The sequence below is a fragment of the Armigeres subalbatus genome, chromosome 2, assembly GCF_024139115.2.
Source record: "Armigeres subalbatus isolate Guangzhou_Male chromosome 2, GZ_Asu_2, whole genome shotgun sequence".
Classification (NCBI taxonomy): domain Eukaryota; kingdom Metazoa; phylum Arthropoda; class Insecta; order Diptera; family Culicidae; genus Armigeres; species Armigeres subalbatus.
The window spans coordinates 323,443,469-323,583,298 of NC_085140.1; the positions used below are offsets into that span (position 1 = coordinate 323,443,469).

General features: G+C 39.9%; 5 protein-coding genes and 1 pseudogene across 9 annotated transcripts in view; 2 read left to right on the forward strand and 4 right to left on the reverse strand.

Annotated features, from left to right (window-relative positions):
* Positions 1–25,003: 25,003 nt before the first annotated feature.
* LOC134212696 (short/branched chain specific acyl-CoA dehydrogenase, mitochondrial-like) lies at positions 25,004–26,908 on the reverse strand. The gene is given in 2 exon segments (XM_062690778.1): positions 25,004–25,602; positions 25,605–26,908. Coding segments are annotated over 2 exon segments (1,266 nt in total). The 5' UTR covers positions 26,764–26,908; the 3' UTR covers positions 25,004–25,495.
* A 21,067-nt stretch (positions 26,909–47,975) lies between these two features.
* LOC134209917 (alpha-aminoadipic semialdehyde synthase, mitochondrial-like) lies at positions 47,976–61,487 on the reverse strand (annotated as a pseudogene).
* A 910-nt stretch (positions 61,488–62,397) lies between these two features.
* Positions 62,398–63,363, reverse strand: LOC134209918 (alpha-aminoadipic semialdehyde synthase, mitochondrial-like). The gene is made up of 3 exons (XM_062685936.1): positions 63,119–63,363; positions 62,563–62,709; positions 62,398–62,478 (listed from the first exon to the last, which is right to left on the reverse strand). The coding sequence occupies exons 1-3, from the start codon at positions 63,179–63,181 to the stop codon at positions 62,398–62,400; spliced, it is 291 nt and encodes a 96-aa protein (XP_062541920.1). The 5' UTR covers positions 63,182–63,363.
* A 14,798-nt stretch (positions 63,364–78,161) lies between these two features.
* Positions 78,162–107,614, forward strand: LOC134212697 (homocysteine-responsive endoplasmic reticulum-resident ubiquitin-like domain member 2 protein). 3 transcript variants are annotated; one of them, XM_062690779.1, is made up of 4 exons: positions 78,162–78,892; positions 103,928–104,409; positions 104,473–105,141; positions 106,761–107,614. In XM_062690779.1, the coding sequence occupies exons 1-4, from the start codon at positions 78,767–78,769 to the stop codon at positions 107,239–107,241; spliced, it is 1,758 nt and encodes a 585-aa protein (XP_062546763.1). In that variant the 5' UTR covers positions 78,162–78,766; the 3' UTR covers positions 107,242–107,614. The 3 variants fall into 3 exon arrangements, with proteins under 3 accessions (XP_062546763.1, XP_062546765.1, XP_062546764.1); XM_062690781.1 differs by lacking the exon at positions 78,162–78,892 and adding an exon at positions 103,425–103,547; XM_062690780.1 differs by lacking the exon at positions 78,162–78,892 and adding an exon at positions 103,634–103,862.
* A 6,675-nt stretch (positions 107,615–114,289) lies between these two features.
* Positions 114,290–115,807, reverse strand: LOC134216841 (dnaJ homolog subfamily C member 28). Its single transcript, XM_062695633.1, has 3 exons — positions 115,651–115,807; positions 115,481–115,593; positions 114,290–115,421 (listed from the first exon to the last, which is right to left on the reverse strand). The coding sequence occupies exons 2-3, from the start codon at positions 115,568–115,570 to the stop codon at positions 114,435–114,437; spliced, it is 1,077 nt and encodes a 358-aa protein (XP_062551617.1). The 5' UTR covers positions 115,571–115,593; positions 115,651–115,807; the 3' UTR covers positions 114,290–114,434.
* A 17,178-nt stretch (positions 115,808–132,985) lies between these two features.
* Positions 132,986–139,830, forward strand: part of LOC134212698 (nuclear pore complex protein Nup214) — a 64,965-nt gene continuing 58,120 nt past the window's right edge. For 2 of the 3 annotated variants that reach the window (XM_062690783.1, XM_062690784.1), the window contains exons 1-5: positions 132,986–133,154; positions 133,260–133,395; positions 133,860–135,463; positions 135,887–139,074; positions 139,139–139,547. In XM_062690783.1, the coding sequence (XP_062546767.1) occupies positions 133,119–133,154; positions 133,260–133,395; positions 133,860–135,463; positions 135,887–139,074; positions 139,139–139,529 (5,355 nt within the window). In that variant the 5' untranslated portion in view covers positions 132,986–133,118 and the 3' untranslated portion in view covers positions 139,530–139,547. Of the gene's footprint in view, positions 133,155–133,259; positions 133,396–133,859; positions 135,464–135,886; positions 139,075–139,138; positions 139,614–139,830 lie in introns of those variants that run through there. The other variant, XM_062690782.1, reaches the window with a different exon arrangement.

Sequence of the window (139,830 nt, forward strand, 5' to 3'; positions counted from 1 at the left end):
GAGCTCCAACAATCCGTAATAATAATTGAATCTTCATGGACCCTAATTTGCCGCACTGCAAGCGCGAAAACAACCCAGCCGACAAAATTTCTTCCTTGATCTGAGAAAAGTAATAACTGCCGGCTTTCGTCAGCAATAAATTACAATAAAAAAGATTAAAAATGTATTATTTACTTGAATTATTGAAGGCGAACATAAAATATTTGTAATAAAAGAATTAGTATTTTGATTTACTTTTGAATGGCAGTCATCGTATGTACCAAATTGGAATAGAATGCTAAGAATAAACAAAATGAACTGTATTCTTCTCTTTACAAAAAAACATACGTAAAACTCAAACTATCTCCCACATATGTAATACTCAAATTTCTACACCAAAAACGCGATGATTTATGTAGGACAGGACAGTTTTCACATTAGGCACATATGCATGTTTCAACTAAAAAATTACTTTGTTCTAAGTAGGTATGCTTACTGGTTGTCAATTTGTACTTAGGCTATGGTAAAACCTATTGAATGTATTATATTTGTATTTATGTGCATTCTCAACGGTTATTGATTCTGTGATAACGATGAATACAAATTTAGATATATTTATTCCAAAACAGTTTGTAACGTTTACAAAAGAACATAGCACGGCATTTTATCGACGGTTTGGTTTATCAAAAAACATCATTTTAGGAAATCAAAAGAACAGATTTTCTTACTGACTATATCAAACATCGGATCAACATGTTTTCGCTTCTGATTTGGAATGAATATTCGTTGTCAACTTATACTCTGATGTGAGGTTCCCGAGACAATTGAGAGGCTCATATTTATCTACAGTTATGTAAAATAGTGTCTACTTTTCTGTAAACTCAATAAATGTTGGACATTTTTCATATGCATAAAATAACAATCCGAACAATAGTTTAGGATTGGGCAATGCACCATCTTTTCGACTCGCAACGAAGGCCGAATCACGGAGCAAAGGTTTAACTGGCAACCGAGTGGGTTGAAACGAAACATGTTCCAGATGCTATACAAAATACGTTTACGAAATATATACACAAACGAGAGAGCATCGCTACTTGATCCGAATCCCTTGTAGGCAAGGAAACGTATGGAAAACTATCTTATCAGACGTTCGAATAAGTGCCAATAGGAAAAATAATTCTTATCAAATTTGTTTCTTCACTTGCTACTACCGTTTCTCTCTCTTCCGATGATGACGACTGTGGAGATTCTAATCAAATTTCAGTTTCAGTTACACTTTCTGAATCGTACGCGAACGGGCGTCTCTTCTTTATCTCTTAATTTGCCGGAACCGCACCCGGCGCTCGGTAATCTTTCCCTGAATCTAGTCATTTGGTGCGCTGTCGCTTCTTGGCGGTTCAACAAAATCTTTTCGTTGTTGTTTTCAATGTCGGACGTTGATGCCTTTTAGTTCCCGTCAGCCGCACGTTCATCAACTTCTCCGCCTTCCTTATGACCTCTTGGTCGCGCAGCCACGAACTGTTAAGTATATCATCAATGGACGGTCGATGTTCGGGTCGATGGTTAGGATGTCATAAATAAGCTTTTGGCCTGCGGTGAAACCGTTTTCCAAGAACGATGTCGAAACGTGAACACCACGCTTGATTTGTTCGGTTGCTTGCGTTCCGTACTCGTCCGAGAATGGAAGCCGCTAAGCATGGTGTACAGGACCACTCCCAAGCTCCAAATATCGACTTTTGGCGTGTAGGAACCTCGACCACCAGTTAGTAGCACTTCCGGAGCCACAGCGGAGTGCCACAGAGGGTTCGCAGTACGGAATCTTTTGTACAAATTTACTCATACCGAAATCAGAAACTTTCAGCAAAGTTTCCTCGTCGTTGTTCAGTAGTAGGATGTTATCCGGTTTTAAGTCCCTGGGTGATATCTGAAATAGAGTAAAAACATCAACTGTTTATTGATTATGTTTGTTTGAGTTTATCAGAAGATCTTAAGTATAAATTGAATAAAAGTAAAAGTTTAGTGACTTTTTCAGTATTTTTTTTGTTGGGGCGTGGACCCAATGCATCTATTGCGTTGAACTTTTGTGGTATACCCCTGATCTTGTTGATCATCATTTTTCAAGTGAACAACCTGCACACTTAATTTTATTACCAGGATCTCTACAATTTGTTATTCTTTTACCGAGATTCGCACACTCGTGCCCAACAAACATGTTTTTGCTAAGATTAGTGTCAGAATTGCTGAAAATCAGCAAATAATTGCCGAAAATCACCCAACAAACGTCACTTTTGCCGGGATATCAATTTTTATTTTGCTGGGGCACGGCTGCGGATGGTTGCCGAGCTGCAGAACAAAAACTGGGTGAGTAAGACGCGTTGTTTCTCAGTACGGCAAAATTAATTAATAAAACCCACTATTCCTTTCCAGGATTTGCAGTTCAAATTTCTCCTGTTGCATAAATAAGCCACTATTTAGAAATTTAGATCTACACTTGTATAATGCACACAATGCAAAGCAGATGTTCCGAGGTTTACGTTCCATGTTTTACAGTAACGACAAGTATCATTCTGAACCTGCTAATATTTTCAAATGATATCTACTCAGGTAATGTTAGGTTATTAGGTAGTAAATGTGCAAAGAGCTTTCTTATTGAGCTCCATGAACTTTTTGGTTACTGAAACATTGGGAATTATAAATCTCTTTGATTGGTTTTGGCGACCATCAGTTGGTCTTACTCTTAAACCTTTGTGCTTCCAAAGATTTCAATTCAATTTTTATGGCACAGTATGATATATTGCAGAAAGGTTTTGGGTCTAAAACTGTGTGTTTGAACCGTGTTTCCCAAACTCGTTTGCCGTTTTATTACCTTCAATTTATTTATAACTTGCAGTCCAATCATGCCTCTACCAGGTGTTCTAAGCTTTTCAAACTGTTGCTTAGTTCAGATCAGTTGGTCTACCAGGTCAACTACGTTCTGTATTACAACAACGTCTAGTTTCAGGATCGAGTATTGACCTACAAGACAGACGAAGGCTTGGCTAGCGCTCCCATCACGCCAATGTCCCACAGGGATCAATTCTGGTATCATTGCTTTGGAACGTGATGTACGATGGCGTGCTGAGGTTGAAGCTTCCGCCAGGAGTCAAGTTAGTGGGATTCGCTGATGTCGTAACCATAATCGTGTTTGGATAGTTCATCGAGAACGTCGAATTGATTTCAGTATATTCGATCAGTTGGAGGAATGGTTACAGAAGAATCTCAGTTGGCGCATCATAAAATGGAGATGGTAGTCTTCAATATCGGAGATCGGTGCTGAGCGCAAACTGCAACGCCCGAAAGTTGGAGAGTATTCATAGGATAATGTGCCTGGAATTCATCAGCGCGTATCGCACCGCATCTCGCGAGGTGGCACGTGTATTAGCAGACATCCTACAACGAAGTTGGCGCAGGGAGTAGTGGCAAGCTGCTATTGCCATAAGTACACCACGCACTGAGTCTATAATGAATTGGAACGCCAGCGCCAGCTATCAACGTCACAAATATTGTTCGCGATCGCGAACGAGGAGGGAGATAAATGGCTCAATAAATAAGCTGGGAGCTGAATGGCTCAAGGGCATCGAGAATCCGTTATTGGTGTAAGCTAGGCTCATCGCCGGGGACCAGCTGAGTAGACGGTTCTATGACACTAACCCGAATGTCACTGCCCCGAATGAATGTCACTACCCCGAACACCAGTCCCCCGAAAGGTCACTACCCCAAATATTCTACTACCCGAATACCCCACTACCCAGAAAAGCCGGGTAAAGGAAAATCATTTAAATATTACGCAATAATTTTATTATTACTTTTGCATAATAATTATCCTAACATTTGAGAAAGCGCTGGAATAATGCGAATTCAGAGACCTTGCCAGAGACGGTGCTATATAGAGACCAACGGAGAGAATGAAAGCAAGTCCGGTTTTCACGAGAAATTTGTGAAAACGTTATATGACTTTCAGAATAAGCAATTATTTCTTTTACTTTAATACATGTCCTGTCTATGAAACGGATATAAATATCTTCAACAAGAAATAATGTTAATGCGCTAAATACAGTACACGCACTTACCCGGGACAAGGCGAGAGAGTATTTTTTTTTTTTTCAAATTATGCACTTGCCCGGAATAGGATTAGTGAGTAAATGTCATCTTCTTGTAAAGCGTGCTTGCCCAGAATAATCCGAGGAATTTAATGCCTCCTTCATTTAAAGCACGCATTTGCCCGGAAAAAGGAGGGAGAATGAATGACACCCTCTTTAAAAGCACGCGCGTGCCAGGAATAATGCGAAAGAATGTATTTCTCCTTCTTTTAAAGCACGCATCTACCCCGAATAAGGTAGAAGAGTAAATGACACCCTTTAAAAAACGTGCAAGCCCAGAATAAAGAGGTCGGCATAGTACGTTTGCGTTGGGTTCGCATGTGTCGCAACGCAAACGAATTCTATGGTCTTAATGCGAAACAGTGAATGTCTCCTCCTTTTAAAGCACACATTTTCCCGAACTAATGCGAAAGAGTAAATGACACCTTCTTTTAAAGCATCCGCTTCTCCAGAATAATGCTTCCTTCTTCAAAACTAACGCTTCCTTCATTTAAAGCACGCACATGCCCGGAATAATGGGAAAGAGTGAATGCCTCCTTCTTTTAAAGTTTACGAGGTTAACCGGCCCAGGGCCGAAAACCTCTTTAATAAAGATAATATTCTTGTTCTTGTTATACTCAACGTATCCTCGGACGTACCACGTTGTATGACACAAATAGTTTACCGCTAAATTTTCAACTGACGATTAATATACACCCAGGTTTTTTACGGTTTGGTTTAGTCGTTAAGACCTTCAGCATCAATGAAACAACGAGTTAACACCACGAAAAAATTCACAAAAATCAAAGAAATTCAGGTGGTATTTAAAAGCTTGAAAATTCAGGTTACCGAGAAATTAAAATTCAACCGTGTAAAAAACCGGTGTATAGAACTCATGAAATCAATGTGAACTCGACTCGTGGAAAACTTATTCCAGGTTATCCGAGGCTTGTAGATAGATCCTTATCACAACGGACCTTTCCATCCACTGACTGGTAGGCCGAGGTCCTGTCCTCTGCTTCGACCCATAAGGGTCCGAACAGTTCGTTTCAGGTGTAAACTTGTGAGAGAATAGAAGAAGAGGAGGAGATGTGGACCGCTTGTTGATCGCTTCCGGCTCTAGCGACTGCTATGGAACCTATTTATTAGAGAATTGTTTGTAGAGATAGAAACGTGTTTATGTACATGATAGATGTTCAGAGAAGTTAGCTATCGCTACAATAGAGTTTGTTATAGCTTAGAAACTTTTGAGATGATTTATACTTATGGTAGGAGGGAAATGATTGAAATCTTTTTTCTGGTGATTGTCGAAGAAGCTATGTAGATTGATAGGATAGAGATTGATATGATACGTGCAGTTTGGGATTAGTATAATCCTGTTGATTTTAAATTTGAAAAACAAAATAGAAGGGGCGGGCTGGAGAGGAGGTAATGAGTCCGGATTGAAGAATAGAGTGCTCTAGTGACTGCTATAGAACCTATTTATTAGAGGATAGTTGATTGTGGAGAAACGGCTGTATTTATAGACATGATAGATGGTCAGGCAGTTTGGAATTGATAAGATAGAGTAAATTGTTTGGAAACTTTTGAGATGAGTTCGTGGTACGTGCAGTTTGGGATTAGTAGGATCACGTTGTTTAAGTTTGAAACATAAAATAGAAAAAGGGAGGAGGAGGGGAACAAATACCAACCATTTGAGCATACAGATATAAAAAATTAAACTGAAATCAAATAAATCAATATTCAAGTTATTTATATCTGGATGCGTCTGACACCGTTGAAAAATGTGTTCCAATGGTGCCCCCATATAAAATAATAACGTGCTAATCACCTAATGTACTAAAAGATTTAAATGGAATTAGGTATTGTTCGCTTATCATTTTAGCACGCCAGGGGAACTTGGCCAGTACCACATTGCATTCTTTCCTTCTCCACAAACATTTATCATCATTTGTGATATTTCAACGGAATCTTATACATTGACAGACATATATCTCCGCACAATGATTTTTGTATCACGCTGTACGCGTACAGTAGCAATACGTAACTGAACGAAGTATACCGCACTTACAGATTAGAAGGTGCTGATATGAAACAATAATACAGTAATATCCCGATTTTATCACCCCCCTGGTGAATTTTGGGGTGATAAAACAGGGGGTCTTCCACGAAAGGCTGAATCACATAAGGCTGAACACGAAAGGCTGAAAAGTAAAAATCTCACATAAGGCTGAAATAACAAAAGGCTGAAACTCGAAAGGCTGAAAATTATGGAGAAACCAATTTTAGTGGAAGAATTCACATTTGACGTGAATAGGAGCACAAACCAAAATGATCCGCAACCTTCTTGCAACTTCTTGTTGGTTGTTGGTTGTTGTTGGTTGAGGTAACATAGAAAGGAACAAGACTTTTCTGGTTTTTGATTCTTGTCAAGATTACTTTCTTATTTTACATTCTTTATTCTTCTCCCTTCTTCTTTTTGCTTCTTTATTCTCCCTTCTTTCTTCCTACTTCCTTTTTCTTTTTTTTCTTCTTCCTACTTTTTTATTCCATTTATTTTCATTTTTTTCGTTCTTTCTTCTTAAACCCTTCCTAGTTCCTTCTTTCTGTTTCTTTCTTCTTTGTTCTACCTTTTTTCTTAGTTCTTTCTCCATAATTATTCCTTCTTAATTCCTCCTTTCTTGTTCCTGCTTCCTTCTTCTGCCTTCCTTGTTCCTTCTTGCTTCTTTCTTTTTTCTAGTTTCTTCTTCCTTCATTTTTCTTTGTTCTTCTTCCTTCTTCATTCATTCATTTTTCTTTGTTTTTCTTCTTCCTTCTTCATTCATTACTTTTGCTTGTTTTTTTCTTTTTCTTCTTTCTTCCTTCTTTCCTTGTTTTTCCTCCCTTTCTGTCTTCTTTCCTCTACCTTCTTCCTTTTCCAAATTTATTCTTCCTTATTCCTTTTTGTCTAATCTTTATTCATTCTACCTTCTTTCTTCTTACTTACTTTCAACCTTTTTTTCCTTTTCTTTCTTTCGTCCTTCTTCCTTGTCCCTTGTTTTTCCATCTTTCTTTCTTCTTTCGTCCTATTCTCTTCCTTAATTTTCCTTCCTTTTCCCTTTTTTCGTTTTATCTTCTTCACTATTGTTCCTTCTTCATTCTTCCATCTTTCTTGTTTCTTCTTACTTCATCATTATTCCTTCTTCCATCTTTATTTTACTTTTTCCTTCTTCTTTATTCTATGTTTTTTTCTTCAATCTTTCATCTTGTTTCCATCTTTCTTCGTCCGTCTTCTCTCTCTCTTCTTCCATTTTCTTCCCCCTTTTTCCTTCTTCCTTGTTTCTTCTTGCTTCATCATTATTCCTTCTTCCATCTCTATCTTACTTTTTCCCTCATTCTTTATTCTCTATTCTTTATTCTTTATTCCTTATTCTTTATTCTTTATTCTTTATTCTTTTTTCTCTATTCTCTATTCTCTATTCTACATTCTTTATTCTTCATTCTTTATTCTTTATTGTTTATTCTTTATTCTTTTGTCTTTATTCTTTATTCTTTATTCATTATCCAACATATCGTATGGTTGGAATTCATTTCATTCCATCAATTTCAGCCTTTCGATATATATCAGCCTTTTGAGACTTTCAGCCTTTTGAGACTTTCAGCCTTTCGGAATTTCAGTGTTCAGCCTTATGTGTTTCAGCCTTTCGAAAAAAAAAAATTCCAATTTTTTAATTCATTCCACAAATATGAATTATTCTATACCTTGGAAAGGTCAAATGCGTGAACGGGTCCCCTTTATTTCTTGTTGAAATTGCTTACAGAATATTTCCCAGGTATTCAGAAGTCGTTCGTAATAAACTACAGGCGGTGAAAGTTATTTCATGAAAATCAATGTTGTTTGTGGTATTATTTACGAAAATAAGAAGAATGACAAAATTTTTTGGAGTGACAAAATCGGGTCGAAAACGTGATAAAATCGGGTCGAAAACGTGATAAAATCGGAGGTAGACAAAATCGGGGAGTGACAAAATTGGGTCAACACTGTAGTAAGTTACAGAACTGATCAAAAAGTGGCCACTTCTTTCTCAAGCTCGCCAAAGTCGGGCACCGCCGTAGCTCAGTAAATTTTCAATTTTTTTCGGCGGTGCCCACCTCGGAAAAATAAATAAAAATTGCTGAGATCTCAGCCATCTTCAAAAGAATTTCTTGAGAATTTATGTAGCCATTCTTGGTGAAATCTCGGAATTTATTCGGGAAATCTATTAGGGATTGCTTTGTAAATTCTTTTGAGTATTCCCTCGGAAATTCTTTATGAATATATTAAAAAATACTAAATTAGTTAGGATTTTTCAAAGCAATTCATGGAGGAACTTCCGAAGGAATTTCGGGATCAGTTTTCCAAGGAATATCCAGAGGATTTTTCAAAGGGTTTTTGAAAAAAAGTGTGAGTGATTTGTGAAGAATTTTTGCTAAAAGATTTCTTGAAAGAATATCCGAAGGAATCCCGAATAGATTTTTCAAAGGAGTTTCTAAAGGTATTCTCAATGAATTTCCAAAGAATTCTTAAAAGCAAAATATCCGGAAAAAACCTCCAGGTGTTTTCTAAAGTTTTCCTCAAGATACTTCTGCATGAGTTCCCAAAAAATCCCAAGAAATTTCAAAAGAATACCCGAAGCATTTTCCGAAGATTTTTACAGTAAAGTCATAAGTAATAGAACGCTAGTGGCGCTGTAACCATTAACATTATTCTGCCAAAATATGCTTCAATAAGCTTAATAACCTACTCAGATTACGATTAGATTATTTATCGTAATAAATATCTTACAGTGGAGGAAGAGAATTGAATGTATGGGGATGGCATCAGGTTGTTTTTTATCATGATATTTGTGATCATAAATGGCGTTAAGCTGACCGCTTGACACTTATAGTACCGGTACCTTGGCTGCTAGGCCTACAAAAACTAGATGTTGGGTCACGCGAACAAGAGCAACAATAGTCATATCGGGTATACCCCGTGTCAGGTATAAGGACGTCAGGCATGATGTTAAGCATAAAATGCCCAAACCTCGAAAAAAGTTAGTATTACACCTAACATCCTTATGCCTAACGTCATGGACCCAGCAATCTCATATTTTTCAATCAACACATTTCCTGAAGGAGTTTTCGCAAGAAGTTCTGAAGGAATTCCTGAGGAAATTCCCAAACATATTTCCGGAACAATTCCTTAAGAGGATTTCTTAAGTTTCTTTTAAAAAAGAGCTAAAATCAAATTCAAAGAAATTTCCGAAAGAAATTTTTAACCAAATTTCCAAAGAAGGTATTTAAAAAAATAATCGTAGAGGCGCCAAATGCATCTCTAAAGCAATTTCCGGAACCATTCCTTGGGATGTTTTCTAAAGTTTTTGCAAAGAAATTTTCAAATGAAATCCTGGAGGAAGTTCTGAGGAAAATTCTGAAGCAATTCTTAAAGTTCCCTCTTTGAAGGAATTTCTGTATATAATCATTTCTGGAGGATTTACCGATGGAATCTATGGAGAAATTTTCAAAGGAACCCTGGAGAAATTTCATATGCGATTCCTGAAGGAATTTTTGATTGAATGGCTGAAGTAATTTCTGGGTGAACTTGCGAAGGAATTCCTGGAAGAATTTATTAAGTAATTTACAACATCGTTTTTGTGAGGCAATCAAATTTTTTTCTAAATTGTTTTTCGCAATATTTACTTGTTTGAATTGCTAAAATCGCAGCTAAAATCTATATATGACAAGTTTATTTTCACCTGGAAATTAATGTAAAACACCTGGAAAAAACCTGGAAAAATCAGGGAATTTTGTTTTTGCAGATGAGTAGACACCCTGCTTGCATTTAGTTAAGACACCAACCTTATATGGGGTTTATATGGTCCAATGTACCATTTTATTCATAACTTTTAAACGCAATGACCAATCGTTATAAAATTTAATAGTGATCAACAAGGCTTTATCCCATGTCGAATGAAACTTGTTGCGAGAAGCATTACTATGCGGTTAAGCATTACTATACGAAAAGTTGTCTAATGTTTTTTATAGCTTTTGTGCACACACATACACACATACATACACACGGACAGACAGACATGTGCTCAGCTCGTTGAGCTGAGTCGATTGGTATATAATACTATGGTCTCAAAGGCTACTATAAAAAGTTGGAGTGAAATGACTTAGTTGTACGAGAAAGGCAAAAAGGTCTGAAATTTGTTATCAAATCAAGCCGTCCATGTATTGTATTATGGAAGGCACAAATTATACAACTGAAAGATAACTTTAACTGAAAGATAACTGCAAGAAAACTTTAAAAATACTTTTTGAATACGAACTTTCAGTATGTGCTGACCTATATTGCCCCATTGTTAGAATGTCTAATTTTCGATCAAATTTATTTATTTAAAAAAAATACAACAACATCTACATTACATATTACAGGGTGGCCACTGAAATTCGATTTTCAAATTCCCGGTTTTTTCCCGCTTTTCCCGGTAATTTTTGTCAAATTTTCCCGGTTTTAATTTAACTTGAAAAATCATGGTAAGAGTTTTTATACTTTAACTAGATATTTTATTTTCTGACCAAACTGGAGGTTAGTTTTATATCGAAGGAACTGATAATTTGTAACGAACCTTTAAGATAGATACATGAAATTACCAGCAACGTGTTTACGAAAATGGTTTTTATAAAAAGGCATACACCCGATTCTTTTTTTACACGGATTATTTTCACACGGATTTTTTTACACGGCTTTTTTTACACGGATTCTTGAAATAACACGGATTTTTTTTGCACGGTTTCTCGAAATAGCACGGATTTTTTACACGGATTCTCGAAATAACACGGATTTTTTTTACACGGGTTTTTTTTTTACACGGAACGCATCCCCCAGATTAACAAAGACCCGGTTACTTTTTTTACACGGATATTTTTTGCACGGCTTTTTTTACACGGTTTCTCGAAATAGCACGGATTTTTTTTGCACGGATTCTCGAAATAACACGGATTATTTTTACACGGTTTCTCGAAATAACACGGATTATTTTTACACGGATTTTTTTCACACGGCACGCATCCCCCGTGTAAAAAAAGAATCGGGTGTACTGAAATTGTGCGCTTCGTTACCATGTAGTGAATGTTAACCGGCATTCAATCAATATCGAATTGTAATTCTACATTGGCACCTAATTACAATGATTTGATTCTTTTCTTAGAACTTGCAACTTTGCAAAACATTCGTATTTTTTTCTGGGATGCACAACTTTCGTTAGTTTCTGACAGTGCCAATGGAAATTGCATGCCAGTCTAGTAGGGTTCTTCCTTCTTAGAGCATAATGTTCACAGAAAGCAATAAAGTTATAGTTATAGTATAACCAACATCTTTTTAATGTTTAGCTTTCGGTTTCATCTTCTTCTTTGTTGGCCTTACATCCCTCACTGGGACAGAGCCGCCTCGCAGCTTAGTGTTCATTAAGCACTTCCACAGTTATTAACTGCAAGGTTTCTAAGCCAAGTTACCATTTCTGCATATCATGAGGCTAACACGATGATACTTTTATGCCCAGGGAAGTCGAGACAATTTCCAATCCGAAAATTGTCTAGAGTGGCACCGGGAATCGAACCCAGCCACCCTCAGCATGGTCTTGCTTTGTAGCCACGCATCTTACCGCACGGCTAAGGAGGGCCCGGTTTCATCTTAATCAGACTATTTCAAAGAAAGACACAATTATTTCTTATAAAGTAAATTAAACTCAATTACAGTGTTAAACCTAGGAACTTAGCAATGAAATAAGTGAAGCACTGTATAACCTCATTATAGTGATTGGCATAATTTTTCTAAAGATCTACAAAACTATTAAATAACTTATTTGAACACAAATTCAACCCAACTGCCTATTGGTAAATTTGGAGGTGCCGGCAGGGCTCAGTAGGGGTCTAACTAACATAACTCTAATACTAACAAGACCCTGAAACAAACGCTTATCCAAATAGCATACATCTATTTATACTTGTAGTAGTAGCTAACAATAATTCATTTTGTACCCGTATAGCTGAAGTAGAATTTTAGTAGTGAAAAGTAGAATTTGTAGATTTACTAATTTGGCATTGGAGATAGTGAATGTATCTATTATATCTTCTCGTTAATCTTTTTATTTTAGTCTCTCTAGCTGCATGGATCAACGCAAAAAACTGTTTCTCTCTTCCTTCTATTATGTTAGTTAGAGAAATTAGCGAATATATAGGGGACATGACTTAGTGTTTCTCGTATTAAGACAAATTCGCTGACCTTTACCTTATAATAAAATAAATGACCGATAGTAAAATAAATGACTGAAATTTAAAGATATCAAATAAATAATAAAAACGAAAATAAATACATGACCATCGGTGGACAGAAAGACAACAGACAGAGTTCTGTTTAGAATAGTTAATTGAGACCATTGCACTCACAAGATAGAGTATAACTAGTATCACTATTATTGCTACAAGACTAATAACTTGACCACTTACGGAAATGAGGATAGACCATATGATGCGTTCATCCACTATTATATTGAATATTGTATACCCTGAATCTGAATAACTGAATTTTAGACCTCATTATTTTAATAAATAATAAAGGTTTGAATATTAGAAAAGGGAATAGAACTTGACCAAAAAAAGCAATTACGGAACAACTGGACAGAAATTTTGTATAATGATCACTATTAGACTACTGAAACTTTAACACAGTGGTCCCCAGTATGCTTACTATTAAGGGCCGTACAGAAATTTCGAGCTGTTGAAGCGGGCCGCAGTATATTATTTGCAACATTTATTCTTCAGTTCAAATTGCATATTACAAAATATAGTATATTGGGACCGATTTGCGATTTGGGCGTAGCTTATTTTGTAAACAAGTGTACCTAAACTATTTTGAAAAATAAAAGCGTTCTTATTACGGAGTAGTGTACCTTTAGTTCCTTTAAATCTGCGATTAAAACCCAATTTGCTACTAACATAACCCGGAGTGATAACATCGAAATATATTTGCTGTCGACCTACACAACCTAAATCAAGCTTCAACATCATAAAGATGAGAACTTGACAGATTCCCGTGTACAACGAAGTATCGGGAATAATAAAAAGCTTTTCCTGTCGTATAATGCTTATCAATGGGCCACATGTAGTGTATTCTTAGAAATCCTTCGCGGGCCGCAGGAAAATGCTTAAAGGGCCGCATGCGGCCCGCGGGCCGCACTTTGGGGATCACTGCTTTAACATATGACATTACTGTGACTGATAGGATACAATTAACTCGACGACGTAGTGACAAACATCCGATACTCAACCGTGTTTAAATAAGGGAAGCTCTTCAATGTGTCCATTTATTACAATTGTACTTAAATTAATCTATTTTGAAACTACCCTACCAGAATGATATCATTACATCTTTATTCGAAATTGTTACTTGGAAATGGCAACAGTACCACCCGTTGTCAACATAGACTACTATTAGGTATTGAATGTCGGCTCCAAGTAACTAGTAATTAAATTTACATGTTAACTACTTATTCAGAAAACATCTATGTACATGTTGAGCTTCCATTATTTGTTCAGTTTATAATTGACAGACTGTAGATAGAAAGAATAATGTATCGGTATGATCACAATACAAACCCAGGCCGCAGTGACCTAGTGAGCAACATAGCTTGAGTCGTCTGCTAGTATTGTGTATCACATGGAGAGCCCAGCCGAGATACCAGTCTATTAAGACTACAACTGGTCAACTCTCGAAAAAAAAAAAATAATAATAACATGAACTATCCTTCTTTCTTCATAATCCTATCACCTACCATTTATAAATCACGATGAAAAGGCAAATTGTAGCTGCCCCCTTTCATTGTAAGGTTTATCATATTAGCAAGTTACGAAGCACGTAATTGCCTGAGGGTTCTCCTGATGTGATGTCTGAGGTAAGCAAGTAGTGTTGATGGTGTTGAACTGTTGACACAATCGTGGATCCATGTCCTTTATAAAGCAAGAACAAAACTTGAAAGCGTGACTAATAAACCAATTATCAACCTACCAACCACTACTTTTCATAAGTTGAGGTGAGGAAAATCGCTTGTACTTTGTTCGCATTTATCTTCATCTACACTTGATACGATCCTGCTGTGAAGGGTGTTTTCATTGGAAAGTTTGATGAAATTAACTTGAAAAATCATTGTATTTTCAGAGAATCATCTTTTCTGTGTGTTTTATTGATTATGTTTATAGGAGATGTGAAGTGTTTATTTTTATCTATGCCACGCTGTATAGTCGATTTCATACCTTTTTGCCTTTTATCGTACAACAAAGTTGTACTGATCTATTATTTCATTTCGAAAACGAACTTTTCATAGAAATCTCGGAGACCCATAATGTTATATACCAACCCGACTCAGCTCGACGAGCAGAACAAATGTCTGTCCGTGTCTATGTGTGTGCGTATGCGCGTGTATATGTGTGTGCACAAAGGCTTAGAAAGACATTAGACAACTTTTCATATAGTAATCCTTAAATGATTTTCTCGTAACAAGTTGCATTCGACAGGGGGTAAAACCTCCAAGTTAGAGCCTAAATAGTAGATCACTGTTGAATTCGATAAAGATTGATCGTTGCGTTTAAAAGTTATTAGGAAAATGGTTTATCCAACCATAATAGCGCCATATAAGGTTGGTGTCTTGCCTGAATGGGAGATATGCATTATCTCTACTCGGTGAATCAAGTTGGGTTTTTCTGCAATGCATCACATCCTCAATGCAGAAGCGGGCTTGGTAGTCATATGGCTACTGCTTCTGCCTCATACGCAGGAGGTCGTGGGTTCAATCCCAGGTCCGTTCCATTCTCCTACTCTGTATCTTTCTCTTTATTTCTCATGTTCTAGCAATCGCTAGAACTGGAAATGGACTTCCATACCGTTTCCATTACTATTCCTATACCTTCAACTTGAGTATTCTATCAGTAATCTGATAGAATTGGAAATGAACTATAGAGCTCGTTTCCTACATCCAATTAGAAATTCCATCAGTTACCTTCCCCTATCTATCACATTGGCAGCTCGTTAACCAAGACGGACCTCTGCCTCTCCGACCTATCCCAGAAATTCCAACAAATTCCGCATGAACTCGTGGCAAGTGCAGAGGTATATTCGGCTTGCAGTGGGCGAGTGATTGCATCATCATTTCCTCCCCTTCCCCTATATTGACTTGCATTCTGACGTGGCAGGCGCCAGTATGTCTTAGCAAATGAGCTCACCAGTACTTGTACATTGAAGATGAGTGCTAGTCCCAAGCAAACATCTGTTGGTTCCCAGCTGATCTGGTCATAATGGAGTAGCAACTACGAGCAGTCAATCAAGCTCAAGCTCAAGCTCAATGCATCACATCCTCAATGCTCCGTATACTGGATACCATAGATTGAACATTGGTTTGCACTATTGTTCTGCCGTTCAAGTGGGAGGAAAAATCATTTTACGTTAAACTCTAATGCTAAATTTAGACAAGGCACGTGAATTGAACAAGTCGCTTGAATGCGAATAATAGCTGACATCCAACACACAATCAAGTTTCGATCAAAAGTGTAAGATTTAGTGTAATTAGTTTAATTATTTTTATTTTTAGGCATCAAACGTTAGGAGCATGTTTTCAGCGTCGTACAGCCCAGGAGAGGGTGTAAGCTCACAACGGTATAGTGTAGGCCGTCCTCGATTGGGGTCCTGTGGGTCGCATGTAGTGGCTGTGCTCGGGGCAGTTATGTGTTGAAAGCGGTTTCCTGGGCAGTTAGGATTGAGTTTTAATATAAACAGATGTAGGATTGAACAAAGTTATAACCTTTAAGGTTCATATTGTGGAGACTATTGACAGCCAAAGCGTTGAGGATAAGCTTTTAGTTAGCAACTGAATTAATTTATCCGATTTGGAATCCTAGATTGAATAGTAGGTATATATGGACAATAATAGAAACTATATACAGTTATCAATTTATTAAGTATTGAGGATATGTTTTTGGTTGTTGAGTATCAGATGGGCATGTGTGATATCCATTAATAAGATAGAATTATTAGAACTGTATTTTTGTCTTTGTAGTATAATTAATTACTTACTAATGTTTTGCGGGCCGGCGAGTGAAAGCGGCCCAATTCTTTATCTACCTCTTTCCAGACGACCAGTGATGAAGAAAATCTTATTGTTCCGGTATCAGCAGTGGTATTCATATTAATAACAACCACCGTCAATACAGGAAGTCTGTGTTCACAACGTGATTACTTCAAGGACAATCCCAACATCTTCTGTGAATTGCAGATAAGTATTGCGTTTATATTTTAATTGCACTGAGCTCGTTCTAATCTGATCGATGAATGAATTTATTTGTCACTAATCAATATCATTAGTAAATTTAAATATTCCCGTAGATTAGAAAAGCAAGTGCATATATTTCTATTTTATGGCAACATATCACAACGAAACGGACCCTTGGGAGCCTTAAGTAAGATCTCGGTCCGGTTGCATCTAAGGAGATCTTAGTGCAGTGCACACCGGACGTGTTGCCCAGTAGACGTATCGCTCAGCGGTATTTAAATACAACGCAGATAGGCTATGGTCAGAGGGTGCGTTGATATTACAAGATTACAAGATTACAAGATTACAAGATTTGAACACAAATTCAACCCGAAGATACTCTTTGTTATTATTCAGTTATTCAGTTTTCCAAAAACATATTAAACACATTTTAGGCAATCAAAACATTCGATTCGTAATTTATTTAACTTATTTTTTTTTAATTTCTAGAATTAATGTCTTGAAAGTAAATCTTGGATTTTTATTGAAGACTTTGAACGGCCCCATTCAATATTTGTATATTGAAATGTTCTAAGCTTTGGAACCTATTCATTATTCCACGTGTAACAAATTAGAAAACTATCTTAAAGTATCTTTTTCACCATCATAACCTTCTATAGTATTAGGTTAGTTGTGGAAAAATACTAAACTAAAGATATTTTATTCTTCAGAATATGACAGATATATTCACGAAGTAACCATTTTCAATTATTTGAAGAATTTTCAAATATAATTCCAAACAACTCTTGAACATGTGTTAAAATATATATTTTTACTATATTCAGTTTTTTTTTCGAATTGTGTGTAATTGGAAATTACATACAAATAACAGAAGTACAAAGACATACTTGGACATTAGATTCGAAAGAATGATTATTTCGATATTCGATTCTATGCTTTTATGCCTTATAATATAATATTAATTATATATGGCCGGGGTTCTACCAAATCACACCAAGCGCCAAAAAAAATACTCATATTTTTGCCCTAGTTTTTGTTTAACAGATTTAATTGATCACAAATAGTATAGGTCCTATACTGTAGGATATCCCTCAACCCCATAACTGAGGATATCCTACAACATATGTACGCATGAATTGATTTGAAATAATTTCCGTTTTTTTACGTACAAAATATTGTGCCTTGCAACAAAATGTCAACTCTCGTCATCATTTTCCAAGGCTCTCATAGATGTGGAAAATGTATCCGCAGTACAAACATTACGTGCTATCAAAGCATTCATCGCCACAATCCACCACGTGACGGCAGAATTTTCAAAAATATCAAAGTAGCTTTTTTTCTGGATGTTTGTTTCTCTTAGGCGACTATCTGGCGCTCATATTTCGTTGCGATTACAAATAAGCGGAGGAGTAGATTTTTTTTATGAGCGGTACAATATCACACGTCAGTCAAAAAACCGCTTACTCGAAATTACAATAAATTAGAATCAAAATGATCAAGAGAAAATTGGATCTAGAAAAAAACTACTTATGTTTTATAAGTCAAACATTCTGTACTAAAATCAAATAACTCAGTTAGAATGCGATTGAATAATGAATATAAAAAGTGAAAATCTTTCCCTTTTATATCAAGTTTATTAAAAACTTTGAAGAATTTTGAATGTCAGTTGTCAAGAATTAATTTTTTCCCGGTTAATGTTCTGAATTCCCGGTTTTTCCCGCTTTTTTTCCCGGTGACTTCAATTTCCCGTCTTTTTCCCGCTTTTCCCGTTTTTCCCGGTTCGGTGGCCACCCTGATATTATATTTTCACCATATAACCAAGAATGTTCAAATTCCACATTGTTTACACGTTTTATAGAAAGTGTGTTTTGCACAAGAAACAGCAAAAACACATTTTTCCTTGCCACTCTCTATCTAAATGATTTTATATCCTCAAATCGACTGACAATAAAGTAGAACCAAATTATTCTACTAACAAAGGCATAATACCTGCCTTAAAATGTATACGATGCTTAAAAACAGTCCTGACCCATCTTGTCCCACGAAACGGCATATTCAATCATTTTAAGGTAATCTCCCAGCAAAATGGTGTTAATTTGATTATATATATTTTTTGCCTTCAAGAAAGCAATACATGTACGGCTTGTTTTGATAAGAAATTTCAGACATTGTTTGAATGTAAGGCCGTGTTTTTGAGCCCTAGCCTAATCCATTTTTATAGCTAGGGCAATAAGTTGTGGTAATTAAGGATTCATCGTATTTAGTCCTCGCTATCAACAGCAGTCTCAGAAATAAAACATAATTAATGTTACCTTGCAGACAGTTGAAAGACTCGAATTCCTCTTGTTTGAGGCTAAACTGTATGCAGCGGAAACAACTTTTCAAGCAATTAGTTAAAAACCCTCGGTACCCGGTCCTAGGCTGAACTGACTGCTGGAAAAATCGAGTTAGGGGTTTAAATACATACTAACTCTTCTTGAACTGGTGAGAGTAGTGTGGTAGTGAGAGGAACACACGGAAGTTCAAATTCTCTTGCGTGAAATGGTCTTGTAGACAGAGCTAAATCCCGGGTTTCAAGAGTTTCACTGGTGATATTCTAGAAGCAAGACAAGGATGAGGCTAGGGCTCCGATGCATGGCCAAAAACAGTATCACTGTTCTGTTTTCTCAAGAAAGGATTGATTTCCTATTGATAAGGGGCGCGCCTTCAATGGGATTGCTCTCTATGAAGGGTCTAAATAGCGGGACCTTGTCATGGTGGTCTTGAGAAAACAAAACAACAACTGTATCGAAACCGATACTGCATTGCTTCTCAATAGCACTGGAGTAATTCGACATGCACTTAAACACTAAGGATACGGGTAACGCTACAATAGATCTAATAATTGGTCGCAGTGGCACACCCGAACAGGAAAAAAAAGGCCGTGTTTAAGTTCTTTTTTGTTCAATGAAATCATTAGCAATATTAAATGTAGAATTTAAAGGTGACCCATTTCGGCCCGCTGGTTGTCTAATCTTACCGCGGCATTTTGTGATTGACAGAAAAATAGACTTTAACTTGAATGTCTAGAAATTTAATAAAAAGTGGAATTGTTGTTATTTTATGCCCTTGGCATACATATTATGAACTATTTTTATAAATCTATGTTGAAGAGTTAATTTAATAGGTTTTTGTTCTGAGGCATTGAGGGTTCGCCTTAGCCAACTTAACTTGCTCCATCGGTTTAGGGTCATTTGGCCGAATAGTTGAAATTCGTTTCCTTATTTAGTTTGTGAAGTGAGAAAGAAAGAATCAAGAATGGAGAAGAAGGAAGAATGAAAAATAAAGAATGAAGAAGGAAGGAGGGAGAGGGACGAAGGAACAAGAGAAAAGGAAGAAAGAAGAAGGAAGGAAGAAGGAAAAAGAAAGAAGGTCCATCCAAGGAAGAAGAAAGATAAAATAAGGAAGAAATAGAAAAAAAGCGAAAGAAGAAAGAAGGAAGAAAAAAGATGGAAGAAGAAAGAAGGAAGATAAAATAAGGAAGAAATAGAAAAAAAAAAACAGATTAATCCACCTAGCGGTGACGATGCCTTTCTCGATTCAATCCCTTGATTTTGCCTTAGTGTGATACACATCATAAATAATTGCCCACATTACGGCTCTTGCAAACGCTGTAAGGCAAACAACCAACCAACCGTATATGGTTCGACACACCATTTTCTTCATAATGATTATATTCAATACTGATCAACTAGGGTTTGTCCCCCGTCGAATGCATATTGTTGCGAGAAAATCAGTTAAGAATTACTATATGAAAAAGTGGCTAATATTTTTCGGTTTTCGTGTGCACACACACACTTACATACACATAGAAAGACAGACATTTTCTCAGCTCGACGAGCTGAGTCGATTGGTATATAACATTTATCGGTCTCCGAGACTTCTATAAAAAGTTCAATTTTGGAGTGAAATGATAGCCTATCGGTACAACTTTGTTGTACGAGAAAGGCAAAAAGGAGAAAAAAGGAAGAAATAGAAAAAGGAGAAAGAAGGAAGGAATAGAAAAAAAGAGAAAGAAGGAAGAAATAGAAAAAATGAGAAAGAAGAAAGAATGAAGAAGGAAAAAGCAAGAAAAAAGAAGGAAGAATGAAAAATGAAGGACGAAGGAAGAATAAAGAAAGAAGAAGAAAGAATTTATTTATTTTATTACCAGACTAAGGCCGGAGTGGCCTGTGCAATACATAAAAGACACGTAAATAAATTTAATGTTATTTATTCAGAAAAATATGTTAAGCTCTTTTAGTGGAATGTATTAAACCGTCTGGTCGAGTCAAGTACGAGACACTGAAGACGACCACACAGTTGTGGTCGAAATACGTATCTGCAAAGATAACGAAAATTAACTGGTGGAATTAAATGGACAGTACTTAATTCGTCTTAGACGGTGTTATCTATTATTAAGATCTCTAATACTGTTGCCAAAGCAGGCGCTTAATGATATGTATGAGAAAAAACTTATACATCGCATTAGTCACATACATTCCAAAACTTATACTTTTCATTAACTTATGAATGTTATTAGCTTTTTGATATGGGATCATTCATTAGGTGGCATAATGAAGAGTATAACTATTTTCGAATGGTTTTTTGCCATAACATATAAGGTTATTTTTTTACGTTCATTAAGCTCGGTCCATGGCTGCACTTCGCCAACCACGCAGTCTGCGGAGGGTCCACAAATCGTCCTCCACCTGATCGATCCACCTTGTCCGCTGTGCACCTCGCCTTCTTGTTCCTGTTGGATCGTTGTCGAGAACCATTTTCACCGGATTACTGTCCGACAAAGGAAGAAGGAAGAATGAAGAAGGAAGAAGGAAGCAGGAAGAAGGAGGAAGGTAGAATGAAGAATAAAGAAGGAAGAAGGAAAAAAAGAAGAAAGAAGGAAGAAAGAAGGAAGAAGGAAGCAGAAAGAGAGATGGAAGATGAAATAAGGAAGAAGGAAGAAGGAAGAAAAAGGAAAAAAGAAGAGAAAAGGAAGAGGGAAGAAAGGAGAAGGAAGAAGGAAAAATGAAGAGAGGAAGAAGCAGAAAAAAAGAAGAAAAAGATAGAAAGAAGAAGGAATAAGGACGAGGGAAGAAGTATTTCCACTTTTTAATCTCACTTCTTTTTTCCTACTTCTCATATCGCACTCTCAAGTAGTCGTGTAATCTGAGGTCAAATTTTTTAACTATTCAGCCAAATGGCCTGACACCGCCCCATCCTACCCTATATAAATCCTCAATGTTTCGTTGGTAACCCGATAAAAAATTGAAGAAATCGAATTGACTGCTACGGTTTTATAGAAGCTATGTGAGCCTGTAGTTCTTTTTCCATAAAAAACGGGATACCTCAAGCTATTCAAAGTTCTGAGTCTAAAGGGGTACCACTCATCACCAAAAGAATATTTCCAGTAGTATTGAGGTTTCCAAAATGCGTTTTTCAGTTTTATTACCTTTATTATCATATCACAAAGGGCCCTCCTTAGCCGTGCGGTAAGACGCGCGGCTACAAAGCAAGACCATGCTGAGGATGGCTGGCTTCGATTCCCGGTGCCGATCTAGGAAATTTTCGGGTTGGAAATTGTCTCGATTTCCCTGGGCATAAAAGTATCATCGTGAATGATATACAAATGCAAACATGGTAACTTATCTTAGAAACCTCGCAGTTAATAACTGTGGAAGTGCTAAATGAACATTAAGCTGCGAGGCGGCTCTGTCCCAGTGTGGGGATGTAATGCCAATAAGAAATAGAAGAATTATTATATCACAACACTGATATTTATCCCTCATAATAAAAATGTGAATATAACGTTACTAACGTCAAAAAGTAGGGGGGTCCCGTAGCGTAGTTGGGTACACGTTCGCCTTATAAGCGAATGGTCATGGGTTCGATTCCCAGCCCCTCCACCAAACCCTCGTCAGTCGCCGGATGCGCAGCCCATGTGTTAGCGTATTGGGAGACGCGCCTTACCGTTACGGCTGCCTGATGACGACTGACAACTTGTTCTTCTCGGAGGCATTCCTCCAACGTACCCGGATATAATGGCAACCGAACAATGTAACGATTATTGGATCCACGACATGGACAAACGGACACAATGGACTCACGATGAGATGGACTGGCAACGACAACAATAATGGCAATGGACATCTAAAAATAGATTCTGTGTGGATTCTGTACAGCAGAATACCACAGTAGCGGTTAAGTAACACAGAGTGCCTAAACAAATAAAGAAAGGAATAAAAAAACGTCAAAAAGAACGATAGCCAACTTATCCCACTTTCCCCTATACTAATAAATTAAATAGCTTAGACATGTCACTGATAAGATTAGTTAATGTAGGGGAAATGATGGCTTCGACAGGTTTTGTTCTATTATTGTCAGGGGGGTTTTTGTTGACCAAATTTTATGAAATTTGGCCAAAATATTCTCTGATATGCAAAGAATGTTTAGGCCAAATTTGAGCATAATTCGTTATAGATAACTCCCCTGACAATAATAGAACAAAACCTGCCAAAGCCGTCATTTCACCTATATTACTCTGTGAATTTTGAGGTGATTATAAAAATTGATTTTGCTCAAAATATATGCACACAAAACAAAATAAACCAATGGGGTTTTTATTTTATTTTATTTTTATTGTGGATTATATCCCATTTCTACAAAGCCCTGTTGAAACGCTTCCATCCCCATTTCAAATGCAAACATATCTTTTCATTACGTAAAAAAAGAAATCGTAAAACATAAGTTTCATAGGTTCTTTTAACTAATTAAACTAATGTGCTCACCGCTGAAAAAATCGCAAAAATGATAAACGATACCAATTGCTTTTCATTTCTATCTTTTTATAAGATGAATATCGGATGGGAGCTATGAGATGACCCTCTGCCATCATCCGCGCGCGGACAGCGATACTGTTTAGTAGTTATGCAATGTGCTCCACAGCACCCATGTATAGGTTACCATGAATTACTAATCTTTCTTCTTCTAGGCTTCTTGCAATTTAAATTCGTTTGTTGCCGATTATCAACTTAGTGTTTTTTGATGCACTTCCACAATTGATAGCATTCGAAGATTGGTTATGCATGACTTTGTATATTGTGTAACAAGGGCAATGTTACTTTGACCTAAAAGGAGTCGAGAAAAGAACCAACCTGAAAGACCTGCTCGACTGGACCGATAATCACTCCCCACTTCTGGCTTGGTGCCTATTAGGTTACCTGAGTTCGAACTGATAATTGCGAAATAATTTTTGTAGGAAAAGTTTATTTGAGTTTACTTTTAACTAATTTCTCTAGCGCTTTGTATAATTGCGGTAAAAATCCCTCCACTCAATAGAATACCTTATACCAATTTCCATTGAATCTTTAAACGGCTTGTGGAAATAACTTTACATTTTCGGAAGACACGTCGATCGCAGGACAGAGTTGCGTAATCGGTATTTTTTTCCTTCTTTCCAACAGTTACATTCCCTACTGGAACATTACCGTATCGTAGCGTACTGTCACAGTTTCTAAGCCATGTTATCTTTTGTAATTCTGGCGATGTGGCTAACACGATAATATTCTTATGCCCAGGAAAGTCGAGAAAAATTCTTATACCCTATCTAGAATCGAACCCAGGTACTTCCAACACTGGTTCTTACCGATAGACTAAGGAAGGCTCTCTACCCTTAAACGAAGCATAAGACCAAAACAATGAATTTCTTCTTGTGTCCTGTTGGTCTTTGGATAACGAAGAGAAATAAGAAATAAATTAATAAATTGATAAAATCGTAAAACTAAAAATAAAACTAAAAATCAGTTTAAAGTATTTTCTAGGCAAGTCTCATATTTTTTTTTTTCAACAAAAATTTGAATTTCTCTCTCGAATAATATAATAAACACACCAATAATCGAGGTAGTGGACAGAAGAAGAAAATCTTATTTGTTCCGGCCTAAAATGGTGACATAAAAAGACTTTCTGCTTTAAAAAAATACCATATTTGGATTTTTTCTCTTATTTCGTGTTTGTTTAACAGCTGCATTAAATTGTTCATGAGTTACATAATAAAAGATTTAGATGATTATTTTATTGCTTATAATAATTCTACTCTTGCAAATCGAAAAACTTTTAGACAAACAATTTAAATTGTCACAGTAAAAGTTCTATGTTTATTGCATGCAAATTGCCATTTAAAATTTTCGTGCCATCGAGTATATAGGATTTAATATGTTGCGCCAAAGCTTTGACTTCTCGTGAATTGCCAACTGGACAAAACAACGTTCAACGTATCAATGCGACTGCAACTGTGTTCAATTGGTTTACACTTAGGTTTATTTTTACGCTGTTCGGTTCTGATCGATTATAACCTCCAGCTGCGATAAAACAGCGAGTTGACAACACGAAAAAAATGACCAAAAATTAATTTAAAAATTTAGGTGATAGGTATTTACAAAGTTGCGAAAGTTACGATTAAGGAGGAAAAAATGGATTTCAACCGCGTAAAACGAGCTATATTTGGATGTATAACTGTTCTCAATAACATCATCAGAGGAGGTTCAGATGTGAAAAAACGGTTCACACTTCAATTATTAGAATGAATTTATTTCATATTATCTAACAAGCATATTCAACACTTACTTTGTATGTGTTTCGATATCATAGTATTATCATGCTTGGGATTTCTTTTTGTTCACTTGTGTGTTTTATCACTTAACACATTTTCAGAGAGTTATAATTACAATGCTTATAATTAACCTGCGTAGTAGAAAATAAATGCATCATTTGCTTTTTTGCACTTGGTCTTCGCAATTTTTTACTTGGTTTCCAAGTTTTTAATACGTATACGTTTAACCCGTATATGAAAAATTAATTAACGTGCGTAGTATGTTTTCTTCATATTCTTCGTGTATGTATTTTATCAGTTACTACCCATCCTATCAGCGATCTTTTCGCGGGTGTATGAGTTCGTGTTTGCTGGGGAAGCTGAGTTATGAGACATACGATTTTATATGCTACCGTACGTTACGTAACTCATCGGAAGACGACAGGATTAAATGGATTTTTTTTAAATGCTCAGGCCTGGTACTCCTTCTTAATGACCTTGGCAATGGTGCTAAGCTGCATATTGCTCGTTCCCTCATAAATGGCACCAATCTTACAATCACGGTAGTATTTCTCCTGGGGAAATCCTTGGTGAAACCAACGCCTCCCATCCAGTCGATGCACTTGACGGTGGCTCGCTGCGCTACCTCCGAGGCGTAGAACTTGGCCATAGCGGCTTGCTTCAGGAATGGAACCTTGGCTTCCTGTAGACGAGCAGCGTTGTAGACCAACAGGCGAGCTGCTTCGATTTCAGTCGCAATTGTTGCGACTTGGTGCTGCATGCTCTGGAAGGAGTAGATGTCCGAACCGAACTGCTTACGCTCCAGCAGGTATGGGATGGTGGCATCCAAGCACCCCTGGGCCAACCCAAGCATCTGGGCACCGATTCCGATGCGACCTTCGTTCAGGAAACCGGCAGCGTATTGGTAACCCTTGCCGAACTCGCCAAGAATGTTCTCTTCTGGGACACGGACGTTGTCCAAATGAAGCTGGCAGGTACCCGAGGCGCAGATACCCAACTTATTTTCCTTCTTGCCAACAGTGAATCCTTCTGTTTCGCGATCGACGATGAAAGTGGTAATTCCGCGATATCCAGCCGATGGGTTTGCGTTAGCCATGATCAGAAACACTCCAGACAAGTCCGAATTGGAGATCCACATTTTGCTGCCATTTAGAATGTAGTGATTTCCGTCCTTCTTGGCAGTAGTCTTCAGAGAGAAGGCATCTGATCCAGCAGATGGTTCGGTCAGACCAAAACTTCCACTGTATTCATTACTCAACTTGGGTAGATACTTCTTCTTCTGTTCTTCTGTTCCGAGCTTGATCATCAATGAGTTAACCAATGTGTTGTGGATATCGACGAAGGCAGCTACAGCTGGATCCACCTTGGAAAGTTCCTCGACGACCAGCATCATGGTCATAAAATTGCACCCACTGCCACCATATTCTTCTCCAACTTCCACGCCCATCAGACCGTTTTCGAACACGGCACGCACAACGGTGGGGTCCAATTGATGTTCCTCGTCCATCTTCCTTACAAGTGGAGCAATTTGTTCCTGTGCCAGCTTGGCAACAGTTTCCTTCATAACCTGTTCATCTTCAGTTAGGTAAGTTAAAGGACCAGGCGTTCCTTGAGTTGTTCCGAACGAAGAAGATGAGTATTTGGCCGCGGGTTGAATTAGGCTCTTACGACACAGCCCGGCAGTGCGCAGCGAGGTCTTCAGCAGATTTTGCATCATTTTGAAGAAAAATCACACACTAACCGGTTTTGTAACAGACTTAAAATTTGAAGAAGAACGTGCACTGTCTGAACGAACGTTGGAGATCTACTGCCGCGAACCGAGCTCTACCAGTCTCGTAAATCAACTAAAGTGGGATGCTAAGGCTAAGCTGGAAACAGCACACATACGGATTCTGTCGTTCTACGTGAGCTTGTGTTAATGTGTAAATTCCGAAATAACGGACAGCAGAACAAGTGGAATATGTAGTAGGAAATGCTGGCGCGCAGATTTCGGGTTACTAACCGAATTCTAATGTGAGATGGAAGTAAGAAACGAGAGAGAGAGAGAACGGACCGGCCTCCACGTAATACGTGTGGGAGAGATGTTTTAGATGAGCGGTACGTTCCGCTGAAGTTTTTTTTACTTTTATTGGGGTTTATCATGTTATTTATATATTTGTTTTGACCTTCAAAATTAAAAGAGAAACACGTCGCATTGAATGATTTGCTTCCGAAATCGTTGTGATAGAAGACAGAAAAGGTTTAAGGGAATTTAGTACATATGAACATACGGAAGAGAAGTATTGATGGAAACATGCATTAAGTCCCATTTGTATTTGAAAATATAAAACATATTTATTCACTCAACGGCGAGGTTACCTTTCTCAATATTAGAGTGGTTTCAATTTCCAATAGTATTGCAAACGTTATATCCCATTAATGAGACGTGTAGAAGCGTTAATATTCCACGTGGATTAGTAATTTCGATTACTCCGATACGACATTTCAATTTTTGCATGTCCAAAATTGTTGAAATGTTAACGTGATCAGTTGATTACGCAGTTACTTAATACGCCGTTTTTCATAGATGTGATATTTTTGAAAGCCACCTTTCATCTAATCTACTTCTGTGGAAAACGTTGATTGAAAAAGTGTAACCTATGCTTATATGATGTGAGTTTTCAACTTACGTAATAATATTATGTAATTTTAGTAATATCAATTCTGTTCTGCAGCAATCAAAATGGTTGAACTTACAAATGCTGTTTGACCAATTATTATGCTTTTTCTTATCTGTGGGGTGACTGCATTATTTAGCAAGTTGGTGAATATTTGTGCTAACAAGTCGCATGATGATGTGATTCTTACCTCCGTTCTGCTCATGTTCTTTAGTATCATGTGTGGTCAGCACTCATTTTTATATTACACTAGCTTCATGTACCCGGCTTTACTCGGAATTGTTGATTTTGCAATTGAAATTCCTAATTCTGAATGGGCTGGCTCCAGCCCCATGATTACTTCCGGTCTTTTACTATACTTAGTAATATATAGTAATAGTCAAGCATTCGTTGTACATATGGTTAATATGGAGGATGAGCGTGATGAATTAATTGCTATAGAATTTAAAAATAAATCGAATGTGCCAGTGGATGACTCCAAACGGGCCAGTGTAATGTGGGGTAGACATGCGGTTTAAAGAAAATAGTGCTGTCCAATGAGAGCTCGAAGTAGCTCGAAGTTTCTCCCTGTCCTGCTCATGCCCATTTGTTGACAAAAAAGAACGAGCAGGACGGGAACAACTTCGAGCTACTTCGAGCTGCTCATTGGACAGCACTAATAACTAATAGTATACTTATTTTTCCACGCATCAATTTCAGGATAGTTAGTTTCCACGCATCAAATTCTTAGAAGGCACAAGAGAGGGTAAACTCCGATTCAGTGCGTTCCTATGGTAATAGCAGTTTCGGGGCAGTTGGGATCAAGTTTTGATGACCCTGTCCATGGATAAGGGGTTTGACGTTGATATTTCAAGTGTCTTAAAAAGATTTTTATTTTATTTTTATTTTTGTTGTTTAATAGAGTGCTTTTTTCAAACAAAGGTTAAGTTCAACACTAAATTAAAAAATTAAGATATTTTTCCATTTTTTATATCTCCTTCACGAGAATATCGTTATTTTAATGGTAATGGTTTGAAAATAAGCTCCGTAGAGAAACTTTTATCCCTTCCCCTCGGATATGTTACCTTGCCGCGGTGGGTCGGCTTACGCCATTAGCACTGATATGGCAACCAAAGACATATCCTGTCGTGGTGGTATCACATGTTGACTATTTTTGTTTGGTGCCGCGTTACATATCTGGCATTGACGCACTAATTTACGGTATATGCATGTAATCCAACGGACATCGTGTCTTGGAGCCTTGAATGGTAGTGCAGTCAGGCAGAGGCCTTTTTCATCAGTGATAATGATGTGAGTTCTCTTCTTTTCGGCAATACTTTTCTGATGCGTTCCCTTTGACGATGAGTCGTAGCCACGCTTACATTTAGCTAGCTAGGTATTTATAAAAAAAAACAAAGTATTCAAGACATTCGTAGGGAATTGACTGCTGGATTCACTGAGTAGAATTTTTTTCAAAACTAGGAACGTGGTGCCAGTTTTATTTTGTTATGCCTTCGAAGAGCAATAATAAAAAATACCACACATTATAATGATGGTATATGAACAATCTTATGACGGCTTCATTCACGATAATTTTTACTAATAGTAGGGAATAGGCGTGATGAAGCTTTACTTTGCCACCGAAAAGTGAATCCTATAGCTGACTCATAACTGATCATTAGTACATGATAGATAATGACAATTAGTTTGGAAACGATCAAGCTACTTATTAGAACATAAAAATAGTAATACCTTGACAAAGGAATAACAATAAAAAGACTAAATGCACGAACAGTTTCCACTTTTTACAAGACATAACTTTGATAGTATTGACACAGGATGAACCAATAATTTAGGCAAACAAAGTAATTCAAGAAACGCATACTTCATACCTTCTGACCATAAAGACAAGAATGACATCGTACAGATCAATATATATGATTCGGCAATTGAGCCTCCAAAATAAACGAAAGATTAAAAAAATGTATGTGATTAGGAATGAGATAATGGGAGAGAGTATCTATTAGAGTTGTAAATGTAATGTCTTTTGAGCCAGTTCAACAGTGTCTTAATGGACGACATGATCCTTGTACGGCTGGGAAACTGCTTCAAACGTTATTAACACTTCATTTTTTATAAATCTAGGATTGAACATTTTCTTATACTTGATAAAAAAAAACTTCCGGCTCAGTTTCTACGATGAAGCATTGGCAACATGTTCCATGTGAGTCGAATAAACTGCTTCGGTCGATTTTGAGCGCGTACAATGACAATAGACGTCTAAATAGCATAAAAACTGACAAAATAGTTTGATTCTGACAAGAAAATGACAAAAATGACTTTAAACTATAACGATGTTAGTTAGCATGAGATCTGTCTGACTATTTATGAACGTAATTCCCTCTGATTCAGTTGCAACAGCGTCTTCTTGGACGACATGTTCCGTGTACGGCTGGCAAACTGCTTCGAAAGGAATTATGCAACGGTATCATCAAAGGCCTGGTGCAGAGGTTTCTACTCTATTCAGAGTCCCGCCAGTAAACCTTCATAAAAAAAAAAAAAAAAAAAAAAAAATGGTTTCACGAAGTCTGTAGGGCAAATAATGGGTTTCAAGACCGTTATGGAACTAAAAATGTTATTTGGGCGCTTAGCGCTACCAGCTTTGAACAATCTTTAGTTGGCGGTGAGGCCCAGAACTGTGAGGAACGAGCCATAGTAGGCGCTCTCTTCTGATGCCGACTCACCGTTTCGTTGCTCTCGTATAGAATTAATGCTTACTTTTGTTTGAACTGATGCACTATCATAGCTTTCAGTAGAGATAACTGATACTACAACCCAGAAGCAATTCCTGTATTTGTTCGTCACTAATGATTAACCTAATATGATCCATATCATCAATGCCATCCCTGAAATCACCATACCACAAGTCAAAAAGCCAAGGGAGGGTACTGAAGCTACGCAAGTGCATAAAAGCAAAAGTTGCTTTTGCAACATCAGTACAAGCAACGTGTTGGTGACCGTTTTTTTTACATAAAAGCATGGAGATTGCCTCATGCTGACTGCAACTTGTCGGGAGCATCCTAGGGGTAACGACAATGCGGTTGCTGTTGGTAGAACGGGAAGTGAGAGGGTCGTTACCAACTGTTTGATGTTTCATGCCTTTGCTTCCGCGTCTTGCAGCAACTCCTGAGAGGCAACGGCGAAGTATAGCACCGAACGCTTCATGATCCTTTGACTGAGCAAAAATTGCCATCCGCCGCACAAACTACAAACAAGGAAAATTTGCAATTATGGCTATGTTTGCTTATGCTAAAACCAGATATTAATATTACGAAGAAATCGGCGAAAATTATAGCCACCGAGAGAATCGAAATTGAGCAAACAAGCCGGTAATGTCGGTGAAACAGATGGGGGAACTCTGCCACCAACGCATTTTAACGGCACGTCATCACGGTAGGATGATTCTCAGATTTACAAATCCTCTAAAAATATGCTGCATTCGGTCGGCGGACGCGAGAGGGCTGGTGGTATAATCCGGCATTAACTTTAGATCTGGCTTCTGCCAAAGTTGGTGAAACACAGGAAGAAGTACGTTTTGGGGGCAGAAGTTTTTCACTGATGCACACGTAGAAGAGTTGCCAGCGTAAGGTTTGTTGATGGGATTTTCAAATGTCGGTTAAGTAACCCGAAGTGCTGAAAAAAGGTAGATGGGTACTTCCAAGCGAATCTTTTCAGGAAGGCAGATTTTGAGGAACTTGCTCAATAACCTGTATAGTTTGAGAACTACGAAGGAATTGTGCGGATGACGCTTGCACCGGCAGCTGCTGCGGAAGCTCGTCTCTTTATTCCCACTTGTATCCGTGGTCAATTAAAAATGGCAAATTCACTTTACAATTCACCAGGAAACGTGAAACTTTGCAGATTTCATTACATCACGTAACCGAAACAACGTGCTTCCTCTATAGAGTAGTGCAGTCGAACGTTCATATGAGCTCGTATGATCTAGTTGAGTGGTGCCCAAATTATAGAATAAGAACCACCTGCGTCATTCAAGGGAGACGTTAATTCACCGTGCAAAGATTCCAATTTCATTCTTTGATAGAAGCTTAATGCACATTATATAAAACATTTCAGAATCTCTGGCTTAAGCTATTTTGAGAATCCTCTCACCACATTCCTACATTATGGTTGGAAGCTGCAGACTGTCATTGCTGATTTTATAGTTTAACCCAGCAGCATTTCCTGCCCGCAGCAACACGATTTACTTCTGACCTGATGGAGTATCCGATGAACCAAGCTCGGTACATGGAAGGCTGATACGAACTGCAAGGCGAAGGAAATAATTTGTGCCACATGAGTTTCTCTTTAAAACTGAAGAAAGTTATCCCAGGAAGTGTCGGAGGCGATACGACATGGCGCTCTTAGAACGTAGTCGGTAGTGTGGTGGTGGCAAAGGATTTTAATTCTACTAAAAGCAAATGGGAGTCAATTTTGTAAATTGCTTTCAATTGACGTCAAGTAAAAGTTCGATTTCGTTCGTTTCTAATGGCAAAGTTGAATCACTTGTGAACGTAGAAACAGATGCAAGTTGTGTTTCTAAAGAGCTACTATCGTGTATGTATGTTTGTAGTTTCAGTTACATCGATGGCTTTTTTTATAGAACTTTCTATGACTATTATTTTAGTCCCCAAACATTTTCCTATAAAAAATTAAATGGCCAATAAAGAAATTAGGGTAGAAGCACAAATAAATATGAAATTTCCTTAGATAATGCAAAATTTCCTGAACAATTGGGGTAAAATTTTCCACAAATAAAAATTAATAACAAAAATTGTTGCTATTATCAAACAAGATTTTTCTATAGTAAAATAAAATATCACATTGAATAAAATACAAAATTTTTATTATTAAATAAACATTAAATTTTCATACAAAATAAGTTTTTTTCCACAAAACAAAATAATTCCACATTCCACAAAAGAGCAATAATTTTTTTCAAAATTTTATTGTAAATATACAAAAAACTAATAAACTGAGTAGTTTTTTCTCATAATGACTCCCCTTTGTTTGTTCAAGTGAAAAACTGAATCAATTTTATTGCCTATTTTGTATTTTTCATGATTTTTATTTTATTTTTTCCAGCTTATTGATTATTTTGTAGAAAGTTTTAGAAACTTGTGGAAAACAAAATGTAGAAATTTTTGTAATTTTACTGTTGTGTTAGTTTATGAAATTTTTGTGTTTTTTTCAATGGAACATTTTGATTTCTTTATGGAAAATTTTTGTTTCTAAAAAGTATTTAATTTATTTTTATTTTGTGAAAAATCCTCATTGCTTATGGAAATTTTGGTATTATTTAGAGAAATTTTGTATTTATTCATTGTTTATACCCTGATTTCTTTATTGGCTATTTCCAATTTATTTAGGAAAAATTTATAATTCTTTATGGAAATTTGTTTTGCTGCCTTTAGATGTTTTTTTTAAGTACAGAAACGAATATTACTAACTTTTTTCTGGATACGGATAACGGATATTAATAACTTTTTTCTATTTATGCCATTATTGTGTAGCGACCCTAAACGCCATGCAATAACTACTGCTTTCTTCGTTATTTAAAGCGGCACATATAAACGAACAAAAGGGAGTGATTGGACAGGTTGGAACCTGGTCCACTTATATGTTTATCAAATAGCAAACTGCTGCTGAAAAATAAACAACGGATATTTAAGCATAAGCAAAAACTTGGCGAATAAGCTTGGCCTAGAAATAGTAGCTGACTAATTGTTAAATAATTGTTTATTTAGAGAGTACGAATAGTCTTCGGAGCAGAATGTCGCCACGAGAGTAAATGGTGGTAGCATGCAAACATTCTGTAAATATCATTGAAAATGAGAGAAAATTTAAACACAGCCAGTAATTATAAATAACGTTTTGTAAATAAAGAAGAGAGTCGGATTTGACTTGGAGTTAGTAAACAGCATCAGAATTGTTCGTGTGTTTTATTTTTCAAAATTGTGATGACTGCTTTTCCCCGAAAACTAACTGCTCGAGTTCGTGCAATTGTACGACTGGGAGATATGTGTAAAGTATTCTCAATCAAAACAAACAGGAAGTACTTCGTATTATTTTGCAGATTTTTTTTGAAAAACTAAGGTTGGAAAAAAAATCAACTTTTATCATGACTGCAAATGCAATGGCAAAGCTTATGTTTCCACACCAAAAAGAATAAAGTGTTTAACTTAGTTTGTGAGTTAGGCATCATCGCATTAACAGTGGTAATGAGTGCTTTAGTCTAAATTGTCGAAAATCGTCAAACATAGCATTTATGGTAATGATTTATTTACTTAGCTACATCAGTACAGTTCCACAAAGTCCGTTCAAGACTTGATGTGTCTTTTGACAACACCCTATAAGGTAGACAATGTCCCAAAAATCTAAATTGCTAAGACTCATCAAAACGAATGAACTATTCTTTCCCGCATTGATCTCATGTCCGGTTTTAATTATTTACAAACCCACCAGAAAGTACATGGAATGAATGCAAATTAAATACACTTCGCTGATAAGGGGTCATTTTACGGTACAGCGCAAATAGTATCTGATGATGACGCAGATGCATTGGCTACAAAAAAAGGCAAAGAATCCAACAGAGGAGAAGGATCAAGCGTCAAAAGCGTAAGCATGAGGCTGCGAGCCGCCGTTGCGGCACGAAGAGGGTACAATACCATGTCGTTTGCGCGTCGCGGCCGGTTGCTGGGAACGACAGTTGAAATTAAATACCTGTATAAACATCAACCGAATGATACGCGGATTCGCCTTCTTTTGTAAAATGCTTCGTACATTTAAAATGGGCTGGCGGTTTGGTTTTTGCTGTATTTATCTTATCTTATATGTGTTTCGCCAGGTTGTCGGTAGTTGCGCATACAAAAAGAAACTGTTTTTATTTATGGAGTGCCTGATCAAAAATGCTTTTTAGAGTCACGGAGAAATATGTGTAAAATATAAATCAATGCGGAAAGTCAAGATATTTGCTAATTATTTCCAACTTTTAACTACGGTTGAAATATAATGGAGAATAGGGTTTATGAAAAAGTGTAAACTATATGGTTTTTGGGACGAAACAAGTATGTTCATATTTCGAAGGATAGTCGATGGAAGTCTGTTGTTTAAAAAAACTGCGTTTTTCTCCATTCCAATATGCTCTTAACATGAGTTCTTTGCAATGTTATTTACTATTTTAATGGACTTTATTGGCATGGACCTTCAAGTTTGAGGTATGTTAGATCATATCATGAAATAATATAAAAGTTTATTTGATATATATATAATATACATTGTATATGTACTCTAAGCATATTTCGAACACTTGTTCAGGTACGCTAATGTTTTTTTTCTCAAATTTTGAGATTAAGATTCAGTTGTGAACAAAATAGATTCAAATTATGAAATCGAAACAGTTTGAAAGATAGTTGTTCCACGCTTCTATTGCTGCCAAGAGCTTCTTTGAACTCGTCCAAACTCCAGTGTTGTTTCTGTTATAAGAAAAGTAATATTCAGTGTTATTTTGTTTGTATATAGGAATCGCCAAAGTCCAAAAATCCCAAATTTCAATTATACAAAGATAGTGGTTCAAAATTGATTTTATTCAGATTATCAGTTCTGAGGTCTCGAAATTTGAGCTATTTCCGGATTAAAACTGATTTAGCACAGTTGCCTAAGTTTGCACGCAAATTAGTATTGGGAAATTTATTTTTCATTATACTGTTACGACGCTTCCCATTGTATGCAGGTTAAAAAAGAAAACCCATATAGTTGAAGAATACCTAACAGCTTTTACCCAACGAAAATCGTGCATGTTGATTAATCGCCCGAATAAGTAATGGAATTTAATCTATACCGTGGTTTTCTCTGGATAATTGCATAACTCCATTAATGGGCAAATATTGCTGCTCGTGGCGCGAAAGATAGCACACACAAATTCAGGCTACTATGTTGCACTGCACATTTCCAGTGATGCTCCCCAAAGAAGTTTAACGGATCATGCGACCAAAGATTCGTGAACCTGTCTTAAAAATCGATTACTGATTATTGGGCGATTAATCAAAGTATCGATTATTGTTACGGACTCGTTAGAGTATGTCCTATTAGACTTAGGGAAATTAGCAGGTTTTGTTTTATTATTGTCAGGGTTTTTATTATGACTATATGCCTAATTTCTAAACATTCTTTGCATATCAGAGAATATTTTGGCCAAATTTCATAAATTTGGTCAACAAAACCCCCTGACAATAATAGAACAAAACCCGCAAGCCGTCTTTTCCTATGTAGGTTTTCAGCACCTGCGCTTAATGGGGAAGCGTCAATAACAGTATAATGAAAAAATAAATTTCCCATGCACTAATTTGCATGCAAACTTGAAACGGCTTGTTAAACTGCCTTTAACCAAATGAGCTCAAATTTTCAGAGGACACTTAGAATATGCGGAAGAATTGATGAGCACCTAGAGCAAAAATCGATTTTTTGAACCACCCTAGCCATATACCCTTATTCAATCTAAAAATATCATGAATCAAGCGACATTTGACGCCAACAATGATCAGAATCATATTGTAGCATTAGTTAAACTTCATTCAAGTGTAAATATCATCAATGAAAACGCTAAATAATTCTGGCCAGGTATTTACCTCATTTCTCTATGTGCGGCGGCTGTACCTCGCATCACGAACGAGCGTGAATCGGCGTGGCAAATTTTTTTGCGATCGCATAAGCATTGGCTGAAGTTTAGTTTTGGGTTTGAAATTCCGGCGTAATTGAAAGAGAGAGTGATTCACCAATAACCCTAGATTACAATGATCGTTGCAGAGTGAGTCTCATGAATTTGGTAATGAATATTTTGTATATTCTAGATTTCAATAGGGTTTTATTGTATATTCATTGTATATTTCCAGAGGGAAATCTTTCAAACTGTACAGTTCGGTGGGTTGGATGTTATCGATCTTACAGTAATTTGCGTTCTGATCATTTAGTATTTTGTCAATAACTTATTCCAGAAGCTGAATTTCAAAATGTGGTGTATGGTGGATTTCTTCCGTGTTTCCAAATCAATCCAACGCAAAAAATTCCTGCGTGTCGTTTAATAATGATGATTTTCGGTGTACTTCACGGCCTAGTTATGCTTAAATCTGGTTTGAGACCAAAAAGCATTATGCAATCTAAAAATTCTAGGGTGGCTAACTTTTCATTAAACTTTTCTTTGAGTGTTAATATAATGTTAAAAGTTTCTACTTGTATTTTCACTCGATTCAACTTTCTTTTTTTTTTTTTTAACTAATTTTATTTGCTAATTATCTAATACATGCATTCATCTCTTAGACTAGGTGTTCCGTGTTTTCTCTTAACACTATCATCCTTATTTGCTATGTTACTTTTAGTTATTATTACATTTCAATTGCTCTCTCAATAGGGTTGTAAATTTCGGCAGCACTGATGAAGGTGATGTTTATTTATTATTTTATCGTTAATTTTTATTTTTCCTGTTGAAATCAACCTCACATTCTGGAGTGGTAGAAAACAACAGAACTCAGATCACCACTGCGCGCGAAGATGAAATTTACCACAGCAAAATGTGTACACATTCACCCAGCAAACATGAAAATCACGCACGTATGTGGCCACACATGTCATAGGTATGGCGCAGTGAACTGGAGCAGCCGTCAGAGTGACTTGTGATGGCTGAATAGTGAAATTGAAGTGTCGGTGTTGGAATGATTTCGTTGCACCCAGTCGCACTACCACGGCGGGATGAGGTGAGCAGCAGATTGATTTGATCCATGTTTTTCAATACTGACTGGTGAATATTTTCACCCTGCCTCTGGCAGTTAGAATTTTTCCTCTGGTTGAATTGAACCATGTAGGAATTACAATGTTTTCAACTTAAACTAAACTTAACCTATTTTATACTAAAGGTTAGGAGTTAATCGTGCAATAGAAGATTGCAACGATTTTTTCTAAAATTGAAATTATTTTGTTGGACATTTGTTGCAATGTCTCAATATTAGAAATTCTATGAAGTTCATTGGTACTATACACGAGGCAACTTCAGAATCATTTTCAAAATTTTATTTTGAATCCTCTGGGCTTTCTTTCTGGTATTGCAGCAACTAGCCATATTGGCACAGCATACAACATGGCAGGTCTAAAATTTGTTTGTAAATCAAAAGTTTGTTCTAGTGACAAAGTTTTGATTTTCTGTTTATAAGGGATATAGCACTTAATATATTTGTTACATTTGGCTTGAAGGCCTCAATGTATTTTTAAAGTTAATTTTGATCTAGCAGAAGTCCTAAATATTTAGCTTCCAGACCAATTAATTGGAACCCCATTCAAGTGACAAATGTTGCTAGAAGGTTTCAAATAAGAAGCCTTGCTTATGTGGGAAAATTATAAGTGAGTTTTGAAAATTCGGGAAATTTTCCATTTTGCAAGTAAGGAGAAAATATCCAAACTTTTTTGACATCTACAAATGCGAAGGCTTCTGCCCTTTGGCTGAAAGGCCCGTGTCATCTGCAAACAAAGATTTTTGACACCTGGTGGTAAATCAGGTAAGTCAGAAGTAAAAATGTTATACAAATGGGCCCCAGTATGCTGCCTTGGGGACACTATTTTACAGGTAATCTATCAGATTTAGATTCTGATAGTTTACTCCGCAGTGAGCGATCTTAAATAATTTTGGATCAGTTTAGATGTAAAGAGGAAAATTAAATTCATCATTTTACAATCAAACCTTCATGCCAAACACTGTCAAATGCTTTCTATATCAAGAAGAGCAACTCGAATATCCTTCAGATTTGTTGAGCCGAATTAATTGTAATCTTAATAACTGATGAGTGGTTGAATGCCATGGCGAAAACCAAATTGCATCAGCAAAAATAGAATTGTCATTATATGAACCATCATTCTATTTAAAATAATCAAACAGTTTGCTTATTGAAGAAAGCAAACTGATTAGATAACTAGAAGCCTCAGCTGGATTTTTGTCCGGCTTCAAAATTGGAACAACTTCTTGTTTTCCATTTATCTGGAAAGTATGCAATTGAAAACATTTGTTAAATAAATTAACCAAAAGGATAAAGAGCTCTCAGGAAGTTTTTGATAAGTATGTAGAAAATACCCTCATCACCCGGGCTTTCATATTTTAAATTTTCTAGTAATAGATCTCACTTCATCCAAATTAGTTCCTCAACGAAGGGTCAAAACATTATCTTGGTTGAGAATGTCTTCGAAGCTCCGTAACCTGATCCTCAATTGGACAGTGAGACTGCACTAAAATTATGGCACTCGAACTGCTGAGCAAGTTTTTGAGCCTTTTCGCCATTTGTTAATACAATTTTACTTCTTTCAAGCGCTGGAATTGCCTTTTGAGTTTTTAAGAATTTTCGTTAATTTCCAAAGGGTTTCGAATCAGTCCAACTTCGAGACATTATTCTCAAAGTTGGTATTTCTGAATAGCGAAACGTTTTTAATTTCATTTTGACAATCTCGCCAAATAACTTTCAACGCGGGATCGCGAGTTCTTTGGTATTGCCTTCTTCTCACATTTTAAGACGGATCAGTAGCGAAGATCGCGTCAATAATGGAGTTGAATTTAACTTCACATTTCGGAATTGTAATGCTCTTTTCGACAATTAAATTTGTCAAAGATAAGAGAGCATTATCAATATCACTTTTGGTATCGAGAGGAATATCAACATCAAAATTCTATCGATATACGTTTTATAAATCCCAATCAGCTCTATGATAATTAAAAGTAGAGTGATTGGATTATAAATGGCTTCTTGTAGATTTCAACGTCACAGGAAGGTGATCAGAGCCAAAGTTTTGCAGGAGTTACCAAATTGGCCACACAGCTGACTTGAATCCGTTAAAACTAAATCAATTTGTAGTTGGATTTCGACTGGAAGTAAAACAAGTTGGTCCATTGGCTGAATAGTATAATATCCCGCAGAACAATTTTCAAATAAATTTTTACCATTGGTCTTGCTTTGAGCATTATTCCATGAAATGGTGTTCGGTATTGAAGTCACTAATGTCAGAAGAATTTTGATTTGTTGCGAGTCAGAATTTGAAGATCAGCTTCAAACAAATTCTTTTGCTGCCCATTGCATTGAAAAGGGCAGTAGGCTTAAATGAAGGAAAATTGTCCAAAACTTTGTTTCAACAGAAACCTGCTGTTTCAAAACTTTGTTCTCAAACGAAGCAAAATAATTTATGTTTGATAACTATTAATGCTACAATGGCTACACCTGGCCTCATTATGTTTAAGACGATCATTTCTGTAGATAAAAATAGTTTGGACCTCTTTTAATGGAGAGTCCTGGTTTTAAATACGTTTCAGTTATAATGTATATGCACATTATGAACTGAAAGGAAGTTGAATAATTCATCTTCCTTACCCTTTAGAGAGCGGGCATTCCAATTTAGAACTTTCACACAATTATTTGGATCCATTGGAAACGGGAGTCCGATAACAATTTTTTGTGAACAGCTTCAGGAATGGTATTTGCTTTTGAACATGGCATCAATCATGTGATGCACCACCAGTTAAAAAATCGTATCGGAAGCAGTCATGCTACCTGAATCGGCAACATGACCATTATTTTCCGCTGGGACATGGGTCTATACCTCATTTTGAGAAGTGAAATTTTGTCTAATAGCAGCGATGTTTGCATATGTAGGTACATTGGAAAAATTGGAATTTACTGAAGTGCTTTCATACCCGTTGACGAGCGGTAAATTTGTTTGTGAATTGTAGGGTAAGGAATAAGTCGACTGGTAACCGGTATTCTGAAATTTGGAGCGTTTGAAAAATTTCTACCTGTCGAATCTGGGATCCGATTGGAACCTCCTGTCATCAATTTTGCACGGAATTCAAAATCTTTTGCGTGAAGGGCATTCTCAGAAAATTGATTGGCGGATTGCCCCACAGTTTGCGCACTTAAATTTATTGAATCTTTTCTCGTTGCATATGCGTCCTTGGCGTGAGGAGGTTCCACCACAAATCATGCTTTTTTACTTACATCCATGTGACAATGTTTGGTTCCATGACTCCCCACCTTGGTAATTATGTACCTGGGTAGGGGTTTCGAATTTCCAGGCCTGCGTGGAAATGTTCCCATGCAACACGGACATGAGACATAATACAGGCTCTTTTCCAGCCCTTTTTTCATATTATTGAAGCCACTTTGTTAAAACAACTAAATAAAATTCTTGAGAAATACCTCTGGGGAAGTACCAGAATGGGATTTTTTAATTCATCTTAATTACTTGACCCGGTGAAAATCCAAGCACTGAGAAATTTCAATTTTAACTTTCATCCAGTGATTTGTCATTACTGGGGAGACCCTTCAAGACGACTTTAAACAATCGCTCAGTTTTATCGTCGTATGTGAAGAATTGGCGGCGCTTCAGTGCTAAATAGCGCAGGAAGACGTTTGCCAGATCATCAAAGCTGATCCCGGCAAAACGCGGCAGTCACCCTTCCTCAATTCAAGAAAACAAACCTTGATCCCCTGAAGGTTACTCAAGATTTCATCTCCGAAAGCCAGAAAACTCAAAACAGATACCACACAGTTCGGCGGAATCCTTTGTTTCTTCGCATGAATCGAAGCACCTGGGCTAAAGGTAGATCTGATTTGCTCACTCATCATTAATCAAATCGAAACTGATTGCTCAGTCTTCGGATAGGATAAGAAATAAATGTCAGCAATAGATTTAGGGAATGAACATCTAAGTCTCCAGCTTCCTTCTATTTTTTCCGCGCTTGGGCAGGACGGTCTCGAAACCTTGTGTCTTTGAAGGAAGTGGAGAATTCAGAGACTCCCCCCTTCCTCTTGTTTTTGTTAATACTCATTGCTGAGCGTGGAGATGTGACCCTTCTGAGCAGTTTTTTCCAGAGAACGGTGTCCCTGCAGGATTACCAATTGCTTGTCGGAATTTACTTCTGCAAACGGGTCCAATGTAAAACGAAGGCACGGGTCCTTGCAGTAAAGATCGTAATGGGACTGGGGTGGGTACAAATAGCGCTAAGAAGCACCTTTAAAATAAAACAGCTTCGGGTAGTATTAAAAACTTCCTTCCGCAAAGAGAGAAAGAACCGCACAGCACGAAAGCACGATGCGGTCTGACACACATGCCGCCTTGAAATCGATGAACAGATGGTGCGTTGGGATCTAGAATTCACGGCATTTTTGAAAGATTTGCCGTATAGTGAAGATCTGGTCCGTTGTCGAGGGCCGTCAACGAAGCCGGCTTGATAACTTCCCACGAACTCATTCCACTATGGCTGATAACAGACGACGGTGAATAAGGATCGCTCGAAAGTACTCACACTCCAGCTTAAGAAACGAAGATAGCTGATGGATAACATGTTAGGCTCTCGCTCAGCGGGTTCATGTTCAATTCTCGTGCAGGTCCCTATTTTTGCCCGTGCCGTTGGGATATAGATACTCTGTAATAGTCTGTAACTTAGAGTATCTGGTCATATCGTCAGGCACGGTTGAATACTGAAGCTGACAATATGACGACCCATCACGGGAGCACTGAAAAGCGCATTGAGATTGATGCCAGTGAAGGGGTCGTACACTTATTACGTAAGATTTTTTTCTGGCTTTTTCGAAGCCCCCTCCCCCCCATGTAAGATTTTTTTCATACAAATGATTTTTATTTACATGGTGTAAGATATTGATCGACCCCTCTTACCTCTATATACAAGCAAGTGCTTACATGTAATATGTAAATATTCTAAGTCTTAACCATGGTTCTGACATGCACGTTAAAGGACTTTGCTTTGGTTATTGCTATATTTTGGATGCGAAGGCTGGCAGTCGAGACATTCTACTCTCTTAGTAAGGGTGGGTGACACCGACGTGAAATGGCGAGTGAGTCAATGGCTAGGCAGTCTTCCGCCCCATGAAACCGTGACGGGCATTGTAGCACACCGTCCAATCCTGCCACTCAGTTTTGCCAACCGCGGGAAGTAAGTTTCAGATGATAATTCCCAGACTAGCGCTGATCTGGCTCATCAACATGCAAGTGTCAATTCCTAGCATGGCCTCCCTGCTACCTCGGCAAGCATAGATAACTATGGGATCACAAAAGCGACTTCTTCAGTGGGATTCGACGACAGCTGCAAGGGGGATCCAATCGCTTTGATGTGTTATCACTACAAAAAATCAAGTGAGTCGTCTGACAACAAGAAGGATCCTTTTTCCAGACAAAGCGACCTTCATCGGTCGTCCCATAGGGCCATAGGTCGCCAGGCGACAGAGAGGAGCATGGTAAGGTAGAAGAAGCGTTAGTCGAGATCAAAATGGATGGCGCTACTCTGATAAAGGTCATTGATGAGGGCTAGCGACCAGCCACCAGGAGTGGCGGAGGCCATAAAATGGAGTTGATCACGAACATCTCGGATGCGATCAAAGTCCCGTCTGGATAACCGCGGCAAATACAGCAGAGATCTAAAGATGTCTGTGATGACCCCCTGCAACATCGTTGTAGAGGCAAAGCAAGAATGAAGATCCCTGCTTGAGGCCAGTAAGGAGGCGGAACGAAAGATCCTACTTACATGGAGGATGACCTTCCATGAAGGGAGCTTGTAAACCCCAAAAATGCGAAACGAGCGGAAAAGGAATCCGTAAAGAAAACGGCTGATAGAGAGAAAGGAGCGATTGTCAAGAAGGGTAATACCCGTATGCGAAAGGCAGTAGTCGAAGGGACAGAGACGAGGCACTATTTACCAAAGCTGAGGGCAAAGCTACGCTGATGTACTGAGGGCCAGTGAGAAAAAACGATGGGAAACCCCGCCGGCGGCTGGTGAAGATGTCAACTGCATTCGCAGATCGCAGAAGGGCGAGATGATTCGCGCCCTGAAGCGGGATGTTGTGCAGAAGAGTGCCGGCTATAAAAAGTTGACAGAAGAGGTGCTTGATAATCGGTATGCAAGGTAAATATATGCCTGGCAGAAGTAGTCCAGTGTCGGGGCGTGGGGATGAAATAACCAATCCGCGCTGGAGACCTGGTGGATGCACTGAGAAATCAGTGTATGCGTTGAAATTCCAGTATACCACAACCCGGTTGAAGAAGGGTCGAGCGGAAACAGGTTGCCACATTCCAAGTACCCTTGGATGATGTCAAGAAGATGCTAGTTAAGGCAAAATTGAAGGTGGGATAGCCGGCTTTAAGTGCTTCGATTTTGGACATAAGTCATATACCTGCAGGGGTCCATATCGGAGTAGGCTATGCCGGAGGTGTGGAGCTGAAGCGATTACAAGGCCTGGCACCTTCCAGGGCTGCACTGAGGTGCTTTGATCTGCGCTGGCGTAGACAACAAACACCCATCCGGCGGGCTGGGTCCTTCTGTCTGGCCTCCCTAACGGGTTCTGACCTGGCAGGTAGTTAAATTTAATCTCAACCACTGCGAGGCAGCGCAAGCGTTGCTACAACGGTTGGTATATGAGAACAAGACTGCTGTTACCCTGTTATCGGACCCGTATTGCAGTCCCTTGCTGGGGACGGTAGGACAAATCCAGAAACAGTGTCAATCTGGACATGCGGGAAGCACTCAATCCAAAAATAGTTTCACCTCCTGACGATGAGGGCCTCGTAAAAGCCAAAGTGAATGGTGTAAACCTTGAATGGAGGGTTCAAGAGGGTATACTTCGAGCGATCATCATGAAGTAATGGTTTATGATCAATTAGCACTTTCAGAACTCACAAGATGGGCCAATACAGGTTGACCCAGGGATGGCGTATCTTGAACTTCAACCTTGAATTGTTAGAGAATCATTAAGATGGAAACTTCGGACTCTTTTGACTGAGTGGCGACGAGAGTTATCCGACAATCCTGATACGATAATGTGACGTAACAATGCTCTAGGAAGAACGTATGGGTCTTACCATCATAACACCGACAGCATGGGTCTCGTTATTTCGTCATATTCATACCATCGTACAGTGGAATATCCAATTAAAAAATCAGACTTTTCCCAAAAGTTTTCGGAGAATATAAGGGCAAGTCACAAGCACTGGGGCACCGTTCTCAAAGTTGAACCATTTGATCCTCAAGCGATATAAAAAAAGCTGCTTTGTCCCATCAAAGCGCACAATCCTATGTTCTGGGTGTTAGTGGACTCTCAAAACATACCTGCCAGCTAATGGCCTCTCCGGATGAGATAATACAGGGAGGTTTGAAGCAGCCCAATAAGGCGCTTCCAAACCAAAAAATTACGAACGCGACATAAGAGATGGTTGGGGGTTCGCGCCAAACCGCGGCACCAAGTGGCTTCTTCGGATTCATTTATTTAGACGGTTGACTTGGTGATATTCTTATTCGTTCAAGGATAACGGAAATTGTTTTGCTATAAATTTAAACATACATTTGCAAGTAGGATATCCTCAGTTATAGGGTTGAGGGATGTCCAATACGATATGCGATCAATTAAATCTTGATAAAAGAAGGTTTATGTTGGCGCTTGCGTGCTTATGGTCTGAATCCTGACCAGATAGTAATCGATATGTAATCGGCAAAACACCTTCAGGCGACGAATAAAGGATCACGATTGAAGCTTGAAACATGGAACTGCAAGTTGCTAGTTGCAGGTTGTGAAAGCGATAATCTATGATAAATTACCTACATCTCCGCAACTTCGACGTCGTGGTGCTGCAGGAATTTCCCACGGTCAGAACAGTAAGCGTGGAAAAAGCGGGCATCGAGCGGCTACCTTCTACCAAAGCTGTGGCACCACCAACGAGATGGGGAACTGGCTTCTTCAGGTGCTGGGCAAGATACGCCGCCAACGCGTGATTGGATGGCACCCAATTAACGCAAGTGATCTACAAGGCCGTTTCTTCAACTATAGCATCATCAACGTGCACTCGCCCATACGAAAGACAACCTGACGACAAGAAAGAAGCGTCAGATGGAGCATGCTGGGCATACGATAGGCATCGAAGTCGAACGCCGCGGCTAAACTTTTAAGCGGCCATACAAGATGGGTAGACTAGTGGACACTTCAACGGAAGAGTAGCTGGTAGTGGCACTTCCAACGGAAGAGTTATAGGCCAGGTGCAACATCTCTTGAAGATGTCTGGAGAGATATTCGTTTTGCCGTTGGTAGCACCGCAACCGCTGCATTAGGCATCGGTGTAATGATGACGTTGTGGCGGTTTGGTCAGACCAACCAAGTATGCAGATAGTAAATTCTCTTTATCTTCTTTTATTCAAGCAGGTGCAAGGTTTTCACTTCTTTCAACTTATTTATAACAACATTCATATTTTCGCACACTTCATACGTAAAGCCACCGGCTCCATACAACAACAGAAAAATCAAACGCATTCATTATCGATAATGAGATGTAGGCTATCTAAAAGTTCAAATCATAAGAACTTTGACGTCGTGTTTGGCAACCAATCCTTTTTCAGCTTCTTCCAATCGCGCCAGCATAGTTCTGTAAATGTCCGAGGTATGAACGGTAGTACAACCCACGTTGTTGAATTTCACCTGAAAATAATCAGAACACAGCATTTTTTTAGAGGATAATTCAATATTGAGTAATTCATCCTTGCACCATCTAGAATCATCTTCGGCAGCGATGGCTGCTGCTGGGAATCTTACAGTAACAGCCATTGCCGAGTGTCCTCCATTGATGAAGAAGGTTGGCTGCTGCATACATGAATAGTTAATTCTCGCCGCTCCTGTCGTCCGTCGCTCCAACGAATACCCATACATCATGCCTGAGAACAATCAAGTCGCGTTCTTGTTGGCTCTATATATGGATAGATATGGTGTCGAATTGTTCGGTTCAGGGCTGATAAAATATTTTTAAACTAACCAAAAGCAAGTTTGCCTGAGAGATAATGACTCAATGTATCCAAGGGAGTTCCCATTTTAACCACTTTGTTGTCATCCAGCAATCCAAGTTCTTCAATACCATCCATGTTACCCACACGTTCGGCCAACCTGTGTTTCTAAGTTTTCGTAGAACATGTCGTGGCATCTTTGCATTCCGAGTAAAGTTGATGACAAGGCTGCCCAGGTTATCTCCGGTCCAAGTGCGGGTGCAACATTGGATGGGGATTAAATGACGAATTAGACCCAGGAGCTGCATTGGTTTGATACTGTCCGAGAAACCCTTTGTAACGAATTGTTCCTTCGAATGAGAGTGTGCGCCCCTGGGAGGCCATAGAAGCAAATCTTGGTACTTGGTGGAGTCAATTGATTAGGGGAATCCTTCCAGTGCGAATCCGGGCAGGGGAAGTCGAGATCAGCATGTGGAGCTGTCATTAGATCACCAATTTCCTGGAGATTTCTCTACCACTTGTCCCTCTTTGCTCAGGTATTTGCAGCAGAAAGTGTGTTCAGAAGAACACCGCGAGGCGACCACGAGAACTTGTATCGCAGGGGATTATCTGAGTATTCTGGTGCAGGTAGCCCACCACAGAAGCTCGGCCGAAGGATCTGACTACTCCACCTTTCTTGTACTTCGTGTATGCATTCCAGGGCCAGCAAAATGATCGATGCCGGGATCCAAGCCAACTTCGTTCATGAGAGTTACTCCCGCCTCCTTCTTGGCACTTTCATCTAGTCAGCCTTGATATCGCGTCGTTCAAATAACTAGCCGTCACCAAATGAGTCCTACCGGCAACGTGCAGTGTTTCCCGCAATCAGCCCGGTGCAACGAATACGGCAGTAACGAAACCACAACATCACTTTTCCTCGCATACAATTCCTGCAAATTTGTACTCTCATCTGCAAACGTTTATGTAAACCGATTCAATTTCTGGTAGAAGGATTAGCCAGCCGGTCGGCTATCTTCCTTGATTTGTGAACCCACTTTGATAACAATGACATTAGACTCCCTGTGAAGGTACTCCACCAAAGGTGCCGATACGAAGCCAGCTCTGAAGAACTAACACACTCGCTTCTTTCCAACGCACGATCCTTCAGTTTTATGTCGTCGATCGAAAGTTGGCTTCGGCGAAGTTCTTTCGTTGATGGTATTCATATCCGGGAGTAAGTCGCATTGTTGCGATATGATGGCGCCTTCAACGGGCTGGCAGAAATTGTGTGATTCAAGAGGTTTCGATGCGTCACTTGTAATATATCCAAAGCATACGGATACAGCAGATCTCCAAAGAAGTCGGTGGATTCTCTTGGCAGTTGAGGGCATATTATCAATCGAACATACTAATACGCCTTCCGGTCCTTTTGAAGCTCTTTTTTGATCTTTATTGCGATCAGCATCGTACAAACAGAATGGCGTATCGATTGTGGTGCACTCGTTCGGCATAAATCTCAATGGAACCACCGACTGATCACCGCGAGATATCACAGATAGCCAGCATGCGATGTGGTAGTGCAGGGAGCACTCTTGACTGGTTGGTAACCATGGGAGTGTTCGCAGGCTAATGGAAGATCTTTGCATCAGGAATGGTAATAAGTTTTGCGTGCTCCGACAGCCCAGTGATGCCATTCGCCAAGCGATAACTGAGGCGTAAGGTGGCAATGTTTGTACTGAACGTTGAAATATATCGCTCGGGGTACTGATCGTATTCAACGGCGTCGAATCCGCCACCGTCGCAGGTTGCGTTCCAGATGATCGGATCGACTCACTTCTACATGCGTATAGCTTGTTCCTGATCGCTGCCATGTTCTGAAACCTTGCGCAAACTTTCCGGCGGCATTACATACTCAATGGGTAGCTCTTGGAAGACTTCTGCTGCCCCTTTGCAGAGACGGCGTTTTTCCCCAGATCCGGTGAAGATGTAACGTCAACGGTCCAATGGATTTGGGCATCATGCCAAGTGCGATCTCTCATATCCACAATCCTGAACCGCTTGTCGAGCCATTGATGAAATTACGGTAGTTATGCGCTGGTCCCACGTGCTAAAAGAAACAGAGGATGATTTGTGTTGCTGGTTATATAATACCTAAGATCTAGAAAACAATACCATGAAAGGTGTGTGGTGGCCTCAGGGCCAACAATCGCAAGGCCGAGAATCCATGTAGAATATTAAACCATACCAGCTACTTCCGGCGTATTTGCCAAACGCCACTTTTTAATCGCTGCCGCCCATTTCGGTCCATCAACTTCTTGGGTAGTCGACCAGGCGAATATTTTTCTCCAGACAGGCATCCAGGAGGGGCATATTGGATTCCTGTGCCTTTATAGTATGCTAGAGAAGAAGCAGGTCTTCTGTGGTATGGAGTGCGTCCACGGGGACCTGCTTAACGCCAAAGATGAACGGAAGCTTCAAGCTGATATCTTCTTGGACAGTGGCGCCAGCAGCGTTAAGATAAGCTCTGCAATCAGGAACAGAAACTTCGTCAATTGTCGACCTTTGTTTTTTCCGTTGTTCGTAAATCTCTGTTATCATGCCTGTCATTTTGCGAAATGTGTAAATCTAGTTTATTATTGCTTTATGGACTGTTCATTACTTCAGGGTACGGATATTGGCGTCACAACAGTCACACCTCCAGGCGAAATCATTTAACTAGGCTTGTCAACATTTTCCATGTGAGCAATCAAGACGAAACGCAGCTATTCGACATCAATGCAAAAATATACCTATATTTGGACCATACATCAGTTTACGAACATTTTATTGGTCCGGGTTTGCAAAAATAAACCATAATCAAAAATCCAAATGAGTTCGCTTATCGCAGATTGCCTCTCAACATACGCTGCGCATACATAGCGGCTGTACACGATACAGTCCATTCATCTGTCCAACATTGTTATAAAAAAAGCGCGTACTGCTCGGTAACTGTAGCTTATTTTTCCGTATTTTTTATTTTTGCAAATCAGTGCACAATCTGAGGCGTGTTGGACAAGCGCTTACTCAAATTCAGTTGATAAGTGGGTTAGTTCAGAGATAACGTGTCTTATGAGGTGTGTAGTGGCGATGATTGGGTTTGTTCAAATGATCAATACCCAAGGAAGTATGCTGTTGATAAATTAATCAAATCCATTATTAATAATAAAATGACGATGTAATTTGAGCTGTATGTGGATTATACAGTTGCTTTGCCGGTTGTGGATATCTTTGAGAGAGAATAATACAACTAATCCGAAAATCACGTCCTTCTTGCCAATTACGTGCATATTTAAGCAAACTTTTACGAAGAATAATCGTTTTTCTCTAAGAACAAAATTTGGCAGAATCAATTGAAACTAGTGTCAACAAATTGCAATAGATATTGATTACACTATAGTCAACAGTGTTTTACTCCCTTCAACCATTCTCAGTGTACTTGAAAGATTTTTCTTCGCTGAAGATTCAGTCATAAGGCCCAGATTTTTAGCAACTTACGTCAGGCACCCACATTTGTTGCTAAAAACGAAAAATCAATTCACAAAAGGTATCGTACAGTGAACTCTCCTAACTCTGATATTCCTGTAACCTCGATATTTTCTCAACTCTCAGATGAAATTCAAAGTTCCTTGAATCTAGCATACTGCGCTCCTCCAAAGTAAGTCGACATCTCCCTTACTCAATATTCCTTTGCCGAAGTAATCTTTTCAAAGCATTTTCTACCTCTCTAACTCGATGTTGTCAGAAACAGTAAGAAAACATGCACGACGAAGTTAGAAGTGAAAAGTGATAAACGAGAAGTGAGAAATTAGAAGTATGAGAGAGGAAAAAGTTAGAAAGGAGAAATTAAAAAAGTGAGAGATAGAAAGAGGTGAGAAGTGAGAAATGAGAAGTTGGGAAATGCTGGAAGGTAAGAAGTTTGAAGTAAATAAGCAAGAAATAAGTAGTGGGAGAAAGTAGAAAAGCCATACAAAGTGAGAAGTGAGAAATTTGGAGGTGAGATGAGAAATAAAAAGTTAGAAGTTAAGTGAAATATGATAAGTGAGAATGGAAAGTCAGAGGTGCAAGATATAAGATGTTGAATGTGAAAGAAGTTAAAAAGCAAAAAAGGGTAGAAGATGGGCAAAGGAAGTCAAAAGTGGAGTTGGGGTGAAGTGAAAAGTGGGAAATGAAAAGTAAAAAGTGAGAAGTGAGAAATTGAAAATAAAAAAGTGTAAATGGAGAAATATATGTAAGAAGTGAGGAGTAGGTGAGTAGTGGGAAATTGAGAAATGAGAGGTGAAGAAGAGAAGTTAAGCAGTGCATGAAGATCTAAGTGAATAGTGAGAAATGAAAAGTAAGAATATAAAAGCTGAGACGTGAAAAGTTAGAAGTGAAAAGCGATGAGACAGAAACAGAAATCAGAAGTGAAATATAATAGTTACAAGTGAGAAGTACGAGCAGTGAAAAATGAGTTGATAAATGTTAGATGTGCGAAGTAAGTAGGTGAGAAATTAATAGTGAGAAGTGCAAAGTGAGAATTGGAAGTAGTGGTAAAAGGGAGATGAGAAGAACAAATGTGCGAAGATAGTGAAGTCAGAAGGGGGTAGTGAGAAGGCTGAAAAGGTGAAATTTAGGACAGAAGTATAAGTTTTGAGAAGGGAGTACAGAAGGGCGAAGTGAGGGATCTGAGGAACACAGAAGTGAAAAATGGCTATTATTTCTGCTTCCTTCTTTCTTTTCTCTCTCCTTCTTCTGTTTTACCTTCTCCTGTCTTGCCATCTCCACTCACTCTTTCACTACTTAACATCATCCGCTTTTCATCCTACAATTATCCTCTCTCCTTCTCACCTATTTCTTCTGTTTTCCTCACCACTCACATTCTTCTTGTCACTTCACAACTATCAACAACTCACTTCCTCACTCCACTTTCTTCCTCACTTCGTCATCTCTCACTTTCCACTACTCACATGTTACTGCACACATCTCACTACTCAATTCTCACTTCCGTTTCTCAGTACTCACTTCTCACTACTCTGTACTCATTTGAAAAATCTCATTTCTCACTGCTCAACATTTACTTCGAACATCTCTCTCTTCTCACTTCACTTAATAAAGTCACATTTTAATCTGTTCACTAAACGGCATTCGCCAAACCGTAAATGTAATTCCTTATCTGCGATACCTCTCTAACTCGATGGTCCCTTCAATATCGAGAGTAAAGGGAGAGTCGTTCACTGTATTTTCAAAGAAATTTGGGTTTCTCCTCTGCAAAGCTGAATTTTGGCTCCTTACTTTTTAGAATAAAGTTTGAATTTGGTGAATATGGGTCTTATGTAAAATGCATGTGGGTTGTTGGATTTCATTTGGCACATTCAATTGTTGTAGTGAAAAACGGAATCTCAATTCACAAAAGTACGTCTTTTCATAGAACAATTCGGTTCTCTCTCTGCAAAGCTGGAATTTCGGCTCCTCACTTTTAGAATAAAGTTTAAATTTTGTAGAATGGGCCTTGTGGAATGCATTTGGGTTGTTGGATTTCATTTGGCATGTACATTTGTTGTGAAAAACTGAATTTAATTAACGAACGTACGTATTTTCATAGAACTAACAAACTAACTGACGGTGAACTAACCAATCCCGTACGTGCATCGCAACCACAGATTAGAATCATGCAACTTACGGGCTGGGCTCGATTGCAAAACTGGCGTCGGTTACAGTCCCGGAACACCAGTGGTGGAACTGAAGATTTATTCTAAATGGTGGCGTCTTAGCGGGAAATCATCGAGTGGCCGTCGGGCAGCAGCAGCAACCGTAACATTTTTACGCATGGTTTGGACTAACGTTCGGTTGCTGAGTGAGTGATTAGAAAGGCGCATTGTGGATTTAAATTCGGTTCTTTTTAGGACAAACATTTTATGAAAAGAAAGGGTTAATTGCAAAAAAAAAATGGCGTCGGTTGCGGTTCCGCAACATCAGTGGGGATACTGGAAGGAATAAATATAAAGTCGGTATCAGAATCACAAGCACTCGTCGGAGGGAGACCTTTAAAAAATGTATTCGCATGGATGGCGTCTATCGCGTTTCAGCAGCAAATCATCGAGTGGCTGACGTTGGCAGGTATGCAGAATGGTCATGCGATCATCCAAAATTTATTCTGCGTATTACGGCCGGTAAATAAATTAAGTTGTGCGCTTCTTATCGTCTTTACAGTTCGCACGCTAACACAATGTCCTATCTCAAGACAATCGTGGAGATGCAGAGGTATACTCGGTCTCTAGTAGCAACGAGAGGACTAAAAATTCTTCCCGCCCTATATGACCGTAAAGACCGTTGACAGAATATGTAGCTTGACAACGATAAGATGATACACTTGAAATCTATATGCATAAAAATCCATTTTCTGTTTATCTGAACCTTATAGACTCGGAAACTACTGAACCGATAGGCGTGAAAATTTGTATGCAGACGTTTTTGGGGCCGGGAAAAGTTCTTAAGATGGTTTGAGACCCCTCCCCACTTAGGAAAGGGGGCTTATATACAAATGAAACACTAATTACCTCATAACTCGAGAAATAATCAAATAAATGGAACCAAATCTGGCATGTGGAAGTTTTGGAAGGGAAGATATGTTTCTGTTGTGGTTCGAAACCCCTCACCTTCTGGAAAAAGGAGCTTCCATACAAATGAAACAGAAATTTCTGCATAACTCGCATACTAATCAGAGAATAAATCAATTTTAGGCGAAACGAAGTTCGTCTGGTCTGCTAATATTTAATACAAAAACTTGAATTAGGGACACCTTTCTCTTGAATTTGAGTTTTGGTACAATGACTTAAAAATTAATAAAGTTTCATTATAGTTAGTTTAGTTTGGGAAATTTTCACTCGTGTTTGAATGTGATCCAAATTAGTGGATCATGTATTATTAAATATTTCAGGTGTGTCATCTTATCGCTGCCACCCTATAATAAAACATATAAGTGTAATGTGACAAAAAAAAACGGAATGAAGGAAGTCAACATAACACAAGAAGTGGAGTCAACATAACACTTTAGCGAGATAAACTCGATCATTCGATCTAATTCATATTTTTTGCGTAAGTAATCTTCGATATAACGAACCCCCTATAGAACGTACAATCGATATAACATCACTCGATATAACGTACATTCTCTGATATAACGATACGAGTAGAAACTAGCTGTCATGTGTACCTGGCCTTGCCTCGTAGTTGCCAGTACAGATTCGCGGTTTTTTTCCGATCGGAAAATGAATACACCAATTGATCAACAGGATAATTGTGTTTTCTAATTGATACTTCATCATTTGATTAAAAGAAGGCAGATTTTATTTGAAAACATTGACTGATTTTGAGAAAGGAATCTAGTGCTTTATATGCCGAATGACCATTCGAATCACCGCAGACCAAGTTCATATCGATAAAGCACATTTATATGAGACGGAAACACCGTTGATTTCCCCCAAAACAAGCAAAAGTTCACATAAATTCCAAAAAAATGATTTTACTTTTAATTCTTATTCAGCCTTTCTGCACCAGTTAATGTATCGCACTAGTGGTCCTGTAATTTGGCCAGTCCCATAAGAAAACAATGAGATTTGCCAAATAAAGAACCAAAATTAAGAATAGTGCTACAACTGGTGGCATGCGTTCCTATTACATGGATTAATCAATTTTGAGGATAATAACAAATTTTTTTCAGAAGCGTTTCACAGTTGTTCTAAGGCAAGCAGGCAGTAAAACCTTTCGCTTGAAGTCCACCACATGCTACTTTTTACTTATTCAAAAAAATAGTTGTTCTTATGTATAGCGACAATTGGTACACCGACCCTACATTCATGAAGGAATGAAAAAAATTAGGAATTTTCTAAAAAAAAATATTAAAAAGAATTCTGAAGGAATATTAAAAAAAAACTTCCAATGGAATTTTTAGAGGAATTTCAAAAGGAATTCCTTAAGGATCCCGGAGGATTTTATGGAAAAAAAAATCTAAATATAATTTCTGCATAAATATTTACCTATTAACCTTCCTAGTGTATTGGGGTCCATTTCGACCCAAGCACACCCAAAACAACGCTGTAACTTTGTAACGCAACGAGATAAAAATCTAGAAAATTCTGACTTTTCCTAACTTTCGGAAACTAAGATTCTCTGAGATAATCTTGGAGGGGAGCCACAAAAAAAAATTGACACATCATGCTTGGGGTCCATTTGGACCCAAGATTTCCTCACGATCCAATTCCAAAAGTTCGTTCCAGAGTTTCGCGATTGTTTCGTAATAATCTATCCTGGCGAATTATGAATGTAATCAATAATGAAAATCTTCTGTAACATCCAAATATTTCAGAAACGGTCCTTCCGAAGATCCGGAATATCCGTAAAAGTGGAACATCCGTAAAAATGACCAATTCCTAAAGTTCGCCTCAGTGCTTCGCGATTGTTTCATAACCATCCATTCTGGTCAATTATGGGTGCAATCAATGAAGTTCGCAAAATGTCCCAAAACGATCCTTCGCAAGATCCGGAACATCCGTAAATGTCCGATTTTTCGTTACCATCAATCCTGGTGACAATATTATGCGTGCAATAAATAGTGAAAGTCTTCTTGTAACCCCCAAATGCTCCCCTAAATGGTTCTCCGAAGATCCTGAACATCCGTAAAGAGGCATTCCAAAAGTTCATCCCAGAGCATCGCATTTTTTCCGCAAATCCATCCATTCTAAGAATTGTGGATGTAATCAAGGTTGAAAGTCTTCTATGACCTCAAAACTCAGAAACGGCCCTTCGAAGATCTGGAACATATCTGCAAAATGGCCAATTCCAAAAGTTCCCCAGAGCTTCGCGATTGTTTCAAGAATCTATCCTGGCGAATTATGAATGTAAAACCAAATGAAAATCTTCAGACCTCCAAATGTTCCAGAAACGGTCCTTCGGAAGATCTGAAACATCCGTGAAACAACCACCCAAAACTTCATCCCAGAGCTTCGCAAAATTGGTTTTATGAATGCAATAAATAATAAAAAATCTTCTGTGGCCTCCATACATGACACAAAACCGGTCATCCGAAGATCCGGAACATCCAAAAAGCCATTTCTGAAAATTCATCCCAGAGCTTTGTGGATTTTTTCCATCCCTGACAAATTGTTGGTGATCACAGTGAAAGCCTTCTTTGACCCACAAATGCCTCGAAAATGATTCTCCAGAAGATCCGAGCATCCGTTAAAGAGGCCGAATCCAAAAGTTCATCCCAGATTTTTTGCGATTTTTTTCGTAAATCCATCCATTTAGGCAAATTCAGGTAATCAACTAAAGTGAAAGCTACTTCTGTAACCTCCAAATGCTTAAGAAAAATCCGGTACATCCGGTAAAAGTCTCCAATTCCAAAAGCTTATCTAAAAAAATCGCATTTTTTCATAACCACACATCCTGGCGAATTGTGTATGCAATCAATAGTTAATGTCTTCTTTGACCCTTTAATGTACCCAACATGGTACTCCGGAAGATCCGGAACATCCGCAAAAGTGGCCAATTCCTAAAGAATTTCACGGAGTAACTTCCGGATGAATTCCCGGAAGAACTTCAGCAGGGATTCCCGGAGAGACTTCTGTAGGAATTCCCAGAAGAACTTCCTTTAGATCTTCTGGAGGAATTCCCGGAAGAACTTTTGGAAGAACTTTTGGAAGAACTTTCGGAGGAGTTCCCAGAGCAACTCGCGAAAGAATCTTCGGAGGAATGCCTTTAGGAACTTCTCGATGAATTACTTGATGAACTTCCGAAGGGATCACCGGATTACTGGACCAACTTCCGGATGAATGTCTTTACTTGTCATAAGACGATTCCAATTCCATACAATTCCATTTGATTCCACCACTTGATTGTACCTTTGACAGATACGTATTTCGACCACAACAGTAAGGCCGTCTGCAGTGTCTCGTACTTGGTTCGACGATTATTATCATTGCATATCGCGGAGAATTTTCATTATTGATTGCCTACATAATTCACCCATATGAATGGAAGCGAAAATTAGCAAAGCTGTGGAATGAACTTTTAATTCATTATTTTCACTGATATTCCTGACCGAGGAGGACCGTTTAGTGGACATTCTGGGGACGTGTCACAGGAAAATTCCTGACTATTGATCATTGGTACACACATTTCTTCCCCATGTATGGTTCGAAATAAAATGTGGAGTTCTGGGATAAACTTCTGGAGTTAATCATTTTAACGGATGTCCCAAATTTTCCGGAGAACCATTTTGTAATTGTTGGCGATGAAAGAGGACTTTTACTGTCGATAACAGACGTAACATGTCATTAACAATGTTTTCTAAAAAATCGATTGTAATTAACTTTTGGTAGGCCGTTATGAATGCTAACAAAAATACGTAGCTCTGGGAAGATTTTTAGGATTTACCCATTTTACAGATGTTCGGATTTCCTGAGGACCGTATTGTGGTCTTTTCGGGTCACAGAAGACATTCACTATTGGTTGTATAAACAATTCGCTGATTTAAACAGTTTCGAAAATAATTGCTTGAGATGAACGGCCGATTTTGCCACTTTGGAATGTTCCGGGTATTTCGGAGGGTCGTCGGTCATCTCAGAAGACTTATACAATTTATTGCGCACACAATTCGCCCGTATGGATGGTTACGAATAAAATAGTGATGCTCTGGAAGGTTTTTTTTTTCGGCCACTTTCACGGCTGTTCCGGATCTTCCAGAGGATCGTTCAGAGCAATTGTGGGTCGCAGAAGACTTTCACAATTGATTGCACAGACATTTCGTCGGTATGATTGGCTATGGAAAAATCGCGAAACTCTGGAATGTATTTTTGAAATTGGCCACTTTTACGTATGCTCCGAATCTTTCGGAGGGCCATTTCGGGGGCATTTGGGGGTCACAGAAGACATTCATTACACCCACAATTTGCCAGAATGGATGGTTACGAAAACATCACAAAACTCTGGGATGAACTTTTGGAACAGACATCTCTTTATTTGTTTTATGTTCCAGATCTTCCGAAGAACTGTTTCTGGAACATTTGTGGACCACAGAAGACTTTCACTATTGATTGCACCCACAAGTTGCTAGAATAAATAATTACAAAAAAATAGGGAGCTCTGGGATCAATTTTAAGATTTGGCCTTTTTACGGATGTTCCGGACCTTGAGGAGGACCGTTTCTGTAGCATTTGGAGGTCACAGAAGATTTTCAATATTGATTGCACCCATAATTCGCGGATAGATTATTACGAAACGATCTCGAAGCTCTGGGGCGAACTTTTGGAATTGGGTATTTTTACGGTTCCAGATCTTCGGAAGGACCGACATTTGAGGCCGATGATATTTACTATTGATTGCACCCGTCTTTGACAAATTTAATTGTCGAAGCCAGAGGCATTGCAATTCCTAAATGAAATTAAATTAACTCCATTATTATTGACGACGATCTTCAGCTACTGATCCGGTCTTAAATGTGGAGGCAAGGCAATACTAAAGAACTTTTTGATCCCGCGTTGAAAGTTATTTATGAGATTTGCAAAATGAAAATTAAAACGTTTCGCTATTCTGAGAAATACCAACTTTGAGAATAATGTCTCGAAGTTGGATCCCAGTTCAGTTCCCTTTTGAAATTAACGAAATTTAAAACCTCAAAAGCCAATTCCAGCGCTTAAAGAAGGAAATAAAATTTTATTAACCAATGGCGAAAAGGCAATCAAAAACTTGCTCAGCAGTTCGAGAGTGCCCATAATTTTAGTCTAGGTCTCACTAGTCCAATTGAGGATCAGGGTTATATGGAGCTTCGAGGACATTCTCAACCAAGATAATGTTTTTGACCTTCGTTGGGAACTAATTTGGATGAAGTGAGATCTATTACTAGAAAATTTAAAAATATGAAAGCCCTGGGTGATGATGGTATTTGTACATACTTATCAAAAAACTTCCTGAGAGCTCTTTATCATTTTTGGTTAATTTATTTAACAAATAAGCCAATTGGTATACTTTCCAGATAAATGTAAAACGCCAAAGTTGTTCCAATTTTGAAGCCGGATGAAAAATCCAGCTGAGGCTTCTAGTTATCGCCCTAAATCAGCTTGCTTTCTTCAATAAGCAAACTGTTTGAAAAAGATTATTTTAAATAGAATGATGGTTCATATTAATGACAATTCTATTTTTTGCTTGATGAACAATTTGGTTTTCGCCAAGCATTCAACCAATCATCAGTTATTAAAAGTTTCGAATTTAATTCGGCTCAACAAATCTGGAAGATATTCGCCTGGAGTTGCTCTTCTTGATATAGAGAAAGCATTTGACAGTGTTTGGCATGAAGGTCGATTGTAAAATTGATGAATTTTAATTTTCCTCTGTACATTATTAAACTGATCCAAAATTATTTATCAGATCGTTTCACTGCAGGTAAACTTATCAGAATTCTAAATCTGATAGATTACCTGTAAGAGCTGGAAATGTTCCCCAAGGCAGCATAATGTGGCCCATTTTGTATAACATTTTACTTCTGACTTACCTGATTTACTCACCAGGGTGTCAAAATCTTTGTTTCAGATGACACGGGCTCTCAGTTACAAGGCTTCGTGATAGTTTTCAAATATTTGTAGTAGATTGCAAAAAGTTTGAATATCTTCTCCACTTACTTTACAAAAATGGAAAATTTCCAATGAATGCTTCCAAAACTCAGCTTATAATTTTCCCACATAAGCCGAGAGCTTCTTATTTGAAACCTTCTAGCAGACATATTAATACCATGAATGGGGTTGTTCAATTAATTGGTCTGAAGGTTAAATATTTAGGACTCTGCTAGATCAAAATTAACTTTAAAAATCACATTGAAGGCCTTCTGCCAAATGTAACAAATATATTAAGTGCCTATATCCAGAAACAGAAAATCAAAACTTTGACTTAGGAACAAATTTTTAATTTCCAAACAAATCTTTAGACCCGCCATGTTGTATGCTGTGCCAATATGGACTAGTTGTTGGGTAATACCAGAAAGAAAGTGCTCCAGAGGATCTAAAATAAAATTTTGAAAATGATTCTGAAGTTGCTCTGGTATAGTACCAATTACGAACTTTACAGAATTTCTAATATTGAGACATTGCAACAAATGTCCAACAAAAATAATTTCCACTTAGATAAAAATCGTTGCAATCTTCTATTGCAACGATTAATTCCTTGTAAATTTAGTATAAAATAGGTTAAGTTTAGTTTCAGTTGAAAACATTGTAATTCCTACATGGTTCAATTCAACCAGAGGAAAAATTTAACTGCCAGAGGCAATTGAAATGTATTAATAACTAAAAGCGTAACATAGCAAATAAGGATGATAGAAGTGTTAAGAAAACACGAACACCTAGTCTAAGATGAATGAATGCAGGTATTAGATAATTATCAACAAAATTAGTTAAAAAAAAAAAAAAAAAAAAATGATACTTAAGTGCATTGTGTTTGTTTACCAGGATGCTGCCGTGTTTTCGTTTCCAGTCGGTAATCTGGCAAGAGGGAGTTGCAACTGCTGCATCACTTTGCTCTTTGCTTCTATGGTACCTGCTCCATTGCCTCTGGTGAATTTAATAAACACATCGTGGTGTGTGTGAGTACAAAAATGTGAGAAACACTTTCTGGTACTTAGCATTATTTGATTTACTCGCCGCGGTTTCAGTCGACGCGGGTTGCGGTCTGGTTTTTCCCTATTGAAATCCGGCTCGACCGGTCATTGCGTTCCAAAGTTATTGAAAAAACATTGTTTTTCTGCCAAGGGTCCCCCCTTCAGAAACAAAAAAAAAAATAATTTCTCAGATATTGCAGCATATTACAGTCATATTCAAATGACCGCAAATGCATATGAATTGATGGAAAAAGTAAAATCTATCCCCCTAAAGTGCTATTTCGACCTTTCTTATGTGTTTTTCTTATTTTTTAATGCGCGAGAAAGGCACCACCAACGCTAGGTGGATTGATCTGGGTTTTTTTTTTCATATTTTCTATAGAACATTCGTATAGAAATTCGGAGGTCCTTCAAACATTTCTTGGGAAATTCCTTTAGATTTTTTTCCAGAAATATCGTTAGAAAATCCTTTGAGAACTCTTTCTAAAATTATTTCGATTTTTTTAGGAATTCCTTTAGGAAATGATTTGTAAATTTCTTTAGAAATACGTTCAAGAAATCCTTTACAGAATCATTCCAAAATTCCGTTTGGAATTTCTTCGGAAATCCCTTTAGGAAATCTTCGACTATTCCGTTGAAAATTCCATAAGAAAATCCTTCAAACATGTTGTTGGAAATGCCTTCATAAGTTCTTTCCGACATTCCTTCGGGAATTAATTCAGATATACCTTCGGAAAGTCTTTTCAGTGCTCCTTCGGAAATGCCTTTAGGAATCCCATCAGAAACTATTCCTTTCTTCAGTACAGTAAATTTCTGGAAGAATTCTTCCAAAAAAATATTGGATAGAATTCAGCTATTTCGTATAGTTTTATTAAAGGGAAGAATTCCTAAAAGAATTTCTGAAGAAATTCTCAAAGGATTTTACGAATAAAAAATTCTGCATTTCTCCAGAATTTCCTTCAGGAACTGCTTCAGGTATTCCTTCGGAAGTTTCGCTAAGATTTATCAAAATTGGCGGAACATAATTTTTCTCCCTAGATTAAATCCTACAAAAGATCGCAGGACTTCTATAAAAAGACCGTTTTCGAAGTGAAATGGTACAACTTTTTGTACAAGGCAAAAAGGCAAACAAAATTTCAAAAAAATATTTTGAAACAACCTTCATTCGATAGTTTGGAAAGTAACCTAACTTTTGGTGAAGAAAAATCCAAGGTACATTGAAGTTACGAAATATGCCGATTCGAACACGACGTGTACGGCGCTGGATCTACCCGATTAACCAAGTCCTTAATGATGTATCCGTGCATCGCCAAGGATCCCAGCAGGTCCGATGATCTATGACTCGATATCGACTCATGGATGTAAAAAAAATATTTTCATGGTTTATTGTGAACTGCTTTCTTCATAATGTCCTGGAGCTCAGATCATCACGTCCTGGAGCTCAGATCATCACGTCCTGGAGCTCAAATCACATTCAAAATCAACCCACCGATCCTCAACGAATCACTGTTTATGGTTACGCCACTGGAATGAATATGATGTTTTGCACGTTTCAATCAAAATAGAATTTATGAATATAAATAGTTCATTCAAGGGAAAGCAGACGATTTAATATTCGTGGCTATTTTTTTTATTTGTTGCAATACAACTGCAAACACACTTTTTAGTTTTGGTATGAAGTTTATTCATATTATACGTTATTTTGGTATCATTGATATCGCTCTGGTCCTATTAAATACAAACCACTATTTCATTCTACCAAGGGAGGACTTATTGAACAGTAGAAGCAGAATTATTTAGACACGTAACGCAAAAAGTATCAATTTTCAGTTACTGTGTCATTTTTTGTATAAAAAGTCTGCAAATTATGTATCACTCAGCATTAACATAACTACCACGCACCCCCCTTCCCCCGCCCAATTATGTGCGCGCATATCCCTCCGCATTCTTGAGTCCTGCATTACACTACTAGTAAGAACAGGTTATGCCTCAGCCTTGGTGAGAGTTGAAATCATTTAATTTGCAAACACGTGAACTCGTTTGTGCGGATCAAGTGCTGCTTTTTGAAAAAAACCATGTCCCTATCTTGCTACCACGGCTGAATTTATGACACAACAACAACAACAAGCAGCGTGCATTCGTCGTCCGAGACACTTTTATTGGCTATCGCCGATGCTTATGAGGATGGAATGGAAGAAGAAAACATATTATTCTGCCTTATCGCTCCATAATAATGCTGTACTTGAACTGATACAATTGGCCAAAACACTTATCAGCAGACGCAGGTCCCCCGCAAGTCTGGAGTGGAAAATTACCGCATGACAAGATCTTGTCGAACGTGACGCTTGACGACGGATTGTATTTATCTAACACGACACTCACCTGCATTGGGTAGGCTCGTCGATTGGACGGTTGAACTATCACCTTAACGCCCTGCTTGATGAGCTTCTTTACGCCAGCTGGACTGAAGGAGGCTCGTCGCTCCCATACTGATTGATCTTCGCGACGAATCGCTATCACTGTGCCCGTCTGTGAAGGTGGTAAACCGCACTTATTAAAAAAATTAATAGTAACACGTGGAAATTTTAATATTTCAAACAGATGGTCTATGTACTTAATGATTATTAAAAACTACATATTATTTGCTAAACAATTACTTTTTTGTGAACTAATCAAAACCAAATTAATTATTCAAATTTTAAATTTTAATTCCAGCAGACTTTTTTTTATTATATTTCTAAAAAAAAAAAGTTCATTTTTGGATTCCGAACATAGAAAAAGGCCAATTGCAAACGTGGCGCTTATTATCTCCTCAAGTTCTTGAACACATAAAATCAACACACTTTTTGTTTATGCTTCCTAAAAATAGTCACTATCTATTTATAATAATTCTATTTTCGGTATAATAAGACTTTCCAAATCTATAAATTCCACTCACATGTTTAGCTCGGGAAAACATCCGAAGGGATGAGTTATCACGGCACCTCAAAATTCGTAACATGTTAACGGTTCAAGTGCTACAGCACAACTGGTACAAATTGCTCACGTCGGATTCGAGAAGATCTCCTGTGTAATACCCTCAGGCAATTGGTTTCGGTGGTTGGCATGGCAGACGACGGGAACTCGCTATCAGCACAGCACAATACTGTGAGGGAAGGTGGAAATACTTGCCAGGACTGAACATTTCTGCTCGAACACTTCAGTTCTGCATGCGCCCCTTCCCTCGTCTCCGTGCTTCCCATCCTTAAAGTTGTTTGCCTTTCGGCGCAGGCAATACGACGAGATAAGGAGATCCAGCCACCCGGTACCTTCGCATATGTACGAAATGCCTGCGAGAGGATGACGCGATGAAGGTTCAGACGGATCTTTCTTATCACTATGAGGCGTGCAGGGCAGCAGCAAATATGTGTGACGATATGAAGCTCACATGCTTGATGCGTTGCTGCGCATTTTTATAGTGCGTTTCAAAAGTTCTTGTCGGTTCGCAATCGCATGAGGAATGCCTTGCACAATGTAACTTCCGAAAGCAGTTTGCGACTCAAGTCTTGAGCAAGAAGGAAGAATTCTGCCGATGAATTCAATTCACTTCCTCAGATCTTTTGAATAGCATTGAGAAAGTTTGTACATATGTATTTTAATATTTCCAAGAGCAATTTGATTCTTTTTAGAAGGTAGTTATTCGCCTCGTTAATTTTTCTCATCCATTTCTTTAGTTTTTCGTAACATGTACATTTCCACCTACAGTAGTGTAGTCGGTCTGGTCGGGTTCGTCGAATTTCACGACAATTTAATTACTCGAAAACCATCAGCGATAGAGTTTTGACATCTTCAGAAGAAATTATCTACAAGAAAAGATCTATTTTTGGTTTAAGTTACCAAAAGGGTGGCTCATTTGTGACAAATTTTGTGAAATGTTTTTTTTTTATTCTTTCCAGTTTGTGGATCGTGCTATTCTACAAAGTTGTAGAGAATTTAAATCTAAACATTTTTGCTTAAAAAAGATTCATTTTATCTCATAAGGGTAATATTTTATGACAGAATTACTAAATTATGATAGGGTGGACCCGAAAAAACATCCCCCGTAACGCTGAGTAGACACCTTTGCGTGGTGTGTAACGGTGTAAGATCTACCACGGTCACATTGTCAGCTACAGGCAAATCCTGACCCAACGAATACCTTCCCCAGTATCCAACTCCGTGGTACTTATGAGGGTGTCGCTGAGTCTGGGGCCTCTCGTTAAGTAAGTACTACACCAACACTTCCTTCCCCTCCCAAGTTACGGTGAAGATGGGCGTGGCCAGGAGTAGTAATCCTCGTGCTTTTGTGATGTTTATCCTAGATTGAAATCAAGGACCACACCCACATTGATTTCTGATAGCAATCTGAATAAGGATTTCAAAAAAAAACATGAGTATTACTAGTGTCCAATCTACGAAGTATACCGTAACTATGCTATACTATGCTATGCTATAGGGTGGACCCGAAAAAACAGTTATTGGTTTGAAAACTCAAAATCTCAAAACTCATGGACGATTCAAATCAAGCGTGAGTTGAATCCAACTCAGCACCTAAAAACTCATGGATGAGTTGAATCATCCATTTGAATCATCGTAGGTTTTCTTTTGTTCTCCTTTGTTAAAACTAGTGAATTTACGTTTGTCGCATAAAATAACAGATGCTCTTCCACGTATTCCAATTAAGGTAAATCACCGCTTTTTAGATGAGATGGTGGTTTTGGCATGTTTTATTCCGTTATCAGTGGATTTTTTGATCGAACTTTATGAAATTCGGCACAAGATGCATTAATGTACAAATAATGTTCCCTCCGGTGGTGCGGCCCTTTGCACTTGAAAGATCTCTATCCTGAGCGATGTCCAGCTATCGCTTTAACCAGTTGCCATGTTAGATTTCGGTCGACTTCTCTTATTTCTTTATTGAGGCTTCGCCGCCTTGAGCCTCTGGGTCTGCCTCTGCTGCGATGGGTTCCAGCCTAATGCTTGTTTACAGATTTCGTTTCCGCCCCTACGTAGAGTGTGGCCGACCCAGCCCCACTTCCGACCCAGAATTTTTGTTGCTGTCGGCCTCTGGTGACAACGACGATGGAGCTCGTTGTTTGAGATCCAATCGTGAATTATATACCGCAGGCATCTGTTGATCAACACCTGCAGCCGTTGAGTGTTCTCCACTGATACACACCATGTTCCGCTAGCGTATAACACCACAGATTTTAAGCTAGAGTTGAAAATTCGTATTTTGGTGCGTTCTTAAACTTGCAAAGGCAGGCCTTGCTTTCTTGAGCCGTGCGCTTATGTCGATCTTGGTACCGCCATCCAGAGCCTAAAATATTCATCTTCATGAAGCAACTTCGGTCCGAATTTTGACAAACATCGCATGAATATTCAAAACATAGAATGACATAGTCAAACGACTACTCCACCAATTCATTCATTCGACTGTCACTGAGTGTGCTTACTATGTGCAGAAAAAACATAATTAGCATTGTTTATGTTGATGTTTACCGTTGAAAGTGCCTCGCGGATGAAAATCAGATTCAGTTTCTTTACTCATTTGAAACGTGTTCAGATTTTAGATAATATATCAATTCGTAGGACCAAGGGGCCCTCCTTAGCCGTGCGGTAAGACGCGAGGCTACAAAGCAAGACCATGCTGAGGGTGGCTGGGTTCGATTGCCGGTGCCGGTCTAGGCAATTTTCGGATTGGAAATTGTCTCGACTTCCCTGGGCATAAAAGTATCATCGTGTTAGCCTCATGATATACGAATGCAAAAATGGTAACCTGGCTTAGAAACCTCGCAGTTGATAACTGTGGAAGTGCTTAATGAACACTAAGCTGCGAGGAGGCTCTGTCCCAGTGTGGGGATGTAATGCCAATAAGAAGAAGAAGAATCAATTCGTAAAATGTGCATAAATATTCAATGACTAATATTCAACCGAATATTGACAGTCCAGAGCCGACTATGAATGTGTCTGGAAGTGAGCTGACAAGTGAAGAAATTTTCGATTATTTTTCACTCTGCCGCCATCTGACGCCATTTGGCTACCAAGATATTGGAAGCTTTCAACATTCTCCACTGGTTGCCCGGATACTGTGAAACTGGAAGGGGTCACCGTGTTGACGTGTAGGTTTTGTTAACGTTGATGACTAAACCTGCCGAAGAGGAGCGCTCGGCAAGGTCGTTGAGCTTACTCTACATATCAGAGCGCCGCGACGCGCCGTTGAGCGAGGAGTGCAACGTCATCTGCCAATTCGAAGTCATTAAGAAAATTATTTTGAGCTTTTTAGTTGAGTCGAATCGAGTCAAGTACGAGACACTGAAGACGGCCTTACTGTTGAGGTCGAAATACGTATCTGTCAAGATACAATTAAGTGGTGGAATTCAATGGGATTGTACAAACTCGTCTTATGGGAATTCGAAGTCGTTTAGGTGCTCCATGGCTATAGGCTGCCATAACAGCCCGCGGTTTGGTTCACGGTTAATCGCATCTACCAGAATCACGTCGATTACGATGAGGAACAGTAACGATGATAGAATACATCCTGCCGACCCACACACGAGCTACGACCCGGATAGGGTCGGACAAGACCCCATTGTGCAGCATTCTGCACGAGAAGGTCTCGTACTGTGCCTCGATAAAGCCGATGATTTTCTCAGGAACCCCTAGCGTCTCAGGGCGCCCCACATAGTTTCGTGATTGAGACCGTCGAAACCTTTTTCGTAGTCAATGAATACCAAGTAAAGGGACTCTTGGAATTCGTTGACCTGCTCCAGAATGATACGGAGCGTGACAATATGGTTCACACAGGATCTTCTGGCACGAAATCCGGCCTGCTGCCGCCAGAGAGTCGCATCGATCTTCTCCTGAATCCGGGCTAGGATAACTTTCAGTGATAACCTTCACTAAGATACCTTGCATCCAGTTGACCGGGAAAGCAGCGGTGTCCCAGATATTACGAAATAAACGATTCAGTATCTCGGCTGATATGCGATCGACCCCTGGGGCTTTATTCGATTTCATGCTTTGGGTGGCTGTTTGAATCTCTAGTGGCGATGGAGCTACGGTATTGACGCGTGTTATATGTACGTCGGATCCCAGGCAGATCATGCCGAGGTAGTGGTGGCCAGCCTGGCGCTTGAAAAAGTTGTTCGAAGTGCTCGAAACAGCGTTTCAGCTGGTCAGTTGGGTCGGTCAATAACTGATCATTCGCGTCTTCAACAGGCATCGATTTGATAATAGTTTATTATAAATAAACTTGACAAGTAATACAAGATTTACCGAAAACACAACTTCGTCCGAACTAATAAGTTACGCAATTTTGTTGTAAATAATTATTGATCACAAGACGAATTTGCGTAGAGATTAAAGGAATAGACAATTCAACTTCGTTTTTAAATAAACTTCTGTAAAACAACTATTTAAATTCGTATCAAGAAACATATAATACAAATTCTAACATAGTGGCTCAAGTTCCGTAGATTTGCAAATCAGAATCCTAAGTTTGGACCGTAAATCTCTTCCGAAATTTCTTTGGGAATTTGGCAGAATAATTTGTGTAAACAACAGCGGAAATTTGTATGAAATTTGTGCGGAAAGTCCTCCTTCAATTCTTGTGACAACTTGTCATAAGACGAGATCGTACTATTCCATTTAATTCCACCACTTGATTAAGGTACCCCGGGGCAAGTGAAAATACGGGGTAAGTGGGTACTATGGCCTCCGATTAATCGGTGAACGTTTTTAATGGTAACAATGTTCTAGAAAGATGAAGCAGAACTATCAACGAATTCGCCTGACACAAAAATATTTGAAATCAAAACCATTTGCGGCACCATACTAATGGTATTGTTTAATCATGACTTTAAACTACCGGCAAAAGTTATTACTTTTATTTTGATTCAATGGATTTCCAACAAAATGGTCGTTTCTAAATTCATCATTGATGTGGAAAGTGAATATTTTAAGCAATTAAATAATTGTGTGACATTTAAAACGATTTAAAAGTTTTAATTAAAGCTAAAATCTGCATTATTCACTTTGCATTGAGTTTTAACATACATGGGGCAAGTGGGACATATTTGAACAATATTTTCGATAGAGCCATTTTAACTGTTTTTTGTTGTCTAGTGAAAATAACATTGGCACTCATAGTGCTCATATATCATATGGATCTGACTCAAATTCAGTTGATATCGTTGGTTTCGTTGTTAAGAAGTAGTGTACACTTGATTTACCAAATGTGTATTTTACTTTCTGAAAATTATCTCCTTATGGAAAAGAACAATGCTTGTAACTATGCGAAATTTACCGTTTACAGTGCAAAAAATCTATTTATTCTACAATAGATCAACAGGTTTTGTCTTGTGTTTTGTTTTTCTTAAACTTCGCATCAGATTAACAGATTTTCAGATAAATAAAGTGCTTAAGACATAAAATGGCCATTTCGTTCTATTACAAATTTACAACACTGCGCATCGCCTGAATAAAATCGTTTCTTTATGTTCTAATTTGTGTTCTAAATAGAAAAACATTTATTCGATAAGTGACCAAAGATTTGCTTATCCTTTCAATCTAACACATTTGGTAAGAAAGTAAGCTAATGGAAAGCCAGGCAACAGCCAATTAAACAGTAAACCGGCTGTTGTCTTGTTTTTATATCTGCTAACATTGTAATCCCTTTATTTTTGAAAAAAAAAAAAAACAAAAGTCTGACAAGCAATAAACCTCCATCCATGATCTGAAATACTACGACTCAGAAATTACATGAACATTATAGCTACATTCTTCAAATTAGTTTCGTTCTACAGCATAAAGCAGAATAGGTCCCACTTGCCCCGTTTGAAGGGGTAAGTGGGTCCCACAGGTGAATTTATGTCACTACCAATATTTTTTGTAACTGAATAAAGGGCTTACAACACGGCCACACTTCAATAATGGAAGCATATAATGATGTATCCGTGGTTAATGTCCTGAAATATCCTGCTTCCTAAGTATGCGTTAACAATTTTGTTAAACTAGCGTTTTTTTAGGTCCCACTTGCCCCGGGGTACCTTATGTCTTTAAAATATACGTATTTCGATCTCAACAGTAAGGCTGTTTTCAGTGTGGTACGAACTAGTCTTATGACAAGTGAAGACATTCCACTAAAAGTTCAACTCAACATATTTTTTTTTCATCTTGTAACAAGTTTCTTCAGGAGTTTGTAACCGTCAAGCATTACAAATAAACAAATATCTGTGTGAGAATAATTTTGACTGCGATTGTCAAATGCTTGCTAACTGCCATAGTAAAGAGGGTCGATTTAGGACAATGTTTGCTCTGGTGGGTGCAACTTTGCTTGGTAGCAGCATGGAGGCTTCCGTTGGTAGCTGGGATGCTAGCCTAGCGCTATGGCATACGAAACGAATGGAAATGTGTAATACAATGCGAAGCAGTGCTCTCTTGTTTTTCGGCAGTCAAAATGAATAGTTCGATAAAGATTTACCTCCGAAAAGTTAATTTGTTAGTCTGTACTCCTTCCGAAACCGATTGCTTTGGGCTAAATTGGGCGAGTTTTCCCGCGTTGGACAAGTCCACGCATCGCGCCATCCGTCGGCCATTCCGGCGAATCACGACATGAGTCACCCGAACCCTTCATCGGCAATTCGAAGAGTTCCGGCATCTGTCGACCCATTTTGGATGTCCGTCCTTGACTTATGGTGTGAGGACAATGTTATCCGTCAGCCCTCCAACCGGCTACACCATCCGTCGGCCGAACCATTCATCGGCAAACCTGCGAGTTCCGCATCGCTCCATCCGTCGGCCATCCCGACGTGTCACGTGTACCATTGGTACTTCGCGTGCCTGAAGTAATAAAATAGACTCCATCTCGCGGTCCTTAGCCTCTTACCCAGCAACTCCTATCCCTACCTCCTCGTGGCGCTGGCCGGGATAAGAGTAACCTTAGGGAAGATCGGGTAACCAACCCCGGTGGGAACTATGGTCGTATGCTGACAGGGAAGGGGCGAGTTTACTCCTCTCCTGAGCGTCTGTGCTCCATGTTAGGGGCGGCTGTTCATCGTCCGAGTGTCAGCTAGGGACACTAAGTGAAACTGTGCACCATGGTCCACCGGAAATAAGGAGAAATAGTCCTCCGGAAATTTAGTGTCAGGCCCTGCAAGCCAGCCCTTAAAAAACTCACGCAACAAACAATCATCAAGAGAGTACGGACCGGAACCATCATCGGCGAAGACCACTGCGACGAAAAAGGACTAGCGATTGTAAACTCGGTTCGTGGAACTGCAAGTCTCTCAACTTCATCGGGAGCACACGCATACTCGCCGATGTGCTCAAGGACCGTGGATTCGGCATCGTAGCGCTGCAGGAGGTTTGTTGGAAGGGATCAATGGTGCAAACGTTTAGAGGTAATCATACCATCTACCAGAGCTTCGGCAACACACACGAGCTGGCAACAGCTTTCATAGTGATGGGCATTATATATGCGAGATAAGTATTGTAATCAACATTATAGAAAATATGAAAAAGTTTTGAAAGTTAATTAAATTAAGCTATTTTTAGAGTTCTTATACCAAGTTTATTACTGCATTTCATGATATTTGTCGTTGCATTATATGGCAATGGCTAACTGCTCATACTGAGAGTCACTTCAAGTTCTTACAAATTTTTATGTTGCCAATCGCACAGGATATTTTTGTCTGCTGGCCGTGAAGCCAGAATTGCTTTTATTCTCTCCGCGTGTCTCTATATAATAACATCGTCTCTGATCTGGTGGTGGCTGATCAATGAGGGAAGTTAAGGATGCCATCCAACAGCTAAAGACCAATAAAGCAGCTGGTAAGGATGGTATCGGAGCTGAGCTCATCAAGATGGGCCCGGAAAAGCTGGCCACTTGCCTGCACAAACTGATAGTCAGAATCTGAGAAACCGAACAGCTACCGGAGGAGTGGAAGGAAGGGGTTATATGCCCCATCTACAAGAAAGGTGACAAACTGGAGTGTGAGAACTTTCGAGCGATCACCATCCTTAATGCCGCCTACAAAGTGATATCCCAGATCATCTTCCGTCGTCTGTCACCATTAGTGAACGAGTTCGTGGGAAGTTATCAAGCCGGCTTCGTTGACGGCCGCTCGACAACGGACCAGATCTTTACTGTACGGCAAATCCTTCAAAAATGCCGTGAATACCAGGTCCCAACGCACCATCTGTTCGTTGATTTCAAGGAGGCATACGACAGTATAGACCGCGTAGAGGTATGGAAAATTATGGACGAGAACAGCTTCCCTGGGAAGCTCACCAGACTGATCAAAGCAACGGTGGATGGTGTGCAAAACTGTGTGAAGATTTCGGGCGAACACTCCAGCTCGTTCGAATCGCGCCGGGGACTAAGACAAGGTGATGGACTTTCGTGCCTGTTGTTCAACATTGCGCTAGAAGGTGTCATGCGGAGAGCCGGGTGTAACAGCCGGGGTACGATTTTCAACAGATCCAGTCAATTTATTTGCTTCGCGGATGACATGGACATTGTCGGCCGAACATTTGCAAAGGTGGCAGAACTGTACAGCCGCCTGAAACGTGAAGCAACAAAAATTGGACTGGAGGTGAATGCGTCAAAGACAAAGTACATGCTTGTGGGCGGAACCGAGCGCGACAGGGCCCGCCTGGGAAGCAGTGTTACGATAGACGGGGATACCTTCGAGGTGGTCGAGGAATTCGTCTATCTCGGATCCTTGCTAACGGCTGACAACAACGTTAGTCGTGAAATCCGAAGGCGCATCATCTGTGGAAGTCGGGCCTACTACGGGCTCCAGAAGAAACTGCGGTCGAAAAAGATTCGCCACCGCACCAAATGTGTCATGTACAAGATGCTTATAAGACCGGTTGTCCTCTACGGACATGAAACATGGACAATGCTCGAGGAGGACTTGCAAGCACTCGGAATATTCGAGAGACGGGTGCTTAGGACCATCTATGGCGGTGTGCAAGAAGACGGTGTGTGGCGGCGAAGAATGAACCATGAGCTCGCCTAACTCTACGGCGAACCCAGTATCCAGAAGGTAGCTAAAGCCGGAAGGGTACGATGGGCAGGACATGTTGCAAGAATGCCGGACAGCAACCCTGCAAAGATGGTGTTCGTTTCCGATCTCGCATGGGACGAGTGCCTGTGTGAGCGATAATGAGCGAGTACGCTTAGTACTGCCATCCCCCCAGAAGTAGTACTGCGAGGTAGTTCCTGGGGGAAACGATGGTGGAGCCCAAGGGAGTTTAGTCGGTATTACCGGTATGGTCGAGTCCGACACTCCAGTACACTTCCGTGTGGTAGTTTGGCAACTACAATGCACGTGTACTGGGTTAGTGTGTAAATGCATTCTCCCTTGTAAAAAAAAAAGGTACGAGACGGCGTGGAGCGCAGCGAGCGAGATGGGCAGACCAGGTGCAAAACGACTTGGCGAGCGTGGGGCGTATCCGAGGATGGAGAGATGCGGCCTCGAACCGTGTATTGTGGCGTCAAATTGTTGATTCAGTGTTATCTGTTTAGATGTTAACTAAATAAATGAAATGAATGACATAAACATGCTTTTAAAATTAATGCATCTTGTGCCGGATCAACAAAAAATCCACTGGCAATTAATAACGGAACAAAACATGCCAAAATAATCTCATCTAAAAGGCGGTGCTTATTGAAGTAGTTTTGGATGTTTAGTTCTTGTTCATTTAGCTTCAGTATTTCTAGTGGTGAATAGGGCCATCTAGAAGGTTTGTAATCAAGGGTGTAATAATGCGGGTTTCTTAGTTCTATTATCAGTTTGGTACAAATATATGTAAGTTTGCAGTTTAAAATCATACTTGAAATCAGTAATATTCTAAAAACAAACTTGAACAGACGTTCAGTAAATTGTGATAAGGAAATTGCTATTTCACCTGTATTTGCTTAGAATTTAGTTCTAAGCCACGCGGATTTGGCGCGGAATGGAATTCATGTCGCTCGGAAGTGGCGCGGATTTGATTTTAGTCAGCGCGGAACTGGCGCGGAAAATATTTCAGGATCTCCGTAATAATCCTGTATTTACATATTAAAAATCGATTGATAGTTTGCCGTTTTGAGATATAATTTAAAATTGGTCAAGATTTTTTTTTTTAATCTTATAATTCTTCTGTTTTCCATTTTTTAGCGGGCTTGGTAATCATATGGCTACTGCTTCTGCCTCATACGCAGGAGGTCTTGGGTTCAATCCCAGGTCCGTTCCATTCTCCTACTTTGTATCTTTCTCTATATTTCCAATTAGAAATTCCTACAATCTATCACATTGGTAGCTCGTTAACCAAAACGGACCTCTGCCTCTCGAACCTAACCCAAAAATTCCAACAAATTCCGCATGAACTCGTGGCAAGTGCAGAGGTATATTCGGCTTGCAGTGGGCGAGTGATTGCATCATCATTTCCTCCCCCTTCCCTACATTGACTTGCATTCTGACGTGGCATGCGCCAGTATGACCTAACAAATGAGATCACCAGTACTTGTACATTGAAGATGTGTGTTAGTCCCCTGTGCAAGAACAGCTGATCTGGTCATAATGGAGTAGCAACTACGAGCAGTCAATCAAGCTCAAGCTAATTCTTCTGTTTTCCATTTTTACATGGTTGTACAGGTAAAACCGGTGGTGGCTGACCCCATGATTACTTCCGGTCTTTTACTATACTTAGTACAGTAATAGTCAAGCATTCGTTGTACATATGACTAATATAAGGGGCTATAGATTGATGAAATGTTTGAAAAGTTTGAAGAGTTTGAAAAGAAAACGAATGTTAAGACCAAGTGCCACTGGATGACTCCAAACGGGCCAGTATAATGTGGAGTAGTCAAGTTTTAACTAATCAGCTAATAAATAGTATAACTTATTTTGCCACGTACTAATTTCAGAATAATTTATTTTTCTCGCATCAAATTACACAGGGGAACAAAGACCTCAGAACCAATTGATGTGTCTTCGGTAGATTTTGGCTCGCTGAATCCGAATCTGTCCTCAGATATGCTCTAACACGTCCAAATTTTGAGATATAGCTAAATTAATACCGCTAATTTAAATAAATTGGCATTTTTCGAAGGACTTTCATGAAGTATAGAAACATAATTTTAGATCGATCAATACCCGAAACGGTATAAGCACATCTGATCTTATGAATTTCCATCAGATTTGCACGTTACAATTGTTTTCTATTCGGTTTTCCTTGAATTTAAGTTCGATAAATTTAATTTAAAAACATTCCATGCAAGTCCGTTTCAAAAACTTGCATGCGAAAGCCATCAGCACCAGTTCAAAGTCACCAAAAATTCAACAACATGCGGCCAGAGGAACTGGGATATGAAAATGTTGAATGAAGTATAGAGATACTAGTCAGTTTGTAAATATATGTTTCATTCGACATATCTTTTTTTTTCATTTTATGCTCAACATTTCTCCTCCTCCTAACATGTTATTCTGCTCGATTTCTGGTTGTTTTTTTTCGATCGATCGACTTCCAATAACCACACGTAATCTGTTAACATGTTGCAATTGTGATGTGCTAGAATATACCTAGTGTGAACATGATGATCCAGAAAGTTCCTTTCTTTTAATCAACAAGGAAACAGATCGGATAGCAATTTGAACAAATTCAAATCATCTACTAGGTCCCCTACCAGAGCATTCAAGCCACATTGACTAATAAAATACATTCCAGCATTCGGAAAATAAGTTGAAACTTAAACATTTTGTAACTTCATCGTAAATTTTCTCATACATGCCGTTGTTTTGTTAAATTAGAGAAATATCAGAGTGCAGAATTGGCGGATCATTCAACCATATGCTCGGGTAACTGTAACATGTTGAACAGCACACAAGTGGAGCGGAGCCCAAGTTTTTTTTTCTGGCTCATTACTTTGCGTCTTGGCACATAACAAATCTTGATAAAACTAGTGAACTTTTTCCCGTTTCACTGTTATAAACTAACCATAGATAAAAGATAATTGCATTGGGATTATTGCAACATCCATGCAGCACGAGTTGGTTGTTGACGTTTTCCGGTTTCTGTTGCGTAGCCGTCAACGTCGCTTCAGCATGCATGCAATCATACACAAGAGCGATCGAATGCAACCAATGCAACTTATCGATTCGTTGATTGATTTCGCTAACTGATAATTTTCCGCCCAAATTTCTATCATAGGAATATTGGAATGATCATAAATAGCAGGAATAATCAAAATATATAGAACTGCGTACAGTTCTCGTACTTGCTTTATTCAAATGAACATAATAAAGGAGCTTCAATTGATATAGTAAATACACCATATCACTTGAGCAATTATTGAAAATTTAACGCGCCAGAGGAAATACAATATCATATTTACATTCAATAGAACTTACTTCAATGAAAATATATTATGTTTTTTGCGTGGACAAACTATTATATAGAATTCTTTTTACTTTTCACTAAAACCGTTCACAGAAAATAACCAGGGACAAGTCTTCGAAAATGGCTTGCATAAAACATATTTTTAAATATCTTTCACTTAGGTGCCCGCCAGATTAAACGCGACGTGCGATGCGACGCGACGCGACTCACGTAAAAGAATAACAATCATTATCAACAGGTTGTCAAATAGCACTGTCGCGTCGCGTCGCATCGCACGTCGCGTTTACTCTGGCTTGCCCCTTAGTAAAATTGTAGATAAATCACACTTATTATGTTTAACTTGTTCAAAATGCACCACATTTCGAAAGATTAGATGTTTGTGATCCATTTTGGACCTTGATTGACTAGTAATTCTTTCTATAGGGTTAACGATGGCTTTTCTAAAATGCTCAAAATCATTGATTTTACGACATTTATTGAGGTATATCTCAAAATCTCGACGTGTTAGAGAAAATCTGAAGTCAGATTCGGATTCAGCGACCAACAATCTACTAGGGACACATTATTTGGTGTTAGGGACAAAATCTTGTTGAGCTGTGTAATAGAAAACTATATACAGATATTTTTTTTATTAAGCATTGAGGATATGTTTTTAGTTAAGTTAAACAGCAGATATGCATGTATTTTAACCATTAATAAGGCAGAATTATAACACCTGTATTTTTGTGTCTGTTGTAAGATTAATTAATAATGTGTTGCGGGCCGGCGAGTGAAAGCCGCCCAATTCTTTTATCCACCTCTTTCCAGACGACCAATGATGAAGAATTGCTCCAAGATAATCTCATAGTTCCAGTAGGTTCCAGTATTATCAGTGGTATTCATAACTAATAGCACCTACAACCACAGTCAATACGTTCACAACATGATGACTTCGAGGACAATCCCCACATCTTCTGTGAATTGCAGATAAGTCTTCGTCTTCTTATTGGCATTACATCCCCACACTGGTACAGAGCCGCCTCGCAGCTTAGTGTTCATTAAGCACTTCCACAGTTATTAACTGCGAGGTTTCTAAGACAGGTTACCATTTTTGCATTCGTATATCATGAGGCTAGCACGATGATACTTTTATGCCCAAGGAAATCGAGACAATTTCCAATCCGAAAATTGCCTAGACCGGCACCGGGAATCGAACCCAGCCACACTCAGCATGGTCTTGCTTTGTAGCCGCGCGTCTTACCGCACGGCTAAGGAGGGCCCAGAGAAGTATTCCGTTTATATTTTAATTGCACTGAGCCCGTTCTAATTTGATAGGTGAATATTCCCGTTGATTAATAAAGCAAGTGTATAATTTACTATTTCATGGCAAAATACCACTGCGAAACGGGACCCTTCGGAGCCTTAAGTACGATTTCGGCCCGGTTGCACCCAAGAGGATCTTAGTGCAGTACCTACCGGACGTGTTGCCCGGTAGACGTATCGCTCAGCGGTATTCAAATCAACGCAGAAGCAGATAAGCTGTGTGGTCAGAGGGTGAGGGTGCGTTGATATTAGAAGATTTGATTTGATGATTTTCACTAGTCCAGTTCGCTGAGTGATAAGGTACGAGTAGTACGAGCCTTGAGGTGTGTTCCGTATCAATATCCTTTTCTTGTGACATACTGTTATCCACTTTCGTCATCTTCCATTGAGAAAAGACTTATCGCTAGTCAAGTTGAAAATCAGAATGGGGGACTATCGAAGTTGGATTTTTCTCGCAATCCGTGTACGTTAAACCTAACTTTGCTAGTCTAATTAGACTAGCGCGCCACTAGCAAAATTGGGTTTAACTTACGGATTGCGAGAAAAATCCAACTTTTTTTTTGTGTCTTTATTAAGGAGACTTTCAGCCCGAGGCTGGCTCGTCTCCGATAAATCCAACTTCGCTAGTCCCCTATTTCGGTTTTCAACTTAATTGAATAGGGGGAATGACGGCTTTTGTTCTATTATTGTCAGGGGGGTTTTTATGACTGATTATGCTCAGATTTGGCCTAAACATTCTTTGCATATCAAAGAATATTGTGGCCAAATTTCATAAAATTTGGTCGACAAAAACCCCCTGCCAATAATAGAACAAAACCTGCCAAAGCCGTCTTTTCCCCTATAACGAGTCTGTAGTTTTGCATCGTTTCGAATTCATATTTTTATTATTTCGTTTTGATTTTTGAATTTATTATTCATTGATTGATACTTTTGTTCTTTACTATGAATACAGTTATAAATATTGTATCAACATTCAACACCGGACCAAGGCTTCGTGCGTCGTGCACAGGTCGTGCATATTTAAAAAGTCTACAAACTTGACCAACTGTAAAGTGTAGACCTCGCTCTCCATAAAGACAACTGAAAAGCACACCAACCATGATTTACCGTAATGACAGCTGTTGACAGTTTATATAAAGGCGTCGAACATAAATAGAGCCACACAATTTTCCTACTACTATTACTCAATTTTACTCAATTTTATGGCGTCGTCGATGGATCCCGTGTAATTACTTTGACCAATCAGAGCACCCCACACCGCTGGCACAAACATTCGCTCACTACTAATGTTTGTGGTGCATCGCCACTTCGCCAGTAGTCTCGCCTCGCCATAGTTTTAGCTCTGGCAGATCGCAGAGCATCGAGAAAATTATTCCCATTCAATCGCAATCAAATAAGGAAGTGTACGGGAGTTTCATAGCAGAGTGAAGAAAAATAAACCAGTTGAAATTGGGAACATAGGGCCAGATAGAGCTTGAAACACAGTGAATAATCGTGAATAGGTTCTCTATGAAACAAAAGTTTAATAATTATTGTGGAAAGGAAATTTGGTGACGGATAGTGAAAGGTCTTTGGTTTGGCATCTCGTTGCTGGTTGATTCAATCAAATTTCTTTAATCCGTGGACGTGGTGCGGTCCATCTTTCTGTGCTAACAAAGAAGTGTCATCGTTCAGGGGCGTGTGGTGCCTGCCTAGAAACGGCGCGGGCCTAAATTTAGATCAAAGTGGTATAAATCTACGCCGTTCCTATTTTATCCGAGGGAGGGCTTGAAGGATTATTTACGACAACAATACATTGTGAATCATCATCAAGGTTCGCTAGTGGATAAGGAGCTCCAGCTCCATCAGCGAACAACAGTACGGCAGCGATTGCATCATGGATATTACGCTGATAGTCAAAGCATCGAACCAGCAGTTCGATGATCAGACGATCAAGTGCGAACCGTCCTGGACGATCCGGCGGCTTAAAGGGCACCTGACGGAGGTTTACCCCGGAAAACCCGTAAGTAAAAGAGTATTGCCTATGTTGAAAATAAACCGACTCTGCTAAAGGTAGAAGAACAAAACAGTAAAAAACCTTCTCCCGAATCGGCTAGGTGTGGACTTGTGCACACTGCTGTTTACGATGAATGTCTGTCGCAATCTTCACTTTGATTTTGTGCTATGATGATGTTCTGCAGCAAGGTGGCAAAAGGGAAACTACGAAAACAAGATTTACTACAAGCTGGTGTTTATTAGGAGTAGGTATGTTATTGCGGTTAAAAATCGGACGAATCAATTAGCAAGTAGCAATGAAGTTTTATTCTTTTCGATTGATTTGTATTAGTTTAGTTAGCGCCACGTCAGAAATACTAATGCTATTTTAGTCTTTTTTTTAAGACAATTCGCGGAGGAAAGTTATGATCAGCGATATATGATGCTGATGGCGGCTGCGTTTGAATGAGGGACTAGCATCTTTTTTTTTTCCTTGTTGGGTATTTTAATCACTGCGACCATTTGTTAGATCTATTGTGATATATGCCCCATTTGATCTAGCTTTGTCAAGTTGACGCATCATTACTATTTAGAGCAATTGCATTACCTTAACTACCAGCGTTATCCCAATGCGGTATTATGGTTCTGATGAACCATATTGGGACTTGTTCTCCAAACTTCTGAGGGTTCTATCAGCCCCTTGTCGAAGAACTGTAATCTCTTTCTAAAAATTGCCGGACAATGGCATAACAGATGTTCTTCTGTTTGTATGCCGCAGAAGTCTTCTACATGTATGCCGCAGAAACGACATTCATCATCTTGAAGTTTTCCTAACAGCTTCAAGTGATATCGGCTCGGGCAATGGCCTGTTATAAGGCCTGTGTATGTGTTAAGATCTTTTTTTGTAAGATCTAAAATTTTGCGAGTGATAAATACGTTTGGTGTGATGAAACGTTTAGACTGCCTCGCAATCAATGTGTTATTCCAAATGTCCTCTATTTTAGAATGTTCACAAGATTTGAGTTCCATTCGAAGAGAACACGCAGATACACCACAAAATGGTCCGGGACCTATGAATTGTCGAGATGAACCAAGTCTGGCCAGCATATCAGCTTGTTCATTGCCTTCAATGCCACAATAACCAGGAATCCAATACAGGTTCACTTTGTTACGACTACCCAAGGTTTGGAGTGACTGCACACATTCCCAAACGAGCTTAGATCTACATATTGCTGATTTCAAAGCATTCAATGCTGCTTGATTGTCAGACATTATGCAAATATTTGAATGCCTATAATTTCTGCGTAAGCATAATTTAGAGCATTCAAGAATAGCCTGAACTTCAGCTTGGAAAACAGTTGGCCATTTGCCCATGGGAATCGAAATATTTATCCCTGGGCCAGTCACGCCTGCCCCAACTTCGGTGTAAAATACAACCATCGGTGTAAAATACAATTGATCCTGAGCGAAGATTTGGTCCACCGTTTGCCCATGTATTTCGCTCAAGATTAATTACATCAAAACAACGGCAAAAGTTGTATCTTCTCCTCATCCAGTCATCATTGTGTGTGATAAGTGAGGTTTTTGTTTAGAATACTAAGATGTCCTTTTTGGTCACCTTCGAAGAGGTTTGAATCTCTTTTGATCTTCAAAGCACTCTTCTCTGCTTCTAACTGAATAAATTGATCCAATGGTAGCACGTGCAGCAAAGCGTCTAGCGCTTTATTGGGCGTGCTTCTCATTGCACCAGTTATTGAAAGAGTAGCCAATCTTTGAAGTTTTTCCAACTTTTTCTGAACCACCGTTTCTTTTGTTTTTGGCCACCATATTAATGCGGCATATGAAATTCTGGGTTTCACAATCGCCGTATAAATCCATTGAATCATGTTTGGCTTCAGTCCCCACTTTTTACCGAATGTCGCCTTACTTATCCATAAAGGATTTGTAGTCTTACTCAATGCTTTCTCAAGATGTAAGTTCCAATTCAGCTTACTGTCAAGTCTAACTCCAAGATGCTTGACTGAGTTTGAAAGTTTCAAATCTGCTCCTTTCAATTTCAAAGTAGGAAAAGAATAATTTCTTCTCCTTGTAAACCCCACCAATGTGGCCTTTGAAAGATTTATGTTTAATCCTTCTTTTTCACACCATAGTGTGATGAAATTTAGGGCAATTTGCATTCGGTTAGAAATAACACAGTTATATAGAGGAGTTTTCGTTAAGGTGATTATACAATCAAGCCATGTGGTGAATTTCAAATTCACCACACGGTTTTCTACTCCTACTATCAAAAGTTCAAATCTAGCGTAAAAATTTTCGTATGATGCTGAAATCAAAGTCGATTGTTTAGCATAAGTAACCAAACAATCTACGGATGTTTCATCCCCATGGGCATTGTAGTTCTCTCAATTCGTGCGCTTGAAATATCACTAGAAAAAGCACGTGGTTTCCAAAATGGCCGATTTGTGGCGTTGTTGTATAACCACCTTAAATAGGATGATTTTATATGCTCATCTATTAGTTTTTCCATTATTTTTAATATGATGGACGATAAGCTAATTGGTCTGAAGGATTTTGGGGATGATTTATCTTTCTTATTAGCTTTTGGGATAAATGTGACACGCACTCCCCCCCATGCGGTCGGTATATAGCCTAATATTAAGCTTGATCGGAACATCTTTGTCAGAATGAGTACTAAGATTTCTTTTCCCTTCTGTTGTAGAACAGGAAAAATTCCGTCCCTACCTGGCGCCTTGAAGGGTGCAAAAGAATCAATCGCCCATTCTACTTTCTGTTCAGTAAATATTTCACTGGCCAGAGTACAACTAGCATCGCTCCTAGTGCAATTCATCCCAGTGACCTTATTCGTTTGCTGAATATCTCGCCTGGCTTCATTTACACTAGTTTGCGATACAGATACATTCTGGTCTTCATGTAAATTGATGATAGAACATGGGAAGTGTTTTTGCGTAATGATTCTAATGTTTCATAAGTTGACTTGGTACAAGAACCATCATCTTTTTTAAAAGTCCCAAGACCATTTGTGTGATCCTTAGCAAGGACTTTCTGCAGTCTGGCAGCAACTGGAGTACTTTCAATGTTTTCACAAGTGTGTCGGTACCTCCATCATTACCGCAACAATATCTCGTTCAATGAATTCTGTGATTGGAAAATTTTTTGCTTCTTCATTCACCAAAATTGCAGCCCTGGGGTGTGGACTAGCATCTTGGTGTGAGCCTAGTTGCATTCGTATTTCATGAGGCTAACAAGGGCAATACTTTTGTATCCTATGGCTAATCTGCCCCTATTCGCATAAGCGTCCCATGTCAGTTTTCTTCAACTTTAGTAATATGCCGTTGAATGTTTCAAACTCGTTTTACATGGAGAAATACAAAAAAAATCTAATAAATTAATTAAACCTCAAATCTTTCTTAAAATTTGGCATAATATCCTTCATCTGTATACATTGCTATGGAACTATTAAATGGACCATAATTATATTTCTTTTTTTGTGAAAAGGTGTATCAAAATCTGGAATGTGACTGTTGTGCGAATAAATTGCAAGATGGGACAACACAAGTGGGCTTTAATTTTCAAGTTTCTTGAACGAAGCCTATTGTTTTATCAGTTTTTCTTAAAGATGATGCAATTTTAAGCTTCTGTCTGGAAAAAAATCATAATCGCCAAAAAAACGACATGGGACTCTTATGCTAATCGCGGCAGTAATGTGTTCCCCCAACTCTCATGTCCGTAACATTTTTAAGATGACCGGGAACCATTCAGCAACGTCTTACTTTGTAGCAAATAGGATTTAATAGAATCCTCTCAGAAAGGTAAATCATCGTTTCTACTGCTGATGTTGAGTGGTTGACATCGAACTTTGCGCACAAATCACTACTAGTAAAATTTGCACCGGGGTACTCGGATTTCAAAACCATTTGCTTGAGGGGCAAGTGTTTCGTAAGGAAGCGATTTCAGGATCATAACTGTTCCATTATTTTATTCTCGGCGTTTCTCTGGTCACCAGGAGTGAGATTTTTTAGCTGGCGATGCCAAGATATATTATAACATTGTAAAAAATGCTAGTGAATGCGTTAACCTTGAAACCAGTCTTCCCACGAACCTGAACTGAGTTCAACTTGAGTATAATTTTCTTCAGTTCAGTTCAGTTCCAAACCCGCATCGCTACTGTACTCAGGTTCGGGTGTATACCGTGTACCGAGCGGTACATGTATAAACTGAAGTACAAAACTTCGGTTCGAACTGTGGTACACCAAACACAGACGAGCTATATCCGAACAAAAGACGAAGTATGTCACTTCGACGAAAAGAAGCGAAAGGAGAATGGGAGAGGCTGTAAAGATAAGAGTTGAATGCTAGTGTTCTGATCCAGCGTTCTTTTTATATGTCGAAAGAAATTTTTAATTTTGTTTTTATTTTTTTCAGCAGAGAATAAAAAAGAATAATGTCGTTTTAGTTTATTCGCACCGGTGTAGGTAAACTTGCACTGGAATCGTTCGTTTTTAAAAACGGTGCAGTTCCATTCTTACTTTATTTTGCCACCGGTGTAGAAAAATTTACACTTTGCCTGAATCGGGTAGGCACCGCGTGGTAACAATACTTGTGTGATGTGGAATTGTCATAAGTTTCCTATTAGGTTTCTTATTAGGTCTTTCGGGTATCTTTGTTTTTATTTTATTATCTGCTGATATCTATGCCTCATTAAAATTATCTTCTATATAATAAAAAAGAAATGGACTGTGTTTGTATCCGCATATTTCCTCATGCGAAAATTACGTGAAAAGTTTAGTAAATAGTGAAAAATTAAAATTATGATTTGTTTGGAATCTTCGCATGGGCAGTTCACAACGCGCTTTATCGCCTACTATGCAGGACAACGTCTGCCGAGTCGACTAGTATTTGATAATTTGTATCAATGTTGTTGAAGTACAATCAAAAGCTGCAAAGATTCTTTATACAAGTACTTTCTATGTACATTTTTTTTATAATATTTATGGATTATTACAATTATCAGTGGTTAAAATAAACGATTAATTATATCAAAATCAACAAAAGTAGGTAGACATTAAAAAAGGGAGATCAAATTTCAATACATGTTAAATTTTCATAGAAAAATCTTTCTATATTCAATATTACCTTGCAGTCAGTCATATTACCTAACAATTAGTCAGTCTATTTTAACTTTTTCCAACAAATATTGACATAATCTAAGAGTTTTTCACTGTGAAATTCTGAAATAGATCTCAAATTAATAGTCGATTTACATAACTATGTTGAAATCGAAAAATAATTTAAAATTTGCACATATGCGGTCAAGAACAGTGTTCTTGGTTTTAACTTCAATCAGTTTTACGCATCATATCATTTTTAAAGCAAAGATATAAGGTGGACTTCAATTCAAAACTTGGATCATTCACATATCTGAATTTTTCTACTATTAATATAAATGTATTGTGTAATTATGTTATATACTATTTATATGAAATAATTGGAGTAAAAGAAAAAATGTCAAGTTTCCAGAGACCGACTTGAAGTAAATCCTGCAACGTGCTTTTTTTAATTTAACCATCTATAAATGTTATAATACATTAATAAATTATTTATGTTGAAGTCTACAAACTCATTATTTTTGGATAAAATTCAAATTTTACGATCATTTTGATACAGTTATCGAGGGGTGAGAATAGGGTTTAGAATAGGTCATTGTTTCAACAGCTTAGAATGTGTTTAGTGCCAGAAAAATAATTAATTATGAAAGTCCTTTTCGAACAATTTTGTTATCGACCTCTTGGCTGTCAGTAATGTCGATGGCGGTAATTGAAATAATCTTCATTTATAATAAGTTTTAAATAAATATAAACATACAATATGATTGGAATCCAGTAACTTTTCCACGGCTAGATTCCATAAATTTCTAGCATTCACAATTTATCAAATCCCACAAGAACCATTTGTTTTTTTTGTAGATTTTTCTACATTAACAATAAACAAAACCTTATGCCTAACCATGTTTTACGTTTTCAATTTGCAAAATTAAATTACAAAATTGGTGTAATAATGTGTGCAATATAAAGTATATATTGAAAAACATTAAAAACAAGACGAAATTATCATATAAATCCTTGCATAAATCTCAATAATATTTTCTTGCTATTTGATTGACGGCATCATCAACTCCATCGAAAACATGTGTTGGCAGTCAAAAAGTTGCACCTAAACTGTTCGTATTTGCGATGATAAATGTTGCACCTACCGTGTATACGGTTCGGAATAAACGAACATAAGTGTGAAACACAACACGTCAGCTGTACTGTACCCTTACCGTACCGAAGTTTGAACTTGGGTTTGAAAATGAACTCGAACGCAAGTTCGGGTTTGAGTACATCATCGTGCGTTGCGGTTCGAACGGAAGAAGAGAGTTCAAAAAGAGTACGCGTACTCTTGTACCGAGCGGGTTTGATGTTCGTTGGGAAGACTGCTTGAAACCCTTGAATCGCTTGAAGACTAAATATACAAGAAATTTTCTTACACTCAGTATCGATAAATGCTAAGGTGGCTAAGTCATCATGTTTATAAGGAAACGAAACACGGAACACTACTTCCGGCTACACTCTTCAAAGAATGTATCGTATTCAGGATTTTGGATCCTATTAGATCAATCAAAGTTAATTGCCTATATTCCGGGTATTAAACCACCCGAATTGGACATTAATTTACAATGTTCTGAAAACTCATATGAAAAATGTATGGTAACCACTTTCCCTTCGATGGGATTCGAACCCACGACCCGCAGTACGCCATCCTATTAGAATTATTGAATTAGTCGTTAAGTTCTGGTACCTATAATAGGAAACAATCTAAATTGAAGCTATTCAATTCGGTTTCATACTTTGCTACACGAAAATATCTGTCAAAAATTGGTTAATTTTTTATTAGCGCTTGGTGCGATTTTGCAGAATCCTGACCAAGTGAACTCGCGGGCTTTTGTCATTTTGTCAAATTTCCATTTTTTTTTATTTTAAAAAACATAAATAAAGTTTAAAAAAAATATTGCCTTTCTCGTATACTAAGTATACGTAAAGGCTATACTACCTGTAATCGCATATTTGTCCCATCTCCGCTGAGTTTTTTTTTTGAGGATGATACGGAGCGTAACAATATGGTCGCACATGATCTTCCGGCGCGGAATTCTGCCCGCTGTCGGCGGAGTGTGGAGTTTATCCTGTATCTGATTTAGGATAATTTTGCATAATATTTTGGGTTGGGTCGGTGAGTAACTGACCTGTTGCGGCTTTAACCGGCATCCTCGGATTCATCCTTGCTCCACTCAGGCGTCGTGAGGTATCCTAGAGGAGGCGAATATCGCCAGTTGTTGCAGCTTTCTCCCCTGCGCCAGCCAGAGTGTCCACCCACGCTTGCATATCGCGTCTGCACTCTGTAGAAGCGATTAACTTCCTTCTCTAGAGCCGAATACCGGTAACGGGACTCGTAGTTAGCTGCCCTGTTTTTGCCCGCTCTATCGCGGCCTTTGCTTTTCTTTGCATCTGTAATACATTCCTTTCGCTGAGTGCGGAGCTTACCCAAGTTGTTGTCGTTTGTTATAAAGGCATTATTGAAGGCTGTCCACTGCTCTTCTACGCTTCCGGAACATTCGCTGCCCGATTTTGAAATTTATCAACGAACGATTTCTTCACAGCTGGATCTTCTAGTCGACATGTGTTGAATCGCTGTCCAAAGCTCTTCTCCCGCCGCTGAATCCGAACAATGCGTAATCGGATTTCGCCAATTGGAAGGTGATTCAGGTGCGATGTCAGCGTTGCGTTTATTCCGGACATCTAGAATACTCCGTCTAATTTTTTGCTGATGCGTGTCAATCACGAGAGACTCACGTGCATGGGCAAAGGGTGATCCTCCAATTACCTACCATGTCGTTATTGCCACAGAATTCTGCAAACAGCTCACCGTTTTCACTCATTTCTCCAAGACAATGACGTCCCATGACACGCTCATAGTCCGTGTTGTCGGAACCTTGATGTTACCTTTCGGAACTTTATCTATGACGGCATTCAGTTCACCGCAGACATTCTCTATGTCCTGTAACACGGCAACATATGTGGGCGCATAACATTGGATTATCGTGAGGTTCCTTACCCGTGTTCTGAATCTGGCAATTTTTTTTTTTTTGTGTCTTTATTAAGGAGACTTTCAGCCCGAGGCTGGCTCGTCTCCAATCTGGCAATTATTATTCGCTCATTAATTGGTTCCCACTTGATGAGCGCCTTAGCGCTAAGCAGGAAGCCAACTCTTTTATGCAGGGAAGTGTTGTTCTATCGAATACCGGAATACAGTAATATCCCGATTTTGTCACCCCCCTGGTGAATTTTGGGGTGATAAAACAAGGTATGTGACAAAATTGGAAAAAAAAATTTTTCTTTTTTTTAAATTCATTCCACAAATATGAATCATTTCAAGCCTTGGAAAGGCCAAATGCGCGAACGGTACCCGTTATTTCTTGTCGAAATTGCTTACATAATATTTCCCAGGTACTCAGAAGTCGTTCGTAATAAACTACAGGCGGTGAAAGTTATTTCATGAAAATCAAAGTTGTTTTTGGTATTATTTACGAAAATAAAAAGAATGACAATTTTTTTGGGGTGACAAAATCGGGTCGAAAACGTGACAAAATCGGGACGTGATAAAATCGGGTCGAAAACGTGATAAAATCGGGGGTAGACAAAATCGGGGAGTGACAAAATCGGGTCAGTACTGTATAACAATACCCGAGTAGACGAAAATAACTCAATAATATCAAATGTTGATAAGATAGCAAAATGAGATATGGACATGATTGATATAAGAGATAAAAGATCAGACGATAATATCAAAATTTAGCACTCAAATATCATCAGAAGATCAACTTATGCTATTTGTAATAAGTGATCAATATCATGTGCCATTAGTTTGTTCTTATCAATAGCATATCTTGATATCTAAATGATATTTCGGTGCAAATTTTTGATATTATTGCCTGTTCTTTTATCTTTTATATCAATCAAGTCCATATCATGTTTTGCTATTCTGTTTATGGCTTCTGCCCGGGTACCTGTCCCGGAGGTAGTTTGAGATCTCCAAAGTTTGGCCAACGGACTTCACTCAGTCCTAGGATTCCGAGCTTCATGCGCCGTGCCTTGCTGGCGAGTTGTGTCAGCTTACTTGCTGAGCTAACGTTAAAACATTCCATGTTCCTATTTGTATTATTTGTTTCATGCCAAAAGTCGTCCTCGTTAAATCAGTTCTCGATCTTTCTCGAACGGTTTGTGAAGTTTCGGGAGCAGTAGAGTAAGGTCCCTATCCACCGGGATGGGGCTGCCATCTTAGATACAACTTCCGGGGAATAGCATTTCATGCTCAGCCGCTGGATGCCAGAACAGACGCAGTTGGAGCCGTAACTCCTTGGTGAACAGACGCTCGATCAGTCGTGTCAAATTTGTTGTAAGTCCTACCCAACACCAAGACTAGGCTAGTGCGCTTTGAGCGGCACACGGTCGCTTTGAAAGGGCCTGCTTGCGGATATTTGCAGCTTTTTATAGAAGTTCTCCAACCCCATCACATCCTAGGCAAGCCCCCAGATCGCACCCCCTCACTTTAGCTGATGTCAGAAAAACAACTTAGAAGCAAGAAAAAATATGCTTCCAACCCTTTGACTACCCACGAGTGCATGCATAAAACAAACAGAATTTTAATTTGGATTTAAAAATAAATATGTATGAATCTAACATATCTCGCGTAACATATGATTACGGCTTATAAACCAAAACCATGATTTTTCATTTTCTAGCATAAACGATTGCTTTGTAAATTATTCTTTATCGTTGGTAAAACTCCGTACTTAATATCTCTTAAGAAACACATTGCTATTTTGAGTGAACGTCTCATGAACCATTTGCACCTTAGTGGTTTTTAAGTCCTTTGTTGGCGCCCTTAACTACCATGCGGAATGTTTGCTTTGGGTTTTAGGCCGTTCACTTTATATTGCTTATTTAGAAAAACTTGCTTCAAGTTATTTCAAAATGTATATTCTTACTAGGTTTTTGATATATCGCATAGCAGAACTACTCTGGCTAACAAATCTAAACAAATCCGATGATGTTACTAGCTTTGAGCAAACGGCTTAAAAACCAGATGTGTTGCCGGTAATGCGAGTAAACGGCGCAATTTTTGTTTTAGCTGAAATTTTGTAGATTTCGAATGGTTTTTCAATTAATTTTAATCTGCTGTTATAATATAACCATTTACGTATTGTATTGACATGGTTTTGGCCATGAAATGAGTTTCAAATTCAATAAATGAATTAAATTAGTCATAGAAAACTTGAACCTCATTTTTCTCGGTTCAGCATTGTTGGTTTTTCGGCCGTAATCATATGTTGCTCTAGATATTATTTGTTTGTGAATGGACATGCATATTTTAATCAAATACATAAAATTTGTATCCGCCTAGGAAAGCGAATAAATAAAGGCCTTAGGTTCAAACTGATCTTCATCTATCCTCAAACTATAAATGGGTACGTACATGCTTAGTGGATCATGTTTTGGTAAAGCATAACTGGTGTTGTAGGATAAACCAAACGTAAAATTACGACGACCCTAAATAAATGACACATCATAGAAAGGTGTTGATTGCTACAGACAGCAGAACAGTGGACATGGAAGTTATCATCCGCTACGGAGTATGTAACAATTAATTACCCCTTAAAATGGATGGCGCTTAAGTCGTTTGTCTATACGCCAGCGAGTAGAATGGTCTGGCACAGATCTTGGTGATCCTTCCATAGATTGAAATGAGATCTTGGATAACTCAAGTGGTGTAGGGTGGCAACATGAATCCTTTTCTTCGAGAAGCCAACAAGAATGTTTTACAGTCACACTTTTCATGGATGTTTTTCTTAGAGAGATATGGTTGGACAGGCTGGTAGAGCATGGTATTAAATTGCTGTATCGATGTTCTTTTCTTAGATCTTGAAAATCAAAGATCGAAGCACGCAAACGACAGCTTGTACTCTAGCTGATGTCCGCCGCAGGTTTCTAAGGTTTAAAATGTCTAATCGATAGATTAGTGTTCCTTCTTTGGAATATGGATTGGCTCTGAAGACTGGAATAGCTCGGGACTATACTTTCACCCGTGTGCACCTACGTCCAGCCCTGCGGTCAATCGGTCAAACGGGCGTTCCTGGATGTACTGGGTTGGATTGGCCTCCACGTGCTCCGGCGTATCGGCGTGACCGTTCACGCGGTTGCCTTGATCATATTTATTTACTTTCGATTGGATTCGATTCGATCAATCAACATTTTTTGTCTACGCAGTAATTCTCAGCCTAGTTTTTCGCAACAAGTTACGTTCCACAAGAAATAAATCCTTGTTGAATTTAACGACGATAGGCCATTACGTATCCAAAGGTCTCCACCTTCCGAGCAAAGGCGTATAGGATTGCCAATCCGATTCTCGGTATGGGCTAGGATGTTTTCGGGTGGGCATAGTCTATCCATTGTACTTGCCACACATACTCATGCAATGGCGGGCATAAAAAAGCTTTCAATTAACAACTGAGGAAATGCTGATAGAATTGTTGAAAAGCAAGCCAAGGTCAGATGGATTAGATGGTCGTAAACGTCATAAGACAGAAAGCAAAGCGCCTTTTTCTATCTCATGCGACGAAATGAAAGTATCGTGGGCTCTTTGATCAATTTCGCATGAAAGCAGTCATAAAAGGGTGTTATGTTGTGTTTTAAAATTAAAGTTTCTCCTTTATGTTAATAGATATAGGGTAACGATGGTATTTTGGACATCAGAATATATTTTATTAGACTTTTGGCTGTATTTTGTTTATTTTGATACATAAATATGGTTCGAAATGTGATAATGAACGAGGCAAAACAGACACATGATTCCTATTTATTTAACAAACGCTAAGTAGAAAAACACGCAAAATATAGCCAAAAGTCCAAAATATATTCAGATGTCCAAAATACATCATTTACCCTATGCAAAGAATCATAATGATTCGATAAATAAATCATATTCCTTACATCCACCGAGTTGGAAGAGGTAATAAACAAAAAAAATAAGCAGATACTGAACACTTTTATGCCCTGTCCCGGAATTGTAGCATGCCTTTCATTTTTCGTGTTCATATAGCTATTGAAATGGGCCACATCGCGTGACATCTCTCATTGAAATTGAGAAATTGCAGTACTTGTAAAGATTACAAAGTGATGGAGTTTTCGCAAGGTAAATTAATCAAGTTTTTTTTTGCAAACAGCGCAATGTGTTCATCTCTTGACTAGGAACAGTCAAATGATAAGGATGGAATCTTTTGAAAATTAAAATCAAGTCTTCCTGATGAATCGTTTTATCACACATACACCCGTCTTTTTTTATTTTGTGAATACTAATCATGGTTTCTGAAAACAAATTTTGAGTGAAGCGATGTTCAACGGGTCAGCTAGTGATAAATTAATTATAAGTATAGTTGATAGTCTGATTTAGGGTTATTAATGTGCACTACATTAGATTATTTGATTATCGACACTGCTATAAGTGCTTGCCAGACGTGCCACTGTATCCTCCATACAAGACTAATATCCATCGGCGATCGACTGCTGATGCTTCACGTAACCTTGAGCTAAGGTTCTCGCTCAAGAGTGTTTATTTGCGATAAATTACATGCTTTGGACTAGTTTTTTTTACTAACTGATCTAGATAGTCGCAGACGAAGCGAAAATGTTCATTTCGATTCAGCTGATACATGAATATTTGCTAGAAATTTCTAATTATCTATATATCTGAAAACTTGTTATCATGCAGTACAAAAATAACAAATACAGATAACCACCCAATAATGTCATCGGCCACTGGCCAGGTTCGGCTGAATCGTATCTTACAGCAGGAAAAAAACAGTGCTGATAAGAAATGGATAAGCAAACCGTAGGCAAACTTCGTTCGCATCAATGTTAGACCGAATATGACGGGCTGACGTAATTTTTCGTCGATCGAGATATCATATGTGTTACAGCTCGTTTAGCCGAAACGGTGTGTGCAGTACGGCTAGAGCTACTACTAGCCATCACTAGCACTGTGTCGGATATTTGAGACGGTATGAGTTTTATTTGCAGCGTACGTGTCCGTTAGAGGAGAGTAGCGAAAATCCAAACAATAATAAATAAACAGTTCAGTTCACTGACGGTCAGTACTAATACAAACCACTTGAAGGCATACTAAGTATGCCCTTGTGGCTTCTTCATTATGGGAGATTGATATTATTTGCATAGATTAGGCTGATAATTAGAATCTCAATTTTTGCTACATGTACTTCTATTCTATGTATGATAGGGGAATGAGTGTAAATTTGTGCTTTTAAAATCCAATATAGATTTTTAAAGAAATTATATATTGCAATGATATGTTTTTCAAGATTGATTTTCGGATATATTTATAGTTATGAATTGGAAGTTATGTTATGATTGGCAGAAGCCAAGTACCGTTTAGTAACACTGTCTTTAAATCATTGACTATAAATGTTAATCACGACAACATCACTGCTGTTAAAATTCATGATAATTAAATTAGTGTCCTCAAACTTGTTCTCTCATTCAATGACATTGAAACCTTTTGTCAAAATCAAAAATTTGTTCGAATATAACGTAATTTAGTAGGCTCAAAAATTAAATGAATTTTTGGAGTTCATACTTTAAAAAGAAGATCGCGTAACTTATGATTAGGGCTTATAAACCAAAACCTTGATTTTCTAGCTCTAGTATAAAGTTCTAGAATATGTCCGATTTACAAAGATCGGTTAACACTAGGATATTTTCGCTAAAATACCTTACGCGGATACATTCTTGCAAAAAAATCGTTGTAACGAAATTTCCAAATGGATTTACGGGAACTGCTCCTTGAATTCATACCATGTACCCAAATCAATACCATTCGAAAACAAAGAATTGGTGCGCTATTTGTTTTGTTTCTCATTTTTGTGATTTTTTTTCAGCAGTGAGCACGTCGGAAAACAACAAAACACGACACAAATTGAGCCTAAATTGCCCGTTTTGCGAATGTTATTGATATAGGATCATGTTATTAATAATGGAACAGATACCCTATCTCAATGGTTTTCCAACCGATTCTCTCAGTTTTTTTTCAACAATCTCTTAGCCATCTTTTCTAGTTTCTAAGTTACAAGACAAATTATTGTGTCTAGGTGTGCTAAATTTTTTGTTGGAGCTGTGTGAGTAAAGTAACGGATTTACTCATATTTAATCATCGAAAATGATATCTATCCATCAGCCGGATGACACACAGCTATGCTTCTGGCTCCAGCATAAAATTAACGTTATTTTTTTGCTGTGGATGTTATTTTCTGATACAATATTGTTACCAAATATTCAAATTTGTTTTGCACCGTACTAACCGTGTTGTGTTGAATGACGGTCTTATTACAATTAAATTGAAAATCGAACACATTTTTCACGGCACCAATACGCGGTACATAACGATAATAGTAATAAATTAATTCAAATCGCTTAACAACAATTACTCCATCTTAAAAAAATAGTCATGAAATGATGTTTTTGTTTACTAATTTTGAATTGTCAGTGGGGCCCACCACGCGCTAACCCCAGAGATGTTAGCCACCATTTTTTCCCATTGGAGAGATATAGGCGATGACAGTAGGGTGCTATCCATTTAGTGATGATGGAAATATTGGTATAACCCGGAATATGGGAATCAATTTTGAGTATCCCTATTATGCATACGCAGGGTGTTGACTACCTGAAAAAACCTGGAAATTCAGGGAAAGCCAACGAATTTTGATTGAGGTCAGGGAATAAAATAACACAACCCAATATTGAAAATTTATAGCGATTTTTTTTTAATTCAGGCTTTACACTGTTTTTTGTGTGACCGTTGGCAGTCTCTATACAAAAAATCTACCCCGGACCGGGTAATCGCGTTTGTTTCTATTAATCTCTATTTTGGATCAATAACAAAGGTTCCAAAGCGTTGCTCTAATGTTGAGGCCTGATCCAAAAAGTTTTTTTATAAACATTCCTGTTTACTATTTAAGATTATTTAGTTTGAGTGTTTTTGTGTCGGAGTCGTTTTGAATTTGCTGCAGTTTTATTATCAGTAGCGTTAATGTCATTTGCCCAACAAAAGAAGTCAATCTACAACCAACAACTACATATTTTAAAGCTTGTTTTAAGAAAACGCCGAATATTATCTTTGTGGACCTATGACGGCCCTCCATAGCATCAGCTCCAAACAAGATTCTGTGGGCAATGTTTCAAAAACATTTCGTGAACTTCCATTTGATGATGAGCTTATAAAGTCATTGATCGATCCTCACGTTCTTAGGTGGTCAAATAATATTGGTATATAGAGAATGATAGTGGCGATGTTCTCAATTAAACGTTACTCGATACTCCATAACCAATCATACTCGGACGCAAGAGGAGAACAATGTTGTTGTCAATGGCAATGTTTCAGTTTTACATTCGCTGCATTTGATGTTTTTAAAACAGTTTCATCAGGATATATACTGGTTGATGTTTGGGGTCTTGTCCAGAAATTACTTCAGTGAAAATGTTTTAGGATATCTTCTGAAGATAATTATTCCCTTCAAAAAAATTTACAAATTACTTCAGTCTCTTAAGTCTCCCTGAAACATTAAACAAACAATCCAGGATTTCCAGAAGCTCTCTAGATAGTTTTTATCCCGGGGCACCTCGATGGATGTTCATTTGATTTGTTCATAAGCTCCAGTCCATAAACTTGGTAAATTTTATGGTATTTACTGACTTTCCTTAATTATGAATGTACCTAATGCTTTTGTGAAGGGATTCATACAAATAATATGTCAAGGAATATTCAAACATTTTTCCACGAGTTCTTTAAAAAAATCCATCCATGTTAAATTCCTTGTTGTAGTTCTCTGACATTGAGTTGATAGTAGTTGAACTTTCTATAATAAAGTAGGTGAGGGGTGTTTTTTTCTCGTTTAGTCTCTGCCTTTTTGTTCCGTAGAGCTCCGTAGCTTTTGCCATCCGGAAGATGCTCCCAGTCGAACAATTCCTCGAGCACGACGACACGCCACATCGTATCTAACGCCAAATGCCCGGATGAGAAGCTGAAATTTCCTGATCCCAAATCCTAAGCCCCGTCCATCCTTAAACAATGTATACTAACCTCGAGTCTCGTAGTGACACTGGCTTCTATTCCTCTCTTACTAACTGTACAATAAAATAATATTGATTGTTATATCACAAAGAACCATGGCTCCGTAAAATGTTATACAAGCCTGAGCCTACCAAATAAACGAACTTGGAAAAAATAGAGTAGGTGTAACTCCCTCCTTAGCATTTGAGATGTTTGGATATTTTTCCATTGTTTCATTTAAAACGAAGGCCACAATCGACAAAAAAGAAAACAACATGAGTGTATTCAGACCTAAATATTGAAAGAAATGCAGTGGTAAGAATGTTTCCCTTGGCTTACTGTAAGTGCTGAATGGATTTATGTGAGCTTGTAAGGATTGAATTCTTGATTATCTGGGAGATTGGCCAATGGAGGTTTCTCAATGTACCACGAAAATACTTAATCCATAAGATTTTTTTTTAACGGAATTATAGCGAATTTTAGCACAGCATAGCATAGTTACCGTAGATTGGATATACTTCGTAGATTGGACATGTTTTTTAGTTTGAAATCTCCATCTAGATTACTATCGGAAATCTAGGTGGGCGTGGTCCTTGATTTCAATCTAGGACAAAAATCACCAAAGCATGAGGAATACATGAAGAGGGGAAGAAAGTGTTGATTCAGTGCTTACCTAATGAGAGGCCCCCGACTCAGCGACACGCTCCTAAATACCACGGAGTTGGATATTGGGGAAGTTTTTCGTTGGGTCAGGATTTGCCTGTAGCTGACAATGTGACCGTGGTAGATCATACACCGTAACACACCATGCAAAGGTGTCTACCCAGCGTTACGGGGGTTAACGGAATTAAAGCGAATTTTAACGCAAATAGAAGACAAATACTCGGAGGACATAATTGGGTTGATACTGCGACTGGGAACATCATGGAAGACGTGGTCGATTCGGTAGGCTCTTCGATTCAAACTCCAAGACAATTCGTAGATCCTAGAACATCATTTCAAACAAGTACCAAAGTACCGGTACTACAAGTGTCAAACCCATGTTGGTGATGAATCCAAATATGCACTACAACTTACCTGTACCTGATCATGTACACCTCCGGTGGTGCAAAGGGCCGACTTGAAAGATCTCCATCCTGAGCGTTGTCCATCTATCGCTTTAACCTGTTGCCAGGTTAGATTTCGGTCGACTTCTTTTATTTCTTTATTGAGACTTCGCCACCATGAGCCTCTGGGTCTGCCTCTGCTGCAATGTCCCGCTGTGTTGTGTTCCAGTCTAAGCTTGTTTACAGATTTCGTTTCCGCCACTACGTAGGGTGTGGCCGACCCAGCCTTACTTCCGATCCCGAATTTCTGTTGCTATCGGCCTCTGGTGACAACGACGATGGAGCTCGTTGTTTGAGATCCAGTTGTGAGGTCACCAAGACCGAATGATGTACCGCAGGTATCTGTTGATGAATACCTGTAGCCGTTGAGTGTTCTCCACGGATACACACCATGTTTCGCTAGCGTATAACAGCACAGATTTTACGTTAGAGTTTAAAATTCGTATTTTGGTGCGTTCACTTATCTGCCTGTTTTTCCAAATATTTCTTAAACTCGCAAAGGCAGCCCTTGCATCTTGATCCGTGCGCCTATGTCGATCTTGGTACCGCCGTCTGACGTCATTTGGCAACCAAGATACTGGAAGCTTTCAACATTCTCCACTGGTTGCCCGGCTACTGTGAAACTGGAAGGGGTCACCGTGTTTACATCCAACGATTTGGTTTTGTTGACGTTGATGACTAAACCTGTCGAAGAGGAGCGCTAGGGGCCCTGCTTAGCCGTGCGGTAAGACGCGCGGCTACAAAGCAAGACCATGCTGAGGGTGGCTGGGTTCGATTCCAGGTGCTGGTCTAGGCAATTTTCGAATTGGAAATTGTCTCGACATCCCTGGACATAAAAGTATCATCGTGTTAGCCTCATGATATACGAATGCAAAAATGGTAACCTGGCTAAGAAACCTCGCAGTTAATAACTGTGTAATGAACACTAAGCTGCGAGGCGGCTCTGTCCCAGTGTGGGGATGTAATGCCAATAAGAAGAAGAAGGAGCGCTCGGAAAGGTCGTTGAGCTTACTCTGCATGTCAGAGCGCCGTTGAGCGAGGAGTACAACGTCATCAGCCAATTCGAAGTCGTTTAGGTGCTCCATGGTTATAAGCTGCCCGCGGTTTGGTTCACGGTCAATCGCACCTACCAGAATCTCTTCGATTACGAACAGTAACGGTGATAGAATACATCCTTGCCTCGCACCAGCTACGGCCCGGATAGGGTCGGACAAGACCCCATTGTGCAGCACTCTACACGAAAAGGCCTCGTACTGTGCCTCAATGAGGCCGATGATTTTCTCAGGAACCCCCTTGCGTCTCCGGGCGCCCCACATAGTCTCGTGATTGAGACGGTCGAAAGCTTTTTCGTAGTCAATGAATACCAATTAAAGGGACTCTTGGAATTCGTTGACCTGCTCCAGAATTATACGGAGCGTGACAATATGGTCCACACAGGATCTTCCAGCACGGCATCGATCTTCTCCTGAATCCGGGCTAGGATAACTTTGCATAGAACTTTGAGAGCGGAGACGAGCCAGCCTCGGGCTGCAAGTCTCCTAAATAAAGACAAAAAAAAGAGAACTTTGAGAATGGTACACATTAACATAATGCCTCGCCAGTTATCGCATACAGTCAGGTCACCCTTTTTGGGGTAGCTTCACTAAGATACTTTGTAGTCGACCGGGAAAGTTGCGGTGTCCCAGATATTACGGACGAAACGTTGCAGTAGTTGAGCGGATGTCATGGGGTCAGCTTTGAGCATCTCGGCTAATATGCGATCGACCCCTGGGGATTAGTTCGATTTCATGATTTGGGTGGCTGTTTGAATCTCTAGCAGAGATGGAGCTTCGGTATTGACGCGTGTTATACGTCGAATCCTAGGCAGATCGTGTCGAGGTTGTGGTGGCCTGGCTGGCAAGTTGTTCAAAATGCTCGAACCAGCGTTTCAGCTGGTCAGTTGGGTCGGGCAATAACTGATCATTCGCGTCTTTCACAGGCATCGTTGCAGTCATCTTCGCCTCGCTTAAGCGTTTTGAGATATCGTAGAGGAGACGAATGTCCCCGGGTGCTGCGGCTCTTTCTCCTTCGTCGGCCAGAGAGTCTGCCCACGTTCGCTTGTCCCGTCGATATGAGTGTTTTACTTCCTTCTCAAGAGCCGAGTATCGTTGACGAGCTAACACTTTGGCTCCTCTGGTTTTTGATCGCGGCTTTGGCTTAGACCCGTAACGCTGGGTAGACACCTTTACGTGGTGTGTTACGGGATAAGATCTACCACGGTTACATTGCCAGCTACAGGCAAATCCTGATCCAACGAATACCTTTCTCATTATTCAACTCCGTGGTACTTATGAGGGTGTCGCTAAGTCGGTGGCCTCTCGTTAAGTAAGTACCACATCAACATTTCCTTCCTCTCCCTAGCTACAGTAATGATGTGCGTGGCCAGGAGTAGTAATCCTCATGTTTTTGTTATTTTTGTTTAAGACTGGAATCAAGGACTACTTCCCTTTTTGATTTCTGATAGCATTCTAGATAAGGATCTCAAAAGTAAAACATGAGTATCACTAGTGTCCAATCTACGAATTACACCGTAACAATGCTAATGCTCTATCGCGGCTTTGGCTTCTCTTTGCTCCTCTATCTCCCTCCAGGTCTTATAGGTGCTTCCCGGAATATTTGCAGCACGCGTCTCTAGTTCTTCAACGAAGGACCGTTTCACCGTGGCATATTCCAGTCGGCGTGTGTTGAACCGTCGTCCAACTCTCTCCTCCTGCCGACGAATCCGTGCAATGCGCAGGCGTATTTCGCCGATGAGGAGGTGATGATCAGACGCGATATCGTCAAGTTTAAAACTCTTTTATTGGGCAAAAGAAAACACTCTTGCACAGCCTGCCTGTGTAAGTCAACGAAACATGGCTGCTAAAAAAACGAATCAAGGTGACTTTTCACGAAAGAGAATTGTTTTTAATAGTCAAAGAAGTGTTGAAGCTGTTGATTTCATTTTCAGTTACTTTTTGGGCTTTTCAAAACGCGTGTTTTGCTATGAGAACATTGTCTGTATCTTCTTCCGTTGTCGAGTTATATCAATTTACTTGAAAAATATGACTTTAGTAAAATTGGTAAAACTTTAGATAAAAAAATAACATATCTTCAATTTTTTGACATAACTAAGAATATGAATTGCTCTTTCAAAAGCCGTATAAACATATTTGTTTTGGTCTGCCCTAATCGGAGATATCATTTTTTGAAAAAAAAAAATATTTTATTTACCCATCAAAAGTTGCATTTTTGAGCTCTAAAAGTCACCTGAAGATGACTTTTCCAAAAAATCGAAAACAAAAAAAAAGTAGATCGAGAACACTGTTTTTTTAGGTGCACCCTAATCAAAGTGGGTAAAATTGCTCTAAATCAGCCAACTTAAGAGCTACAGAAAATACTTTTTTAGAAATATTTATGTATTGGAATAAGCTGTGCTACAACTTTGCAGATCATTACATGTCAGTATTCTGAGAAATGGGCCACCCTATTTTTGATAGCACCATAATGATGGCCTTACTATTCCGAACAATTTTGTAGTTGGCGTAAAATGCATCGTTCCGCGTAAATCTGTATCCTGGACCATAGGGCAGTGGTTAATATCTCCCTACAAATCGACTTATTTAATTACTCAAATATTGGTTAATTTGCGTGATGATAAAATGTTACATCCAGGGCCGACATTACCGCCGGTTACCCTATTTGTGTTTGATTTGCTAAAAACAAAATTCCAAGTCCAAGGTGCAAAATAACTACAAAAAACGAGCCCTGTACTTGGTTTTGATGGACATTTTTATTTTATAATAATGGTCTACTGGCACACCGTGATCAAGTTATTCGATGTACTTTTAACGTAGGACTACGTATGTGATTTCTATACCGGGGTACACTTCGCGATTGCGAAAATCGAAAGTGCCGACATTGACAACAGTTGCACGCAAGTTATATCTTCTCGCAGCATTCGGACTATCACTTGGTTGCTGTTAATGTTTGAAAAGGCGCATGGTTTAAAGTAAATCCGTTCTTCTCAGAACGGGGGGGTCTAGTAAGAACCTAACCGCAAACGGAGCCTGTGAAGCACCAGGGCCCCTTCACAGTATTTTAGCCCTCGCTGCGCTAACCGGAGCTATGGCGTAGTTGACTTTTTACTTCTCCGAGATAATCGGCTACTCTTATTCAACCTCATCGTGAGGTTAAATAAGAGTGGGGTTATGAATATGTGTTTTAATTAGTTTTCAACAAATTGTCACCTATATGGATTCGCATTATGCGTTTTTTACAATGTGCTTTGTGTATGTTACCTATATGGATTCGCATTATGCGTTTTTTCACAGTGTACTCTGTGTCTCGTCCTTGACGTTTGGCTGCGGCTACTCTTGTTCAATCTCAACGTGAGGTAAAATAAGAGTGGGGTTATGAATATGTGTTTTACTTAGTTTTCAACAAATTGTCACCTATATGGATTCGCATTATGCGTTTTTCACAGTGTACTCTGTGTCTCGTCTTTGACGTTCGGCTTTGGCTACTCTTGTTCAATCTCAACGTGAGTGTGGGGTTATGAATATGTGTTTTACTTAGTTTTTCAACAAACTTCCACCTATATGGATTCGCATTATGCATTTTTTTTCACAATGTACTTTGTGTTTGTCACCTAAATGGATTCGCATTATGCGCTTTTCACAGTGTACTCTGTGTTTCGTCTTTGATGTTTGGCTTCAGCTACTCTTGTTTAATCTCAACTCGAGGTTGAATAAGGGCGGGGTTATGAATATGTTTTTTACTTAGTTTTTCAACAAATTTTCACCTATATGGATTCGCATTATGTTTTTTTTTTTTACAATGTACTTTGTGTTTGTCACCTCCATATAGGTATTATGCGTATTATGCGTTTTTCAAAGTGTAATCTGTGTTTCGTCTTTGATGTTTGGCTTCAGCTACTCTTGTTTAATCTCAACTTGAGGATGAATAAGGATGGGGTTATGAAAATGTTTTTTTTACTTAGTTTTTTCCAACAAATTGTCACCTATATGGATTCGCATTATGCGTTTTTTTTTACAATGTATTTTGTGTATGTTACCTTTATGGATTCGCATTATGCGTTTTTCCCAGTGTACTCTGTGTCTCGTCCTTGACGTTCGGCTTCGGCTACTCTTGTTCAATCTCAACTCGAGGTTAAATAAGAGTGGGGTTATGAATATGTATTTTACTTAGTTTTCAACAAATTGTCACCTATATGGATTCGCATTAAGCGTTTTTTTTTACAATGTACTTTGTGTATGTTACCTATATGGATTCGCATTATACGTTTTTCACAGTGTACTCTGTGTTTCGTTCTTGACGTTCGGGTTCGGCTACTCTTGTTCAATCTCAACGTGAGGTAAAATAAGAATGGGGTTATGAATATGTGTTTTACTAAGTTTTCAACAAATTGCCACCTATATGGATTCGCATTATGCGTTTTTCACAATGTACTTTGTGTATGTTACCTATATGGATTCGCATTATGCGTTTTTCACAGTGTACTCTGTGTCTCGTCTTCGACGTTCGGCTTTGACTACTCTTGTTCAATCTCAACGTGAGGTTAAATAAGAGTGGGGTTATGGATATGTATTTTACTTAGTTTTCAACAAATTGTCACCTATATGGATTCGCATTAAGCGTTTTTTTTTTACAATGTACTTTGTGTATGTTACCTATATGGATTCGCATTATACGTTTTTCACAGTGTACTCTGTGTTTCGTTCTTGACGTTCGGGTTCGGCTACTCTTGTTCAATCTCAACGTGAGGTAAAATAAGAATGGGGTTATGAATATGTGTTTTACTAAGTTTTCAACAAATTGCCACCTATATGGATTCGCATTATGCGATTTTCACAATGTACTTTGTGATTGTCACCTATATGGATTCGCATTATGCGTTTTTCACAGTGCACTCTGTGTTTCGTCTTTGACGTTCGTCCATTGTTATGTCCTCTATGTTTTTGTGACACCTCTCTTTAGTCCCTAGCTGAATGCGTGTGAGTCTACATAATTGGCTTTCATATAAATGGTCCCATTCTCCTTTCCAACTTCATTTCCTCTTCCTTCCCCCTTTTCACTTCCTTTTCCGTCAGGTAAATGATGAGAAAGGCCAGTGAAGGCGATGGCACAAATCTCCCAAATTGAGGGGAACGTGCCTCCTGAGCCGACGTTCTGATACCTGATACCTGATGGTTTAAAGTAAATCCGTTCTTCTCAGAACCACTATTCAATGAAAGAAAATAATGATCTGAGGTGATGTTCCATAACTGTGATTATATGAAAAGTTCACGGTGAGGGGTCGTTTAACAATGACGTCACAGGTTTTAGGGGGGGAGGGGCTCTAAGATTTTGTGACAGTATGTAAACTAGGTATACAAAAAAGCAAGACAGAGGGGGGTCTACAAATCTCGAAAAGTAGTGTACGTCATAGTTGAATCACCCCTGATACCAAATTTGAAAATGGCATATAGTTGATTGGAAATTCAAAACAATTGTGCTCAAACCAATGTAGAATGGGATGCCGCAATATTTAACAATTGAAAAGCAAAAGTGCGGATTCCAAGCAACGCAGGGTTTGATATGCTAGTAACAGTTCCATTGCATACAGCTGCGTAGCCTTACGTCACCTTTGCTTGAAACCCCATTGAGCTGTGGGCTTCTATGAACCCAAAACACAATAAAAACATAGAATGCTAGATAAATTTGCTTTTTAAAGTATGGTGATTACAAATGTGATTAGGTTTTTACTATATTATATTATACTCATACTTTTTGATTGGCCTAATTGTAAAATGTTGAAATCCACCAAGTTTGACTGAGCTTTGAATAAATCGCATATTTATTTTTTTGATACGTACTTCAAATAAATACGTGCTACAACAATTCGGTTCATGGCGCGATTCAAATTTCCTAATTCTATACTTTTCAATACAGTTAATGAGAGTCACTTCCCTGCTCCACAATGAGCACTTGTTGGGTGTACTTGGGTATACGTTCGTAATAAAAATGCAAGTACGGGAATCGGGTATACGTCTGGCGACGACGCGACGTTCCCCCACTCATACTGTTATATGGAGGTTGTACCTAATCAGCAGTTGATAGCTGATAGCCGCATTGACTAAGTTGGCGCGACTGCCAATACCAACAAAAAACGGCCGAGCGCTCCGGTCAATCGAGGAAGGAATCGAGTAGCTCGAGTTTTCCGCTTGCCAGTTCAGTCCAGAACGTTGTTGTGCTGAATCATCTAAGTGTTAGAAGCAGAACCTGGAATCGACGTGAAATTGAATCTATAGCTACAGCAGTACAGTGGTAACTAATACCTTCACTAAGTAAATTTTAAAAACGTTCTAAAGTCTCGTCAATTAATTATGCTTTGATTCCAAAATAATTTATTATTGCTTCGCGGAGAATTGTACATTTTTGTTAGTTTTGCAATTTAGTTTCCATTCAACTGATAACAAGTGCAGACGAGCCACGCAAAAGCTACGTGTCTTTGCATTATTGGTAATGCGCCATCAGCAAGCAAACAGTGTTGACCACAAGTGTTTCTTTGTATACGATAAGACACAGCTGATTCCGGAGAGGTGAAATTATTGTATTTAAAACTCCAAGCTATAGAGAGCGGTGTGGTATTTTTTTTCCAATAGCACTGACGTGTCCTTTTCATTTATTCATTTTTTTTTTTTCAGAGTACAGACGAGCAGAAACTCATCTACTCCGGTCAGTTATTAGGCGATAGTGTTGTTCTTAAGGACATTCTTCGACACTACGATGGCCAAGACGCTCACACAGTACACTTAGTATTCACACCGAAAAACAACCGTCACAGGGACTTCAACTCAGGAGGGTCATCTGCCGCTAGTAGCAGCACAGAAGCGAATATGTCACCAAAAGCCAAAAATGAGCCAAGTGCCACATCTACGACGACACCTGGCTCCAGAGTGGAATCGGCACGATCTCCCGAATCTGGGACCATTAGTTCCCAGTTTGGGACGGACGGTCTACGACAAAGGAACCTAGCCAGCAGTCAAAATCTTAACACTTTACCGACTGCGATTAACGCTAGCCCCATCCCACCGGCTTCGGCTGACTACATCATGGGTCAACATATGGCTATGCAAAATTGGATGCAGCAGGCCTATATGCAGTATCTTAATCAATACATGAATGTGTAAGTTTCCTAATGCATCTTTTTTGAAGCGTTGCGAACCAACCATGCCTTCTACAATTTCAGGATATCCAACGGGCAAAATCCTCAAGCGTTGTACGCGAGTGCCCCTTCAAACCCAGCCAACCCTGTCACCCCTCAAGCTAGTCCCCAAACTAATGTCGCTGAAGCAGCACAGCCTAGCCAAAATCCTATTTTCGCACAGACCCTTCCCAACCTGGCCTACTATCCGTACCTGTCCACAATGAGCTCGACGTCAATGCCTTCGGCCAGTAGCATTCCAGCTCCGATCACATCAAGCGGCACCATACCGTCTAGCCCCTCGCCGGCAGCAAGTGTCACACCCGGGCCATCTAGTCAACCAACAATACCGAGCCCCGTACCGCCATCGACAACACCAGCCGTCGGAGCAGGTGTTTCAAGTGCTAGCAGTTCGCCCTCGAGCTCACCCGCAACGACTACGACGGCGGCAGCCGCAGGAACGGTTGCCAACGTGCCTCAGGACACGGCGGCAGCAGCACAAGCTGCTCCAGCAGCGGCACCAGCCGCGGGAGGTGCTGCAGCCGCTCCGGCTCGAAGGTTTCCGAACATCGTTGTCGAAGAGCAGGAAAATCGCGACTGGTTGGACATCTTCTTCAGCATGTGCCGGGTTGGAATTCTCATAACTGTGGTGTATTTGTACTCATCGCCGACTCGGTGTCTGACGGTGTTCCTGATAGGGATCGGACTGTATCTGTAAGTATTGGAAGTTGTAAATGTTTGGCTGTGGAAAAACTAATAATGGAAAGATGAATTGTGTTTTGAGCCTATGACGAATAATTGACCGTCGTCCAAAATAATAATCGCAACTTGATGTGTTTCAATGAAAATGAGATATCATTTTGTGTTCAATTTTGATGGGTGAAAAAGTGTATGAATAGTGAAACTTATTTGCATTACGATAGCTGGCTTCTATAAAACAAAAATACATATATCCATTTCTAACATTAGTAACACTAGTTTTAGGTCAATATTAGCAATTTGTCATGACAAATTATTGATTTTTCAGAAACTTGTTCGAAAAAAATAAGAAGTTTCTCGTTTTTATCTATGAACTTGTTTATTTACATTGTGTTTTGTTATCTAAAGTCAACCAACATAAAAACAAATTGAAATTAACTCCAGCTTAGATATTTTCTTTTATGGAAAAATGAAGTATAAGAAAGAATATTACTTACAACTGTTAGTTAATGTGGTCAAATTGGGAGGAAATTGAAACAGGACATTTTTGCCTTTCTCGTACTTGTGTGAAGTGACGTCTGTCTGTGTGTGTGCATAAAAAACTCACTCATCTTTTAGGTACTTATCCGAATTTGCTCACAGCAAGTTGCGTTCGACGAGATATCTTGCCCCATTGTTTCCCCTTAACATGAATAGAAAAAATTACTTTGGGGTCATCCGCTAAATTCGTCACGATTTAAGGGAGAAGGGAAACAACCTATTTTTTGCGTGACGTACTTCACTGCCGTAATACGCATATCTGTCCCATGTTTTCTGGGATTCCTATGTACATGGGACAATCATGTTCATGGATCTTCCTTTTTTATCACTTTCACTCATCCGATTTTGTTGCGATTTGCGATTTCACAATAAGTATTTTTAACGAATGCAAAAATAGGACCTAGTCATGTATCAGTGATTTTTTAAAAGCTAAATTGTTTATTTAAAGCCTCAACCGCCTAAAGGCATGACGGAGCCGAAATGGCATTTTTAAACTATGAATTAGCTTCGGGGAACCGAAAGACTCTCGGTTTGGCAGAGAACTTGAGGTTAAAGATAACATAAAAGATTATGAATAGCATAGAAAAGGGAACTTCTCGATGACGCATGGCGGCATGTTGATGCTGCAGCTTTGGAGTATTTTTGTAGCTATTGATCAACGTTGAGGCCGCTGGATTATACCTCACTTTGACGATATAAAAGAAGGGGGAGAACGAGCTGGACACAATGATACAACAGAAGTGGAGAGAATCAGTGATTTATTAGACTTTTAAAGTATTTGAAATTAATTCCAACAAGTAGATTTCATTTGCATAGTCCATTACACCATGCATGTATTGCAGTGTCCCACAATCTATTTTCTAAATCTTTTTCCTTCCATTCCGATTGGTGTTCCACCGTATTCTATTCCTTATGAATCAAAATAATGCCATTGCTGTTGCACCATTGATTTAATGCTAACAAATAAGACTACGCATATAAAAATAACTGATTGAGAGCTTTTTGCTGAAGCAAAATGGCAAATGACCGAAACTAATTTTCTTCCCAGAAAGTATAGAACTCTGAATAAGTCCCCAATATTTCTTATTCTCCAGCTACCAAATCGGATTTTTCCGAAACAACCGAGCAGATAGAATGGAACGAGCACGACGATTGGTCGTCCAGCAAATCAACATGGCGCACATGATGAGACAGAATGCTGAACTACGGGCACGTGCTGCTCCCGCTGGTCTCGCACCAGTCGATCCTGAAGCCGCTGGTAATGCACAAGCACCAAATGTCGCCGCCGCTGCTTCTTCGGAATCATCAGCGAGAATCCAAACCGATGCTACTGATGGATCGAAAAAGGCCGACACCACGGAGGAGGCGGAAAATGACCTGTCCGTTCAACAGGATTCAAGCATGACGGAAGAAACCACGGCTGGGACCGAACCAAATGGAGAAGAACTAATGATCAATCCGTCGAATACCGCACCAGAGGAGAATCGCGTTAACATTAACGACGTGGCGGCATTTATCCGCACGTTGGTGTTGTCGTTTTTCACGTCGATTATCCCCGACACGCCAGCCGCCTAATAAACACGATTCATTGATGTCTCACGCGTCATCACATTTGGTAAATGCATAACATATGGTTGGAAAATCTATCGAATTATGTGAATAGCTATTGTTGTAGGAAATCTGTGTTGGGTAGTAGGAGAATTTACGTTCTATTTAGGAATCATTCGAAAGTTTGCAAAACGAAGAATTACCAAATAGCGAGATGTGTAATCAATTTAGAATATCTACATTAGATTGGCATGTTTTTGTTAAGAAATTTTCACACATAACCAAATTATAAAGTTGCATTTTTCCTTTACAACTTGTTTACGTTTAGTTTAGAAGAGCCCTGCAAATCGGCAACATTATTCAGACAAAATACAACATTTAGAGTAATGGAGTAACATAACTGCTTTTTATCACAGTTTTATGCGCAAACTTTAGAGATTCTGAAAAGAATCACGATTCATCCGACTAAAACTATCGAAACAATAGTTTACGACGTATTTCGAAATCTGATTATAAGTAGAGGCGACCATATGGAGGGAAGAGCGATGATAAAGCGAATTTTCGCGAAACATTGCTACAACAAAGCTGTATGGATACGCACAGTGCGTAACGCACTGGATGCGATTTTCTAGACCAACATTTGAAAAGGGCGTAACAGCCAAAATTTATTCCTTCTGATTCTTCGTCCACATATAGAGCTATATATGTAGACGAAGAATCAGAAGGAATAAATTTTGGCTGTTACGCCCTTTTCAAATGTTGGTCTAGTTTTTATGTTTTCTGTATAGATTTGAACATAGAAATGGCATCGCTGCGACAACGAACTCTAAGCGTTCTGTCCACAGCACACATATTCTTATTTCAGTGTAAATTATTAACCACAATGATGTAATCTAAACTCTCACAAAATATGTTGTATCAATTTGAAAAATAAATTTATTTATGTTTGTACTGGTAAACATGACTGAGATGGCAGCTTGATGTAATCCGAAATTCCTACTCATTTATCGTCACCCGAAGAACCTTCAGCGATTCAACTTTGCGGAGAGTTTCACACAGATTCGAAGATACATATTATGGGAATGTCTTGAGTAGTAGAGGGACACCAGATCAATCCGGTTGATGTCGACCAAGCAGGATAATAGACAGTAGGTCTTGGAATGAAACAAAGCACGAAATGTATTTTGGGATGCGCAATATAGTTTTATGTCAAACATGATTTTCGTTTGCTTTATTAAGCTGAGCTAGTTAAAAGTACTCTCAAGCTCTAGCATTACTTGGCACTCTCAAGCGTTAACATAAATTCTTCCATTGCTGATATCAACGTAGCTGTGTATCAGATGTTATTATTTAGCAGTTTCAGAATGTTTACACGAGGGAAGCGTATGCCTGGCTGAGTCAACTGTCGCACTGTTGCGTTCCACGTCCACCTTTAACACGGGCCACGAGAGAATTTCTGACGAACATCCGTCGCAAGAAAGTGTTTTAATTGGCAAAAATAAAAACGGGAAGTGTTTCAATTTAGGAAATTGTAAAATATTATAGTGGCTCTGTAAAGCTGGATACGGCGAGTGGGCCTTCAAATAAACGTTCTAAATAAAAAAAATAGTTCCACCTTTGACAGCTTAGTTTACAGTACGAAGTGCTGGTGGATTTGATCGACGAAGGGGTTTTGTTGGATTTGGTTGTTGGTTAGGATTGTCCATGGAATTGGCGGGCGAAGATTATCGTAGTGAGGAACGGAATCGAGCTCGGTTATATGTGTTAAGTTATAGTAAGTTTTGAATTTGTAATAGTCAAAAAATAATTCTCTATTCAAACCTGTTCACAATCAAACGTAACTTTACTAACAGGTTATATGGGCCTCGCGTCTCATTGCTACCATTGTGATGTAAGTTACAGAATGCAGCAAACTTTTTTTTCGAACATTTTTTTACAATGGAAAAACCAAGAGAAGGGGGTACTGGATTGCCGGATGGATCTCAAGTTAGAAGATCAAGAGGAAATCCGCGTTTTACAAGTAGCGTTCCACTGCCCATTACGGAGATACTCCGAGGACGCGAAAATATAGTTTCTGAGCGATCGATATGAAGATAGTTCTGAAAAGGGAAGGAACCTGGGGTGCTGGTAACTTCACAGACAATGTAGCGATTGACAAGGATGTTTCATTGCGTCTCCATTCTCACATGTGTAACACACACCCAAGCTTTAACAATGTGCGCCAACTCTCGAAAGATCTCTTATAAATTCGTGCAAAAGCAATACGTTCAATGTATACCGAATGGAAGGTATTCATTGACCCAGATAATAACACATTTTAGTTTGCTGATTGCCATGTCGAATAGTAAATGAAAAACCTCCTCCACCAGTCCCCTCCTGAGTTTCTTCATCAAACTTGACCCAATGATGTTAATGATATGTTTGACGGAAAAACTGTATCTTATAATCATAAAATAAAAGTAAAAAACATTATGGTTTTGGGGTGATTTCTTCTAGAAATTTTAGAATTTCTTTCATTCATATCACTCGTGGATCAAATAATATCCGACAGCAATACATCATTCGGAAGAGTTCTCCATTTAGCGGCAAGCAAATGGGTCGTATACAGATATACAGAACATCTTTATCCGCTTCAAAGGTGAATATTCGTTGCCCTACGAGACAACTAAGCGATCATCATGTCGTACAGTCTGAAAGGAAACATTCGTTAGTTAGCATATTATCGATTAAAAAGAATTGTAGAAAATTGTGAATTCCGATACCTAGTCGAATAAATTTCTTTGTTGATGAAAAAATAACAAATTTTTGGTTGTCGTTGGCAACGAAGACTTCATTGGGTGCTTAGACGAAAATTTCAGTTCAGTGTCTGGAAGCAGTTAATGTCAAACTTTTTATAGCATCCGCCATTATGGCGAGCGTGGAAAGCTGGATAGCTACGATTTGTTTAAGCAAAGAATTGATAAACTATAGCTTAGTTCAAGAGGCCAGAACAGCGCCTGATGCATAGAAGAATCTCAAGAGCGCGTTCCAGGGCAGTGGAATGACTCGACGGATGGATCTGCTGCGGTCACGAGTATTCGGTTGGCAGAGTGCAAGTCGGTTGAAGAGTACGTAAATGGAGTCATGTCTACAAGCCACAAATTAGCCGAGGTAGGGTTCAAGGTCGATGACAGATGGCTGGCAAGCTTACTTTTGATGGGATGATACTATGAAACGAAAACCTGAAAACTATGAGCCGATGTTCATGGGGTTAGAAACGTCGGAAACCAGGATAACAACAGAATCGGTGCGTTATTTTCTCCGGGCCCGTCATGGGAGACTCGGTGGCCGATTCGTTCGCGGGAAAAGTTCCTAAACGCACTGCTCTTGAGGCGCGGGAAACCCCTCCTAGCAACTTTTGCAGAGCAACGTATATTCGTGGTTACCAATGATACCGGCAATCCGCCGAAAAAAAAACGTAAGAAGCAGCAATCGCATTCGCAGCTGCCGCTGGTGCAACCAGAGCGGAAAGAGAAGTGCCCGCCTGTGTTTGTGAAGGGCGATCATCCAGATTTGAGATCGAAAATTCACCAGCTGATCGCTAAGGGGCTGAAGTGTACTTTTCGGCTCTGCAGCGAGGGCGTGAAAGTAACGCCGGCATCATCAATCCGTCGTGGAATTCCTCGAAGTCCACAAGTATGAGTACTAACTCATGACCACCCCGGCACAAAGCCCTCGAATGGTCCCCGCTCCGAATCTGCTCCGCTCTACACTCCGGAGCAACTGATGCCGATCTTCGCGCAGCTCGCCACTCGGCTGCGCGGCTGCACAACCCGTTTCGACCAGGTCTTCACTCTTGGCATATTCAGTATTAAAATGGCTGCTAGGGTGGGCCTGGTCAACTCTAACGCTTGCTCGCTCAAGAGCAAAAGCATCAAACCTGCTGATTTCCTCGAGGACAAGGAGATCGACGTAACGTTCATCACCTAAAATCGAAGGTGAGCGTCCACATCCCGGACTTCCGTATCGTGCGACTCGACCGGCCGTCCAGGGGAGGTGGTGTGGCCATCGCACTTCGATATAACATCAACTGTCGCCCGCTGCCAAGCTTCCAGCTGAGCATCATCGGAGCCATTGGTGTCGAAGTGACTACTTCTGTCGGCACAATCACGCTTATCGTTGCCTGGGGCAACAGTCGCGGCAATCGTAACGGTACAATCGGGAGCAATAATATGGAGGAAGACCACTACACGATAGTGAGCCCGGATTCTCCCACTCGGCTGAGTCGGTCCGGCGTCCATTTGACAATGGACGTTTACATCACCAACATGAACGACCACATCACGCAGTCGGTCGTCTACCAGAAGCTCAGCCCGAATTACTATCCGGTGGTGGCAGAAGTGGGCTCCTCGATTAATCGGCATCAGCTGACCCGGCGAAATTATCATCGACTGGGGCCGGTTCCAAAGGTGCGTGGAAGCCAACGTCGACTACGAGACGCGTCCGGTAACGCCTGAAGCAATTGATCGGCAGCTGCGTTCCATCGAGGAGGCGATCTCGGTGGCCCGAGAACAACATGTACCGACGGCTTGGCAGGTAAACAACACCCTAACCATCCATACACAACCAAAGATTTGATTCGATTGCGGAATGTTACTCGCAGGCAGCTTCAGCGTACTGGATTGCCTGAGCTTAAGGCACGCTGCAATCGAATCATAATAATTATTAAGGCTAGTATAGTTGACCTAAAAATAGCGATTTCTCGAATAAGATCTGCACTCTCCCAGACTATGCTAAGCCATTCTGGATAATGATCAAAATACTAAAATTCAAGCCTCGGCCCATTCCACCTTTGATCCCAGTAGACAACAATGGCTCTAAGGATTGCTTGATAACTCCTGCAAAGAAGGTCGCTGAAATAGGTCGTCACTTCGTCAGCTCACACAATCTTGGGCAGAACATCATCAGTCCACACGAAGCAGCCGTTAATGATTATGCACACAACATTCATTTGACTCCCAACGACTTCTCCGAGTAGTTGGAGATCTCAGTTGGCGATTTGACGGCCTATATCAAATCATCGAAGAACATAAAGGCCCCAGGTTTCGATAACATCCTGAAACTCGAGCTCAAACACATGAGTGCTCCGTTCTTTGAGCACCTTTCGTTGATCTTTTATCAGTGTTTTAATACTTTAATCCGGCTCAGCTACTTTCCATCGTCCTGGAAGTCAGCCAAAGTAATCTCCATCCGTAAGCCTGGGAAGGATCCTTCCTCCCCCAAAAGTTATCGTCCCATCAGCCTGCTCTCAGGGTTATAATTGGGGTGAATGTGTTAAAGAATATACATGACAGCTATCAGTATGCAATCTACGAAATACTCCGTTACAACGCAACGCAACGCAACGCAAAAATCACCCTACTCTCAGGGTTATCCAAGCTTTTCGAAAAAGCTATTCATCACCGGTTACTTGAGTCTGCCGAAAATCTCAACATTTTGCTCGAGGAACCGTTTGGATTCCGAGGCGGTCGGTCAACTAACTCGAATTACCAACGTCCTCAGACGGAACAAGTTTGTCTCAAAAACATCCGCCATGGCCTTACTCGGTGTTGAGGAGACAATTGACAATGTATGGCATGATGGCCTGGTGTACAAACTACAACGCTACAATCTACATGGTGCAGCTCATCAACATGCTTACCTGTCGGCAAGGACATTCCGGGTCTCCGAGACCCAAGCGAGCTCCATTGCGCACAACATCCTCGCAGGTGTCCCCCAGGGCAGTGTCCTCGGGCCCCTGCTGTTCAACTGTTCACAATCTGACATGCCAGAATCTCAAGAAGGCGGCATTCTGTCTCTGTTCGCAGATGACACCTCCATCGTCTACAATGATAGAGTGATCAGAGCGCTAGTGGCAAAACTCCAACAAGGCTTGGATACCCTGACAGAGTACCTGACCAGCTGGAAGATCTGTATCAACGTGGAGAAGACTCAGGTCATCATTTTCCTCCACTCTAAATCGCCTAAACATGTTCCGCCTTAGGACTGTAAAATCATCCTCAATGGCACGACTGTGGAATGGGCCAATGAGGCCAACTACCTTGGCTTGACTCTCGACAGCAAGCTTATTTTCCGGCAACAGGTTGACAAGACGGTGATGAAGTGTAACGTTCTGTTGAAAGTACTGCGCCCTTTGATCGTCGTCATTGTTCCTGAAAAAAGGTTGCTGTCTACAAGCAAATCATCCTCCCTGTGATCGAATATAGCATGCCGGTCTGGGAAAGCTGCGCTAAAACTAATCATCTGAAACTCCAACGAGTGCAAAACAAGTTCCTAAGGATGATCCTCAACACTCCTCCCAGGACACGAAATTTTGAGGTCCACCGTCTAGCCGGTATCAAAACGCTACAAGAACGCTTTGGTGAGTGTAAGGAAAGTTTTGGAGTCCGTTGTTTACATTCGGACCAGGCGACCTTTAGGGCGCTTATAGCAAATTAGATTATCAAATTGTATAGTGTAAATAGGTAGACATAGGAAATCAAATTTTTTATTAAGTCATATACACGCAAACAAAACCTTATAAGATTATCTTCCTAGTAGAAACACACAAAACAAAAAAAACGACTGCATAATTCTTTCAAGAGAGGTAGTAGACAGACAGTGTAGGTAGGGATGTACAATTTAACTCGTTGCACGAGACGAGTCAGCCTTGGGCTGAAAGTCTCGCTAATAAAGATAAAAAAACTCTTTCGGCCTTGAGCTACACTACCTATTTACAATATTACCAGACAAAATATACCTTTCAGCTAGTATAATACTTTATTCCATAACATTCGTGGAGATGCAGAGGTGATCTTTGTTTTAGCAAAGAACGTCGAAGTAACAATTTTCCACTTCCAAAACGTGTGTACATTGGGATAGCAAACCTCAAGCTTTACGCACTTAGTTCCCTGTAAAATTCAGCCATTCAAGGAGAACCAACAAAAGGATTGTATGGTCATAATGCTCATTGCTCATGCTCGAATGAACAAATGAATGTTACGCGAAGCACTTAAAATAAAATTGTAAATAGAGAAAAGTAATATTATCCATTCTAACATACAACTGATTCAAATGCCCAGTATGGTTTTAATCCCCTTGTATTAAAATTTAAAATTTGCTATCCTAGTTTTTTCATAGTTAACCACAAAACATTTGAAATGTTTAATAATTATATTTGGTCCACTGTTACAGCTTTGCCATTATTTTAACAACGATCCAATAAAGCTAAAAATATTAGTTTGGGCTGCATCTTTTGGATTATTACCCGGTGACAAAAGTTCTTCATCCCTGCGAATCTGGCTGCTATCCTTCTCCGTTTCCAGAATTCTACCAGCTATTTTCCTAAGATCCAAATGAATCATTTGCTTGTTTAGCACCGGTACAATCAGGTTAAACTTATCTATTTTCTTATTGATTCCATCAAGTGTCGTTGCATGCGCCTTACATGCCTTTTCCCATTTGTACTCATCCTGAGGGCTCAATGGCAGCTCCCCCAAATGACCGCGCTCCTTCGACAAACTCTGCTTTAAGCTCTGCGTCTCCTCTCGAATCTCCTTGTGCAGCGTGATCCACTCCGGTGTGAACCCATTATCTAGCATGATTTTGTTGATCTTATGCGTAGTGAAATCGACGTAGGGATTTTGACTCTGTAGATCGGGCAAGGGTTTACCAAACCCGGACAAGTTGCTAAAATCCCCTCTTCCCATTGCCTCCTGTATTAAATCCTCCACCACCCGATCGTATCCGTATTTGGTTTTGATCTCGTGTTTCTTGAAGTGATCGCCTTTTTTCATCAATGCCATTTCGGAAGCCTGTGCTTTGGACATGCGATGTTCCAGTACTCGTTCCTGTGCGCGCTGAGCCCGCACCGCCTGGTATTGCTTCTGGCGTTGAGCCGGTGTGCCCACGCCAACACCATCAAAACTCAGGTATTGGCGATGTTGTGGAGCCGTGTGGCGAATATCGAACACCTTGACCGTATCCTGCAAGTCTTCTACGATTCCGCGCCGAGATTTAGCAAATTTCTGCTGGAGAATCCGAAAAGCGGCATCAACTTCTTGAAATTTTTCGGCATTCGCTTCCGGTTGTCCACTGTCTGGATGCACTTTTTTCACCATGGCAATGTAGGCCTCTCGAACCGTGTTCTGGTCGGACTGCTCGGTAACCCCAAGTATGCGGTAGCATTTCTGAAAAGTTAAGTCCCTTATGACAAACTTCTGCGTCATTGAATCGATCATTAGCTTACGTTATATAATTCCCCTTTACTGGTGTAATTATGCCTTATGGTTATTCGAAAAGGTCCCTTCAGAGGCACGAACCAACCTCGGAATAACATTTATGAGTTTTAAGCCGAAATAGCTACAAGAGATCACAAATGAGAACATAATTTGTTATCAACATCCCGGGTTTACGTACGCGTTAAGAATCCAAACAGCTGATACGCACTGTTCCGTTATGTGCTCATGAGCAAGACGTCGGACGGCTAGAGGTGTTTATTAATAATTGTTTTGTTTTGGTCTGCTATTTCGTTGATTTTGATGCGCGCACGCCGCGAGTGCCTCATCGGCCAAGAAAAATTTGATGATTCTTTCCGGGATTTATTGTCTATCCGGACGCTTTTTATACCGAAGTTGGATTTTTCTCCAGATACAGGCAACCAACCCAACTTCGGAAATAGTGCGCTGGATTCCCCTAAAGATGCGCTAAACAACGCATCAATTATTCCGTGTATAGTCGAAAATCGAAAATTTGTTTTCAATAAAATGAAATACCTGCAGTTATCAGACGTCGCAACTCATTTCTGATTAGTGCGCATGATAGTACATCCATGCGTGCATGATGCGCACTACTAATGAAATATTTCAAATTGTCGCGACTCGCGTCGCAGCGCGAGTGCTCAATCGCGCGGTCCGGTTTGGTGCCGGCCCGACAATATTGTCTATCCGGAATAAATTTATACCGCTTTTTATACCGAAGTTGGATTTTTCTCCAGATACAGGCTGTGGTAGCCGAACTCGTCAGCTATTCAATCAGTCGAAACGTATTGATAGACTACGGCCGCACAGTACGAAAGACGCGAGAAGACTAGTCGTAGATGGAGGATCGGTAGACTACTCAACTGACTCGCCATAGAGCACATTGGTGTTAGTGATATCATATAATCGTTCAATATAGAATAGAGTAGGTTATCCATAGCAGCGTCTACCACATCCCCTCTTTTTACTATTTTTTTTAGAGATTTATTATTTCAAAAATAATTAAATATATTGGTTAGATACATTAAGAATGAAATGTTACTTATCTTTACGGACTGAATCTGACTGCAGGTCTGACTGTGCGCAGCGAACGCCTTGTTGGTTCTGGTGGAGGTGCCACACTCACAGGGCTTTCTGGATGAGATGACTCTGCTAGATGATTAGCTTCTAATAGCTGCCTGGTATGCGAAGCTTTTTCCCCAGACTCCACAGGTCCCCCGATATCAGCATCCGATGATCCGTTCCATTTCTTAAGATGTGAAATATTTCTATCGAATTGTTTTCCTGAGCTATTGGACTGCACAGTTACGTTTGAACCATTTCGGCCTAATACTGTAAACTTCTCATTCAGGAAGGGCGTAGCTAGCTTATTCGACGGAAGAAGGTTTTCATGAGAACAGTATCACCTGTAGAGATGTCGTTGGGTTTAGCTCGTCTTCTAGTATCCTCTCTCTCTTTCTGCTGGATCTTTTTAGCCATGTCTTGGTCTCTGAAATCAGTGCTTGGGGGTACTGTTTCAAGGTCATCTACCTGGGGCAATTTGGATCGTAATTTTCTTCCCTGCAGCAGTTCGCTTGGAGCTTTTCCGGTTATGGTATGTGGCGTATTGTTGTACAAATTCAAATAATGTTCAAGTTCGGCTTTCCAGTTGTCATGTAAAGCGTGAGCGATTTTCATCCGTTTCAATAGGGACCGGTTTTGCCGTTCCACTTCGCCATTTGCTTGTGGCCAATATGGCGTAGTGTGATTGAGATGTATTCCGTTATTTGAGCAAAATTCCTTAAATTCCGTCGAAACAAACTGTTTCGCGTTATCAAGAGTTAATGTTCTGGGTGGACCCCATGTCCTAAACATTTGCTTCAAGCTTTTAATGGTGTCTTGCGCAGTTATACGGTTCATTATTACGATCTCAATATACCGACTATAGTAGTCAATCACAACTAAAGATAATCACCAGATGGCATAGGGCCCAAAAAGTCCATTGCTAAGTCGACCCAGGGCTTTTCTGGGAGTGCACGTCGCATCATTGGCTCTGGAGGATCACTAGATTGTACTAGCTGGCAACCTTCACACCTCTCGCAGAACTTCACCGTATCTTGATCGATTCCCGGCCACCAGCATCGCTCTCGAAGCCTCCTCTTCATCATTGATTGGCCGGATGTCCCTCGTGAGCCAATTCACACATCCTTGTTCGTAACGAATTTGGGATCACTAATTTAGTTCCCCGCATAACTAGCTTGTTAATGTAGGAAAGTTCTAAACGGAATGGTTTATACTGCTTCAGATTTTCCAGATCCCATTTATCAGTTTCAATACTTTTGATCAAATTTTGTAAATCCTGATCCGATTCTGTTGCCCTTACCACTTCTTCAATATCGATTGCAGCATACTCTTGAACAACTCTGATTATTTCTTCAGTTTCCGAATCAAAACTTCGTTCGTCTATCGTAGAGAGAGTTGACAGAGAATGTACCATGACACGCCTTATGTACATATCTGTTTCTTCGGTCCAGTTTGGATCGTCAACATGAGCTGCTAGTCTAGACAAACAATCGGCCAGATTGGCAGAACCCTTGCGATATACTACTTTGAATTTAAAAGCCTGAATGCGAAGCAACCATCGCTCAATCCTTGCGGTTGGTCTGGATGTTGCTGTAAATAATGTTTCTAGTGGACGATGATCAGTCTCAAGCTCGAAAGTGATTCCTAACAAATAGGTTTTGAACCTTTCTACTGCCCATACGACTCCTAGAGCTTCCTTTTCAATAGGCGGATAAGTTTTCTCAATGTCGGTTAAACTTTTAGACGCATAACTTATTATTCTTGGTTTAGCGTCTTTAAACTGGATTAGCACGGCCCCTAATCCTACTCCGGATGCATCCGTAATAACCAGTGTACGATCTTTCGGATCATAAAACCCTAAACTCCCTGCAGATCCAATAAGCCGTTTAACGTGTTCAAAGGACTCTTGGTGTTGCGATTTCCATTCGAAGGGAGTATCCTGTTTCAAAAGGTGTCTCAGAGGATAATTCACGGTTGTGAGATTTGGAATAAACCTAAACATGAATAGTAAAAGTCAAATAATCAAAACAAAATAACACAATCAGAAATTTACCTAGAAACATACGTCACAAGACCAAGAAAGCTTCTAAGCTCCTCTTTTGTGTGTGGTGCTCTGCAAGATAGGATGGATTTGACTTTTTCTTCGTTTGCGGAAACCCCATCAGCTGAAAGTTTGTGTCCAACAAACATGACTTGGCGTTGTTTGAATCTGCACTTATGGTCATTCAATAATATTCCGTACTGGCTCAAGACATGAAGAGTTTGTTTCACAGCCGCGTCGTGCTCGTCTTCAGTTTCTCCGAATATCATGATGTCATCTATGAACACAACAGTGTTCCTACATCCACCCAGAATGCTTTCCATCAGATTTTGGAACAGCTCAGGGGCACAGTTTATTCCGAATAAAAGACGCTTGTAACGATACAACCCCCAGTTCGTAATAAAGGTCGTGACATCACGGCAATCCTCCGCTAATTCCACTTGATGAAAAGCTTGTTTGATGTCAAGCGATGTGAAAAATTTGGCATTACGGAAACGCGATACAAGGTCTTCAAACACAGGAAGCGGATGGTTTAATCTCTGAATTGCTTGATTCGCTCTTCTCATGTCGATACATAAACGCAGTTCTCCATTTTCCTTCAGAATGGGAACTAGAGGTGAAACCCATGATGTTGGTTTCATTACTCTTTCAATAATGTCCATTTCTAAAAGCTCAGTCAGCTTGTTCTCCACCTTTTCTAGGAGTGGAATTGGACAACGACGCAATGGTTGAATGACGGAGGAACTGTCCTATCGATAGGGATGTTCAATTTAATGCCCTTCATCTTGGGAAATGTTTTCGATGAACTATCAATTTTTCTAATAGACAGAGAACGAGTGCTAGGCAACCCGACTGTCAAGACTCCTAGTTTTTGGGCAGTTAGTTTTCCCATCAACGGCTGTTGTCCTTTCTCAATTACATAAAAGGTGGTGTTAGTTCTCAACAAGTTCCCATTATCATCAACTTCAAGTTCAGCGTCAAAGGTTGTGATGAGCTTCAAAGGTATGCGTCCGTACGCCAAGAATCGTTTACTCTTATCCAATCTTTGGTTGGTTATCTTCACATCTCGCAGTTTCATTAGCTCCCATGTTGTATCGTCAATTAGATTGTGCTTGGATCCAGAGTCGATTAACATAACGATCTGAACTCCACCTACGACATTGAATAGCTTCATCGTCTCTATCGCCCACATTGTAAACTGGCAAATCTTCGGGTGTCTCGTCGCTGTCATTTTCAGTCACATTAAAACGTTTCTGGTGCGTTTTCCGGACGATAATAATCTTTACCAGCTCCTGAACTGTGCTTACGTTTCTGTGATCCCTAAATAGTTGTATCCCTCATATTCAAATATCAAATTGCATTAAAATAAAAAGTTCTGACTTACCCATTCATTGTTGAGCTTCGTCCCATGCTTTGTACGACACATTGTTCGAAAATGGCCCACTTTACCACACTGCAAGCATGTTCGGTTTGCTGCCGGACATCGGTCTCCAGGTTGGTGAGCTCTGTATCCGCAACGAAAACATTTCGGTTTTCCGTCATCGGTTGAACTATTCTTCGTAACTAGGTGGTTGACATTACTGGCTGCTCGGCAATCACCTCTGCTGCTGTTCATTTTGGAGGATTGATACCGCACTGCTTGGTGTGCGTTAACAATTTTCGTTGTGTCATCCAACGTAAGGACCTCCTTCTCTAACAATTTCTGTCGCAAATCATCCGTAGCATATTGTATTATCTTGTCAATGATCGCAATATGGCGACTCTCATTGGCCGTCTTTCCGAAGCAAATCTTTTCTGCTTTTTGTTGAACTCTAAGAGAAAACTTTTCGATCGGTTCATCATCTTCAGGAGCCAACGACCAGAATAGAAAACGCTCAAAGCTTTCATGGTGCTTTGGCGAGAAGTGTTGCGTCAGGCTGGTTTTTGCATTTAGGTATGCATTGGGATCATCGTTTGTTTCATCTTCAGCACCTGGCAGGCCATAATATGCACACTGCAGCTCTATTCCTCCCATGGCCAAAAGCTGCATTTTTCTTGCTGGTCCTTCCAATACATTAGCCGCAGCCATAACATTTTCAAACCACCGAATCCACATATTCCAAGCATTCCTGACTTCGGATGCCGGAAGATGCTTGTACTTAAAGTGGGGTAGATTGTATGACGCCGGGCTGAAGAACTGCACATGTTGTTGAACTACTCGTTCGCTAATATCGATATCTTCCATTTTTTCCGATATTATTCCTCTATTTGAATAAAAAAAACTATAATCACTTAAGGAAAACAATAATTCCATGCACTAAAACAAAGCATTCCTAATACTATTTGCACTATGTCAGTCAAGCTTTATGGATCTTTATGTTTCACAATTTTAATTCTCATAAAACTTCAAAAGGAATATTCTCCATAACACACGATAATCGAAGTTCATCTTATCAACCGGAATTCAATCGGTTTCGGCACATACGATACGTTCCATTTATCATGATTCATTCATCAAACATCATAACCGTAATTTAATCGGTAACTTCTCATCGATGATGACGTCGCATTTTCTAACCGGAATTGAATCGGTTACTGAAAACAACACAAACACATTTCGCTTCATTTTCAACCGGAATTTAATCGATTGCACGTGCTATGTATTTGTGCACACTTCTAATTAGATTTTCTTTCTTCTCTTTTTTTCTTGCTTGCATTCGCATATCATCCTTATTGCAAACCACCGTCAATTTTCTAATATATATTAGATATATATTAGATTGATCGCATTTCTCATTCTTCTTGATTTTAAAGTGCATTTGCGTTTGACACTAACACACATATGCTGCAATATTGTATCCGATCAGCTCGAAGGTAAAGAATATTTCATTCTTGATTCTCACCGCCTCACGTATACAAGTTTCAATATTTTCTTTCGTTCCGCAACAGCGTCACCTTACATACACTAATTTAGCCTGTCTTCACACACATACACAAAGATTCCCTTTTCACGCAAGAAAAATGGCGTCACCATATGAATGCTTTTGTTTCTCACAATTACCTATACAGGTTTCAGAACTTTATTTGGTTTGAGGTAGCGTCGCTTCAGGAGCTGTACTTTGATCACGTTCCTCACACATATACAAGCAATTCACTTTTTTTTTCGGGCTGCAAAAATGGCGTCACTTTATCGGCGATTATCCTTTCCTGTTTCTATTTTCCACCGAATGACCATAACTTGCCATTTCCAGACACACATTCTCTCCAAAATGTTTTCACAGTTTTACACAAAATGGTTGAAATTGAAAATTTATTTATTTTTATTTTTTTTTGTAAGCAGTACAAATGCTTTTTCCAACATGGCGTCATTTCATAATATTATCACCGTTTCTAGAGGATTCTTTCTAAGAACTTTACCCGACTATTTTCACGTACCTTTATCACTACTTTCCACGTAATTTCACTGCCGTTTTTCACCTCGTCGCCACAGTTTGTGGTAGCCGAACTCGTCAACTATTCAATCAGTCGAAACGTATTGATAGACTACGGCCGCACAGTACGAAAGACGCGAGAAGACTAGTCGTAGATGGAGGATCGGTAGACTACTCAACTGACTCGCCATAGAGCACATTGGTGTTAGTGATATCATATAATCGTTCAATATAGAATAGAGTAGGTTATCCATAGCAGCGTCTACCACACAGGCAACTTTTCCAACTTCGGAAGTGAAGTAGTGCGCTGGATTCGCCTAAAGATGCGCTAAACAACGCATCAATTAGTTTGACAAATAAAACTTCGGATGAAAGTTCGGTTCGGAAGTCCCGACTTCCGAATTCTAACTTGGTGCTACGCCGACAATAGTTTGACAGATAACAAAGTTCGGTTCGGAAGTCCTGACTTCCGAATTCTAAGTTGGTGCTACGCCGACAATATTAAAATATATTTGACAGCCTGTTGATAAATAACTCTTTTACGTGAGTCGCGTCGCATCGCTCGTCGGCGTCGCGATTACTCTGGCTTGCCCCTAAAAGCAAAACAAGCAACAAAAATCGTTAATCGACAAGAAGTGAAATAAAATATTTCTCGCACGAGTCAAATCGTAAACATTGAGGGTCTGTAAGGGTCTGTCTCATTTGGAGAATTAACACGTACGTCCCCAACCCCCATTTTACGACAAAACTCAAAATTCAAAACCACGCAGCTCAGCCAATTTCTAACGGATTTTCAAGCAATCTTCTGGAATTGATCACAAAATTCCTATAGTTTTAGGAACCGAGGTCAATTTTTGTCCAATGGCCATGGTTCCGGATATATTCCGGGGAGTACTGGGGTTACCTCCCTCCCGAAAAAAATGGTCACTGGCAGATCGGCTTCGAAATCCATCGTGCGACATGTCAAACTTCATGATTTTGCAAAACAAGTACACTGGAGTACATTTCGGCGATTTTCGATCGAATTGGCCACCCTCCGGGTACTTCCAGGACCTGGTTCCCTTGGGGAAGTGGCCAATTTTCGTTCAATCTTGGAACCCATCTTGCGACATGTCAAACTTCATGATTTTGCAAATTAAGTACACTGGAGTACATTTCGGTGATTTTCGATCGAATTGGCCACCCTCCGGGTACTTCCAGGGCCTGGTTCCCTTGGGAAAGTGGCCAATTATCGTTCAATCTTGGAATCCATCTTGCGACATGTCAAACTTCAAGATTTTGCAAAACAAGTACACTGGAGTCCATTCCATTTCGGTGATTTTCGATCGAATTGGCCACCCTCCGGGTACTTCCAGGCCTTGGTTCCCTTGGGGAAGTGGCCAATTTTCATTCGCTCTTGCAACCCATCTTGCGACATATCAAACTTCATGATTTTGCAAAACAAGTACACTGGAGTCCATTTCGGTGATTTTCGATCGAATTGGCCACCCTCCGGGTACTTCCAGGGCCTGGTTCTCTTGGGGAAGTGGCCAATTTTCATTCGCTCTTGGAACCCATCTTGCGACATATCAAACTTCATGATTTTGCAAAACAAGTACACTGGAGTACATTTCGGCGATTTTAGATCGAATTGGCCACCCTCCGGGTACTTCCAGGGCCTGGTTCCCTTGGGGAAGTGGCCAATTTTCATTCGCTCTTGGAACCCATCTTGCGACATATCAAACTTCATGATTTTGCGAAACAAGTACACTGGAGTACATCTCGGCGATTTTCGATCGAATTGGCCATCCTCCGGGTACTTCCAGGGCCTGGTTGCCTTGGGAAAGTGGCCAATTTTCGTTCAATCTTGGAACCCATCTTGCGACATATCAAACTTCATGATTTTGGAAAACAAATACACTGGAGTACATTTCGGCGATTTTCGATCGAATTGGCCATCCTCCGGGTACTTCCAGGACATGGTTCCCTTGGGGAAGTGGCCAATTTTCGTTCAATCTTGCGACATGTCAAACTTCATGATTTTGCAAAACAAGTATACTGGAGTACGTTTCGGCGATTTTCGATCGAATTGACCACCCTCCGGGAAATACCCAAAGGAAGCAGGGCCTGGTTCCCCTTGGGGAAGTGGCCAATTTTCGTTTACTCTTGGAATCCTTCTTGCGGCATGTCAAACTTCATAATTTTGCAAAACAAGTACACTGTTGTCCATTTCGGTGATTTTTGATCGAATTTGCCACCTTCCGGGTACTTACAGGTAGACCTGTGCGCTGATTGAAATTTAACTGGCGGTGGCGTGATAGATCATTTTCAGCCAGCGGCGTCACGCCGTTGGTGATTGGCGGCGGCGTGGATCGGCGTGAACCAGTTTTCAAGCGCCAAAATTTATTCAGAAGTTCCTCCAGAAATTCTTCCATAAGTTCCTCCACGAGTTTTTTTAAAAGATCGTCAAGAAATTCCTTTGGACATTCCTCCAGACATTCCTCTATAAGTGCCTCTGGGAAATTCTTCCAGATACTCCTCCCGGATATCGTCTGGAAGTTCCTTCAGGAAGCTTCTCCAAGAATTACTCCAGGAATTTCTCCGGCAGTTCCTTCAGGAATTTCTCCGGAAGTTCCTCTAGGAATTCCTCCGGAAGTTCCTCTAGGAATTCCTCCGGAAGTTCCTCTATTAATTCCTCCGGAAGTTCCTCTAGGAATTCCTCCGTAAGTTCCTCTAGGAATTCCTCCTGAAGTTCCTCTAGGAATTCCTCTGGAAGTTCCTCTAGGAATTCCTCTGGAAGTTCCTCTAGGAATTCCTCTGGAAGTTCCTCTAGGAATTCCTCTGGAAGTTCCTCTAGAAATTCCTCCGGAAGTTCCTCTAGAAATTCCTCCGGAAGTTCCTTTAAGAATTCTTCCTGAAGTTCCTCTAGGAATTCCTCCGGAAGTTCCTCTAGGCATTATTCCGAAAATTCCTCTAGGAAATCCTCCAGAAATTCCTGGAATTCCAGGTGGCCAATTCCAGCTTTACGGAGGAATTCCTGGAGGAACTTCCGGAGAAATTCCTGGAGGAACTTCCATAGAAATTCCTGGAGGAACTTCCGGAAGAGTTCATGGAGAAACTTCCGGAGGAATTCCTGGAGAAACTTCCGGAGAAATTCCCGGAGGAATTCCTGGAGGATCTTCCAGATGAATTCCTGGAGGAATTCCTGAAGGAACTTCCAGGCGAAATCTGGGAGGAGTTTCTGAAGGAACTTCCCAGAGGCACTTACGGAGGAATGTCCAAAGGAATTTCTTGACGATCTTTCAAAAAATCTTGTGGAGGAACTTCTGGAAGAATTCCTTGACGAACTTTTGAAGAAATTTTGGCGCTTGAAACTGGTTCACACCGATCCACGCCACCGCTGATCACCAACGGCGTGACGCCGCCACCGCTGCCTGAAAATGATCTATCACGCCACTGCCGGTAAAATTTCAATCAGCGCACAGGCCAACCTGGAAGTACCCGGAGGGTTGCCAATTCGATCGAAAATCACCGAAATGTCCTCCATTGTACTTGTTTTGCAAAATCATGAAGACGGGTTCCAAGAGCGAATGAAAATCGGCCACTTCCCCAAGGGAACCAGGCCATGAACGCCCCGGATATTGGTCAATTCGATCTAAAATCGCCGAGATGTACTCCAATGTACTTGTTTTGCGAAATCATGAAGTTTGATGTGTCACAAGATGGGTTCCAAGAGCGAATGAAAATTGGCCACTTCCCCAAGGGAACCAGGCCCTGGAAGTACCCGGAGGGTGGCCAATTCGATCGAAAATCACCGAAATGGGCTTCAGAGTACTTGTTTTGCAAAATAATGAAGTTTGACATGTCGCAAGATGGGTTCCAAGCGCGAATGAAAATTGGCCACTTCCCCAAGGGAACCAGGCCCTGAAGTACCGGAGGGTGGTCAATTCGATCGAAAATCGCCGAAATGTCCTCCAGTTTACTTATTTTGCAAAATCATGAAGTTTGATATGTCGCAAGATGGGTTCCAAGAGCGAATGAAAATTGGCCACTTCCCCAAGGAACCAGGCCCTGAAGTACCCGGAGGGTGGCCAATTCGATCGAAAATCGCCGAAATGTACTCCAGTGTACTTGTTTTGCAAAATCATGAAGTTTGATATGTCGCAAGATGGGTTCCAAGAGCGAATGAAAATTGGCCACTTTCCAAGGGAACCAAGCCCTGGAAGTACCTGGAGGGTGGTCAATTCGATCGAGAATCGCCGAAATGTACTCCAGTGTACTTAATTTTCAAAATCATTAAGTTTGACATGTCGCAAGTTGGGTTCCAAGGTTGAACGAAAATTGGCCACGTCCCCAATAGAACCAGGCCCTGGAGGTACCCGGAGGTTGGCCAATTCTATCGAAAATCGCCGAAATGTCCTCCAGTTTACTTATTTTGTAAAATCATGAAGTTTGATATGTCGCAAGATGGGTTCCAAGAGCGAATGAAAATTGGCCACTTCCCCAAGGGAACCAGGCCCTGGAAGTACCCGGAGGGTGGCCAATTCGATCGAAAATCGCCGAAATGTACTCCAGTGTACTTGTTTTGCAAAATCATGAAGACGGGTTCCAAGAGCGAATGAAAATCGGCCACTTCCCCAAGGGAACCAGGCCATGAACGCCCCGGATATTGGTCAATTCGATCGAAAATCGCCGAAATGTACTCCAATGTACTTGTTTTGCGAAATCATGAAGTTTGATGTGTCACAAGATGGGTTCCAAGAGCGAATGAAAATTGGCCACTTCCCCAAGGGAACCAGGCCCTGGAAGTACCCGGAGGGTGGCCAATTCGATCGAAAATCGCCGAAATGTACTCCAGTGTACTTAATTTGCAAAATCATGAAGTTTGACATGTCGCAAGATGGGTTCCAAGAGCGAATGAAAATTGGCCACTTCCCCAAGGGAACCAGGCCCTGGAAGTACCCGGAGGGTGGCCAATTCGATCGAAAATCGCCGAAATGTACTCCAGTGTACTTAATTTGCAAAATCATTAAGTTTGACATGTCGCAAGTTGGGTTCCAAGATTGAACGAAAATTGGCCACTTCCCCAAGAGAACCTGGCCCTGGAAGTACCCGGAGGGTGGCCAATTCTATCGAAAATCGCCGAAATGTCCTCCAGTTTACTTATTTTGTAAAATCATGAAGATTGATATGTCGCAAGATGGGTTCCAAGAGCGAATGAAAATTGGCCACTTCCCCAAGGGAACCAGGCCCTGGAAGTACCCGGAGGGTGGCCAATTCGATCGAAAATCGCCGAAATGTACTCCAGTGTACTTAATTTGCAAAATCATGAAGTTTGACATGTCGCAAGATGGGTTCCAAGATTGAACGAAAATTGGCCACTTCCCCAAGAGAACCAGGCCCTGGAAGTACCCGGAGGGTGGCCAATTCGATCGAAAATCGCCGAAATGTCCTCCAGTTTACTTATTTTGTAAAATCATGAAGTTTGATATGTCGCAAGATGGGTTCCAAGAGCGAATGAAAATTGGCCACTTCCCCAAGGGAACCAGGCCCTGGAAGTACCCGGAGGGTGGCCAATTCGATCGAAAATCACCGAAATGGACTTCAGTGTACTTGTTTTGCAAAATCATGAAGTTTGATATGTCGCAAGATGGGTTCCAAGAGCGAATGAAAATTGGCCACTTCCCCAAGGGAACCAGGCCCTGGAAGTACCCGGAGGGTGGCCAATTCGATCGAAAATCGCCGAAATGTACTCCAGTGTACTTGTTTTGCAAAATCATGAAGACGGGTTCCAAGAGCGAATGAAAATCGGCCACTTCCCCAAGGGAACCAGGCCATGAACGCCCCGGATATTGGTCAATTCGATCTAAAATCGGCGAGATGTACTCCAATGTACTTGTTTTGCGAAATCATGAAGTTTGATGTGTCACAAGATGGGTTCCAAGAGCGAATGAAAATTGGCCACTTCCCCAAGGGAACCAGGCCCTGGAAGTACCCGGAGGGTGGCCAATTCGATCGAAAATCACCGAAATGGACTCCAGTGTACTTGTTTTGCAAAATCATGAAGTTTGACATGTCGCAAGATGGGTTCCAAGAGCGAATGAAAATTGGCCACTTCCCCAAGGGAACCAGGCCCTGGAAGTACCCGGAGGGTGGTCAATTCGATCGAAAATCGCCGAAATGTCCTCCAGTTTACTTATTTTGCAAAATCATGAAGTTTGATATGTCGCAAGATGGGTTCCAAGAGCGAATGAAAATTGGCCACTTCCCCAAGGGAACCAGGCCCTGGAAGTACCCGGAGGGTGGCCAATTCGATCGAAAATCGCCGAAATGTACTCCAGTGTACTTGTTTTGCAAAATCATGAAGTTTGATATGTCGCAAGATGGATTTCGAAGCCGATCTGCCAGTGACCATTTTTTCCGGAAGGGAGGTAACCCCAGTACTCCCCGGAATATATCCGGAACCATGGCCATTGGACAAAAATTAACCTCGGTTCCTAAAACTATAGGAATTTTGTGATCGATTCCAGAAGATTGCTTGAAAATCCGTTAGAAATTGGCTGAGCTGCGTGGTTTTGAATTTTGAGTTTTGTCGTAAAATGGGGGTTGGGGACGTACGTGTTAAACTGAAATTAAACTTAAAAGTGACACTTCAATAATTATCGAATAACCCTGCTGGCAGAGCAAGATTACTTTTGACAGATACATAATCATTTTGCATCGATGTCTTATTGGAATTGCTGGGTAGCACCAGCCATTCTTGTGACCGGGTTATTTGCTAATTTTCGAACTGTCACTTTTAAGTTTAATTCTCCAAATGAGACAGACCCTGAGAAAATTAACATTGTTATGAAAACTCATATGTGAATATGTACATTAGGTGGAAGATAATGATTTGAAAAATGTATTGGAGGAGGTCCATCGTAGCTTAGTTAGTTAAAACACCAGTTTAGCGTATTGTAGGGTGTGGGGTCGAGTCCCATCGAAGGGAAAGTGGTTACCTTCAATACATTTTTCAAATCATTATCTTCCACATAATATAGGGTAACTGTCCTATTTTGGTCCCCTAGAGGAAGTGCATCTCAATATATGCTTATATCTATTGAAACACAGGTTCGATATGGGCGGGAATGACCTCGGGAATGACACCATTTCAAAGATGAAAGTCTTATTTATTAAATAGAAATTCGAAATGAGCTTCGATTATTGATAAATCAGTGAAATTTGCCAATTTCTGAAATGAAAATATTCTTCGTTTTGGACAGTGCAACATATTTTGGACACCCCCAATTTAATCTCTTCAAAGTCGAATTTCTAATTTACCAAGTAATTTACCCTGATCAATTGAGTCGAAGCCAAGTCTTATCTTTCTATTGGCATGCATCAATGAGAAGGTTCCGGCATTTTAAATTCCCAATTTCGACAAAAACTTATTGTGTACGTTCTGAGATTTTCAGCGATGTATACTTTTAAGCGTATCGCATTGTAACGCTCGTCTTCTTGAACAAACTAATTTCCTCGAAATTTCAAGTAAATATCGCTTTTTCGCACGGGAAACCAGTGAAATAGATGCTGAACAATGTTAATTTCCTGAAGCCAATGGGGGAATTAGCAGCGGCATTGTTTTTATTTCAGAAAAATGTCGCCAGGAGTGTCCAAAATGTGTAGGGGTCCAAATCAAGTTGGTTACCCTACATATTCACATATGAGTTTTCATAACATTGTAAATTAATGTCCAAGTCGGGTGCTTTAATCCCCGGAATATAGGCAATTTACTTTGATTGAACTGAACCTGAGTTGCGTGCTCTTGCCTACGCAATGCGGTTGGGTCTGAGCTTGACGACCGACTGGCAAATAGCTTACACAACCTCACTTGATCAGTACAGTTGCTGATGAAGAATGTGTATAGCCGCCAGACATTCTAAATACTCACGCTCCTCTAATGTGGACGTGTACTATACACATGTGGTGTAGGCTTGAGAAATGGATTGCGAGTGATTTGACTATGCGTCCAATTTGGGAATCTCGAGCTCGTTCAGTAGCCTCTAGGTTGCGAAGACCGACGGAGGTCCTTCGTAGCTTAGTTGGTTAAAGCACCAGTCTAGCGTACTGTAGGGTCATGGGTTCGAGTCCCATCGCAGGGAAAGTGGTTACCTCCAATACATTTTCCAAATCAATATCTTCCACATAACGTACATATGAGTATGAGTTTTCATAACATTGTAAATTAACGTCCAAGTCGGGTGGTTTAATCCCCGGAAATAGGCAATTAACTTTGATTCAACTGAACCTGAGTTGCGTGCTCTTATGCCTACGCAATGCGGTCGGGTCTGAGCTTGACGACCGACTGGCAAATAGCTTACACAACCTCACTTGATCAGTACAGTTGCTGATGAAGAATGTGTATAGCCGCCAGACATTCTAAATACTCACGCTCTTTTAATGTGGACGTGTACTATACGTGAAATGAAAGCGCTGCGCGGGTGATTAAAATGCTCGCGATCGATAATGATGCTCTTATGGGCCTAATCGAAAATAATTTTTTTTTCCTAATTAATTTAATCGAGAATAGGGGTCGTTCAAAAATACACAAGGTATACACTCTGGTAAAAATCTATGCTGAATAGATTAAAAGTCATGCTAACTGGCTATTCGCCTGGTTGACCCAGTGTTAGTTTAAGTGCAGTTTATTCTCGATTAGTATAACTTTGATGAATACGGTATATAGTATAGATTGACCTTATTGCCAATAGTATTTCCTGGGAAAAATGTATTTTAGATTGGATTGTTTTGAATGTTTATATTTACAAATTATAAATTAAAACAAGAAATAGACAATTGATATTTTATTTTAAAAAAGATGTAAGTAATTTAACAAATCATTTGTAGTTTCCGGCATGCTCTGCATACAGCATTTTTAAAACATTATCCCGGCTGCAATTGATGGATCCATATGTCACTTTCGGATCGCTTAAGACCCCATGATGTAGCACAAGCGCCTCGCTCGGAAACTTGATTTGGTACTCGTTTCTGGTACTGACTATAGGCGGCCGAGGAAGATGCTTTGTTTGGTACTGTTTTGGGAGTTGGGACAATCGTGGAACCGAGCAAAGTGGTTATTTCGTTCCAGTAGAAATCGGCATCCTGGCTGATGCCACACAGCAGGGTCGAGTACGTGCTCGTGGATGAGATGCAGCCGTAAAACATTCTCTAGAGGCGAGCTTTGGCATTTATTTGATATTCTTAAACCCGGTCTAGAACAAAAAGACAATTCAAATGAATATCTACATATTCCATAGTAATGCTCAGTGTCTTACCTTTTTGTTATCCGCAGATGCTGTTGGGTTAAATAACTAAATAATTTACGATCGTACTAATGAGGTTTACCATGCGTTAGAAGGAAAAATGAAATTCTGCAAAAGACAGTATACAAAGTAACGTATATTTCTACGTTAATCCCGCTTAGTTTAAATTATAATGATTGATAGTATACATTGTTAATTCATAGAAATGACAAATAAGATTAATTTAAAATCTTTTTCGGATTAATTATATTTCTGAGTATACAAAAAAGCGTGACAGAGGGAGGAGGGTGGGTCTAGAAATCTCAAAAAGTAGTGGACGTCATAATTGAATCCCCCCATACGGCACATTTTCATACGATTAGTAACTATTAGAGGATCCTATCGAAGGGTATGAAAATCGAATTTGTTTGTTGGAATATCAGGTAGTGTGTGACGCTTCGCAGTAGATCGTAGATGGGTAGGAAGCAGGCGCTGGTTAGTTGTAGTTGCTCTTTAGTATAGATCAGCGGTTCTCATTTTTTTTCCTAATGGGTACCCCTTAGTGCTTTTACATTCATCCTCCTGATGGTGGTATTGGACTCGATGTCTCAGCGTACAAGTCCCTGCATGATTCGAGGCGCCAGCGGACATATTTTAAACGACTGAATAATGTCACTTACTGATTGAGTGCGAATAATCTTCAGTGCCAACATGGTAAAGTTTAAATTGTAGTCATTTCATCTACAGATCATAAGGATGGATTGGGACTGAAAGGATGTTTTCGAGCCTATTAAAATGAGGCCTCCAAGCCTTTTAAGAGGAGGTTTCCGAGACTATTAGAAGGGGGCTTCTAAGCATTTTGCAAGGACGCTTCTGAGACCCTTGGAAGGATGCTTACACGCTTCTTAAAAGAAGCCTTTTGAGCCTGCTTCCGAACCTCTTGAAAGAAGGCTTCCGAGCAGCTTTAAAGGGGTACATGTAACATACCTGATTACGAAGAATGAGAATTCTACCGGAAAATCAGGTAAAAGTTACGTGAATTTCAGGTGGAAAAAATCTACGTGTTTTTTCAGGAAACTATTGACAGTTGGGCCAGTCTAACTTATAATTGGGAAAGTTTTTTGATCACCGTACATGACTCAATCATTATTGATTTATTGGCATTTATCGGTGAGTACAACATCTAAAGCTCAAAGTAAGAGGGAGCGCAACAAAGAAGAACAGTATGGATAGGTGTCACAAGCGAGCGACGAGTATGAAGCGAACAGAAATTGAAATTTTTGTATAGGGCCAGTTGTGAGAACAGCATTGTTGAAATCGCTGTTATTCTGTCTAACGTCCACCCAGGAACGGCTTGGGTAGTAGCATGGTGACTACTCTTACCAAGACAGGCAAAATAACAGCGATTTCAACAATTTCAATCGAATCTCATGAGACAATAAAATCTAGAAATAAATATAGAATAAAATGAGATACAATTTTTGACGGTAAAGGTCAATTATCATTCCAAGAATAGAAAGTGAATAATGTTACTGATTCGATAAATGGCTCAATTCGATTTGGATGATTGAATCTGCGATTGAATCATATCAATCAAATTGATTTCCCTATTTCCCGGGAATTAGTACCTGTGCAGCGACGGCAGCGACGCCCAATGCACCCAAACGAAAGCTGTCAAAATATTTCAAATTTTCTTTGCGCGTTTTGTTTACTTCCCTCATTCCGTTGTGCTTTCCGTTCGGCATAGGTGTTGTGTTGAGTCGCAAAAACATTTTCGCTGTGTAAAATACTAAAAAGCGTCCGAATTTTCGGATAAAAACGATTGCAAATAGTAATTAACAGTGCACCAATAATGGCCGTTCCAGCGCCAACCGGATTAGATGTAACGGTAAGTTTTTTTTTCATCCAAATTTCAGAAATTTATGATCGTAATTCGACCTTCTATTGAGGTTATGTCTGTTGCTGATTGAATATTTTCGTACTCATCCAACAGGAACTAAAGTTTACCCTTCAAAACAAAGTTCCAATTTTCAACGGAGATGGGAACGTAAAGGACAGCTGTAGCTTGCTAGCAGCGGCTAGTGTTCACGGGCTGATATTTGCCGGTACGACTGGGCCGCAGTTGAAAGGTAAGCCAGATATTATTTCAATGCTGTGCTGGTAAATAGGGTAAATAGTAAAGTCCCTTACCCGAAGTGATTCAAATTCAAAACCGCACCGTCCCCTAAAACAATGTAATAACGGAATAACGGAAAAAAAAATTTCAATCTAATATTTGAATTAACGAAGCGAAGTTGATTAACAATGACATTACATATTAAATTTGGTTGGATAGGCACTTCATTCATTGACCGTGCGTTTCCGTTCCAAAGGAACATGAGAACAGCTTTGAAACCAGAGCTAACAAATCACTGGATCTGTCGACGTTTTCATTTTGATTCACGACTTAACGTTTTCATTTTGATTCTGTTGTGTTCATCAGGACTTTCTTCTTTGTATCTCGACCATTCAATTACATAAGTTTTCATGGATATCAGCTTTTTTAATTACATTTTGAATCAATTGTATGTAACGGTATCTATTTTCATTGCAGTTTTACAGCTGAAAGACATTACGCCGGATAAGGTAATTGACGAAGTAGTACCGCTGCGAACGGTTCCCCTCCCGTCGGAGCCATTGCAATTGGCGATAAGTTCGGACCATGGATTTCTGGCAGTCGACGTTGTCAATGGCGGTGTTCCGATAATTCAGATATATTCGGTCCCGTCGTTCCTAACGCCATCGATTGTAAAGTTACATGAGATAAGGACATCGCCGGAAGGCGGAGTAAGGAGTACTCAGATACTGTGGAATCCCGTCATTCACAACATGTTTTCCGTACGAACAGCGAACGGAGCTTTGTCGATGTACACACTAAAGGAACCCAGTGGAATTGAGTTCCATTCATTGGATAAGAGCGAGGGAGCGATTTGTGCTTGCTGGAGCCCCAAGGGTAAACAATTGGTGGTCGGGTTTGCAAACGGGAAACTGATGCAGTACAAGCCGGATCTCAAACCCGCTAGGACCATCGCTTGCCCTCCGGGAGTGATGGAAGGCCCGTTCGATGTGATAGCCGTGCAATGGCTATCCACATATCAGTTTGCAGCTGTTTACCTGCCGCACGCTGAAGATAGTGTCCCATCTCTGTTTATAGTAAATGCCCCCAAAGCAGGAAACCCAACATTTGTCAACTATGATGACATATGTTACAGTCAAAGTGGTCCTAGACGTGGCCAAGTGTTTCTCATCCACATTTTGCAATGGAATTTACTGTTGATGGCATCGGCAAATAGCATGGAAGTTGGCATTTTAGGAACGACTGAATCGGGAGAGACACCAACATGGAGTCAGTGGACTACGACGGACGAAGCACGAGCAGAATTGCCATTGTCATCAGACAAACAGGAAACATTGCCAATTGGATTTTCTCTTGAAACGGGATGCACTCACGAAATAACCATTTCAGAGCAAACAATTCCGGTTATGCCGATGATTCATCTTCTTTCTACCTACGGTCTATTGGTATCCTTCAACGTACTAAATCTTGTGCCCAACATTCCGAAAATCTGCAGTCCGCCAAGACCAGTGACCGATACATCGGGAAAATTTGAAATCAGTACAAGTAAGCAACCTACTATTCCGGTGGTCCCTCCAGCTCAGCCTTCGGCAGAAATCACCTTCACCGTTCCAACGGGAGCTACATCGACTCCAGCTATCGCTAAAACAAAGTCTTTTTTCAATCCAAGTGAGAACAAATCTCCTGTTAACCTATTCGGTGTTCCGAGTGCAGGATCTGCTGCTGCTGCTGCTCCTGCGGCAGTGGCTCCAACATTTGGCAAGCAGATAACATTCGGTTCGATAGCGGCCCCATCCACCGAAACAGCCAAGACCAGTCCGTTCGGCGGTGGAAGTTCGGTGTCGTCATTTGGTATCCCATCCAAACCATTTGCACCAACTACAACAACAACAGCAACAGTTCAACCAAGTCAACCATCGCTACTGAAAACGGCTCTTGGTCAGCATCAGCTAGCTCCGCAGCAACAACAACAAAAGACAGCAAGCGATGCCTCTAAGCCGTTTATCACTGTGCCACCTACGTACACACCTCCACCTCCGGTTGAGGCGAGTCGTTCGAATTCAATGGAAAGTATTTCCAAGGTAAGTTGCGTTGCCTAAAAGCACAGACAGACAGACATAACACATTGAACATTCGCTCATCAAATTCATCATCGCTCAAACACTAACGACAAAACACTAATGACATCTCGACATCAACGATTTCAGTTAGTTGGGCAAACCACGAACCAGATGGCGGTAGTGTGCAAACGTCAAACTGCGCGCGCCACGAGTTATCGATTGGATAACTAATGATTATTAGAATTGACCAGTAAATCATTTAACGATGGAAATTAGTCGAGTGTTATGTATGAGCTAAAAGGATGATTTTCGTAATTCAAAAAGATCTTTAAAGTAAAAGAAATTCCTTTCATCACAAGATTTACACAGTCCACAGTCAAAATCCTACCAAGCGTTCGTCTAAAGTACTATTTCTGATGCAATCATCCCATCTCCCTCCCACAGCCTTCGCAAAAACAACTTCAAAGAAAGCAAGAATCAACAGAGGACACCAACTCCATCATCCGCGCGATGATCTCCGAAGAGATTCGCAAATTTGAGAAAGAACTGATCGACCTCAAAATGCGTTGCACGGATTTGAACACCACCATCGGTTTTAAGGAGGAATCTACCACCATCATCAAAGACTTGAAGGAACTGCAGGATCTCAGCATACAGGCTGCGGAGAGCACCGAATCTTTAACATCGGATGTGCAAGCCTTGCGTTTGGGTCTAAACGAAGCATTCGCCATGGTAGCCGAAGCCAACAGCAAGAACGCCATCTACAAGCATCCCAGCCCAAATCAGTTCCAGGAGACGCATGCCATGTCCCAATCAAGTCGCCGCCAGTTAGCCAGTCTGCAGAACATGCTCGCCGTAAACGAGAACCAGCTGCACATCGTCAACAAACAGATCGACGCCCAGTGGTCCGCAATCCAAGAAGCGAATCGAAACAACTCCAGGAGGCGAATGCATGTGCCCAGTTTGGAAGTGTTGTACCAAACACTTACCAAGCAGCAGGAGATTCTGAATAGGCAAAAGGAGAAACTAAGTTACATCAAGACCAAAGTTGGTATGCGAGAGAGCATACGAGGATTGGAGAAGGATCGCAAGAAAAATCTGACTACGGTAGACAACGTAGATTCCTTGACTGACTCGATAGTTTCGATGTCGATTGTCGATCAGGTGCGGGAGGATGCTCGCCGTTTGAGTGAGGCAAAGATGAGCTCCTTTAGGAACATGCTGAAGAACCGAATGGTGGTCACTATAAAACCGAGACGTCCGGATCGAATTGGTTTGAACTCAGAGGTTGTTCGTGAGCGTCGGAATGATGTTCGTCGGATAAACTCGGAGAGGATGAAAGTGGAACCAACTGTAATTACAAAGCCAGTGGCACCGACTAAGAAGGTAGAAGAAAAAGCTGAAGTGCAACCTAAAGTTACTCAACCGGTCGTTGTTATTGCACCGACAAAACCTGCTGTAAAAGAACCTACAAAGGTGTTGGATCTTCCGAAAGCCACAGGTGCGCCTAATTTTGGAGTGAAACCTACGGTTGTAACAGTCCAAAATACTACGAAAACTACACCATTCGGTTTTGCATCAACATCTCAAACTTCTACAACCCCAGCAGTAACTAAACCAACTCCGACAATGTTCGGAGTTCCAGCAACAGCCACATCGTCATCTGTGTTTAGTTTTGGACAAACCACGGTACAACCCATTGAACAAACCTTAGCTTCAAAGGACGTGCCCATAACGAAAGAGACAACGCTGTTCGGAAACACTACCATCAAACCGATCACTGCTGCATCGACGACCTTTATTAAAGACAAGGAAAATCAAGAACCTACTTCGAAACCCGCAGTCTTCGGATTCGGCAGCACCACAATCCAGGCGGTCGCCAAATCAGACAGCGTGCCTAGTGCGGATCCAACGAAATCTGTCTTAACGTTCGGTGCTGCATCTAACAGTAAGCCTTCATTTTCATTCGGAAGCTCTACCGGAGGACCTATACCGTTTGGAACATCACAAGCAACAGCGCCAATGTTGAACCTCACTAAAGAGAAAGATCCAGAACCGAAGAAGGACGATAAACCTAAGGAGGAAGTCAAGAAAATTGATTCTTTACCTTCCAGTTCTGCAGGAACCAGTTCTTCAGAAGAAGGAACTAAAACATCTTTCCCAGCATTGACTAATTTGCTTAAGAAAGTGGATTCAACCACAGGTGACACTTCCAAACCGCAAAGCATTTTTGGAACAACCACTAAAACAACGGCCTCCACTATATTCGGTAATTCTACGGCAACTATTGCCCCTGGGACAGGACTTTTTGGGAGCATAAAACCGACTTCAACAACTACTATTACTTCCACTCCTAGTAGTGGACCTTTCTCTAGTTTCAACGTGGGTAGTGTATCATCAACCGAAGCTGTAACTACGACTACGGTTCTGACAACGACCAACACAGCTACAACAACCGTAACCGAAAGCACATCATCAGTTCCTTCGACAACTTCAGGCTTATTCGGATCTGTCAAACCAACCGTAACTACATCTGCTGGCACAGGATTTTCGTTCGGAGGAGCAGAAGGAAATGGTTTCTCATTTGCAGCTGCTTCCAATAAACCCACCGATCTGTCAACCAAATCGGAACCCTCAACCAGTGAAGAAAACCCCATATTTGGCACTGTAAATCAAGCTACGACTGCTCCGACTTCTCTGATTACCACGACCACATCTTCCACACCAGCTGTAACGCCTACTCCAGCGAAAGTTGTCACAACCACCGCCACGGCTACCAATTCTTCCACCATCTCTTTCGGTATCCTCGCTCTGACATCATCAACTACCACCACCGCTTCCACCACGGCTCCCACATCAACCACGGACAGCACCAATCTCTTTGGATCATTAAATATATGTTCCTCTACTACTCAAGCGACAGACAAACCTGCTGGAAACATCTTCGGAAGTGGTTCATTTACCACGTCAAAGACGGAAACTGCGTCGATTTTTGGCGACAGCGCTTCAGGTGCTACCTCGGCTTTCGGAACAGCAACAGCAACCACTGAAACATCCAAACCCACGTCCATCTTCGGATCATCTGCTGCGGTTGTTACCGGTGCTAGCAGCACGGCAGGCACAGGTCTTTTCGGATCGGTTGCTACCAACAGCGCTGCTTCAGGTGGATCAATCTTCGGAACAACTGGTGCAACAAGCTCTCCTTTTGGAAGCACTTCTGGAGGTACCGGTTTGTTCGGATCAGTAGCCCCCAGCTCTCCACCTTCAAGTACCGGTTCAATCTTCGGAGGCTCTACGGCAGGTACGCAACAACCATCAAGTCCGTTTGGAGCAGCAGTAGCTCCAGCAACTACGGCCTCAAGCATTTTCGGAAGCACGGGAGCCACTAGTGGGGGAGGCCTTTTCGGGTCTGTGACCAGCCCTTCGGCTGCGGGAGGATCGATCTTCGGTGGTGGTTCAGCTTTTGGAAGCACTACAGCGACAACGAATACTAGTTCCGGAAACATTTTCGGTGGAGGTGCCTCAACAGGCGGCTTCGGTGCATCTACATTTGGTCAGCCCAGTTCCCCACAATCAGGACAATCCATTTTCGGGGGCACGGCTAGCAATACTTCGGGATTTGGAAGTAACAGGTTAAGTTGGTTGGTAAAAAGGATTGAAGCGTCGGTTGATTAACAATTAATTTATTTCCCATAGTTTCGGATCGCCCAGTCCTAGTGGTGGAGCGTTTAGTACTCCTACGGCCGGGAGCGTGACACAAAGTGGATTCGGTTCGCCTGGTTCGTCTGCGTTTAATAAGCCTGCCTTCGGAGGTACGTCAGCTTTCGGAGGAACACCATCATTCGGTGGAACACCCGCATTCGGAGGATCCGCCGTATTCGGTGGTTCTCCGTCGTTTGGCAGTAAGCCAATGTTCGGAGGCTCCAGTGGGTTTGGTCAACCTCCGTTGAGCCCGTCCAATCAGTCGAACAACTTGTTTGAACAGCTGGGTTCGTCTTCGTCAGGCGTTTCGTTCGGAAATTTGGCACAGCAGCAGGCGGAGAAGCCACCGCAGTTTGGTGGATCTTCGTTCTCCAGCTGGCGGTAGATCATCAGATGAAAAAAGGTAGTTGTTAAGCATAAAATCATAAATGTTCTATGTTGATAATATGAAGAGCGCATTCATCTTGGATTAAGCGTTCGATTGTTTTGTGAGAAATATCCATTTCTATAGTTTATAATTTATAGGTGGTTGTGGGGCTGTGACGATATCGATATATCGATAAATACCGGGTTGGAATTATCGATACGATAACCGATATTTCAAAATCCGATATCGACAGTAATTGACTCGATAATATCGCTCATATAACAGTAAAACTTATTCGGTTTTTAGCTGATGATGACGA

Bases quoted from the DNA above. Each gene is read 5' to 3' on its own strand.
- LOC134209918 (XM_062685936.1), bottom strand. From the start codon at position 63,181: ATGTTACGAATTTTGAGGTGCCGTGATAACTCATCCCTTCGGATGTTT. The intron at 62,710-63,118 runs GTGAGTGGAATT...CCACCTTCACAG, and splicing joins TGTTTTCCCGAGCTAAACAT to ACGGGCACAGTGATAGCGAT. The intron at 62,479-62,562 runs GTGAGTGTCGTG...TTTCCACTCCAG, and splicing joins GACGAGCCTACCCAATGCAG to ACTTGCGGGGGACCTGCGTC.
- LOC134216841 (XM_062695633.1), bottom strand. From the start codon at position 115,570: ATGTTATTCCGAGGTTGGTTCGTGCCTCTGAAGGGACCTTTTCGAATA. The intron at 115,422-115,480 runs GTAAGCTAATGA...TTAACTTTTCAG, and splicing joins GTAAAGGGGAATTATATAAC to AAATGCTACCGCATACTTGG.
- LOC134212697 (XM_062690779.1), top strand. From the start codon at position 78,767: ATGGATATTACGCTGATAGTCAAAGCATCGAACCAGCAGTTCGATGAT. The intron at 78,893-103,927 runs GTAAGTAAAAGA...TTTTTTTTTCAG, and splicing joins AGGTTTACCCCGGAAAACCC to AGTACAGACGAGCAGAAACT. The intron at 104,410-104,472 runs GTAAGTTTCCTA...CTACAATTTCAG, and splicing joins CTTAATCAATACATGAATGT to GATATCCAACGGGCAAAATC.